The sequence below is a fragment of the Pholis gunnellus genome, assembly GCF_910591455.1.
Source record: "Pholis gunnellus genome assembly, chromosome: 13".
Lineage (NCBI taxonomy): Eukaryota > Metazoa > Chordata > Actinopteri > Perciformes > Pholidae > Pholis > Pholis gunnellus.
The window spans coordinates 8,845,569-8,989,747 of record NC_136540.1 but is presented as its reverse complement, the minus strand read 5'-3'; the positions used below and the strand labels follow the sequence as shown (position 1 = coordinate 8,989,747).

The 144,179-nt window shown below is 41.3% G+C and overlaps 6 protein-coding genes across 10 annotated transcripts; 3 read left to right on the top strand and 3 right to left on the bottom strand.

Annotated features, from left to right (window-relative positions):
- The first annotated feature begins 2,926 nt into the window (after positions 1–2,926).
- Positions 2,927–17,972, top strand: arfip2b (ADP-ribosylation factor interacting protein 2b). Of its 4 annotated transcripts, XM_079171152.1 has the most exons (10): positions 2,927–3,216; positions 4,838–4,948; positions 7,782–7,838; positions 9,198–9,306; positions 11,344–11,400; positions 12,943–13,058; positions 13,219–13,440; positions 13,594–13,751; positions 14,481–14,655; positions 14,804–17,972. In XM_079171152.1, exons 2-10 carry the CDS (start codon positions 4,850–4,852, stop codon positions 14,957–14,959), a joined length of 1,149 nt encoding a protein of 382 aa, XP_079027278.1. In that variant the 5' UTR covers positions 2,927–3,216; positions 4,838–4,849; the 3' UTR covers positions 14,960–17,972. The 4 variants fall into 4 exon arrangements, with proteins under 4 accessions (XP_079027278.1, XP_079027280.1, XP_079027279.1 ...); XM_079171154.1 differs by lacking the exon at positions 7,782–7,838; XM_079171153.1 differs by lacking the exon at positions 11,344–11,400.
- Positions 17,973–19,431: 1,459 nt separating this feature from the next.
- fhdc3 (FH2 domain containing 3) lies at positions 19,432–26,543 on the top strand (the record flags this gene model as incomplete). Its single annotated transcript, XM_079171058.1, has 11 exons — positions 19,432–19,875; positions 20,214–20,275; positions 21,336–21,438; positions 22,911–22,996; positions 23,675–23,775; positions 23,906–23,976; positions 24,117–24,230; positions 24,356–24,426; positions 24,608–24,725; positions 24,855–25,019; positions 25,244–26,543. The coding sequence occupies 11 exons, from the start codon at positions 19,432–19,434 to the stop codon at positions 26,330–26,332; spliced, it is 2,424 nt and encodes an 807-aa protein (XP_079027184.1). The 3' UTR covers positions 26,333–26,543.
- A 15,434-nt stretch (positions 26,544–41,977) lies between these two features.
- On the top strand, positions 41,978–57,470 carry trim3b (tripartite motif containing 3b). Of its 2 annotated transcripts, XM_079171692.1 has the most exons (17): positions 41,978–42,134; positions 45,443–45,618; positions 47,812–47,941; positions 48,597–48,704; positions 48,885–49,036; positions 49,292–49,472; positions 49,646–49,747; positions 49,918–50,016; positions 50,458–50,610; positions 50,933–51,311; positions 51,929–52,032; positions 52,158–52,325; positions 52,953–53,121; positions 53,647–53,688; positions 54,396–54,466; positions 54,577–54,717; positions 55,049–57,470. In XM_079171692.1, exons 2-17 carry the CDS (start codon positions 45,473–45,475, stop codon positions 55,199–55,201), a joined length of 2,298 nt encoding a protein of 765 aa, XP_079027818.1. In that variant the 5' UTR covers positions 41,978–42,134; positions 45,443–45,472; the 3' UTR covers positions 55,202–57,470. The 2 variants fall into 2 exon arrangements, with proteins under 2 accessions (XP_079027818.1, XP_079027819.1); XM_079171693.1 differs by lacking the exon at positions 53,647–53,688.
- A 1,830-nt stretch (positions 57,471–59,300) lies between these two features.
- Positions 59,301–66,880, bottom strand: trim47 (tripartite motif containing 47; the record flags this gene model as incomplete). Its single annotated transcript, XM_079170979.1, has 8 exons — positions 59,301–61,367; positions 62,001–62,122; positions 62,227–62,249; positions 62,444–62,668; positions 62,964–63,059; positions 63,146–63,191; positions 66,119–66,330; positions 66,704–66,880. The coding sequence occupies 8 exons, from the start codon at positions 66,878–66,880 to the stop codon at positions 60,838–60,840; spliced, it is 1,431 nt and encodes a 476-aa protein (XP_079027105.1). The 3' UTR covers positions 59,301–60,837.
- A 2,537-nt stretch (positions 66,881–69,417) lies between these two features.
- Positions 69,418–121,210, bottom strand: frem2a (FRAS1 related extracellular matrix 2a; the record flags this gene model as incomplete). The annotated part of the gene is made up of 24 exons (XM_079171727.1): positions 69,418–69,966; positions 70,498–70,644; positions 70,774–70,961; positions 71,887–72,013; positions 72,178–72,312; positions 72,425–72,549; positions 72,685–72,810; positions 72,924–73,116; positions 75,489–75,820; positions 76,206–76,337; positions 76,766–77,069; positions 77,829–77,987; positions 78,434–78,564; positions 79,313–79,495; positions 79,703–79,867; positions 80,226–80,423; positions 81,020–81,229; positions 81,345–81,494; positions 88,729–88,980; positions 90,219–90,344; positions 94,251–94,481; positions 103,033–103,179; positions 113,377–113,466; positions 116,236–121,210. 24 exons carry the CDS (start codon positions 121,208–121,210, stop codon positions 69,418–69,420), a joined length of 9,375 nt encoding a protein of 3,124 aa, XP_079027853.1.
- Positions 121,211–132,511: 11,301 nt separating this feature from the next.
- On the bottom strand, positions 132,512–140,062 carry ufm1 (ubiquitin-fold modifier 1). The gene is made up of 6 exons (XM_079172385.1): positions 140,011–140,062; positions 139,851–139,907; positions 138,205–138,262; positions 136,501–136,540; positions 134,848–134,880; positions 132,512–133,188 (listed from the first exon to the last, which is right to left on the bottom strand). Coding segments are annotated over exons 1-6 (264 nt in total). The 5' UTR covers positions 140,013–140,062; the 3' UTR covers positions 132,512–133,114.
- Positions 140,063–144,179: the final 4,117 nt, after the last annotated feature.

Sequence of the window (144,179 nt, the reverse complement as noted above, 5' to 3'; positions counted from 1 at the left end):
CACACTTTCCTACGATTTTGCAGCAAGTGAGAATTTATTTGATGTGTTTATTATACACACAGTAGGACGGAGCACAGGAAGTAGGAAGTATAGCCATGAATTATGGGCCTTAATTTGAAGTTCAGGTGGTGGAGTTTTGACTGAACTGAAACTCACCTCATAGCTTACCCAACTGTTGGAGAGATTTGTTTTAAGTTAACAAATAAACATGCTTTTCTTCTACAACACACCGGCCTGCAATTGAGCATGAACCTATTTCATCATAAGATAAACTATTTAATTGCACTTTAAAGCCCCAAAAAGAGGGTTAGGTGTCATTTGTTTAGCTATGTCTTGTATGAATTGTATTCATTTTGCCATACTTGCTAGCCTCTCTCATCTCGTGTAAAACTCATAGAACTAAAGTAATTGTTGCATGTCGAGGAGAAGAGTTAATAAATCCACTCAATCCAGTAAATCAAGACTCACTACACTGTAAAAGTAAATCGACGGCTATAATCTGAGTGGACAGCACTGCACGCGTCTGCAGTATAGCAGCAGCAGCAGCTGTGGCTAATTATGTTTCATGTGATTATTGTCTGCAAGCTCTAAAACATTTTTGTTGTTTTTAAGTTGTTTAGGGTAGAGAAGAAGACAAAGTTGCCCAAAACCGCTACACCGTGTACACTGGAACAGGTAGTGATCCAGGCTGGCAACCAAAGAAAACACACCAACAGCTGGAAAATTCGCACTGTTTTCAAGCACACTTCCATTAGTAAAACATTCCCATATGGAATTTCACGCCCCTTCCAAAAAATACCATGAGAGTTTCTTTTGGCTCCACACTTCTTTCAGTGTCCAATATTCATTAATAAAATGTTCGCTCTCTCCCTGGCTTTCACTTTCCACCTCCTCTCTTAAACTCTGATTGACTGCAGAGGCTGTTTGAATCCCCTCAGCCCTTCAGTGTTTGTAGGATCTCTTCCAGCACTGTTAACATCGTTCACTACGGCTCATTCATCGCTCACAGAATTGAGTAAGAAGCGTATATGCTCCGAGTGCCCGTGTTAGCACAGTCATTGTGTTGCATTGTTCTCTGGCATGAGATCAATATTGTGACAATGTGTACAGTGAGTTGTATATGCGGCCTGTTGCCACCCTGTTATTTAAACATGACAAATTAGCTTTTATTTTTTGTTTTTAATATATGAGATATATGAGGAATCTTCGCAAATAAAACAACGAAAATAATAAATTCAAATGTGGATTAAAATTTTGCATTTACAAATAACATTAACGTTTCATGATATGTGTCTTTGGTGACAGTGATAAAGATCACACAGGAACTTTCTGAAAATACACTGAGAGAAAAGTCACACGACAGTATTGGCAGTAGTTCTCCTCAGCAAATCACATACTCACACTTACCCACAGAGGGCAGTATGGTAGTTATGTTTAGCTTTCACCACAGCCTGAGGTTGGAAATATCAAGCAGTAAGGACGTGTACAACATGAGAGATGATGAGTCAGCACAGCCACTCTTAAAATTCACTGGAGACATGTACAGTACAAGGAGAAAGAACAATGTAATACTATGGAGTGAAATCAATTTCAAAATGGTCACAAATGAATGTGTTACACGGTCTACAAATTAAAAAAAGGTTTACAAATGGGTACAACTATTTTTGCGTAATTTTGGGTTCCAATCTACACACAAATAGCAAGCAATTTTAAAACATATTTGACAGTTATAGTCTCTTAGTGCAGTTGAGTTTAAATCTCAGATTAATAAGCCATAACTGTGTAAAATTTGAGGCCTTTAAATGGAGGGTTGTGGTCAATTTAAGTAATACTATTTTTTTTTAAACATTAAATCAAATATGAATACAATTCTGTGTGTTCTGTATGAGGTGCATCCTCCAACAACCCTTCACTGAATATGTATCGGTCTGACTTATAATAAAATTAATATCACACTAACATTATACAACCGTTAAGATTAATTCGGATCCTTTATTCATTTTAAAAGACAAGTTGAAAATGTGATGTCAGGCTTTAGTATCTTCAGAGAGTAGAGAAACATCATGATATGAGTTATCCCAACCTTAAACCTTTTACTTTTGAATTTTGAAGCTTGAACTGACTTCAACCAGTCAAACTAGGGGGTGTTTGTTCCCACACAATGGGCAGCCTATTCTTTTTTTCACACAACTAATTGTTATTTATCTGTGAGGATGAAGCAGCATAGCCCTTTGATATAACAACATACATTCATACCCTACATAACAATTATAAAATATGTATCTCAGACAAGCTTTAATGTGCAGGGCCTACAGGTCACTGTGTATCCCAATTGTATGATCAAAGAACGTCCTTAGTTAATGTAGACATCAGCCATCAGCCATCAGTTTGCTGAAACGTGCATACATCACCTACAGGATGCTCTCAAAGATGGGTCATAGGCGCGTGAAGGAAAAAAGAAGACCACTCACTCCGTTCCAATTTCTAGATACAATTCTGAAGTGTGAAGGGTAAATGTGCTCAAAATCAGCTGTCAATGAATGTTGTCAATAGCATCAAACTATCAAATAAGCACTTTACTCTTCATTTAAAACTACTTAAATGGGCATGCACACATATCATTTATCGTATTCAAAATGTGTGGAAATCCAATGTTACAGGCAATTCTAGTTTAATAATGTCAATATGAACTTTGTTATAATCAGGCAACTGAACTGTATTATAAAAATATGTAATATATATACATGTATGAATGTATACAAAGACGCGTGGCTTGAAGGTTACCTCTATGCACGAGGGAGCACCATGTCAGTGTTTTGCCTTTGTAACGAGTGATCCATCTTCTCCTAAATAGACGTGCTTTGGATCGGAGCGCGTCCGTCTGCAAACTGAATTGTACGGTGTCGTCAGTTCCGTAAAGCGTTCCTTCTGGTTTCATTAAAGAAAATAAGATAGGGGATATTATTTACGAAGACAAACGCAGTAAGAACAAGGCTTTACCTGGCTATGTCATCAACATATTCTTAAACTAGAGCACTACGTTGTTTCCAACGGGCATTTTTTTGTCGTCCCCCCCGGACTGACCAAAGACACAATAGTCTCCTCTAAGCCGCGCGCATAAACCGGGATGCACTGCCGCCGTTAGCCCGTTTTATTAGCTCGCTCGCTAGCTTTCCCCCCAACTGCTCTGTTTTTAACGACGGGACCAAGCACACCGTAAGTCAAACCGCTTGAAAACGCCGATATTAACGTTGCATTGTGACTATATCTCATTGCTACATCTGTTAATCAACCAGCTTTTGCACAGTGAATCCTCTGGGTTGTGTTTTTGACCAGCTTCCTCCTAACAGCTGCTCATGTGACATAGAATCAGGCCTTTTTTTTCTTACTAGAAAGCATATTCTGCTTCAGTATGACATTCATAACCGGTTATGTCTTTACTGCCCGGATAAAGCCCCTCTGTGTTGGGCAGATTGAGCCCACCGGGGGAGGCCTGTAGCTAGAGTTACCTGCTGGAGAGAGAACAACTGTACACCTGTGCTGATGCACCTGTCGGGGCTCCCAGGATTTAGCAATTTAATAATAACCTATTGTCCATGATATCTTATATTAATAATGATAAAGAGCATTGTCTCTGTTATAGCGCGTGTTCTTCAAGTGATTTTCGAAGCCTAATTATAGTCTGTTAATGATTAATACACAAGTTAATGCCTGAGCTCCCTCTGTTGCTGTTTCATATTGAGTCAGCCTGGTTTAGGTGGTTCGACTAAGAGACAGAAGATAGTGGATTGAGGGACTTGGCACTGTCGCAAGATCAGGGCCTTCATGTGGATTTTATGCAAAGCAGTACTTGGTTGCTCAGTTTATGATGACCTTTGTTTCCCTGCTTGTTCTGCAAGTGAAAATCCCAGCATATGCCACTACTTTATCTTGAAAAGAAGAATTTATATGGAGAAGATGGACTATTTTTTTTCCATCCCAAAGATGTGCCACGGGTGCAGTGAGATGCTTTTTGTGTTGAGTATTGTTGGGCAAGAGAAGCAGTACTTCGAATGTCTTAAGTCAACAGAGATGTTGTCATTCCTCAGGATATGGACTGGGCACGGCCCACAAAAGCCCACTTACAATAGGCGAGGTCAGAGCAAAGGTAAACAAGCGCTACCTCCCTTCAAACAACGTCTGGGACGTCGGTGCCAGCAAGAGATTTAACCGCCATTAACCTACCAAGTAGTCAGAATTAAGATAGAGTCAGCCACATGGTAGCAAATGTCAAAAGGACACCAAGCTTCTTTTTTTTTTTTTTAACTAATCAAAAATAGGAGCTATATTACTGCTTGTCCAGCCCTATCATGCTTATGTGAGTGCACGTGTTTGACCTATTAGGATGACTAGACAATGTCGATCCAACCCTCTTGCGATCTCCCCACTAGTCTGTGTTGTTAGGGAGTGGGTTCTGCTAACATCTGGACCCTGTTAACAGGCTGCAGAGTAGAGTGGCCACTTCAACGGCTCACTGTAGCGGCGGTGCCCCAGCGTGGGCCTTTCATAGGTGTGCTGTATTCATGCCGAGAGGTAGCCTTGCTCTTTGAAAACCACCTCCTCGCTTATTTGCGGCAATTATATTCCCATCTGCCTGATGATTTGTCTGTGTTGACTACGCTCTTTGCTCCGTCCTCTACAAATCAGAATTAAGGCCTCGCTGTTTTTCCATCCCTCCCTTTTTTTTTCCCCCCACTTCATTTACATATGGCACTTTGTTGTTTCAACACGTTATCTTTCTCTCTCTCTCTCGCTCTCTCTCTCTCTCTCTCTGTCTCTCTCCCTCTCTCTCTCACAGACATAGTGCATTATGACAGACAGCATTATGAGTAAAGCTGCCACAATGGAGATTCCTATCAACAGTAACGGTGACACAGGGACCCTCCCAGAAGATGACAGCCTTGAACAGGTGGGTCACAGTTATATATATATATATATATATCTATATATCGGTCTACTGTGTGTAACCTTTTGACACCAGCCTGTGTAGCTGTTGTTAACCTATTTTAAAGCTACTATTACACACACTGTTAAGCATTTACTCGCTTGCAACCCCAAGCTGGCAAAAGATAATGTGCATACTCAAAGGCAAACCAGTGAGACAGAGTTGTTCATTTTCTTATTCGTGTACTTGTAAGTATCTTATTGGTCTGCTCAGGATGTATTAAATACAGTACTGTCTCTGCAGGCTATGTCATTCACACGAGAGCACGTGAAGAAAATGAACCCTACATTTAAGCCTGATGTCATTACGTGGTGGTGCGGTTGGTTTAACCCAGTGCGACGGATTAATGCGAGCCTTGCGATGTTTGAAGTTGGGTTTTGGGTATAATTCTCAGCTATCACGAGATCAGCTAAGTGAGCTGGCTCTTTTTTTTTTTTATACCATTCACACTACCACAGCACTACCCTGTGATAATATGCAGAGTACAATTTAACACTAATCCTATTAGCAAATAGAGTCTCCAACACTGGCTGTATGGATGTGGCCAGTCACTTATTATTCTCTCATATTGCCTTAATGTATCTGTATTAACCTGAGAGCAGAATGATCATTCAGGAGATTTGCTCCGGTCCTTTTGTTGAGATTTAAATGCTGTACTCTCTGCCTGGGTTTAACTATTACTGTCATACACAACCACAACAAGTCCTTGTATTACGTGGCTTGCTTGGACACACGTGTGGAAAGAACTGGGAAGTGAGGCGTTGTAGTTTCCGCTCTCCTTGGGACCCAGTTGTTCACGTGGCCTCGCGTTCAGGGTTGAACTGAAAAGCTAAACTCTCAGATGTATCGGTGCTCATTTCCAGATCAAATAAGCACTCGTTTGCCTCATTCAATATCAAAAGAGACTGCTCTAGCTCAAGTGTATATTACCAACGTTATGTTTCCATCACTTCCAGTCAGTTAGAATGAAACGGATGGGTTGTAGATTACGTGAGGTGGAACCGGTTGTTCCCTTTCCTGTGTCCTAAGGCACACCTTGTTCAACAAACAGACTGGAGATCCTGGAGGATTCAGGTTATTTGCTCACCAAACCATGTGTGGCTCCACTCGAGTACTAAAAGAAAAACCCCCTATACCTTCTCACCAACATCAGCACGGTGTTCGCACGTATTCAACCGCTTGGTGTTGTTTACTTGTGTTCATGTATGAGAAGCGTTCGGCTGCGCTTGTTTCGGTGCTGCATATTAAACCAGTTGTCATAGCAACTTTGCAATTAATCTGAAACGGGCTGTGCTTTGTCCTTGGGGTGAAAGCCCTCCGAAATCAGATTGACATCTGCTGTGCAGCACTCACTTTAGAGCTGCAGCAGTTCTTGTGTCGCTCTCGGCACATCGAGACGAAGATCGGCAGGTTAAGGACTAGCAGAAGTCTGGACTCCGGTGTCGTAGCGTTGAACAGGGATGGTGACTGCTAGCTTGACTGCTAGCTTGACTGGCAGCAGCACCAGATGTATCACAGTGGCTCACTAGTGTCTACTCAGACAGTCAACGGTACTTTAAGATGTCCTTTATGCGGTTGCACTTGTTTACTTCTCTGTTTTCGGTGCAATATTCGCACATAACCAGGCAAGACACTTCCATAAGTCTACCAAACCTCACTGTTAAGATATGACTCCCAATATTATTGTTTGATGACTCGAAGGCTCTGTAGTTTGTCTTTCATCTCAAGGAACAGGCTCTGTTTAATGAAAGTGTCCAGAGAGGATCAGTGTCTGCGGCAGCCTTTCGGCCATATTGAACAGATGCCAGAAACTCGAGGCAGATCTCTAGAATAAGAGACGCACAGACTAAATGAAGGAGAAGATGTAGTTAGACAGGCTTTGTCCATCATGTTCATTTTAAGTGGCGACAGAAATTCTACGTATGCTATAATGAAGACCATTTGGCCAAAAGGTTCCACGCAACCCATAGAATTGTCTTTTCTGGCCACTCAAATTCGGTGTTTGTGTGTGTGTGTACTCGGTTCCGTCTTGATTGTTTCCCCCTCAGTGTTAACGTCACCTTTTAATGTCTGTAAATGTCTTGTTAAAATACATCTTTATTCGTGCAGTGCAGAGCTCAACAATACAGACTGCCCGATTTGCCCGGGGCAAGTAAAATAGCCTGTCGTGCTAGTAAATCTGGAAACTCACTTGCCCGATCAGGCAGGTGGTTAAAAAACAACAGTCAAACACATTGTGGAGCTGAGGATGTAAGTGGCTACGAAGTGAGCCATCTCGCTTCCTTCTCACCTCTCCACATGCGCCGTGCCAACTTTAGTCTTTGCTGTTATTTAAGAGCGCTAACGCCTAAAACTATTTGTAGAGGGGCAAGTCAAAACTGACTTCAAGCGAGTCGATTGCTGACGTTGAAACCTGCATTGTTGTACAACAATCTGTATTTTCTTTTTCCCAGTGACGGTGATGAAATAATATCACGGCAACGCTGTGGTAAGCTACAATGTACCAAGCGAAACACGTTCACCCCGTTGACTAGAGGATCCGCTTGGAGCTTCAACATAAACATAGCTAAACGATGAATCGTGAGCTGCTGTGATATCAGTCATCACTGCTCTCCATCTTACATCCCGGCTGTTTGTGGACATTATGATGATTTCTTTTTATCATTCTATCTTGCCTCATGATTTCAGTCATGGATTTTTTCTTTTTGTCTCCTTTCTTTTTCCTATTTGTTTCTTTTTGTTGTCGTTGTTGTTGTTGTTGTCGTTGTTTGTCGATTCCCCCTCCATCTCTGTGCAGGCTGCACAACTGCAGTGGAGCTTAGATGAGAAGGTAGGGAGCTCCAGAGGCACCAGGGTGAGCAGGCCATTCGTCCATTTGTGTGTGTTGGTGTGTGGTGCTGCTCAGTGGTTTGACTTTATGCGGCGTTAAACTGCCTCACATCACTACGTCGGCCTATTTCACATAGTGTCAGACATTTCGTTTTTTTTAATGGCAAACCACTGCGCAGCTTGAATTGTGCTGCCTGTTAACTCGGCTCCTACTAACTCCAGATAAAGTCTCTCAGACCTGATGTGTTTTGAGAGACATGTCCCTCAAATTGAGTAGTATTAACAAACTAGCTGACGTCTAACACTTAGGTCTCAATATTACAATCTGTTTCCATGTGATTGTTCATAATCAGCTGGTGTGTGTTGAGCTAATACAACCTAGACTCTGTGTGCACTTTGATGATGTGTGAGTGTGATTCCTTCATTTTAGCGGGTGTTGGGGTTGACGACACAATAATGGCGTCGTACTAATACTCATGTCGTACTACTGCTGTAATAGTACTCTGAAGCAGAGCTTGGATACCTTCATAACGGACGCATTTTGCATCGTGCTGAAGATTCCTCGTTTAACCTCCAACAGCACAAATCACAGCAGTAGTACTTTTACTTCCTTCTGGATCAGACATGTTTGTGTTTGCTTACAAAAAGGAAATAGCCGCCTCCCTAGAGCTTTGAGTTTCCTTATCACAGACTTGTTCCAGTTTACGTTTGTCGAATGGACTGTTTTGGTCTTTGCCCATAGTTCTGTGCACCGTCTGTAGTGAATTAAATAAGTGGCTTGCTTACGACACAGGCAAGAGTTAAACTCTCACACATGGTTTTCCGAAGTGAAAAATCATTACAGTACAGATTTTTTTTTTATTTTCCATAAATTCCTCACACATTTATTTCTTTACTGGCTCATAAGATGGATCGTAACACAGTTCCCCTCCCGATCCAGAGCTTTACTGAAACCTGTGATTATTTTTGGGAGGAGGAAACAGTTTGCAGGAGCGTTTCCTGCCGCATAGATGGTTGAAGTCACAGTCGTAGCGGTGGTATTGTAGTCCTCTCGCTCGCTCCTATCAGGGCAGGAGATTCAGGTTAGGTTGATTATTGACTGGGTACTTTAGGTGTGTTTGCCGTCTTTCACATACTTCATAGTTTTTCCTGTTGGCGTCCAGATAAGGGGTTCAATTTAGACACTGCCTTAAGATTGTGTGTACTGACTAACCTCTCTAACATAGTAGTGTTTGTCCCCCTCTAGTGAATAAGCCTCTAACCTACACTGTCTGAATTTAACACTCAAGTCATAATCTGCTGTCTATGTATCCCCACCCAAACCCCTCAATCCTTCCCTTGTTCTTGTTCTATTTTATTTTATTTCCCCACTTAAACTTTGCAGGACCTGCAGCAGGTGATGGTATCGGGTCCCAATCTCAACGAGACAAGCATTGTATCGGGCGGTTATGGAGGAACAGCGGAGGGAATCATCCCCACCAGCTCAATCAAAGGTAGAGTCCTACTTCTCTCTTCTTCTCTCACTGATCTCTGATATCTCTTCAGTCTCCTCTCAGCTATGTCGCTGTTCCACTTTCACTTGACGCTGTGCTGCGCCTCTGACTCTGATGTTATTCAGCGAGTCTAATAATTGGTTTATGGGGCCTCTCATCATTCTTCCCTTGAGGTCGTCCTGCAATTCATTTGTGGTCAATTTGCACTGATTCCTCCCCAGCTCGCCGTGGCTTCCACTGCATCTGAAAATGTGCCTTTGTGGTCCGTGTTACTCAGTTATTTATGGTTCTTCTATGCACACATATGGGAGCGAGCAGGAGGGCCGAGTCAATGATGAGCTATATTGATCTCAAAAACCTAAAAGTGTTTAGTCTGATAGGAATGTATTTACTGGATATCATCCCAAACCTTTTTGTTTTTTATTATACCGATACTACAGTAATCACCAGATCGCCAAGTTTATTGGCAAAAATGGAATATACTATTGTAATCACCTTAAAATATATATTGTTTTGTTTTTGTTACCTTTAGAATTAGCCGTTTGTATCTACGTATGGAGAGGGTCCTTTTTCATGGAGTCTGCTATATTGCACGGCCATGTTTCTACAGTAGCCCAGAGCGGACAACCCAAACCCTGGTTTAAGATACAGCCATTTGTGTGTCAACCTCCGTACATTACCTACAGGCTTGGCACACACAGATGTTCTAGTACCCACCACTAGATGTCACCAAATCCCACACACTGCAGCTTTAATGGTAAAAGCAGGCTTGATAAAAAAGCAGAAACAAACCCTTTTTTGGGGGATCTTTAGGGGGAGATAGCAGGTCATCAGGACATTATGCCACAGACAGTTGGTATACATCTGGAAGTAGGGAACCTGAAGGTTAATGCAAGATGCAGCTCAGCACTTTGTGACAGTTGTTGTAGTCATAAATCTGATTTAAGAATGTATTAAAATAAATTGTGAAAGCTTAGAACATTATAATGGAAGTATAGGATGGCCATCCCTATGCTCTATTATGCCTCATGAGTGGTTGCAGCAATGGTGCAACGTTTAACAACTTTGTTACCACAAAGATGATAAAGATGATGATGTTATTGCCACATGAACAGAAACTTGAATTTGCATACATTATTTAGTATTGTATTATGTATTATTTACTTAATTGTTGTGACGGCAACAATAACTTAATTCTACAACATGATCCTGCAGATTTTACAACCAGCTGTTTGCATTTATGTCTGTCTGTCATGACAGTTAGCGGTACTGATGCTTTCTGCATTTGTGGATTTTGTGTGAAACAGCACGGTAAAACAGTCTGAGAGGTACAGATACACATTTACATCTTATTGATTTTCCAAGTTGTATCGCTTAAACTTTACACCTGTGGGCCTGTTGAGGGACCCCAGAGTGCAGAAATATTCAAATACACCATTTTTAGAATACTGCATGCAAAAAAAAACTGCTTAGTTTTGTCCCCAAAAATGCATGCGATAAGCATAAAGTGCACGTGTGTAAAGGGGTAACTCATCGGTAACCATAAAACCAATTTTCCTTCTGACATTTTGAAGTTTAGCCCCCTTTCTGACAAGCTCACATGACATGGTACCAACAGATTCCTTGGTTCATGTAGTGACGCCGCCCCATGCATTGTTTTTACAGTCTACATGTCACAACTCATGACCATTGTAATGTTTCAGATATACTGTAACTCTACTATAATAGTAAAGGACAAGTTTATTATCAAATATGTCTAAATGTCAAGCAACGGTTTGAAGTCATATGTCAAGAAATCCACAGGTATCCTACATCAGGTCACAGTTCTCCCATTAATCACACTTTCATACTAAATGATGAATCCATTATGCTGTGGCTTTGAGTTGTGTGATATTGCAGTTACACAAAGGATTCTGTGCATTGACGTCAGCAGTGTAGCTGAATAAACTATCAAAGGGAATTAACACTTTGAGTAGTTTTTTAAATACTAATATTTCTGCTTCTTTGTCTCACTCTCTCTCTCTCTCTCTCTCTCAGGCCCTGCTGTGCGCTACAATGCAGAGTTTAACAAAAGGATCCCAGTTACAGGATTAGGTGGCTCCTTAGACCGGATTAATATTTATAATCTAGAGTTTATTTCCAAAATGTGATAGAATCATTTTTTTGCGACGGAGGACGTTTCTAGGATCCAGAGCCTCCAGTCTGTAATCAGTACTTTTTAGTTACACTGCAACACATAATGTCATTTTGATTTTACTGTATGTCTCTCACATGATGGCTATCTCATTTTGGAAAGACACTTTTTATACTGAGTCTGTCTTTTTTACATAACTGGGAACCACCTTCTCTGTCCTTTTTGATCTTCAGCATTTCTCTCTCTTTCAGTGGCGAGAGGAGCAGAACACTTCTTTCCGCCTGCTCCTCTCTTTTAAATTGTGGCTTTTTTCTATCACAGCATTTCTTTTACATGATATTCTCTCTGGTTGGTTTTTCTTGCACTTTTAATATCATCCAGTAATATCTCACTAAGCTCTGGACTTCACGTCTATCACAGTGCATATTTATGCTAAGACATTGAATATTTATGGTGAAGTAAGATGTTTTTGGGAGGACTTTAGTCAACGTTTTAAGTTTTGGAGGCCCTCATTTCTCTCGTCTTGTCTAATCTTTTCTATTTATCATGATGAAATGAAATCCAGTTTATTTATCACAGTGTTTAGTTCTGCTGCAATTCAAACTGCCCCCGTCTTCATCATCACTCATTTGTCTTTATTGTCATGCACTAAATGTTGTCTTTTCATCTTTGTACTTGTCTATCTTTGTCATCCACCTCCTTTTCTCCATTCCCTCCCACACATTCCTCATCCTCCTCTTCTCCCTTTTGTGATTTGCACTTTCTGCATTTCCCTGCTCCTCCCCACAATCGTCCTCCTACGTTATCGTTCCATTTTTGGCACGCTTGTTCAATAATTACATCATGTTTAAACCCTAAATATCCAACTATCATTTCAAATCCTGATCCCGTTAAAACATTCCCATAATATACACAAAAATCCAATGTAAATCCCACTCCCACACCCTAATTCACACTGACCCTGAACCATACCTTCATCCATACCTGCCCACCCCTCGGTCACAGACCTGCGCGCGAAGGCCAGGCAAAGTAGCGGTCCCCCAAGCAGTTCTATCTTCTGCCACATAGCGAGCCAATCAAATGAGCACCAAGGTACCGGGGAGGGGAGGATGTGAAGTTGAATGCTATGGGCTCTACATTGATTAATCAGATTGCAGTGACCCAGAATATCTTCTTTTTATTATTTTCCTGAGCCCAATACTTCCTGTTATTTATTTACTCATTAACTCCAGCTCACTCCAGTGCATGTTTTACAGTGGTGTGAGGGATAATGGTGATGGACACGGGTTGGAAATAGCCGACAGATTTCAGAAACCATCCTCAGTTTTGTCTTTATTGAACGCAGCACAGTTTTAATGTACTTTAAGTTGTTTTTTTTCGATTCTCTATATGATCTATTCTTTGCTTTGCTTAATCTTGTCTACCTGCGTCTGTGTTTGTTTACTTGCGGGTTTTTTTTTTTCTTTTTACAATGTTCCTGTGTTTTCCACATTGTCTCTCAGGTTCCAACATGCACCACAGCAGCAGCAGCTCGTCAATGGCGGCAGACGACGCGACCCGCGGCGTGGCCGTGGAAAAGCTCGAAACGATGAAGAAGTGGGGTCTCAACACTTACAAGGTATCTGAGGTTCTGTAATGTTGAGCTTCATGATAAAATGCTTTCATTTTTGTCTGTGCCTGAGAGTCAGGAACCCCCCCCCCTCTCATGTCCTTATGCGGTATGCATTGCATTGTGTTCCTGATGTCTCTGTGCGTCTTCCTTTTTATTTTATTTTCAGTGTACGAAGCAAATGATCTCAGAGCGTTTCGGTCGGGGTTCCCGGACTGTGGACCTGGAGCTCGAGGCCCAGATCGAGGTGCTGAGAGACACTAAAAGGAAATATGAGAATGTGCTGCGATTGGCCAGAGCGCTGACCACCCACTTCTACAACATGGTGCAGACCCAGCATGCACTGGGGGACACCTTTGCCGACCTCAGTCAGAAATCTCCAGAGCTGCGGGTGAGGCCTAAAAATCTCTTTGTGTAGCTTTGATGCTTTAACTCTTGAGACATCGATCTGCTGGAAAGTTGAATAACAGGTTTGTGTGTAGACAACATTGGAAGACGTTAATACTTTCATGTTTCTATTGTGTGCGTTCATTTTCTTTTACAGGATGAGTTTGGCTACAATGCAGAGACTCAGAAGTTGCTGTGTAAGAATGGGGAGACTCTACTTGGTGCCGTTAACTTCTTTGTGTCAAGCATCAACACACTGGTCAACAAGACCATGGAGGACACCCTCATGACAATCAAGATGTATGAAAGTGCAAGGTAAGAACATGCAGCACATCGATTAATCTTTTCATCTGAGATTAGCAAACGGATACAGACAACACTTAGGAAGGAACGGACGGATTGGGTTTAGATTTTAATCCTTACACCGAATGAATAGATAACTATATTCATTAAATGATATGCAAGGAATTTGTTCCATCTCTCTAAACTACGATGAGAATGTGATGCACACAATGAATTCTTTGTGAGTAGCTATTCTCTTGACATTTGAAATTACCATTCGGTCTGGATCTTTTAAATATTCCCTCTATATCCTCCTTTTTCTTAAAGCGCTTGAACTTGTTTTCAGTTTTCAACTTATTTTTCTTTAACAATAAATATTTATGACTAAATATGGCGACAACCAAGAGTTAGTGTTTGGAAATTAATATTATTTTCATACATTTTTAATAGAGTTTAACAAGCTGTTTTTATTAAACCGTTCAAAAGCTAAATCCTCGTCAAACGATAGCCGGTGGATTCAGAGATTGCATTTCGGCCAATGCGTTCCGCCTCGTTTGCTCTCCACAAGGACTGTTTAGCTTCAAATCGCAAATTTCTTCAAACATTGCTAAATCCTGATTGGTGCACAGAAACACAACACGCAAACACAAATACAGTAATCTATCATGTGTTCTGGAATATGTTGGATCCAATTTTACAATAAAGAGCAACGTTTAGGGCCATTTAAAACTCTGTCTTTTCTATCTTTTTTTCTATGAACAGGCTGGAGTTTGATGCCTACCGGTCAGACCTGGAGGAACTGAGTCTGGGACCGAAGGACGCTGTTGCCATGGCTCGCATAGATGCTGCTCAGGAACAGTACCAAGTCCAGAAGGACAAGTATGAACACCTCCGCTCAGACGTCATCATTAAACTCAAGTTCCTGGAGGAGAATAAGGTTAGTGGGCAGGATAGGCCTGCATCATCATCATCATCATCATCATCATCAGCGTTCAAAGTGAAATGTAGGCTTTACTCGGTGTGTCGTCTTTGTGTGATGATGTGCACAAATCCATTTCTGAAGCTCCCTTGTTTCTCTCCGTCAGGTGAAGGTGATGCATAAGCAGCTCCTCCTCTTCCACAACGCCATCTCGGCGTACTTTGCTGGCAACCAGCAGCAGCTGGAGCAGACGCTGAAGCAGTTCAACATAAAGTTGAGGCCTCCGGGGGCCGACAAGCCCTCCTGGTTGGAGGAGCAGTGAGAAGGTTTTTACTGGATCTCCTGCAGCCTCCGTCTCAACCACCTCCACCTGTTACCTGTCGAACCCCCCCCCCCCCCCCCCCCCAACACACCTTACAGAGGACCACTACAGAGGGAAACGCATACATGTAATTGGGTGGATTGAGATATGAGATGAGCGTGTGGCTGGATGATTGGACAGATGGATTGCAGGGTATTATTGATGAGTGGGCAAAATGCAACAGGGAACCAAGTGGCCAGTTTCATGAACAGTCAGAGGGCTTTCAGTGCCTCTTCCCAACTTCCTTCCTATTCTGTGTGCTTTGTTCCCAGAGGATCTGTTCATCTCCCCCCCCCCCTCTCTCTCTCTCCCTTTTGAACTCCTCTTCTATTTCAGCACCATTCTGCTGTGTGAACTTGTGTTAGTCATGTTCATGGTCATTATTGTTCCCAGAGTTAAACTTCAACCCCGCACCATCTTGGTTACAGAGACCGACGACAAAAGGAAAAATGACAAATCCATTGAAACACACTGGGATGTAACCAAACGCTACATCAGAACTCTTCCAGACCGTATCGCTCTCCTTGTGTGCCTCTTTATTTATGAGCGTATACGCACTAAATGAACATGTGGGCTGCAGGAAGAAAGATAAATACAAACGACAAACTCCACATGAATGGGATTTGTGTGGTACACTGGAAAGGAACGCTTGGACATTTCAAATCAATGTACATTTCAAATTAAGTACTGTTCAACTTTTGAAATAAATAGTGTATGATTGTTTGTAGCTTATAAAACAAAAACACTGCTGTGTTGAGTTTAGTTTTTGCTGTTTGACTGACATCTTTTTGATTTGTAATTATTTCAGTACTAGTCATGCTTCAGAGTGAAGGACAGTATACTGTTTGGACAATGTCTGCTGGTGCTTTAGAGGGAAAGTACTGTAAGACTCCGTCTGTAATTATTTCAATTGTAACCTGAGTTTTTTTGTTTTTGGACTTCAACTCATATATGCAACGATTGTTTATTAAGGAACACTGCCACAGCTTCCCAAAAAGTTCTACTGGTTGGGATCTTTACTAATTGTATTTTATTTACCCAAAGATAATTGAGAGAGATGTTTACTGTCCCCTTGATGCGTTTTCATTGGTTGGTTCAGTCTCGCTGGTGGAGGCAAGATGAGCATGTCACACAGTTAACAGCAAACCTGATATTTAATTGTTTAACAGACTGTATTTAACAGGAATTCATGACCGATTTTCCACATTGATACATTGAAATGTTGAAATGTGTTTTTTTGACATCTAGGGTCATATCTTTCGGTCTCCCTGAAGCAGAATATATTTGTCTATGGTTACCTTTCTTCACACTGAAGATTACTGTAGCTGTCTAATATTACTAATCCTAATATTTCAACACACAATCTTGTAAATTAGTAAATTGGGGAGTGGGATAACACTACTTGTTCATCATTTCGTTCATGTCCTTTAATTGAAACATTGTCTTAGTATAATAAACAATCATCTGTTGTTGACAATTACGAGACGGTATTACCACAAAATATCGGCATGGTACAACAAATGTAATGTGTAATGTAATTTGTATGCATCATTGTATTTATTATGTTCATTATATCCGTTAATCTGTTGGAAAATCGACACATTTGTACCCTGAAGACTTCTGTGCAAATGACTCAATTCATGAGTATGACGTTAATAGCGTTTTGCAGATGACACACTAATGTGAGAATACTCTGTAATTGATATTTCTACACTAACCGTTCCAGGGTCAAACCTCTGAAGTGAGCTGAAGATGATCCAGTATAATGAATGTTTTACCGTGCTGCATTGAACGGTTAGTCCTCCACCTTCTTGTCTCCTCTGTATTTGCATGGCAGGCAGCGATCCAAAGTGCAGGTGCATATACGTGTGTGAACGCACTGATGCTCCACTCTTGGCCTTCTGCTCGCATGGACTGGCATGACGCCATGCTTACGGTTGTTGATTCACATCTTGATACTGGCTGAAGCAAAAATCCAAAATGTGGGTTTCCTTTTAATGGTCTTGAAGACAATTGATTTTTGATGAAAAGCAGATATAAGTTGATGGTGTGATTTGGTTGGCTTGTGTTTCACTGAGCTCGTACCTGTCAGTGTGTCAAATGGGTGCGTTTTATTCTGGCTGAAAGAGTCGCTCGGTTAGAGTTTGGCCTCACTTGCGGCTAAAATTGCAGTTTCACTGATCAGCTCCTGGTCTGTTTGATCGTCACACAGCAATATTAAAAACAAATGTGACTCCTCTTTTCCAAACCTGCCCCTTTGAAAATCCCGAACCCCAACACCAAAATGAATGGCAATAGGATGTGTTTTGTTCCGTAATTGTGAAACCTCCAGCAAATTCAAAAAAAAAAAAAAAAAAAAAGGTGTGACAAGCATTTATATAGTCACTCTTACTAACAGTCTTTAAATTGTTGCTGAGAAAGAACCAAGATTTATAAAATGAGATATTTTATTTGTGTACAATCAATATTTTCTAGTCTGAGCTGGTGTATTGTACTGTATGAATGATTGCACATAATGATATTTAAGATGATAAATGAAGTTGTGTCATGGATTGATGTGATACTCTGCCTTCATTCCTCACTCAGACCTGAAAAGTCCCACCCCACCCCGAGGGAACTAATTAAAAGTACACATTTTCAAACGCTCTGGCTGTTTGCTTTCATCCCATTTAAATTGCACTGTGGCCCAGTGTGCTTTCCTTCTGTTGCATGCAAACGGAGAAGCAACCATCTGGATTTAGTCAAAACTACAATCTTGTGATTACAACTGTACAAAGGTATTTCAGGAGTAATCTTCTAATCAAGCATCATTTATCAAATGTCTCATGTAAGTAAGCTCTCCTGTTTTATTATTAAGACAACTCCAGTTTTATTATCTGACACCAGCAGTTCACATATAGTTCATATTTTTTTTTCTTCTTTTTTGCATATTCTCAATTTTAGCAGCACTGTCTTTGTTTTCTTCACAGTATTATATTTTACATCTATGAACAATAACTTGTCCATCTGCCCTTTTAAGATATGTGTTTGCTAATAAAACGATATGGTATCATTCATGTGCTCATACCTGCCTTTGTTTAGCTTTTGAATTAGAATTTGGCAGCCAAGTAAAGATATGCAGAGCATGTTATTCATAGGCTGCATTTGTAAATTATTATTATTATATATATGAAATACTTTTTTTGTTAGCGGTTTGACCTTTGTTGTTCACCAAGTGGAAGTGGGTTCCCCATCATTTTACTTACCTCGCCCTACAAGGGCGTTCTCGTACCTGGAAACTAACTTGAATGTGATTGGTGGAGGCGCGCCCCTGCACCTGTGACTGCTGTTCGCGAGACAGACTGCACTTCGCGTGAGCACGAGGCAAGATCAGTGACTGAGGATTTATATGACGGCTGCGTTTTAATAGCACGGTAAGTAAAACAAAACATTTATTAAAAGTGTATTAAAGCGCCACTGTGCGTTTTATTGTGTATGATGGATGATTTGTGAACGTTTTCTGTCAGGATGTGCGCCCTTCACTGTATGTAAATAACTTGACAGCGACACTCGCTTAAGAAATTGTCAAATTAATGATGCCTTGTTTGTTGAGAACGCGCAGACGTGTTTTAGCAACAATGTCAGAGTCGCGTGTGTCCACGTTTATATCCGGCTTCGAAATATCCCAGCAAATAGGATATTTTTTAGTACAATTTCCTTAATTCTAGTTGGCTCGTCTCTTAATTGCAACAGCTTCCGTCGGAGATGAGCAGCGGATATGGGCAGAAAAACAGCGACTCTCTCTGAAGTAGCAGATCTTTATGTGAATATATATGGGTGGTGGATGGCTGGCACGCTTGCCGAATACACCACTTGGCTCTAATAAGTGATATAAACTCAGGGAATTTACCTTTGCTGTGAAGAAAGAAGCATTTAAAAAGTCAGATTTTCTCAATGAAGTTTCATCTTGTATTAACATAAGAACTATAATCAGGAGAAAACATATTTATAGAGCAATTATATGGTGTGTTGTATATTTCAGGGAAGAGAAGTAGAAGGTAAAACAATGTCAGTTCCTCCTATAAGTGAGAAAGTAATGGCACTATTGACAAACTATGTCTGCCTTTGGATAGCCTATAACCATTTCACAGGTAATAAATAAACACATCTGAAGGCTTCTCTTTGATTCAATATTTCATATTTTTTTATCAAGAACTAAGAATTTTGCTAAAATGATATAGGCTTTGGGCAACCTTTCAGCAAAGTATCAGTTTCAGATCTAGAGCAGGAAAATAATCTGTATGATATGTTGTTGATACATAGTTTTATGTTCCAAACTAATCCTCTGTTTCGTCTAAAACACTGCACTCTTCTGCATTTATATTCCTGTATCTCCACAGATCTGAGTGACTAACAGCAGGATACTTCCTCCTTCCACCATCTCGGACTTACAGATGGAGGGAGTGCTGATTTTAAAATCTGCCTCTCCTCCCAACTGTTCCTCCCAAGACTCTCCTCCTCTTTTACCGGATGCTCAGGAAGATTCAGATCTGCAGTCATCTTCTCCTGCGCCTCCCCCCATGTGTGTTACCGCTGCTGCACCACCACCACCACCTCCTCCTCCTCCTCCTCCTCCCCCTCCACCCCTTCCTCCCCCTCCTTTTAGCTCTCGTAACGGCCACCGGCGTTCCATGAAAAAGCTGAACTGGGACACCCTCCCCAGCCAGCGTGTCCTGGGCAAATTGAATGTCTGGACGTCTAAACGGCCTCAGAGGGATCTGGTGCTGGACATCCCGAGCATGGAGGAGTTGTTCAGTCATGTCGACAAACGGGCCTCGCTGCCCAACTTGAAGATCATGACCTTTGATGGCATGGACCTCTTTCAAAAGGAGCCTCAGGTGAAGAGCTAGGTTTGCACTCAGGCCATATTTGAAATGATGTTTGACATTTGATTTACAGTAATTGATGCAGACCTTCCTACGTTTTTTTTATGGGCACGGAAATTCACGCAGAATGCACAAAGTAGGGAAGTGATGAACACACAAATAGGAACTGCTTTTTCAAAGTTCCACACTAATCATGGCATCAATGAGGAAGTGCTAAAGTAAAGAAATGTTGTTTTGCTTCCTCAAATATGTGAAATATAATGTTGAGTATAGATGTGTCTTCTCATCTGAATATGGTTGAACAGAGGATAATAAATACATATTTCTTTTGTTTTTCCTTTTATCTTTAGGTCACTATCCTTGACTCTAAAAAGAGTATGAATATTGGGATCTTCCTGAGACATTTCAAGAGGTAAGGATTGCCAAATTTCAATCTTGAAGAGAGTGATGTCTCTTTTAAGACTGATGATTTAGCGAATTAACCCACAAAATGCAAACACAACTCGAACCAAAGGGACTTCAAGTGGAAGAACTGCAGTAAGCAGTGGTCGGAGCAGGTTGCTCTCATGTCAGACGTACTCAGGAAAGTGTCTCTTAACACGCTAGTCACTTCTACTGCGCTAATCATTACCCAACCAGCAGGCTCTTTATCTCAGCGGACCATATTCAAATATAGGGAAATGCCTTTTTAAACATCACTTGAGAGTGTTCAGTGTCAACATGGAGAACAATTATGCCTCACTTCTTGTATTAATACTTAAATGATAGGAAAACACAGTCCTGACCCAGTGGGTGAGGCTGAGCAGAAGGGAGAGGGGGGGGGGGGATACACCCAGCAGCCATGTTGGATAACCAGTGTTATGTAGCTGCATGTTTAATTATTTCCGTGTAGTTGAGTCCCTACTTATCGACTAACATGGCCAGCTGCGCTCATTGGGGCAATCAGGGCGGTGATAGGCAACAGACTTGTTGTAGTAAAGTTAGATTTTTGTCCTAACACATAAACAGTTTATGTAGTCTCTTCTGTACTGGATCCAGCTTCTGTGTGTGAACCTCGTCATCGTGATGTCGCTCTCAGTACAAGGTTCACTAAGTTGTCACTTTGAATACCAAATGCACACCAGATGTGTGTCAACAGCTAAGTACTGGAATGAGCTTTAGCTTTTAAGGTAGTCAAATTCCCTCTGCTTCCGTGTGGTGGTGACGAAAAGGCATCTGATGATGCTGTTAGAGGGCATTTGCAGGACATTAAAAAAATATCAGTTATTAACTTGTTTGAATGTAAAGAGGGCTCGTGGTGTGCAACAGCAATGTCACGCTGCAGCAACTAGAGAAATGTGATGGATAACCCGACTCAAGCTGGTTTTTAATTTTCTGTAAATTGTTTGATTAGCGTGACTAATCGTGTTGGATAAGTCCCGTTGATTATGGCGGGCCTTTTTATTGTTGTTATCTTTTGTCTCCCTCTACAGGCCGGTGACAGAAATGGTGCAGGACATTTGTAAAGGCAACTGGCTGAGATTTGGGACCGGAAAGCTAAAAGAGCTTTGTAAACTACTGCCAGAAGAAAGTGAGGTAACAGCAGCTCCACTCGTCGCTTCTCATCGTTCCAATTCAATCCTATATGCATAAAATAAGACATGAACATTTGCGTGTTGCTACCTGCAGCTTTCTTGATAACCTCTCATACAAACACCTTCCTACCTCCTACTCAACACTGCGCTTCCTTGCGCCCTGAGCAATACACCTGCTATGAATTAGTTGCATCACGCACCCAAGTTGCGGCTGTTCGCATTAAAAAGTACACTCTGGTTCACGGGGGGAAAAAACTCCGGAGGCAGACTTTACCGTTAAAGCAAGGTGAGCGACCTGCGCCTGGGGCCCCAACTAAAAGGGCCCCAAACAGCTACAGGTTTATTATGATGTTTAGGTATGAAAAGCATTCAATAATGTTATTATTCCAACGCATTGTAATAACTTAGGGCCCCTAAAGCACTTGAAAAAAAATGCAACTCAACTGTATGTTATTAATTGTGTACTTATTCTTAAGAGGAAAACATTTTAGTGCTACATTTACATGACAGAACAATGTTACCGGTTACATTGCAGATTCAGATTTTACTCACAAAATATAATAATTGAAATATGATTCATTACTTTTACCATCCAGCATAGCATTAGAATTTAAAGGAGATGTGAAGTGAATTTAAGTCCATTATGTTATAATCATAACTTCTATCTTTCACTCTTCATTTGAAGTTAATGCAGGACTTTCACTGTGCGGTATTACTAGTTATATCATTAGAAGTTAATAGTAGAAAAAAGGTTTTGAGTACTTCTTCTACCAATACTAACATTCACAGTTAGAGAGAGGGTGAACATTTCTTTTTTTCCTGGGTCCCCTAAATCACTAACTCAATCAAAACCATACCCAAGACTTGGTTACTTGTGGTCAGAAACATGGGTGAAATACACTCAGTGGAAGTAATTTAGGTGTATTATAGCAGCTTGCTTTGACATAACCACTACGGTTATAAAGTAGAGCATAGATTTAATTAGCAGAGATATTTTGCTGGCACTAACGTTATTAGTGTTATAGGTTCATATCAACTCGTACACCAGGAAAATACAGTCTTGCTCGCAGGGAAGAACACACGCATGTCGGGTAACACATGCTCGTGTTGACTCCAGGGAAGAGAAGAAGAGTTCGGTGGTCGTTAAATGCAGTCAATGAGCTGCTGTCTGTCCGCTGCAGACGACATGCTGGACACTCTGGTCTCTCGGGAAATATGAAGGACAGACACAGACATGAATCGACAGATGATTCATTGCTTTATAGTGACCTAAAGTTCATAATTCACCTTCATTATGAAAAATCAGTTTGCAATCATTTTTATATGGATTTCCATGACTGCAAATGCTTCATATTAGTCAATCATGTTACCTGTTACCAGTTCGATCTTGTAAAATATATATATATATATATATCTCTATCTCTCTCTCTATATCATCTATGTTTGTTGAATCCAACTTGTGTGTATGTACAGGTGAAGCAGCTGCTGTCATTCAGTGGGAACCTCTCCGTGTTACCTGAGGCTGACCAGTTCATGGTGCAGCTGGTCAAAGTGCCGGGGTTAGTTTTCCTGTGCTCATATTTATGGCGATTTGTTCTTCAATTAGGAAATGTGGCCTCTTACAGATATCTCTTGGCTTAAAGGGATAATTCTGGTCTTTTAAGGTTGGGTTGTACTTATCCATAGTCAGCATATTCCTTATAAAAGATGGCTGTCTGCACACCAGCCAACATGCTTGGTGAAACATACATGAGTACCAGCAATGCATCACTGCTGTGGATGGGGCCACGGCAGAATGTATTTTAACCAGCTAAAAGAAAGGCCCACCAAAAAAAGAAATCAATATCCTTACACATGAATGCTGTATTTAGAATATTTTTAGCTGAGAGACAGCTGTTTCCGACGGTGAGGTGAAGCCGCTGTATCTGAGTCTGGTGACTTTGGCGAGTGCAGCGATTATGGCTTCAGTTCCCCGTCGGAAGGAAGTGTCACGGCAAATATATATATTTTTAGTGGGCCATTCTTTTAGGTGGCTAAAATATGTTTTGCTGCTAACCCCGTCCACAGCAGTACATTGCGTCTCCGAGGTGGGGTGTGCCGACGGTCGTCTCCATTGACTATGGATAAGCGCTCCATTCAGCCCCACTTAAAAACACCCAAACTATCCCCTAAATAACAGCTAATGAAACTAATGATGCAGTCATTTTGTTATTTTTATTAATGTGTCTTGCCTTCAGCTATGAGGAACGCCTGAAAACAATGGTGCTGAGGGAGGAATTCTTTCCTCTGATGGAGGACGTGAAGAACTCTTTTGCTGTCATGACCAAAGCAGCTAATGGTAACATTTCACACACGTCCACTAAAGCTGCTAATAATCTTAACCGGGATTGTGTTTTACACCACCAGTTCTTATTTGAGGTTTTTATTATGGCTCTTTGTCTCCATCTCTTTTTCTTCTCTCCCCTTAGAGCTGTTGGACTGTGATGACCTCCACTCGGTCATTCGACTGGTATTAAAAGCCGGGAATTACATGAACGCTGTTGGTATTTTTCTTTTAGAATTCTGTATATTTCTAATGATTTGATGCATTCTATCGGGTGCATTTAAGCTGCCCTTTGGGCTTTTTACTCAGCATTTATTATACTGATGAATACCCCATTCATATAATGTATTATTCAGGGTGGTTACAGTGCCAGTGCCCATGCAATTGGCTTCAGGATGACTTCTCTGCTCAAGCTGGCAGACACCAAGGCCAACAAGCCTGGCATGAACCTCATGCACTATGTTGCCAAGGTGAGGAGGAGCCCTGGGATGGACAGATGACAAAAAAGTATCTGTGAAATTATGAAAAAGTCTGTTATCATGCTTTGTCCTAAAACTCACTGTTGCTCTATATCGCCTTTGTCTTCCACCCACAGCAAGCAGTGGACATCGATGCCGAGTTGCTGACGTTTCACACGCAGCTTGAACACATTGGGAAGGGATCCAGGTAGCTATCATTAGTATACTGACATCTATTTGGTGATTTAACTGAGCATGGTTTGTTCACCAACAGTGGCTTCAGATGTTGTCTGATTCAATCTGATATTGCATCTGGTTTGGTAGTTTGCACATTATTGTATTACTTGGAATACGTTCTGTCAATGTATGAATGTCGCGTGCTAACACAGAATTTGCAAAGAGGAGGTCATCGCAGACTTCGAGAGGGAAGTCAAGAAAGTCAAGGAAGTGAAGTTGTACTGCAGCAGACAGCCTGGCCTCGTACAACAAATGGAGACATTTTTCCTGGTAAAGTTTCCGCTTGTTGTCGCATACCAAAATGTATAGGAAAAAGCCCACACTGAGCGTGTGAACACTTCAGTCAGTCTACAATCTAGATTCCTCTTCTTCATCTCTTTTTATGGTTTCTGTCCTCAGAGGGCTGAGGCCAAGCTGGCCGATTTGGAGACCTCTCTTCAGGAGCTGAAGGCTCTGAACAATGCTGTCGCTGAGTACTTCTGTGAAGACCCAGCAACCTTCAAACTGGAGGAGTGCTGCTCCATCTTTCATTCGTTTTGCAAGCGGTTTGACACAGCTGTACAGGTAAGAATCTCAAGAATTTACAATAACACTTCAATGTGCAATGGAATAAACCGCATCACAGGGGAAAATGATGCTGTTGCTTTGTATTTAAGGGCCACCTTTAAAGAAACGTATGATGATTTAATGTTGAGTACTTTTAATGCTTGCAAGCGCTGTCCTCCTGTCCCCTTATGTCATTAGTTTGCACTGTGTTTCTATTTTACTTGAATGTATTCTCCCTGTAGGAGAACCGAGAGCGAGAGGCAGCGGAGCAGAGGCGCAAGCAGAAGGAGAGTGTGCAAATTGCAGCCAAACGCCGCTCCACAGTGTCTTGCCCGGGACTTGAGCGTGATCGGGACTCCGTGTGCTTGGATTCGGCCTTACACAGCTTTCTCTCTAACGTTCCAGAGGGATTAGTCAGATGCAGGAAGAACATACTGCCCACAATCGAAGGATCCCCGTCTGAGTCCAGCTCGCCGAGTGCTCGATCTGTAGCAAAAACTGAGGCTGCGCCACGCACTAGACAAGAGAGACCTGAGAAAAAACAACCCAAATTGCAGAAGGACGACAGGATCATGGCAGAACTAAAAAGCAAAGAAGAAGCTCAAAAGATGCGCGAGATAACTCGGAAGGTGCTTCGCTACCAAAACAGCGCAAGCAGCCTCGATGGGGACAGAGTTTCGGGCACTCCTCGTCAGTCGGAGAGAGCAAGAGACACACCAGCTACCCCAAGTACCCCTCGGCCTAGAACCAGAGACTTCTTCTTTTCCGACAATGGGGGTTTGGGCTCCCCATGGACTATCGTGAGTCCTTTTACTTGCACTCAAAGAAACGACTCCCACCAAGACAGACAATCGCACCAATGCAGACTATCCTCAGCTTCAGGTGGAGATGACCTTGATGATGGAGTCTGGGAGAGTGGTGAAGGTAATTACCTCCCCAATTCCTCCAATCAGGAAAATGAGGATTCTACATCTGGGGGTTCTACATCTCTTCCTGAGTGCGCCATTCAGAGTACTGTGTCCAACGGTCCAATCCTCAGGTCCGTTTCCATGGATGAAGCCAGGCGATCTCCAGGATCTGGTTTCCGGCTGGGAGGCTTGTTCCAGAGAAGCATGTCTCAAAGGTCATCACACTCCTCTGGATCAAGGACAGAAAACGTGAGAGAAGAAGAAGAAGCAGCAGTAGTCAGGAGATCATTGCTTGGTAGGAAGGCGGGGAATCATGTAGAGGATCAAGGAAGCACCTCTGGGTTCATATCCTTCTTCAGACACATTGGAAGCAGAAGTAAGCCTGTTGATGTAGAAGAACGCTTCAAAGGATCTAATACATGAACACTTCGATTTTTATTTAGAGACGAAGGCCAAGCTTTGCCTTTTTTGTGTGTTTCACATAAAGTTAAATGTGTTTGTCTTTTTTTATTGTTATGGATTTACCCTTCAGTGGACCCAAGGCAATTGAGGACTTGCTTTGAACTGTGAAGGTTTTGATTTTGTGAGTCAAACCACATTCAAAAATCTTAATTTTTGTCATTTTGTGCACAATAAAGGGTTCATTCATTCTACCTTTTTTAATTTGACTTGTATATGGATTATGCACTGAACAGTATTTATTATTTACTGATTGTTAGGTTAAAATGTCTCCTCTTCCACCCTTTTCATTAAATCCTTGAAAGTCTTACTGGTGCTTAGTGAGGCCTGCTCAGTTTCCAGTGCTTGCCTTTCACTTCATCTATTATTTCTTCTCTCAGTCAGTCGGGCGGGCAGGCGGTTGTTCAGGTAGCAGAGGGAGCCTTATAACTTGTAGGATATGAACACTGAGACAACCCCAAACACGAAAGCAACCAGATTGGACATTTAGACCATTTCTATGTCTTAACTCCTCCCTGATGCTGTCGTCACAACTGACAAGAAAAAAATCTAAATAGGAAACATTGCAGCTGGTGAACCCACTCTGGTATCCAGATGATGTGTCGTGCCACCACTGTGCCACCCGGGTCTCTCTGCTCAGCTGAGATGTTGGACAAAAAGAGACATTCAGCTGTGTTACTCGGGTAACCGGTTTGTTTACAGCCATTTCATTTGAGCGCTCGGTGTAATAATACTCTCTTGAACAAACTGCTCAGTACAGGCTCCTTTCTGACTGATCTGTTGTCCTCCCACATCCATCCCACCCATTGGCAAGAACTCAGTGGGGACATTGTCAGTCGCCTAGCTTTTCAAATCAAGGGGCACAATGAATAGAATGACGCAGGGAATATATGGGCTTTTTTTTTTTTCTTTTTTAGGAGTTGGACAATAGGAGTTAAGTATTTTCTCTTTGCTATATAATCATGTAAGCTCCTTTTCCAAGGTTGGGGATCTAAACAAAAGCTCAAAGCATGGCCTTGTACACATGCAGAGATAACAGTCTGGTAGTTGGAGCCGAGTACTTCGTCAGCAGCGATTGGTGTAAAAGGAGAGGGCCAGAGAACAATCGGGCCTTTGTGATAAAATGCTGAGTGCCATAAGAACCATCTCATGTGAGTCAACTCCTGACGACTTGGAAGTGACCTTTGTGTGTGTGTGTGTGTGTTGCAGTGAAAAGATGAGAAACGGTCATGAAGAGAAAGGAGGTGAGGTGGGGGTGAAACTAGCACCAAGTCGGAGAGGGAGGGAGACCTGCAAGTTATATTGTGAAGAAGCATTTAAGATAAGAGCATGTGAGAAAGGAATGCCAACATCTTAAAGACAGAGAAACCCTAAAAGGGAAATGCACAAGAGCATAAACTAAGCTCAACAGGACTTGCCGATGAAAGGAAAAGCCTGTTTACTCACAGTCCTGGATGTTTTTTCACTGTGGGAACTGGCAGCTGGACCGAAAAAAGGTTGCAGAACACGTTTCGTTTCAAGAATGCTTAATAACGGATCAGCTATGAGGTATGTTGCCAGGTAAAAGCATTGCTCTAGGTGAAATATTTTTGTTTTTATTCTGTGTAAGCCTAAAGCGTTAATCTCTGAAGCAAAGTGTCTCGCTCTTTGGAAACGTGACGGAACATCACACGGTGTGCAAACTTAATCCACCATAGCAGCCACGGGCGTTAGACTGTTTACAAGTGTAATCAGATTTGAGGTTGAAAAGGAAAACCAGGACGAATCCATGCGTGAGGCCCTGAGATGTTTCCAGAATTGCATTTTAAAGAATCACATTTTTTTGGGGTTGTAGGTGACAGTCCTCACTCTATTTAATGTTGAACTGTTTTGTGCTAAAAGGTGTTCATGTTCAGCCTTGAAAAAGAGGCGACTACATCTTTCATGGATTTCAAAACCTGATTTGAATTTATTTTTGAATAATTAGAGAACACTTTCTGCGTCTCTGAGTTTAATGTATTTGCACAGACCAATCCCAAAAACAAGCATTTATGACCCCGATGTGGCGTGAACACGCAGCGCGACAAATTCCTATAAGGGAATAAATGTTCATCTGGATGTCGTGGAATCTATTTCTATCCACTCCTTTGTTTCTGTGCAAAATGTTCCATCGTAAGCTACAGACACCAATCGCTGTGCATATTGGATACTTTGTAAAGTACAATTATACATTTTTACTTAGATCTTTTCGGACCCTAAGTATTATTTTTGTTGTCTTTTATGCATGGCTTCATTGAATGTGCGTCTTGATTTTCAGGTAAAAGAAGGGCAAAAGGTGAGATCACAGTTATTGAATATTATTTCCAATAACAAATCCTCTGCAGTGTACAAAAGCAGATTTCTCAATAATTACTGCTGTAGTAGCTACAACCCAAAGCAACCCCTGGTGGTTAAACAGCTGTTGGTCACACTACACTAGTGAATTTATTGATAAGATTTTCCAATAAAGATTCACCAAAATTAATCAAACGCATATGTTATCAAAATAACAGTTGTAGTATAACAAGGAGAGGCCCATTGATGTATGAAGTGATTTTGGTTACATTACATTGCATGGCATTGAAGTTATTGAATATTGTTGTAGTTTGTATTTTCCGCATTGCACTTTGTAGACGGTCCCTGCGCACTCGTCTCTCAGCCGGCCGCTCAATGAGACCAATGCCGTTTGTCCAGCTCGGAGGAGCCCGATAAACGGCCCGTTTTGATTAAATAAACGTTGTAACTTGTTGTCTACCTCACTACGGTTACAGAGAGGTATCGTTTATATTTTTACAACGTTTCGCTAACGATTTATTGAACCGGGAAGTCCGAATCTTTGAATATCTTTCCAACTTTACCTAAGTAGCGCACTTATATATTTGCATGGTGTCCCTAAAGTTCCATCCAGTAACATTTTAAATTGCTTTCGACAATGTTGTCTCCAGTCAGACACTAGATGGTGCAATTCAACAAAGGTATGTTTGTTTCTGATTCGGTACTTCCACATGCAGTTCATCCAGCACAGAGCCACGAAGGTCCTCCACAAAATAATAGTTGGAAGTGAAGTAACGGGTAAGTAGGCTACACGCAAAAGATGTACAATCTGTGTCTACTTTTGGCCCATATTTGATATTGTCTGTAGTTTGACACTGCTGATATACAAAGATAACATCATCAAGCTGAAACCGAGTGCCTTTCATAACTTACAATATTCTTTAGTTCTCCCAGAGGGGTTTGTTGTCATCAATAAAAGTAATCATGTTCATCAGTCACCTTAAATAGGGTTGCTCAGTGCTGATATTAATGTCCTTCCTGCCCCAGCTGAAGTCGCTCTGATTGGGATGCATGCTGTTTTACGTCCGCTCTGATGAGATGGGTTTAAATGTCAGGGAGTTGGAGCGGCGCACAGCAAATTGATTAGCTGGGTAAATGTCACATCGTAGCCAAGGTGGTGATGCTAATATGTATGTCTTTTCCATCCAATTGTTTAATATCTCTGCTTTTTTTGTATCACACCAAAGCCAAATTTCCTTTTTCTCAATCAAAATATTTAGTAGGTAATCTGGAAAGAGGGATTAAAGCATGGGGCTCAGTCTGCATGTGACTTCCTCGTTTGCAAGAAGCCACTAAATTGGGGCTCAGACTGTTTGTGGTTTGTCATCGGTGGTTGGTTTGCTTAAGTTAATTATTAAAGGTCATAGGAGCTTGACTAAGCAAGAAGACATGTGTGCCTGTCTGTGTGCATTTGTTTTGTAGTTGGACAACACAAGAAAGACCAGGTGTAGCCTTTTGGACCCTAAGCCTTTTTTAGGCCTTTTCTCGAAAATTGTAACCCATACAAAAGAGACTACAATTCTGTAACTACAAGGTCTATTTTAAAAATGTTGATGCTTGAATAACACTAACGATTGTGAGATTTGATGAGATGAGTAAATATTGTGTATATGTTACTGGTTTATAGTAGCTGAACACAGCAAACACAGCAAACAGGGAAAATTCCCAAGTTCGTCTGAAGAAAAAGCACTGTAATTCATTAAATGAGGCCCTGGCTAGCCTAAAAACATTCCCAATTCATAGCACAAAGGGTGCAAGTACCTCACAAAAAGATTTGGTGTAAATAAAGTGAAGCAAACCCCAATTATAGGTGTTTATCTAAACAAAAACATGCAAAATTCTCATTTTATATACTTTATAATTATATATTTCACTTTATTTGTCACTCATATTGTACAATCTATCCTAACAGAGCTGTTTGGCATCATTTTGGCATAGATAGTTTAAAAATCTTGTAAACCCCAAATGGGGCTCGCTCGGGTCCAAGGGGTTTTAACCAGGTTTAAGACAATTACAGTGAAAATGTGTGCTGCAGTTGATATTGAGTTTGCGACCGCAATCGGTGTGTAATCAGCATCTATACTAAGGCAGAAGATCGATCAGGCACATTTTAAACGAGCCACAATTCTTGTTCTTGCTGTATGGAAACATCCAGTTTATACAGCCTCCCCCACACACATCACTGCTGCAGCAGCCTAAACTCCATTACCGCCTGATTCTCAGGCTGCTCTCCCACAACTAATACCCATCTGACCACATTCACAAGGGTTTCGCTGGATTTTAGAATCCACCTAAGACATGATCCACCACTTCGCTGAAAGTCCGCTCTCGTACAGCTAATAAAGGATTTTTGAGCGGTGATTTGGGGAAAAGAAAGTCTACCGTAACTATCACTATATTTGAGTGGTAGAATAATGGTAAACCATTTTAACTTACTCTTAAAGTGTTGTTTTTGAGCATGAAGATATTTTTAATACTAACCCACCTTCCAGATCCACACTGTTTTCTATTCATTCAGTGTCACGATCGGCATATGCAAACATACTTTCTCAAGTACACTAAAACCTTTTTAATGCAAGACTATTGTTCTTCCCAGTTTTACATTTCTGGCCACCTTGAATGCAATGACATGCATCTAACTCTCAGCTCCTGCTGTTGTTAAATCACTGAGCTTAATGGTCACTATGATGGAGTCCTTTCAGCTGGAGTCTATCAGTCTGTCTGTCTTTTCATTGTTCACTGAGCATGTTTTATTTATAGTAACATCACTTTATTTAATTATATACAGTAGAGACCAGTTGAAAGTGCTGATGTAGGGCTTCCACACAATAGACAGTTATGTCTATAGATCATAGAACAATGTTTGAAAGACATTTTTAAAACGTTTTTTTATTTTCATAATATCCTGGCATCGACTAAAAGTAATGTCTTCCTGGAAGTTTGACAGTTAATCTGAGAACGGTATGCTGTGGAAAATGGTCAACAGGAGAACCCTTTACAGATATTGATTTCACCACACATCACCTTTACATCCCCTTTTCTGCTCCAGTCGTCACATTTTACTATTGTCCACACAATCCACTTTCAAATGCAGACCATGTACACATTACATCACAATGAAGAAGCATGTGATGATTGATCTTCACACCAATAGCGGAATGTGCCTTTCAACAAAGAAGTGGCTGTTTATCTAATTGATATATTACTACGCAGTTACTGTGCTATATACATACACATTTAAATATATTAGATGATATTTTTTGGGTAAATAATCCTCTAGCAGTATTTGGCCTGTTCCCTTCATTGATGTCTGTGTGCTGAGTCGAAAGCTTGTCTGTAACTTGAGGGTTTTCAAAACCTGCACAGAGACCAGGTTTTATGATTTGCTGGCCAGGGATGAGAGGCTAACTGGACTGTTTCAGGGACAGGGAGAGAGCGATAGAGGGGGAGAGAGTGGGAGACAGTGGGAGAGAGAGAGAGAGAGAGAGAGAGAGAGAGAGAGAGAGAGAGAGAGAGAGAGAGAGGGAGAGAGAGAAGCCATCTGCGTGTTCTGCTGCACTGGATGCAGTCTCCATAGCAACATGGTGCTCCCGCAGTAAAAGATGGTCTGGTCCCCACCCCCTTGCGCATGCACATAAACACACTTGCAAGGAGGACGGTGCTCATGCTGTCCACACACACACACACACACACACACACACTCTCACACACACAATTTTCCTGTCCATACACTTGACTGTTACATCCTCTCTTTACCACTGTGTTTTCTCCACTGTCCCACGCTCTGAATGATAGACACAAACTTTACAACATGGTCGGTTGTCCTTGAGAAGAACCTGAGCCCTCCATTAGCCGTTGCATCTCCCTTTTAAGCTGAGCTCCACCTTCATCTTCACAAGCACAGCCTTCAATTGTTTGCGTTCACAACAGGATTCAGTCATTTACCTCCCTTTCCTCTGATCCGCTCCCCTCCACCTGCACTCTGTGTGCGCGAGGGAAATAAGGAAGGGTGATAGACTTGGTTTGCCTTTCCTGTTTATAACACTGACTGACTCCCATTTACACTTATCAAGCATCACCAATCTTCTGTTTTGATATTTTGGACTTTAATCTCTTTACACATAATCAAAAAGAGAGAGAGAAAGAGAGAGCGAGAGAAAGAGAGTCAGGAGAGTTAAAGGAGAGTGAGGACAGCAATACAAAAAAATGATGCTCCATCTCTTTGTTGCTATCTCTCCTTCACTCTGCTCATCTCCTACACTATTGGTCAATCCAACCCCCTCCCATTTCTACTCCAGCCAGTCAGCTCATACAATCTCTCTGTATCTCTTGCCTCCCAAGAGTCTGTCTCTCTCTCTCTCTCTCTCTCTCTCTCTCTCTCTCTCTCTCTCTCTCTCTCTCTCTCTCTCTCTCTCTCTCTCTCTCTCCCTCAGTCGTTTTCCCTCCCGCTAGCACACACATACATGCGTTAAAGCCAGTTCTTGATCACACTCATACACACACATACGCCCTTGTTCCTGCCTCCCTCAGTAGACTCTCTGTGTGAAGTTCCTTTTTGGGCAATGTTGGGTTTTGTGGAAGGATATCGCTCCCTTTGGAGGAGAGGGTGCTGAAACTTCCTTGTACCTCTCCTTCATCCGTCACGAACCCGCTGTAAGTAATCTCTCTCTCTCTCTCTGCCACTCGCTCTTTTGTGCCATCCTGACTGTGTGCCAGCGCTCATTCCTTCACCCTCCACTATTTCCATCTCGCACCCTTCTCCCCTTGGCAGAGGGTGCGAGCCTTTTCCTCCTCTCACGTCTCCCGCTCTCCACTCCATGCCTGTCTCCTGTTTCCCCTCCCTCCCACTGGTGGACGCATACACCCAGTGTTGTCTGTATGCAAGCCAATGCCGCAGGCCATTTGCTGGCCTATGATGGGTTTGTGCTGTGCAGCATAACCTGAGAATATGTCTGCGTATGTGAGATACCCTCTGTGAGGCGGACCTGACTGGGATTACAAATGATTGGCGAGACAGGCTGCAGTTATTTGTGCTGGGAATGTGGTTCGGGGGATATTCTGATCTAAATGTAAACTGGGGGGGACACTCAAAGTAATTATTGTTGGCTCGATGCTGCATGTTTTCAAAAAGTTTTTACTGCTTGCTTTGAGCATGAAAAAACTGGGGCGAGAGCTTGTTTCATTGAATCAATGAAACAAATTGTTTCGTGCAACTTCGTATAATTCACTTCATATCATGGACAATGCTATTCCACACAATGCAATTCCTACAACCTGTCAGTCCCAGCCAAACCTTTCAGAACTCCGTGGATAGTATCAAGAATCGATTGGTTTCAGGAGGTTTAAACCTCATCTTTGGTCCCGTGCTGTCATCTAAAGATACAGTTGATGGAGTTGTGCGCCGAACCTTACTTTGTCGCCAAGCATTATGATTTGATGATGATTTGAATACCACTCCCGACAAGACTGGACACCAAGGTCATCAGGAGTTGACTCCAACATGACTACTTTTAAGAAAGGTTGAAATAGTGATCCAGGGGCACTTCTTGTCGCTGTGGGGGGAAAACGGAGAATGGAATGTCCAGCTGGTATGAGAGGAATGTCAGTAGAAGCTGCATGGGAGGGGTGAGAGTCACGAGCGAGGAGAGAGATGTAAACTTCACCACGCACTGAATGACTAACTGAATGGCCGCCAATACTGCAACTACTGGATTTTCTGCCCCATTTGTGTCATAACAGCCATAGGTGGTGATGTAGTCGCTGTGCTTGCATTATCAGCTCACTTGATGCACATGCTGAAGTCCAAAACAACCAGTGTAGCAATCGATACAAGTAGAGATGTGGAGACAGTTTTGTGTGCACACACACACACACACACACACACACAAGGGAGAGATAAGAGACAACTTTACGGTGGCATCTAGAACCGTGACAAATTATGTGACACCAGCAGTAATAAACTCTTGACAGTTGTCAGTTGTCACAACGGTGTGTGTGTGTGAGTGTGTGTGTGTGAGTGAGAAGGTGTGCTCCTCTCTTCGTCCTCCTTGCAGACTTAATCAGCTCTAAGGATGATTTTGTTGCCATGGGTAACAGCTACATAATTCCTCCTCCACTCTGCAAAGTCACGCCGATGTCTACATTTATGTAAATGTTTTATTTTCAATTTTTTTTCATTATACTGCTTTGATATGAGCCCATTAGAGAAGTCCAGTTCAAATGAATTAATTCAATGTTTTAACTTTGTGAAGTACGAGTAAAGTTCCTCTGAGAGATGTAACGGTTTCTGCTGGGGATTCTGGAAGAGTCTGGTCAGGGTTCATTGTTATTCATTGTTATAGCTGTGAAAGCTGGCATAGCTTTAATTACTTTTTATTTTTATTGATTTTAATAAACTAAACTTTTCCAACGGCATGTTTTCCTTTACATGTTTGTTAGTTTATCTGCAGATGTGAAACTCAGTAATAAGATCATTGTGGTTGGGTTAACATCTTATTTGTTCAATGTTCAGTTTCAAATGTATCAATTTCCATGTGCATTGTATTTAATGTCAAAGAAAACATGATGTTTAAGTTGAAACATTTAAACTTCATGGGCAGGCCGATCATAACAGATTCTGCAGGCTCAGCTGTTGTCTGACAGCAGCAGCACTCGTGAAGTCTTTATGAAATTAGTGGGTCTGAATATGTTTAGGTGTTGGCACATGTATGGTATTTATGTGTGGAATAGAAAATGTGAGTGCATGTTTCTGCTTTGGCTGTTGGCACGCAGGTGGTCCAAACTATATTTAACTTTATATTTATTTTTGCATTGTGAAGGGGAGAGCAATGTGGTGAAAGCTTAGTGACTGAGGCGAGAGATGCAGTCTTGGCGAGAGATGCAGTCATGTCATGTTGGATATATTTAGACCGATCCCTCAGGGAGGCTCAGTAATAGCACCGGCCATATTGTGCCATTTCTTCAGCATTTCATATAACATCGGGAATAAAAATACTCCTGTTTCACACAGTTTTTTTTATTCAGTTAAACATTTTTATGAGGGAGACATTGCTTTGGAGACTACAGTTACAAAAACAATACACACAAAATGTTCCAGGTATATGGCATGGTTTACCTATTTTTAACCATCTTTGCCGCTGTGCCCCTCGCAAGCAATTCTCATAGTAGTGTTCCATTCTATTCTAATTTGCAGGAAACAGGAAAGCATTTGTGGTCATTTGGAAACTGCATATTCCTTAATCAGGGAAACAGCTGCCTGTTCTCCATCTATGTTTGCAATTCTGACCTTTATAGTAATACAGAGATTTGTGTATCGCTTCATTCATTATAAGCTGTGAGCCAAAGGTCCAAAGAAAGAAGATATTCAGCATTATATAACACTAGCATTTCCCTCTCTGTGACAGTGGAGAGGTGAGGCTATTGTTCTACATAAACACAACTAAAGGATGGATTAGTTCCACTCACTGATCTGTTGTACTATTGATGTTCCTGTGTTCACTGTCTTGATGGTAATCCTTGATTCACTCATGTGTTGGATCATTACTTCTTGAAGGACACACACTCTCCCTGAGATGCACTGTACGCATGTCAAGCGGGCCTGTTTAGATGTCGGCCTTTGTGCTGAATGGAGTGGAAAAAAACCAAATAGCTTGGTGGTGGCAGTTAAACCGCTGTGAATACAAATAAAAACGAATCCCGTCACCACGCTGTAAGTGCAGTTAGGCAACAGAAGATTCTCTTAAAGTATATCTCTGTGTGGGGAAATCCTGATTTGTTGCCCCTTTGTTCACTATTTGTTCCATCTGTGGTAATGATGTGCAGCTAGAGTCGGTAGACCTGTGTGCGTCTGTGTCTGTTCACATGTGCTTGTGTGCTGGAGTGTGAGCCATGTGTTAATATGCTGATACAGGCGGTTCCTGTGACACATTCCTGCCCAGCTTGGCTCAGATCAGGCAAGCTGATAATTTTAGCAGCGCTTATGTCAGTCTGTCCCGCTGTGTGTGGACAGCCGAGAGTAGGTACCACTCTTCGACATTAGTCATCCGCTACATCACCACCCTTGCCAGAGGACGATACATGATGAGTGTGTGCGTTGCAACGTGCTATAGTCAGCAGACAGGCCTCTCTGTTTTTCTGCCCTGCCATCATAGCAGCGAGCTGGTGTTTCAAGCAGACTGACTACAAGACGAGCAGCGCTGAATTAGGCATCACAAATGTGCGGTCAGTATGTGATTTTCAATTTTTTTTTATTTTTGATAGAAGCAGCACTTCAATAACATTCAATCCAACGCATAACAGTACTGCAAAAACACTTCCTTTGTGGTCATTTTGAAGCCTTGTCCGACTGGATTGCATTATATTGGAAGGAGTTTCTGTTATTTTGTCCACCAGGAGTGTGGTTAGGCCCACATTCTTAGTTTTCCTGGTTTTTGTGCAGAGGTTGACAAACGTGCAAATCTTAAATCCTCTGACCTATCAGCATGACGAAAAAAGGATGGCATTTCTAAATGAATTTCCACGCTGTTAGGAAAGCCATAATATCAAAGCCATAATAAACATTTATTATTCAAAGACAGGGTTTTGACATGATATCCGTTTACAATGTGATCGGTGTTCTGGATATTTGGCTCTTACATAAACCACACTTTTTTTTCCCGATGATGACAAACCTCTAAACTTCCCACACACCTGGATAAATAAACACTCGCACAAAAACATGGAAGGTCTGTTAAACTACTTGTCACATCATTGTGGTCCGGATTCTTCTTTTGCAATGTGACATGGCCCTAGCTGTTTATGTTAATATATGTTTAGCTCAGGGCGTCTATTCCCTCAGTTATTTAAAGAAACAAATTATTTCAGGATCAGCTCCTCTACCCTCTGGCACGTGCTCCTATTTCACTGGAATATTTCTCTCTGCTTGGAGAGCGTTCTGTAAGATAAGAAAGACGGTGAAGAAATGCATTTAACATTAAGACATTTGAATATACACAAAATGTGGATTATAAGGTGTTTATTTCTTATGCTTTTACTGTTTATTTTACAGGCGTATAACTATATATTCTGTTGATTTTCACTGTAAAACACATGCAAGAACGGTCTACGGTCTAGAAAGGTCTCCGCCAGGTGTGCCTGCAACGACCACTGCTGTATTATGTGATTGAATTAAATTATGAATTAAACTCACAATTGTCAAACACCCCCATCTAGACACCAAGACAAGAACAAAAAACAAGCGGGGATTTATGCATGTGATCGGCCTGAAGTCTCCATATAATACACTTCATACACACAAAAAGCAGCGCTGCATGTAACAATAATATTATTATAATAATAATGCAGTTTGCTGCATGAGAGTGGTAGATTAGCCGTGAACAGACAAGTCAGACGGATCAAGTTAGTTTCTTTGATATTCATAATTCAGCACAAATGCCTTTTTCCCCTAAATGTGGTCCAGTATCAAGAGGTTTGTGATCGCAGGGCCCCAACATGCACTCACACAACAGGGACTCTCATCCTGGACGGTATACATGGTCCTCGCTCAAGGGTCGCGCTCCATTTGCCCTCTGCTTGGGAAGATGTGACATTTTGTGAGTGTTTGTGCATGACGGGGGAATCGGGTGCGTATCTCTCAGATGTTAGTGGCGTGTCTTCAGATGGCTGTAGGACGGTGACCTAGAAGGTATTTTTTTTGGTAATGTTTTTCAGTTATTCTGTTGATTGTTTGGAGCATGTGACGCAATACAAATGTTCATGTGGAAATGCTCATCTCATCTGCGAGATGTGAAGGAATCTACAGTTTTATCAGTTTCTCAAGGCTCAGCGGAGACAAGCTGCTGTTTCTGATGTCTGCCTTGATGTTGTTGTGAATCTCTTGATGAAGTTCTGTTTTGCGACAGACTGAATATGAGGGGAGATAAAATGGTTTCATGACTGCAGTGGTCACAGATTGGGGTTTATTTCAGACGTGTAAGGACTTGAAACATAAGTATTTGACTCATTTATTCCTGACTTTATTTCTAGACAGTTCTAGCTTTTAGCATCTTTACACAACTACAAGCAGTGTCTGACGTTAAAAAGGATGCAACCAAGAGGAGGCTAACATTTTCCCATCTGCTGGTCTGTGCTGTATTGATATAAATTAAAGGATATTTGTGTGAAGTGGAGCACTTAACACACAATTTACACTCACGCACCTGCTGTCCCTGAGGCCAGCTGTGGTGTAAAGACAGCTGGGTAGCTGAAAGGAAGCGTCAGTATTTTGTTTTCAACTTATCAATCAATCTGATTTGCATACACGGTAGACCTGTGCCTTTGATATCAGCGACCAATAACAAGACAGATTCTTACAGGAGTGTTTGCATATTGTCTCAAATGTCTAGATACTGTGTATGTATGATGCATTTAACCATTTGCATATTTATCAACTTTTGATCTTGTTTTTCAAGACAAGGCTGGCAACCAATCAAAAAAACACAAAACCCCCCCAAGGATATGATGGCAATGCTTTGAGATGTTAATGCCATAGTTAGCATACATGAATGACATTGTGCACAAATATGTAAAATGTGCATGACATGTATTGGACAGTAATGAAACAAGGCCCATGCAAATGATCAGTATGTGAATCCGTCTGGAGTGTTTCTGAGTCATTACTCTGCTGGTCATCTGAGGATCGCTTGGCTTTTTCGCAGTGTGTGTGTGTGCAGTGCAGAGCACGTGCCTGCAAGTGGTGTGAGGGGGATAAGAACTGATAGCTCTATATATAGATGTATATGTATGTGGAGGCTTAAGACTGAACTGTGCAGCAGAATAGAGGCTTGCCAAGCATACAGTACTAGCGAGGTTTACACAGGCTGGTCCATGCGCACCATCTATTGTCCCTGGGTGTGTATTCTATCTTTGTGAGGAGCAAATTAAGCTTTAAACCCTCAGAGTGAGTTGTGTGTGTGTGTGTTTTTGTATGTTATTGGTGTAACTTGAGCAGCCATAAAGGAAAGAGGGAGGTGGGTTGAAGATCGTAACAGCTGACTGTGTGTGTGTGTGTGTGTGTGTGTATGTGTATTTGTGTGTGAAGGATGGTGTCAGGCCCGGAGCTATCAGACTCCAACACCATCATGGTTGCCCTGAGATTTATCAGGATTGTTCTCTGTTACACAAGAGCCCTCTCGTTGTTCGTTATAGTGTGTGAATGTACTCTATACACTGTAATTGTGTGTCCCTTCTACCTTCATTTTCATCTAGTTCTTGAGTCCTCCACATCTTCTGAGTTAACTTTCTCTAAACATACCAATCCTCTGGAACGCAGCAGGCAGAGGCAGGAGGATACAACAGTACACTGTGTTGGGAGAGCATGTAAAACAAAACATAACTTTGCATCATGTGTGCAGCACCCTGATGTGGGCACGCTGTTGGCTGCAAGCAAGCACAGCGGCACGCTTAGCCCCATTTACTCACTCTCACAGAACCTGTCTTGTCACGTTATCTGTTGTGTAACAGAAAAAACACATCGTACAAAATGTAAGAAAACAATGACATACAACATTGAAGAAAGGTGGTGCTCTGAAAATATAATTCTTTGTTGGCAGCCTGAAGTGCGTGTGGATTTCCTTGTGGGTAAGCATCACTATCGTTACTTTTGTTGTTCCTCTTTCTGACCCCCGGGCAGAACGGTTTCTTTTGGTTGATGATATTGCATAAGGCAAAGAGTGCAGTGGGTTTGTTTCTATCTTTTTAGCTCAAACTAAAATGTGTCTCAAAACATTCTGGGCTTTCTGCTGAAACAACCTTTTTTAGTTTGGAGCCAAATTTTGAAAAAAAACGATTCGATTTTATTTTTTGATTACCTGTAGTCTTACAGTATTATATAATGTGTAGTACTAGCTTCAGGATACTCAGTGTGGGTGACACTGGTGGTTCACCTTCCTCTCGTTTAATAACTGCAGGAGTCGTACATTCTGATAAAACTGTTGTTTCAGCAGAAAGCACTGCGTTAAACCACTAATGCAGTGGAGCGCTCACTGCAGGGATGACAACAGTGCTGCATCTGTTATATCAGTCCTGTCAGATACTCTCTTTCTAATGACTTATTCTGGAGTGTGAAAACAAGACATCCAATGAGATGCTTCTATCGAGCTGCAATATGTGTGTGGGTCTTGTTTTGGTTTGGAAAGAATCATCAGATCTTGTAGCTACTATTAAGTTAAGCAAGCGTATATATATATATATGTGAACCTGCGCCACTGATCATTCTCTGAGTGGTATTTTCATCCTCTTATCCTCTGCTTCCTGTTAGACCCACAACAGCAGTCGGGCCTCTGAGTTTAGGACATGGGCTTTTCAGAAAGGTGGGCGTGGAGGAAGCAGAGCCGGAAGCGAGGGAGGAGAGATCCGCACAGATTAACTGTAGAATGATGTTGTTGTCAGAGAATCGTCACCTCTTGCACCGGATTAAACTCTGACCACCTCACAAGGACGGGGTGTTTAAGGGATTGGGTGCAAAACTTTCCTGTGACAAGATATTCTACTTCAAAGTGATAATCCCCTTTTCTGTATTCAGGGTATTTTCTTAATCCCTGCATATGTGTAATTTGATATTATAATGCTAGGGGGAGAGGCATGTGTTCCAAATTCTCATTTTAAGTGTATTTTTAAAGGTGACGTCACGAATTATGTAACTATGTTTTGTTTGGCTGCCCTGCGCGTGCGTGTGCATGTGTGTACTTGGCTGGCTGAGCAATGACGTATTTCTTCATAACTTTAACTGGAGGCCAAATGAACCAAATGTTTAGAAGATCGTCACCCGTCAGCTGCCGTTCCAGCTTGTTATTAGGAGCAAGCTGCATTCAAGAACTGACCCTGTTTCTATGTGCAATCATCATAGTTTTGAGTGTGCACATGTCACAAATGAAATAAGTATGCAGCAGATTAAGACTTTATATGCAATTTGATCCTGGGTTCAAGTTTGTTGTCTATTCAATCGCGACAGTTGGTCTTTTCCTATTCTTGTCCGTTTCAATCTTTGCCTCTCGCTCCCTCTGGCCAGCACGAATTGTTGGCCTATGATGCAATCCCTTATCCCTGCTAGTTTAAGTTTCCCAGCCAATCAGAGCGCGGCAGTCGGAGGGTATCCAGTCAGCTCATGCTTGAAAACAGTACTGACAGTAGGAGGGACTTTCAATTTACTGTCCCTCCCCCTGTTGTCATCCCGGTTCAGCCTTTTTTTTTCAGTGTGTTTGTCAGTGTGTGTTGTGGTGGAAAAGCAAAAAGGCGACAGAAGGAAAAGGGAAAAGGAAGACTGGTCAGCAGGGCCGAGGGGAGAGACGAGGGAGGAAGTGGGTGTGCGTGTGTGAGTCAGGGAAGCACAGAGCTGCCATGGATGGTTTCTAAATTGTTCTACTCCACACTACTGACAGTAGGTAGTCTTTTTTTTGTTGTCAACTCTGTGTGTGTGTTTGTCCTCATCTACATACATGTGTGCATACAACTTTACGTTATCAGCTCAGCTGGTACCCGAGAGGTGTGAGGTTGGATGTTTGTCCAAGCTGTCAGCACATATTCATAGCTGCACAGGTGCGCGACAGTGCTCAGGAGGGCGGATACTTTATTCATTCCTTTCCTTATTAAACTGTCTGTCTCTCCGACCCTTTTCCTGTCCTCTTGATGAACTGGGAAGAAGACGTTAAATGTCCCGTCTTCCCCCCCCCCCCCCTTCTTCATTTACACGTGTGTGTTAAAAGAGATACACATGAGCTGTGAGGATCCTATTGTACAGTAAAAGCAACAGCAGAGGTTTCTGTTCTCAATCAGACAAAGAAAACTGCTACTTTTGTATTGAGCTAAGCCAGCAGTGAATAGACTCATTGTGTGTTAACTCTGCGGGTGTTAGCTTGTTGTCACAAACAAACATGCTGCAAACATGCCCTTTAACACACACACACACACACACACACACAAACAATTAGTTACACCATGCAAAAGCTGTAATCCTGTGAATTTGGGAATTTAGTCAGGCGTAGGTCACCGACAACATTACTGCTGTTATTACTGCCCATATAATGGCCAGGAGAATTATAACACATTTCACTTTGATGGTATTAGTTGACAGCTCTCTGCAGGATGCGTCTTCTCATGCATCATTTTCTAAGCTTCCAGCAGTCCTGCCTGGGCTTGGCTTTATCCCACCCTGCTGCCTGTAACTGCAGAGCCTTGAATCAGTACGTCTTCACTCGGTTAAGCCTTTTAGTTAACTTTAGAGCATCAAATTGAAGCATTGTGGCCTACTTAGGAGTTTAAATGAGCGTGAATGACGTCGGGACCGTGTCAAAACACAGTCTATTGAATGCATATAACTATAAACTTGCTCGTCATTAGCGATCATTCAAATGCACACATGCATTTTATGTTTTCGTAAACTTCATATTAAAGCTGGAACATACAACAGCTTTGTAAAACACCAATGCCTTTCATGCATCAGCTGAACTATAAATTAAAAGGAAACTACGTGTTTACATTCTCTGTGGATTACTTCAGACAGATGGTCTTAGCTTTTGTGCTACATTTTTTTTTTTCCTCTTATTTGGGATTTACAGCTTTGGACTTTTGCTTTTTGCTTTGATCCGCCCAATAAAACTGTGCTTTAAAATATAACTAATAGTAAACAAAGAGGAAACAACACACTATGCAACAGTGCCCCGGTATTATTTTAGTTTCACCGTCATTTGTTCCTCGCCTACCCACTAATACATGTGTCTAAATTTAGACAGACGTCATTACAGATATTAGTATCAGTGTGTTCTAGCACAGACGTGTGAGAACTATACGGTACGTCCTGTGGGTGAGCCCTCTTTAATTCTACTTTCTATCGAGAGACAACCGGATACTCTTGAAGTGCCAGTTTGAAGCACAGGGTTTATAGAGAACAATGCATATTTAGATTTAGACAAAACATGAGCTGCTTAACAGTAATCATTTCTCCATCGGACACCCTGCCTGTCCCTCACCGGAGTGTGAATGACACATGTCGTTCTCATGGTCGGCCGCTTAAGAAGTGACCTTTACCCTCCCAGTCTACAGATTGTATGCCATTGGATTCTTTGCGTGAATGTGTGTGTGTGTGTGTGTGTGTGTGTGTGCAGTGGGCAACGACAGACAATAGGGCATGAGCTAGATGGCACATAGGGGGATTGAGTGCTGTATTAGATCCAGCAGTGACAGATGTGCGGGGGGGGGGGGGGGGGGGGGGGGGGGGATGATGATGATTATCAGTGTGATTGTAAGAGTTTTTGTGTGTTTGTCTCCTTGTCATTGGGTGTGTAATATTTAAACCTACTATATATTTTAGGCCATGGATGTTTGTTTGAGACACACGCTGAGACACTTGTCATTGTTACCAATGGCGTGTGTACTGTTTGTATTTCAGACTGGATATTTACCTGATCTTCTCACTTCATTTACACACTATAGGTACATATCAATGAGAAAATGCTGCAGTAGCAACTTTAACATACCAAAGTAGTTATTATGCCATATGTGTCCAGGCTTGCACTGATGAATGTGAAAGTGGGCCAAGTTGGAGCACTAGTTTGTGTTGCTAGGCAGAATATCCAAACCTTGCAGCTGTATTTCTATAATGGATGAGACTATGTAAGGCACGAGGCTCCTCTGTTCTGGTCACCTCACAGAGTTTTTGCTACTATTTCAAATTGTCACTGACATATGCGTGGCCTTTTATTCTTGATTCTATTATTCTGTTCTTTAAAATGTACGTATGTTTTCTAGTTCAAATCTGTGCTTGTAACATTTTAATATCATACAAAACGATTTCATATACATTGACTGAATTCTGTGTTTAACATGATCTCTTTTTCAAATACAAGCATAATGGTGCCCAGCCACCAGCATTTAAATGCAGGATTATAACTTGCTGTCACTCAGCATACACTCAACAACTAAATATAACTGCTACGTCAGTAAATTGTAAGCCGGCCAATATGTGTGAAGCACACTGAAGTTAGTTCTTCACCGATATATCAAACTCTTTAATTATATATGTACTGTAAATCTATGTGTATACATTGTCTTTTCATTTTGTATGTCATACAATAGCATAATGGTTTGATCTAGAGGGAATATGTATGAACCCAAAACACGTTTAGCAGTAGTGAGACCTCACTTGTGACTTGTAAATACAGACAGACTGACGAACACAAATAGAAGGAAACGTAGACATTACTCAACACGTTCTGTTTCAAGTCACATGTGTTTGTGTGTGTTCGTGTAAATGTCACAACAGGTTGGGAGTGTGTATTTTTATTCCAGTGGCCAGGAAAGCTTGTCTTAATGCATTGTTGTGGATTTGTAATAAAAGGATTCTCTTTAACCACAGACTGCATTTATTGTTTAGTTAAAAAAAAACGTCCTTTATTTTGCTGCTTTGGGGTTCTTTGCGATGTTAATCAAAAGCCAGGCACATGGCCATACTGGTTCATCTACATCTGCTGCTGTCTGTAGACTCAGGACTGCTTCTACTTTAAATAACACCATAACAATGGACACGTTATACTATAATCAAGTCATTAAGCAGCTTGGATAACTTTGGTCCCTCGTGCCTGCTGTGGTATGTTTACTAAGCGTTAGCAGCCCTGAAAGTGACACTCGCTTTAAAAGCTTTTTGGACAAATATAGGCAAATATTCACGTTTTTATTTTTGTCTCTCTGCAGGTTAACGTCTGTCATTGTCCGTGGCTTTAAATGTCCTCTGCCATGGCAAAGCGTGAGGCTGGGAGCACCAGCCCTGTGGTGAGTCAGATAGACAAGCAGTTTCTGGTCTGCAGCATTTGTCTGGATCACTACTCCAACCCGAAGGTCCTCCCCTGCCTGCACACCTTCTGTGAAAGGTAACTAACGTTTGTGCTGTCTGGTTGAATGACACTGTCTGCACCATGTAACTTCTGCGGAGCCATGCAAAGAAGGTGGTAGAACAGTGAAACTTTTCCCTTTCAGTGCTTACCCTCCCATCCATATTTACATGTCTGCTACTAGAGGAACCGCATCTATTGCAAATCCCTGGCCACAATGAAGACAGCTCAGAGCACTTTTCCTCACCGGCTCCACTGAGATAAGTGCATTCCGCAGCATCAGGGACCGTCAACGTTTTAGAAAAGGCTCATTGTCGGAGGACACAATTATAATTCCTCAACAGGGCCTCGGAAAGATGACACCTCCTCAGGCAATACTTACTGGGGCCTTTTAGCCGTGCCGAGCCGAGCAGAGGAGGCATTTGGAAAGCTTGTTTTGGGTCAGGGTGGGAAGATGGAAATGAAGAGGGGGGGCATGTTGTTAGGTACAGACGATAACTGGGATCATGTTGACTTCTAAACTCATGATAAATATGTATTGAATACTTTTGAATAGCCACACAGAGTCCAGGATAAATCCTTTTTCCAGGCAGCGTGGTGGGCATTTGCCCACCGGAGGGCACATTTAATCCCCGGTTTAACTGGATGACATGTGATCTGGAGCCCTGCTGAGGTGAACAGATTTTTGTCTGGAGCTACACATGATGTTGCCAGGCAGATGTTTTAATACAGGATGGGTTGATGTAGTTTTAGGGGTTTTAGGGCTGAGCTGGCAAATCCATGCTGGGCCTAGTCTGTTTGGTGTGGCATTGTATCTCTTTTAATTCTGCTCCCCTTTGACTCTTTCTGTGATTATCCTGGTTGTGTGCTCATTATTCAGAGATCAGGATCTTGCGTTTGCCATGGGTTGTGCAACTGTTTCAAATGGTGCCAAAATAGATGACATCGTCCTACAATGGGGGCATTTGGCCTCTTGTACTCATACAATGATTGTAGGATTCTACTTAATAAGGATGAGTGTGGCACTAGTCTTAAAAAAGTTAGTATGGTAATTGGTTTATTAATCAGCAACAGTTTAGTGTATCGATTACTTGTTTATTAAGTTCTATATGCTGCTTTTCTCTTTTATAGTGTTATAAACGTTTAGTTTTTTTTATTTTTACTGGACAAAACTAGTAGAAATATAGAATTTTCATATATAACAAATATCCAAGTAACCTTAGCTGTCACCTGTCACAGGCCTTTTCACCACATCACTGATGTGGTCCCAAGCTGGTTGAATTTCTGACAAAGCCACAGTACTGTATCCAGGCTTCACAGCCTTACAGTGATGTTGACAGAGCAGTGATAGACGGTTTAAAGCTCTCTGTTATTCTCAAGAGCTAACGACTGCAGTTTACTAAGGCTGGGTTGATACGAGTCATTCTGGTGTCATAAATGAAACAGTAAATAGTGTTAGCATGCAGCCCAAGCAGCTTCCAGACGTCCTTGTGTACATCAACAGAGACTTATCTTCGACACTGACCTCGAGGTTTCTTGCGGCATCGACTGCCAATTTAGTGATAACCGGAGCTACAGAAAAACAACCGTACATCACATGCTGGATGGCAGCCGGGCTGTAGGCCAGGAGTGCGGTCTGGTAATCTGCATTTTGCAGCTGAACTATGCTGACTGTGGGTTTGTTCTTGGCTTGAAGGTTGCCTAACGTTAAATAGATTGTCTCCTCAGGGCAATTGTACCTGCCCGACATTCCATTCTGTAGAGCCGGTGGGATAGACGAGTGACTTTTTACAGGTTGAGGCCAGAATCCAAAACACATTGCACACTCACACAAACATGCAGAAGCATAAACGAACACAGAAACGTCTACTCTCCCTAAAGCCTCCTTTCTCTTTGTGTTTCTGTTCGGCAGATTGATTTGCCAGAGATTCACTTACTCTAATAGGAAGTGTGCGTGTCTTCTCCTGGGGCTGTGTTCTGTGGATTGACTCGGATTCACACTTTTCCGTTATTTGTTGTGACAGCAGCACTATTTAGGCAATGTCTCTCAATTACTGTCATAAGATGACTGCTCTCTCTCTCTAGTGACTTCCTCTCTTTCTTTGTCTGCTGTATCTGTAAATTGAATAATATGATTTATACTTATATACAGAATGACGCAAAGTAATCGTTGGGGTAGATCTTATATTGTAATACTCGGCTTGTCTTTATTTGTTGACTCCCTCTCTCCAGCTGTCTCCAGAACTACATTCCCCCAGAGTCCCTGACGCTCTCGTGTCCAGTGTGTCGGCAGACGTCCATTCTGCCCGAGAAAGGAGTTTGTGCTCTACAGAACAACTTCTTCATCACTAATCTCATGGAGGTTTGACTCTTTATCTCTTTTTTTTTAAGTCAAGTCAGACACACGTTTTGAAGTCTGTTCCATGGAACAAAAAGACAAAACACAGATGACTTAATAACAACGATTATTTAAGATAAATACAGATGGCACTTAGGGAAATGGGACAGCGTGTCTGTGTGTTTCATGCACTGCTGTTTTTGTGAGACAGTTAAACAGAGGGAGAACATTTTTGCAGACTGAGGTCATTTCATCTCTCTTTCTTAAGGTGCTCTTTTTCAGCATTTGCTTTGTATCTAAGGTCAGTGGGCATGTAGGGGGTTATGATACCATTGGGTTATAGGGAATGGATTTATTGAATACAGGGTGCTCAAATGGATAGCAATACAATAATGTGTGTTTATGTCTTGAAGAGAATGAAGTCTGCAACAGACTACAAGGAAATTCAGACAAAGAGAAAAGCATCTAGGGGCGTACCGTGTACTGTTATGTCCACAATTTGATTTGGCACCTCTGCCACCTCTCAATAACTGTCCCCTGCCAAATAAAGAAAAAATGCCAAAAATATATATATTCTAAAGAAAAGAAACAAACCCACCACAGTACATAAGAAAACACGTCATTATTTTACAAGTCTATTGGAACATTGGAATATGATGAAGTTTAAAATGTCCACCAGGTCCTTCAACGAGACCCAGAGTGCTCACCGCCGGAGGCCTGCAGTGTGGAGTCAGTCAGCGCTGCAGCTGCAGTGAAGCCCCTCTGCTGCCCGAACCACGAGGGAAAGGTGGGAAGCACTTTTGTGACGCCTCAGTCCAAGTCATCACCTCGCCAAAAACTGCCCTACCGTTTTAATTTATTAGCAATAATGAATGTAAAAGAAACGGAATCTTCCGATTTCCCACCTAACTGCAATGCCCAGCAAGAGTGAATGAGCTTTTCATACTCAGTTTGTCTCCCTCTGCAGGTGATGGAGTTCTACTGCGAGTCGTGTGAGACGGCCATGTGTCTGGACTGCACAGAGGGAGAGCACCGGGAACATGTGACTGTTCCGCTGCGGGACGTCGTGGAACAGCACAAGGCTGCTCTGAAGACACAGCTGGATGCCATACTTAGCAGGTTAGGACTTGATACCTTGATAAAGCTTTCAGAATATTTCCTTCACATCGGGTGTTTGGAAGCTTAAGCATTTGGCCCAGATCTGGCATCTGCCATCAAAGATCTCCTATGCTATGCTGTGCCCACCATGTCAAAACACGGCCCCGGGTATAGTGACAGAGGCCCAATTTAGCTTTTTGTACAGCTTTATAGCTCTTCAGCGGGTGTTTTTTCTACAATTGATGGAAGAAAACTTCACATTGTGTCAACTTCCAGGCTTCCTCAGTTAACAGCATCCATCGAGCTGGTGACCGAGATCTCCCGCCAGCTGAACGAAAGGAAGAATGAGGCGGTAGCAGAGATTACCAGCACGTTTGAAGAGCTGGAACGGGCGCTGCATCAGCGCAAGACGTCCCTCATCACAGACCTGGAGCTCATCTGCAGCACCAAGCAAAAGGTTATGTTTCACAAACTCATATATCTGATCCATGCACTCACACAGATGTGCACGTGCATCTTTTTTTGCACAAGCACAAGCATTTTACAAGTAGTTGATCGCGACCTGCCACACGTCTCACATTCCTGTCAACATACTTCAGCCTGCTGACTTTTCCGCTTACCCGACCACAGGTCCTGCAGGCCCAGCTTTCATCTCTCCTCCAGGGGAAGGAACACATCCAGAGCAGTTGCAGCTTTACTGAGCGGGCTCTCATCCATGGGAGTGCTACTGAGGTGGGCTGGCAGATTGTAATATTTAAAAGCTAGGATATCAAACAGGTTACAAGTTACAACACGTATGAGAATCAGCTTTTAATCGTGTTGCAGTGTGTATCCGGATGTGCTTGAGTTTTGTATAAAAGAAACGACTTGGAATGCAATATGTGTGTCTCGTGCAAGTATAGGTGCTGCTCGTTCAGAAGCAGATGAGTGAGCGGGTAACAGCGCTGGCCAGACACGACTTCCCAGAGAGACCACATCAGAATGCACACCTGGATTGTCAGGTATTACCTGTTGCTTATTCTTATTCAGCCTATTTCCCTGCTCTTGACATCTGATATCCTGGACATGGTCACAAAAAGAGGCTTACTTCTTGAGTTGTGTTTTGATGAAAATTGCAAATCCTTTTAAATACATACATTTGGGGATTTGTATTTTATTCGAAAAACAAGAAATATTTGTGTGTGCATCAGAAAAATATTTGTGAATCCTATATTTGTGGATTTTGTTTATATAATGACAACAATTTTTGTGTGAATTGAATAATCTTTATAAATATTATAAATTACAAAATACATTTGGGAATCCTCCTCAGTGCATTCATTAATATTGAGGCCGATTTAACTCCATACACATGGAGCCAAGCATAAAAAATGTAACCTTTTAGAGCAATAAGGGATTCTGCAGTGGTAGATATTGTTTATCTTGTGTGTTGTCTACTCTAGGTGGAGACTGAAGGTCTGCGACGCTCCATTCAGAACCTGGGAGTTCTCCTCACCACAGCCGCTGTGGCTCACACCTCGGTTGCCACAGGAGAGGGCCTCCGCCATGCAGCAACCGGGCAGCACCACACAATTACTGTGACGACAAAAGACAAAGTACGGTCTTAAATATTTCGCATCAGTTCCATTTCCACGTGTAGAGTGAACCTTGGATAAAGCTAACAGATATACATCTTGTTTTTACTTCAATCTGGTGTGTCTTTATTTGCTTTAGTCACATATTTCAGTTTAGTTTTTCATTCAAATTCCCATTTCAAGCTATTTTTCTCTTGCAAGAAGTCTTTAGTCAGGGATTATTATGAGTGTTAGTCTGTAGAAAGTGCTGCCTTAGAGGCTGCAACCATGTGCATATTGCTTGAACAACAAGATTCAGAATTTCTTCTTGTTCTGAAATTGAAACAATGACCTCTCTCTGCAGGATGGCGAGTTGGTGCGGACAGGAAACGCTGTTTTAAAAGCAGAGATAACGTCCGTCGACGGCAGCCGCATCGCAGAGGCGGATGTAGCGGACAATAAGAACGGGACGTATGAGGTGGGCTACACGTTACGCTCTGAGGGAGAGTACTCTTTCGCTCTGTTGCTGTACGGCCAGCCGATACGTGGCAGCCCGTTCCGCCTGCGGGCGATCAAGCCCTCAGATGTGCCACAATCTCCAGACGACGTGAAGAGAAGGGTGAAGTCTCCCAGCGGGACAGGGGGCCACATACGGCAGAAAGCAGTGCGTCGTCCTTCCAGCATGTACAGCACCACCAAGAAAAAGGAGAACCCCATTGAGGATGAGCTCATCTACAGAGTGGGTAAGACCGATGACCCATCCAAGAGAGAAAGTCCATACGCTGTACGTGTCAAATCATGTACCATACAGACATTACTGTCATCACTGCTCACCAGTTTCTAAGCCATACAACACGTTTTTATATTGACCCTCGAGGCAGTTTCTGTTGTCACTTCATGCCAATAGACTACAGGATGAAAATCAACTTGCTGTGACTTGCTGTGAACGAGCTACAGTATGTTGTCCGAAGATGAAACGTAGAAATATATTTTTTTGTGAAATGACCACAGTATTTGGGAGAATGTGTTGGTCGCTCACATAAAATGTTAAACTCTCAGGTTTTGGATGTACGTGTCCCTGTCAAGCAAAGACAATGTTACTTGAAATATTCTCACAGTGAAGGATTAAGTTTCTCAAGCAGGTTTCAAGTCTTTGCAAGTTCATTTTTTTAACTGTACTGACATGAACCGAAACCTGCATTTGCCTGGAAGGCAGAAGATCAATCCAAACACTTAAGGTGTGTTTTGAAAAATAATCAGAAGGATGAGATAGTTTTAGTCTGGTAATGTTACAAACTGAGACGAAGGTGAACATATGAAATGGCACATTGACTGAGTGGGTTATTATTGACTTTTTCAGGTTCCCGGGGCAGAGATAAAGGAGAGTTCACAAATCTCCAAGGAATATCAGCCTCTTGTAATGGCAGAGTGGTGGTGGCTGACAGCAACAACCAATGCATACAGGTGAGACAGACACAGAGAGGGAAATGCAACCATGATGCCTTTGTGGTCACATAGAGTAGGAAAATACTGTTATAGTACTGTGATTATGACACTCACAAGGGGCTATTTGGTGGAATCAATTACAGGTATTCTCCAATGATGGACATTTTAAGATGCGCTTTGGGGTCAGAGGTCGGTCTCCAGGGCAGCTGCAGAGACCGACGGGCGTCACTGTGGACATGAACGGTGACATTGTGGTGGCCGACTATGACAATCGATGGGTCAGCATCTTCTCCTCTGACGGCAAATTTAAGGTGAGATCTCATTCATTATTATTAGCTGAACAGACCCAGTATGCTTGTATTGTGTGTGTGTGTGTGTGTGTCATCATGGCAAAATCTGGTAGCAAGGGGGCAGTCAGTCGGGGCTTTGAAGTGTTGAAGGGGCCATCGGGTCCCAAATGTTACGCCCATGGCCCGATTTTGCATCATGGCTGGTGTGATCCTATTTCAAGAGGGTCTCTAGTTATAACATGTTTATTACATATGACACTATGACTTTTTATGTGACATTTTTTGGAGATATTATACTATATTTGTATGACCAATTGTATTATGACATTCTATACAGTGACTTTTTTATGACATTTTTAGGAGATACTATACTGTGGCTTTTTGTGACATTGGTTTCACATACTCTGTGTCTTTTTATGACATACTATGCTATGACTTTTTTATTTTATTCTATAACAATTAATATCCCTACTGCAAAGAACTATGATCTGTCATGGTATTATTAATTAAAATACTATATACATACTTTCTTAGGTGAAACATAACACAATATTATCACAATGGACATATGCTTGTTAAAAATATAATTTCAAAGTCTTTCACGTCTTTCTTTCCCTCCTAAAACCGGTTGTCTTCCGTCCTTTTCAGAATAAGATCGGTGTCGGGCGGCTCATGGGTCCCAAGGGTGTCGCCGTGGACAAGAATGGACACATCATTACTGTGGACAACAAGGCCTGCTGTGTCTTCATCTTTCAATCCAATGGGAAGTTGGTGACTAAGTTTGGAGGCAGGGGGACGTCTGACAGACAGTTTGCAGGTGAGAAGTATGAAAAGAAAGACTTATTTTTTAAGCTCCCAAACAATACCCTCTCTTTTATCGATGCCGTCTGTCAGAGAGGCAGCCGAGTCTACTGGCTTTTAAAATAAATCCGTCATGATATTAACAACACAAAGTATCCCATAGATACTATCTTCATTATTTTGGATTTTGAAAGAGGTAAATACTTAAATACAGTAAAAAAAAAATGTACAATCAATAATAATTTTTGATGTAATGTTGACATCTTTACTGCCAGTATGAGAAAAACAATAATGTACTGTTGTGCTCACATTTTATGTTTGTATATAGACCAATGCATTCCATCACATTGTACTTTCTGTTTAAAAATGTAAGCCTCTATATACATGAATGCACAAAACCTCAGCGGTGCAGTGGCCCTCTCCTCCCCCCACAATCTGCGCCTATGCGGACCACCCTACTCTATTTTCTACTTTGCTTATCCTTTATCTCTGACTACCTATTTTCCTTTCTTTCTGTTCTTCCTCCTGTTTTTCAATCCAGAAAAACTTGGTCCAAACTTTAATAAATCGGGCTCAGTTTTCAGTAAGTACTAAGTGTGGCCTTGCTGCAACCTTAATCCCACAGTGCAGTGCCCTCTGTCTAACCCAACCCCCTGATCATGTGCCTGCCCTCCTGAGAACTCAGATTGTTGACAAATCAAAAGCTGTGCCTGTTCAATAATAATCAGAAATATGTACAATATTGCATTGTAATAATCCCTTACTTTAACAATAAGGAACATGTTGTCATGTGGATTGTGGTTTTTGTATCAATGGCTAATTAAGATCAGTGTGAATGATTTTCACTGCCCTGATTCCAGTGACATGAATGTAACCGATGCTCCCTGTTTGCTCCAAGACAATCAGTGTTGGAAGCTACAGAGCTGATTAGTGGGTAACTCAGCCGAGATAAGCCTTTTTTTTCAATAAACCGTCATTGTTTATGGTGAATCTCGGAGCCGTAAGCCTTTCGATATTATGTAATGTAGAGTGTTAGTGGGAAAACAATTGTAACTCATGTTAAAGCATCTAAAGCATGAAAGGAATGACATCACTACTCTCCAGGCAAATCAGAACCGCTAACCATCTGATTTAAACAGGTTTCATAATTGCAGCTTTAAGCACAACAAGCTGACTGTTGTGTTGAAACAGCCTATTAACAGCAAAGGGAACGGTGCAAACTACAGGAATCAGTTCTTGTTCCAGGTACTGCAAAAATCCACATCAACCCTCCTCTCTCTCCTTATCCAGGTCCGCACTTTGTCGCAGTGAACAACAAAAATGAAATTATTGTGACCGATTTTCACAATCACTCTGTAAAGGTAAGACATGCTATATAAACATGTATACTCTCTATATAGTTCATGGCGAATCTATCAAAGTGCACATGGATAAAGACAAAACCTGTGTTTTTACTGACTCCCTGTCCCAGGTGTACAGTGCAGATGGAGAGTTTTTGTTAAAATTTGGCTCTCATGGTGAAGGCAACGGCCAGTTCAATGCTCCCACTGGTGTGGCCGTGGACGCCAACGGAAACATCATCGTAGCTGACTGGGGCAACAGCAGAATACAGGTGAGACGGGCTGTATTTAGTCTGCTATCAACTTCACGACTCTACGCCTTAGACGTTATTTTCTTCAATATAACTTTATATTTCAGCAAATGAAAACACTTAAGTTACAAAGAAAGAGTGACATTAGGTCACAAAACTCTATGGAAGTAGGATGCATTTTATAATAAAAACACATCTCCTTTCATGGAGCGCAGCAGCACATTGAACTGCGCATTCACAGCAGCTTGAAACCTGCAGTGTTGAATATTTTTGATTATTTAGTTAATGATAACACTATAGTTTATTGACACATGAACACTGAAACTCTAACCTTTGTGTTTTTCTCTTTCAGGTGTTTGACAGCACGGGCTCCTTCTTATCTTACATTAACACCTCAGCAGACCCGCTGTACGGACCCCAAGGCCTCGCCCTCACCTCAGATGGACACGTGGCTGTGGCCGACTCCGGAAACCACTGCTTTAAAGTCTACAGATATCTGCAGTAGGCTGAGGGAAGATGTCGCAGACACGACCTTTTGCTTAGACAAGTTACAATCACTTCCTGCTCATGGACATAGAGCTGCAACGTGACTGCACAATTCACAACGGCCCCCAGGTTCCACAAATGCATTTCCTTTTTATTGTGTCTGTACATACTTTAGAAGATCCAATATTCAGATCTTAGGAGAAAGAAATTGAAGAAGAACGTTTACATTGAAACAACCAAAACACCAAAAAGTCAAGTGTAATTCAAATGTATTTTAAAGACAAAGTAAACTAGCTATCCCAAATGTTATTGCAAGAAGTGAAATTAATTACCTCTTTGAGGAAGAAAAATCTCAGCAGGCTATCCTGGTGAAATAAAGGTTTAAAAATAAATTAAACTTAAAGCAATTAATTAAAAAAATCATCCAAATATTGGATGTTTCCCTATTTGATCCCTCTGTCTACCGTAAACTAAGGCGTTTCAACCAAACCCCTTGAAGAAGAACTGAACTGGAAATGAACTTCTGGAACAAGGTGTTGCGTGTGTGTGACCGCACCGGTAGATAGCCTGCCAGTCTGAAGTTGGCGATGAACTGCAATTTCTTTGGGCAATGCAGATGGGCAACGCAACCCAGCAACCAGCAAACAAACTGAGACACGGAGGCAATAGCGCACTGCCGGTTTCCTGATTATGCTTTGTGATTGAAATAACAACGCTCGGGCCTTTCCTTGAAGACCGTTGCATGTCGGTGTGCTCTAAAAAAAAATGTCCCTGTCGTCACTGCCTTCAATTTGTCATTAGTAAATACAACACATGCAGACAGGAATGTGTTGTTTTAAAAGGAATTGTTTCTTATTCTCCTTTTGCACTTTATCACTCTGACAAGATCCTTGCTCATGGATCTAGATTTTTGTTTTCTTTGAGGTCGTAAGATGATTTTACCGAAATCCAAGTTTTTGTTTTGTTTTGTTACCCAAAGACAAGCAGCGAGAAGCACAACAGTTAATAGACACATGGTTTGTGAACACAGCATCTAGTTCTTCTTCTACTGACAAAACGAACCTCTTACATCTGACCCCACTAGTTCTTGTACTTTAGCGTATTCATATTTACAACCTAATGTAGTTGTACATACGGTATGCATATTTTGGTGTACAGATGGATTTGGTGTCCATGTAATTTCAATATATAGCCTATTTACTGCAGCACTTAATGAATCAACACTGGGTCATATATTAATACAGTAGACGGTCATGCCAAGTAGTAGCCAACTGAATGACTCGCAAACAAAGTTGTATACACATTATTTGATGTATTTTTTTTTTTTTTTTCAAAGGACTTAATTTATTTTTTCTCTTTTCTTTTCTACATAATTTGCTCTAAAAAGTATTTTTCTAATTGGTGCATTTCAACTGTCTTTGTATTTAGGCCTCGTAACTTGTAGCACTGAAAGCCGCGCTCTCTCTTGCCTCTTCCCAGAGCTCACATCCAGTCAAACAGTAACTTTTCCCGCTGCCCAAAACGCATCGTTGTAAGTTGTTGTTGAACGTTGCACAAATTACAAATATTAAAACAGTTCTATAGTTTGCAAGAGTAATATATGCCTATATGTGTATAGTTATCATTTACTGTGACATAATCAGATAGTTTACTGTATATTACAATCACATTCTTATCTTGGGTTTATCCAGTATTTGTATTCATTTGCTTGGTTGTTCGGCGTTTTGAAGGTTTTCTGTGAGGAACACAACACCAGCTAAAATCAGACATTTTTTCAACTTTATTTTATGAATTAACTGTCTGTTCACGTTTAAAAAATCTGACATGCATTTGAAAATTAAATCAGCCCCCTGTGTTCCTATGTTTTTATTTTTATATCTATCTCACCTGTCTCTGACCTACTCACATCTGTGTGAAATAAAGGAAGCACATATATATGAAACGGTACATCAACCATCTCGTGTAGCCTACTGTATACTACAAGAGGCCAGTTTTACAATAAGTAATCACTATATTTACGTAATCATGGCAAAGGTAAGACTGTAAATATTAAAGAATTACACTACGAACTGTTGTGTAAATGCTCCGTTTTGTTGAATAAGACTTCATTTATTGTATACATTGCCTGCGTGCCAATGACAGCTGGAGCCGTACACACTATGACATTCGATGACGTTAATGGCATGTTGTACGACAACCTTTTTTGACAAACAATATAATCAAATGTTTTATGGCAACTACATTTTTTATGAAATGTTATGGCAATATATACTGTAACTTTTTAGGACATTTTCATGGGATACTATATTATGACATTTTTTACAAACTGCATTAGGAAATCTTTTATGACTACACTATGACATTTTTAACAGTGAATTATGATATAACTACATCAGGGGTGTCAAACCAGCTCACCGTAGGGAACAATTCAACCCACTGGATGACTTCACAGAGTGTGAAAATTGTCATTAATTCCAATTATTCAATAAAATGCACCGCTAATCCTATTAATGTTTAGTAAATGGATTAGTCATTAATTTACTTTTGTGACATATACGATGTCTTTGTAGAACATTTTTTCGACATTCTATGTTTTCACTTTATTAGATTTTTTCCGACATACTATACTATGACTTTATGACTTTTTTGAAATGCTAGACATTGACCTCCTTTCATGAACTTCTTTTTACTGTACATGCTATGACTTTCATTTTACAAACTGTGGTATATGAACTGGTTTAGCTCACCAGGTAGAGCTTGTGCCATTTACAATAAGGTTATGTTGCAACGTTAGGATTCAAAAACAGCTTGAGCTTTCTTTACGTCATTCAGGAGCTTTTTCGACATACTGTACTTTTTGTGACATGAAATACAATGAATTGTTTTGGACATACTATACTATGACGTTTTATATTTTTTTTACTTTTCATGAGTTCTTCGACATATTATACTATGACTTTTTGACATGCTACACTGACTTTTAATATACAACTAAAAGAAATTCAGTCAAAAACGATTTCCTCCTATAACAAGTTACCATTACTGCAAAATCAGCTATTGCCATCTTGGATGGAAAACTGCCAAAATCAGCATCTTAAGAGACTTCTCTGTAACCCAGATGAGTCATAAAAGACGACAGCCAGAATCTGGTGCATAAGGTCACACAGCCACTACAAGTTGCGCTCATTATAATGCTGGTTTATGTGTCCTCTATTGATGCATACACCAATTAGTCCCAACAGTGTGTACAGCCAGTCACCCAGTGGTGCAACTTATAAGACATAGTTTTGATCAGTCAAATGAATATCCACTTGTTAATGCATTTGTATCACATTGTAATTATATGTCCCTTTATTAAAGCCACATTACTGCACTACCGAGTCATTACCAGAGCAGGAGACAACTCAGTTTTCTCACCTCCTCCTTAAATGTTCCGGCAGTATGAAATTTAAATCAGCAACACCAAACAGTCTCAGACGGGTAAATGAGAACGCGGGACCAGAATAGCAAACAAGGCGCAACAGTCCTTTTGAGAAGCCTCGTACTCTAGGCAGCAGTCTGTTCCCTTGTTTCATGACAAGAGTTTCGGACGTAAACAAACAAAAAGCCCTCAACAGGAACTTTCCGTTGGTTATTCAGATTTTAAAAACCAGAACATCTAACAGCCTGCGCAGCCACTAAACTCAGGAGAAAGAAATGAAATAAGGTCAATATTCTAAAGTGGCAAAAAACAGAAGAAGGTTGTCTTAAAGATAGCACTGAGGTTCTTGACGGGGATGACTTTCTATAATTCGAAGTGTTTTAAATCTCACATTACTGACTAACAGCATTAAAAAAAAGAAAAAAAGAAAAGAATGTAGGGTGTTTTGACAGCGCCATTGTGAGCAAATAACTGTCCAGCAATCCACTTTTAAGTAACCCTAACTAATATATTTGTTGTTTTGCTTTTATCCCCCATGTTTAATGAAAAGAGAGGTAATAACACTGAGCAACGTGGGCACAGAAAGACAACAAAGGCTTTAAAAACAGGGATAACATATTTTTCCTCTTCTCATCTCATTAAGTCTGAGAAACACTAAGCACAGTGATAGAAAGTGACAAACAGACTCCATGGATGATTTTCTTTATGGCACACTCAAAGACACAGCTCAGCTGAATACATGAATGAATTGTAGTTTAGGAATACCATCAAAAACAAAACATTAGCAAATAATCAAAATTAAGAGCACAGAGTTCTGCAAACGCAAAAAAGGAGCAACTTGAGATTGGCTGGAGACAAAGCCGTTCGCAATTATGATCACTAATCGTGCCGTTACATGTTTAGACTACGCTCCTTTATAAGGTCACCATGTGAGATGGCAAACATCACATGTAGGTCCATAACCGCACTGTGGAAAACTGCACAAGCAAAAATGAGTTAACCCCAAAAATAAAACAACGTTCTGCACAGACTCATGAATTTTCACATTCAACATCAATAATGAAGAAGAGAAATCACACGGGACCAAATTGGATAATAGACCTTAAAACATCAAGACCAATATGCAGCACTGGGACCAACTCTAGCAATTAATAGTCTAAAGCAGGATTACTTAAAGAAATATAGTGAAGAAAATGCAGCAGGTCATTTTAAAAAAGGAAATAAAAAGCGTGCACATGTAATAAAACAATCAGCGTTACACAGGTTTACGTTTTGGTCAAGTCCACCCGTCTCATGGCTGTTGATAGAATGCCTTTTAAAGTAACAGTTACAATTTCACCCATTAACATATTTGAAGACATGTCTGTAAATCTTAATTTAAATATTTGAAAATTGTTTGCTTCGTCCTGCTCATATTTAAGCAGAGTGATTGTTTAAAATACTTCTAAAAAGCAAAATGGCAGGACTTCCTGCCTTCAGTATTACTGCTAAAACAAAGTAGCAAAGTGGTTCTCGAAGCAATATTAAGAGGAATTCTCAAGTCCAGCAATGTTAAATGTACAGAATAATAAAAGAAAAGGAATAAAAGGAGATTTAAAAAGGCTAATGATAAAATGATCTGTACGGACGTTGAAATCAACGAACCCGAGCTTTTCCTTCCTGAAGTCTAATCATTGTCTGGCCGCTGAAACCTCGGTACAAGCTGTCAAATGACTGAATACGGTTCTTCAGTCCAACATTAGCGAGGGAATCTTTACCGTCAACAACTATCAATGTGATAACGTTGTTAGATTTCTTTCAAGTTCTACCCAACAAGGATATAGCACTGACCCTACCTGGCAAAAACAAACGAGCCAATACGAGTTAATGTACAATATAGTATATGGCATAGTGATGGCTAACAGGATAAGAGCTGCTCTAATCAACCAGAGCATCTGCATCCCAGCAGACAGTTTAGGTTTAGGCCTACAGTGCATGTCTGGGTTGAAATAACGAACGTTTCACATTTCCAACCTCAAAATTTGAAAATTGAAGCTTCCCAAACTGTGACGAGACACCTGGTAACGCATATTCATTTTACATCACCATTGAGACCAACAAGTAACAGCTCAAATGCCTAAAGTACACTCAACATCACAGTGTTACTCCAGCCTCGTCTGTAAGACAAAACCTTCCTAACAGCAAATCTGAAAACACCGGCATACACGAGTTTACCCGTAGATTTAAAGACCCCATCAGTAGTAATGGCATATCTGCATCCTGCTGCCTGGATCATACTTCCCGGGGCTGAAGAAAGGATAGACCGGCTCGTCAAAGCAGGTGTCAAACATGTACAACCGCTTCATTGTGACGGCGTCATAGAAACTAAGGCGCCCGTTGTCGTAGTCCAGGTACACGCCGACCCGAGGGGAGTTCCAGTAGTCGGCTACGGGGATGCGCCTATCCTCTCCGTTGGCATACAGCCGGTCCTGCAGACACAGGCTCCAGTATCCCGAGGAGGGGGAGAGGCTGACGAAGCCCTTTCTGTTGCTGCTCTCGGTGGTGACTCCGAGGTACCAGACACCTTTGTCTTTCACATCCACCTCCCAGTAGTGCTGGCCGCTGGCGTACTGGGCCGTGGCGAGGACGCCACAGAAGCGGGTGAAGCGGGCCGGCAGGTCTGGCTCCTGGTGACGAACACCGCCCTCCTCCACTTTGGTGTCGAAGTCTGAGATGATCAGGTTTGGGTGCGCCGTGTCTGGATCTAAAGTGAGGTTCTGAGGCACTGCGCAGAAAGATTGGGAGAAGTTAGTTCACCTCGCTCTTAAGATTGGGCTGAAGTTGGCATTAGATGTGGCAAAAAAATAAAATAAATAAATATATTATAAAAAAAAAAGAACCAGCAGATTTGTAAACCCGAAAAGAAACACATTTGGCATTTATTATTACGGTGAAAGTAGTCTGACTAACCAACATCAGGTTCTCTTTTGCAAAAAGCTGTTTGGGGTTAAAAACATGCATAGAACATGGGCAGAAATATTAACTGCACATACAAAACGTCAATTGTATGTTTATTTTTTCTAATAGCAACTGGTGATCTTTCTTTGCTCACTAAAGAACAGTGACAACACAACATGCCATCAGTGGTTGTCTCATTGTCTGTACCTATGTGCTTTTGTATCTCTACTAATGTGCTTATGTGTCAGGGACAGCAGAAGGAAACGTGCCAGTATCGCTAAATCTGGCACATGTACACGATGGCTCATGTTAATTGATGTGTACTGTCCCTTCTTAACTAAAATAAACAGAAACATAAATAGTTGCCATTGCCATGCACCACCACTGCGCACAAAATAAATGAAACAACGATAAATACATTGTGCACTGAACACCGTCACACGTGTTGCCGTTAACTCACTGGTATGCAACACGTGCATCATCTTCTTCCACATAATGAGCTGGAAGGGGCCTGAGAAGTCTGTGAATTCGGTCTGACAATTAACCGTGTCGAGAGATGGAAAAGGCTTGGAGTGGATGACTCTGCAGAAGAAAAATGGGAGAAAGAAAATTATGCAAAAGGTAGATTCAATGTTAAATATATAGGTAGATATAGGTAGACATCAAATAAACAGTAAGCTACTTACTCATTGAACGTCTCAGCAAGACTCTGTTGGAACAAAAAAGGCATGATTAGTTTTTAACACTTCATATCAGTCTTGCTGTACAGTCGGTGGGGGTTTCAACATGTAATATAAACAATATGTTTAACATGTTTTTGAACCTTTGGTTCCTTATTACACACAGACAATTGTCCATTTCTAACAGAAATCCTTCTCTACTGTGAAACTCTATCAGACTAACCTCAAAGCTAGTTTTCCCACCGACGTGGCTGTGGATATCAGCTATGGCTTTATCCACGGCCGCCATCTCCGTCTCGACAGTCTTCAAGTTGTCGTCTATGACGGCCATGGTGGCAACTTCCTCAGCATCCAGGCTCTCCAGCAGGGAGTCCCTCTCGTCGAGCAAGAATTGGACCAAGGCGCCAACATCTGCCTCGATCTTCTCCTTGAGTCTCTTCTTCTTCAACTGGAAGACAGATGTTTACAGAGGATTAGGGTGAAGGATGATAAATTCCAATGTTATTTATGTTCAGTCAGTGTTAAGAGCAACATTTCAGTGCAGTGTGTATCCAATGTTTATACATCAAGTACTTCAGGACTACTAATAAGGCCTCCAAGATGATTTGCAATATTGCTTTTAACTGAACTTTCAGAATAGGATAAAACTGGGAAGTTAGAGAAAGTTGTAACGCTGAAAGACGACTTAAACCAAACATGCATACATATGCAATGTACACAGCAAAAAAAGGTTGAGTCCATACCCTCGCTTCATTTCTGGTACGCTCATCAGCCATCATAACTTTTACACATTGAGACTTCTGCCAGTTGAGCTCCATTAGCCTCAGTTTCAACTCCATCTGTAACAAACGGATACATCAAGACACATGTACACAGGAAAGAAACAATGAATCATATCACAAACTAATATTACATGAACACTTACCTTCATGTCATTCACAACCTCTGGCACAGGTGCTACCTCATGGTGTCTGAAACCAAAGTAAACCAAATGACCAGACAGTTAGTGGTTTACAGTGCGGTACATTTGTCACACCATCCGCAAAACACCCGGCCTGTGGAGTTTTCTTTTAAACAAACAGAAGTTATGTTTTCATTCAGTGCTTCTTATTAAACAGCATTGTGTGGATCCTTGAGGTCTAACAAACGAGCGCATCCTTCCTCGTAAAGCATTAGAAAAGTAGATTTCTAAATATTTCCGTTTGTTAGCGGTCTTCTCCAAAAGAAAGCTGTGAATTCCACAGTTGCACGTGCACCCTCATGCATACAAACAAAACCCACTTGTTAAAAAACAAACATACATACGAGCCATATTCCCAAGAGGCATCTCAACAAACTGTGGGCATGCTTTAGGAACTCTTATCTTAAATAATGGCTGTTTTCTATTGAGGGAAAATTGTTAATAAGTTCTTATGTGTATTACTTCTTCTAATCTCACTCCGATCGATGAACATGTGTTTTCTATCTAGATTGAACTTTGGCCTGAGGGCAACTGAGAAGGGGTTTCCCGTCTCTTCTGGGAACCGAAGTGGGGGGCAGCTTCTCATATGTGGGGTAACTTATAGGAAACCGATGGGTCACTCTATCTTAAGGTAAACATCCCTGACACCAGGAGACTGACTGGAGTTTGATTGACAGGCAGCTTCCTGCTGCAGTGAAACACGTCCCTCAGACGTGCTTAAATGGGAAGTTCCTTTGCGGAGAATTCAGAGACTGTCCGTTCTTCGGGGTGAACAGACGCTTTCAAATTGCTTCAGCTGATAGCAAACCTATGACTTTGTGCTTAATCTTGCGTTGATATTATGTGTTTTAATGTGGTTTATTCTGGTAAATTGTAGTGCACATTTGAGCTGTTGAGCTCGTTAGATCTATTTGATTTTGTTTTGTTTGTTTGCTTTTTCTATATCTTTATCTTGTAATAAATACTTAAAAGACAGAAAGCTTAAAGATACTTTTTGATTTCTCATCAAGGAAATACTTTAATTTCCACCACATTTTTTAAATCTCATACTAAAGTACTGCATACTACACACCAAGTACTGTATACTGCCTATTAGTATGCCAGTACCAGCAGACTGTTCACACTGAAGTATACTCAAGTAAAACGTCTTCTCTGCATCATATGACTAACAATCACGACGATACCGGTAAATCAACATTAACAATTTAATGTTTTCTGGTATTATTTTAAGGCAAATTTAAAACCATTCATCATTTTCGTGTTAAGCATTTTCTACAGTACATTATACAAGCGAGCTCTCAACGTTGCGTTAATGTCACTCGCTATCATCTGTAATTATTTTACATCACACTCTGGCATGCAAACCCCTCACGGGTGACAAACAAAATGCTGATGCTCGTTGTGGTGTGACTGACTCACACGCAAATCTGCTCGTTGTGCTAACCTCAACACACGTTGCTAACAGCGTACAGTTAGCGGCGCTGAAAAGTAAAAGAGGATTGAGAATGGTATAAAACACCAGTGTTGCAAATTAAAATGAATTGAAATAAACTTCAGTCATGTCAACAAAAGTCCACTCCACGTTAAAACGTTCACGTCTTGAATGTATGCTCCACTTTTTAATACAAATATCAGTAAACGACAAGATTAAGCTGTACACCTACTCAAAGCTAGCTTAAGAAAGGGAAGATTCTAAAATCTTGAAGTCAAAATGAAAAAACTGAGAGCACATTTAGTACTCTATAATTGAATGAGAGTACTTGGATATGGAGATTACTTTAAATGCACATCCATGCTTCTTTTTTGTTCTTGGTGGATTCCATCGTGGTGCTCGTCTGACCCCCATCGTATATACCGATGCAGACATTTTCTTCTTTTGAAGACAAAAGTGACTGTATGCGTGTTACCAACTTGGCTTCTTCCCAGAAGTCTCTGTGCTTTCTCGCCTCGCAGGTTTCCATGGACCGTGGCTGTGACACCCACTGCTACTATTATTATTAGTCACATTTCTTTCACTGCTACCATTACTGATCTTATCATCATATCATTCTACTACATCTATTATATTATTTACACTATTATTAGGGCTACTACTGCCATCACTATTCTTATACATCTATTTCTGTCACATGGATTGATTATGTTGTGTATTCTGTACACATGGCATCTATTGCATTTCTGCAATACATGTGGGAGTCCTCCTCACTCTCTCAAAATCAATTATGTGCATCTACAGCTGCATGTTCGGATCTAGTGGGATATGAGAATTTACATTTGCAAAGAATATAAAACAATGGAATTAGTGCTTTGGTGGTCGAATCTGGTATCTCTTCATCAGAACAATTGAGGCCTTCGTGAGGACAAAACGACTTGGATTGAGTCATCTCATTATGGTTCGAATGTGGGCATTATCATGATTAAGACACAATGGCGGGGATATGGGAGAATCCTGATTACTAAAAGATATAAACTGGGTCTTGCTTAGGATTCCAATTGGTCAAAGTATTCAGGTTTCTTGTACTTATTTAAGTGGGAACTTTGTTGAAACGACCAGAAACCCGGCAATGGTTAGGTCCCAGTTTTCATCAGATCAATACTTCAACCTTTTATAGAAACAATTTGAGGTTTCAGAAATCCAGTAGAAGTCTGGTTACCGGCAAACGGTGGGAATATCAGCAGTCTGTATAATGCATGCAATTGCAGCTACAATGTGGCATGACACGGGGTTTGAGGTTCTTCTGCGTGAGCATTGAGTTTCATTTGTATTTGTACAGATTAATTTAACTGGCGAGGTCTAAACTATTAACCTGACCTGTGCAGTGATGAGGAGTTACCGTGATGAATTGTACAAAAGAGGAACACCTTTGTCAAAGCAAACAGATAGACAACCAAATAGTATGTGTCGATAATTCCCATAATGATGCAAACACGACCAACCTGTGTGCTCTGGATTCCCTGCAGACCACACAGATGGGCCTTTTATCAGTCTGGCAGTACAATTTCAGCTCCTCTCCATGTTGGTCACACTTTTCATCTACTTTAACGGGCTTGGAGGGTTTAGGACAAGACCCCAGACACTCCAGGTCATCGAGTTTGTCCACCAGGTTCTGCACGAGGTAGTTTTTAGTGAAGCTCCTCTTGTTGAACACCTGAGAGAACAAAGACAACAACTGAGAAAGGCGCAGATATCTGCTTGTAACGAGTCTGTAGTACTTCGTCCACGAGGTGTATTTTTTGTTGTGCATTAAATACAATTATTTGCAGTAATTGGGTCATTACTGTTAGACAACTTCCCTGCTGATAATTCAGCGTTACCGTTAGCTAACGTTAGCCAGCATAGCAACGGTAGCTACAAAACTGCTGTTCTGCGAGTATAATTATAAAAAAACAAACTACAACTGGCTCTTTAAAATGTCCTTTTATGTGCATTAAAGTAAGTTATGGTTTGTCACACGTGTACCATATATATTTTGTGTGGAAAAAAGCACGGTAGGAAAAAAACAAACGCGTGTAATAACTTACCGTCCGGCATTGAGGGCACTGATAGCCGTAGTCTCCGCCATTTTCATCCCAGTGCATGCAGATGCAAAACCGACAGAAATTATGCCCGCATTTCAGTATAACGGGGTCTTTGAAAAAGTCCAAACAAATTGCACACGTGAGCTCTCTCCTCAGGTCGTCTCCAGCAGCGGTAGCCATGTTTACAAGCCAACAGCAGCACAACACTGCCAGTGCAGGAAGTAAAGGAGGAGGAAGGAGAGAGACGCGCACATTTGTGGTGCGTCATTTCCGATTTAACCAATCAGCTTCTTCCCTCTCTCCCTCCCGCGCGCTCTCTCTTTCTCGCTGCCTCAGTATCGTACTGCTCATATTCTAATCAGGCAGTAGCAAATATTTAGGGCAGTAAAATAATAATGAAATCTCACTTTTAATGATTGACTTTTACAGATTCTACTGGCTTGGTGTAGGATATACAGCCTAATGCATTTCATTACATCAGTTACATGAGACATGAGATTAGAACGCTTTATGTCTCGACTCCCAAGTCTACTGTTCTGTATAAATACTGAGTAAATCAACAACACAAGTAAGCAACACTATTTATTCTTAAATACATATACATAAAAACCCATTCTTAAAAAGACACAAACTGAATATCAAGTTTGATTGTTTGTGCTAAAATTGTCATATACATGGGGATGACTGGCTGTGGAATATACATTACATTGCATAGCTTGGATTGGCATGTGAAGGATGTGACTCAAAAAGTGCATTTGATGTCAGATATGGTGTTATTTCCAAATTCATCAGGGGAAAAAAAAAATCGCAGCACTGTCCTTGCAGACTATTATGTGCATAAACCATCACATCCCTCGCTGATTCACACCTCAGCTGATTTCCAGCTCATGTTCGTCACATTAGTTAGCCCTGATAAATATTGGAAATAATTATACAATGATGACAACACCATAATAAGACAAATATTTAGGAACATTGACCCCAGCATGTTGTATATCCATAGCAGAGTAAGACACAGGTTTAACAACACATGTAAACAAGAAAGTTCACCAGTGATATCAACAAAATAACGACAGCAGATTATATCAAATGCCTCAAACGTAATATTTTTCCTCGAGACATACAGATTTGTAAGCAGCTATTTTGCATCCTTTCTTCAAAAACATGACTCAGAACACTGAAATCCCACACAGTACGAGTGACAAATAAAGCTTACAAGAACATAATATGAGAAGAATAGGGGTCAAAACATTGGATATGAAGAAAGTATTTGCATGTTCACAGCACCACACTTATTAACAGTGTAACACAGAAGTGGGAAGTGGCTCGGTAGAGATTTTCTTCAGTCAACAGTAGTAAATTGTGTTACAAGACACGGTCCATTGTTGTAAAAGAAAAAACTCCTGAGATGAGTGTCTCTATTCACACATACCTTAACCAGTGCTATCTAAAAAAAAAAGAAGAAACATTACGCCCAAAATAGTTTGAATAAATATGACAATATCACAGAAATACACAGTGGAGCAACAGGATGGATAGCAGTAAACATTGTGGTAACAAAGCAGCGATGAACTGTAAACACATGACGCAGTAAATAACTGAGTTTTCAAGAATACAAATAGTGGGAATAACCCAACTCAGCAGCAACAGAAATGCCCACTACATCAAACATCATATGGTAAAAAAGAAGAATAAAAAACAACAAGATTATGTGGTTAATAAACATAAATTCTAACTGCAGTGGTATGAATCTCCTGTACTCTGATAAGACTTCTGCAGGTTTAGTTCACAGATATGAAACAGGTGGTGGCATCTTGCGTTTTTGTTTTTCATTACAAATATTGTAGTTCAGAACGAGGCCTAAAGGCACAGTTCCTCCCAGAATGCATCATTTTCACAGTTTCGTCTTACTTAGGCTATGTTCTATATTTACCTTTTAATCCCCAATATTTTCATACATTTTATTATCATCTGGCAATTGATGAACTTTAGGACAGTAAGTGAAATTATAGTGGCCATATTGGACTTTTGCATCATTAACAGAAGTGTTAAGATACTGAACAATTGGAATATGCTGCACAATGTGTGCAGAAATCTGTTGTATCCCTTGTGAGTAGATGAGATTATCTTGATACCATTAATATCTTGGTAGACAGACAGAAGTACCAGAGTTTTTTGACTGACACAGGGGCTGGTCGATAACATCTGAGTGTTCTTTTTGAGGTGAACTATTCCTTTCAGTTTGAACATTGACATGATCTGGTCCCCTTTACCCGAAGTAAACCTGCAGCACTAAATCTCTGACTGGGCCTGCGTGACACTAGCTTTATGAGAAAAAGTGCTCTCAGTGACTGGTTTTCTCCAGAAGGGATATAACAGCTTCAGGGACTTTAACACCCCAAAGCTAGTAAGTGAGAAATTAAATACCATGCTACTAACAGTACAAGTTGGAATGTTAAGTGAAGACACCCTATAGGACTGTACTCTGTGCTGTTTTCTGTTGCAGTGATCAAGGTTCGTAAAGGTTCCAATACTGTATAAATCCTCCACTAACTGGCAAACACACACACACACTCACCCAATAATGCATATGATCAATCTCCGATTTTTGGTTTTATGAAAGCAATTCATTACCAGTTAAAAAAAAAAAAGAAATCCAAAATTGTATAAAACCCTCACATACTCTTCATCCCTTTGTCCATCTGTGCATCCACTGCTCAGACCTCTGAGCTGTTGTGGCAGTCTTGCATCCTCACCACCAACATGGGCTCTGTACTGATAGACCCTTTCACCACCTCCTCCACCCCCTCCCTCCATCCCTCCTTCCCATCCTTCTGTCTGGATCTCAGCACCAGTACAATGGTGACAATAACGAGGGCGGTCAGCAGCAGCCCCACCAGTGCCCCCACCATAGTCACCAGACCCTCTTCTTCCTCCTCTGCGTTCAGCTCACTGGGTTCCAGCCCGTCGGTAAACAGCTCATTCGACCCCCCTGCCTGTCTCTTGGTGCGGTCCAAAGCGATGTGCATGATATTGGTACCACGGTTGTTGTCTGCTCCGATATCTTCAGCAATATCTGGGACTTCATCGCCGGCCGACCTCCTGGAGCGATGACCTTTGCCCCTCGATGGGGTCAAGGCGATATCATTGCTTGTGGAAACCAAGGAGTGGTACTCCAGGCTGCGCTTTCCAATTCCTCTGTTAGCATTCTCTTTGGAGCGGACCGTGTAAATAGTGTGAATGTACCACTCACGGCCTGCAGCAACCTGAGGAAAACACCAACAAATGCACATCTTAGAACTTTGTTCAATTTACAAAATGAGAAAACAGAGTTGATTAACACTCCAAAATGACCACATCTCTCAAAAATAAATGTCTACATCAATGTTTGATAAGATGGGACCTGCTGATGCTAAATTGACTCATTAGACTTTGGATTTCTGGCAAAAGTGCACCCAACCAGCTTTGAATTGATTTACTGTAATGATGATTCAAAATACAATAACTCTGCACTGCAGTAGTAACAATCACCAAGGATTACATCACAACAAAGCCTAATGTCTCACAGCCATTGTCGACACAATACAGCAATCAAACCCGAAGCAAAACATAAAGTGTACTGTACATACAAAATCAAAGCCAACATGTTCCAAGCTTTCTTATAGCGCAAAATCCGTCTCACAATAACACACGTACAGTAAAGCTTTTAGGAAGTTTTATACATTTAACTTACTGTAGCTACTGCTTCACAATAAAAATCTGTCACTTGCTATGAGGAGCAGTAAGATGATGAATACCTGGAACATGGCCGTAGAGTCCAACCTAAAGCCATCAGACCCGGGCTGTTTGACGAGGGACAGGGCTGATGGATCGTCCACTGCCAGCGCAGCATTAAAACTGACATCACCAAACACACGTGCCTGAGTCTCTGGCTGAGCCTTGTCCTGTTGAGGTGCGTTAGATTAAGGGGGAAAAAGGAAGTAAGGAAATGTGTTTTTGTTTGACTGTAAAATATTATTTTGCACCTCTCTGCATACTGAAATTGCATTATTTAAAACCTTAAATAAACTCACAATGATCTTGAATCTATAGAGCAGGGATGGAGAGTCAGCCAGGCAGCCAAATTCAAACTTTGTCGGGTTGTACTTTGGTACGTATCCATCAGCACCAGTGCAGAGGAACACCTTCTCTATGCTGCAGAAGAAAGAGTCCCCCAGGTTCTGCACAGGGTCCACCATCACACGGCCATAGATCGTATCACCTGAAATAAAAGAAGAAATGAATCCTAAAGTCTACACCATGTTATTATTATGAATCATCAATCCAAGAAACACAGACTATTCAATGGAAGTAAACGGAAATTAATTTAATTAAAGGGCTGTTTTATGTTTTAGCAAATTAACTTAAAATTCATGTACTTTACTGTCAACTATGTCCACAGCCTACCACTGCTTTTAAATGTATTTTCTATCTTCAAAGTAAATTCCTTCTATTCTTTCCATGATGTCAATGTTTGCATATCGGTTGTCTTCCAGGATTGATTTGGGAATGAAATGCTTTTAGGCTAAAAATATTAGACGTCAGTTCCACTCAACAAAATAACTATTTACAAAATAAAAAAGCTGATGTAATGTTCACTGTGATGGAATAGCCACAGTAGGTCGAGCAAGGTTTATTGTTGGCAAGTCAATTTTCATATTGTGCTGACATGAACTCAAACCAATGTCAGCTTGAAAGGTAGAAAATCAATCTAAAAACCTGGCACACTGCAAAAAATGACAGACGTAAAGTAAAACAAATGATACGTGTAGACAATGGGATACAAACATCTATAGCCTTTTGAACTCTTCCTTGTACTGAAAAGTCTTTAGACGTTGTGGGAGAAAAATGTATTTTAGGACTTAGGGTATAAAGTAATGAACAATGCTATTGTGAAGTTAGTTGACTCCGGACAGCTCGGTTTATTTGTATACTTTCTGGTCCAAAATCCAATCTCTCTTGTGTTCTGTGGGTGTTCGTTACTGAGTTCCTAATAGTGAGATCCTGTGGTGTCTCACCACGAGTCAGATAGATAACAGTTACTGATCCAGCCGTTAGATATTAAGTTTTAATATAAGTAATAACGTCAAAGAAGCTGATCATCAACGGAGAAAAAAACCACAACAACGTAGTAAGAGTGCACTTACCCTCAGAAAAGGCTATGTCAGTCTCCTGACCAAAGCCCATGGAGCCATCAGAGAGCCACAAGCTCCTCTTGGACAGCAAGAACATCTGAGTGTTCAGACTGAATTCCACTGCAACCGGGTCACTCACCTAAAGCGGGACGTATAACAAAGTGTAGCACAACGAAGCAGGGGAACGAGCCAGGGACAGAGAGAGAGAGAGAGAAAGAAAATAAGAAAGACAATATTATAATAATAATAAAAAAATAAACGTGCCCCTTTTGGATCTTAAGGTTCAAACAAAATCTGCCTTACTTGCTGGAATCTGATGTCTAGATCGAAGGTGACTGGTTCTCTGGGACTGCAGACAGGTGGAAGAGTGTACTCCATATTCTGGGCTGTTGTGCAGGGGATCAGCTTCACTGTGTAGGTCCCAGAGTAGTCTCTCACCTGTACAGAGCAAAGAGGGCCGATACTGTGTCAGTCTGTATCTGTCCGTCCAGCTGCTTGAGCGCACAGATTTACACAGTGGACGTTTCAATTTCAATGTTGTCATACTTACAGCAAAGTCAGAGGTGAAGGTCCACTGCTGGACTGGCTGGTTGTAGGTGGGCTCACTCCTCACTAAGGTGAGGTTAAAGGTGAGGCCGGGGTGGTCCACACTCATCACCATCGAGGACATGAATGCTGCTAGGGAGGGAGAAGTTCATTACAATCAAAATCAATTGCGATGCCTTAAACTAATCACGTGAGCAATGTATTTGTTCTGTCAATGACACTCATGAGGATTAGTAAAAGGTTCAAATAATCTGTCAGTCTCACCAGCTCTGTTTATTCTGCCTCCAGAATGAGACCCCACGAACAGACCCCTGAAACGAGCCTTGGTGCGGAAGTTTACCACCAAACGTCCCTGTTCATTGATGCGCATGCTTGTTGGATACAATGAACCTGGCAAAATACAACAAAGACACAGGATTTTACAAAAACGGATTTAAAAATTTGGATGATATTGGGGTCCAGCAGCAAAAAAACGTCACGTCCTCACGGTCTTGGGAGCTTACCCTGTAACTCGGCCTTCGGGGGACTGCCGATGCCATCCTTCCAGAGAATGGCCGTGTCGTACACGAAAGTGAGGCGCAGCTCAGACTGCAGGTCAAAGTGCTGCCAGCCGCCGGTTCCCACGGGTGAGTGGAACACGTACGACACGTAAAGAGGCACACGCAGAGTCACATAGGACTGGACCAGATTCAGCACCTGGAAGGACGTTTCAATAAGTGATGAGTGAAGAGCCTGGGCTTTCAAAAACAGTTAAACTTAAAATGTAAAATACATTCAAAATGTATTATTGACGAGGCAATTAATAGATTGCTGTGCATTTACTTGATGTTATGGCTGAAGTTATAAGCGAGACATCCTTGAATGTGTGACTAGAACTGTAGTATCCTTTTAGATTAAGGGGGGATTGTAGGTTGATAAGTTATATTAAGTGCTGAGCAGATGTAAAAGATGAACACATTGTTCTTCTCCACGAGATGCTTGAACTCTTTCACTCCTACTCAGTGTTGTACACAAGAAACCACTGTGGGCAGCAATGTGGGCTTGTATTGTTCTTTTCCATCTTGTTCTTTGTTGTTGTTTTAAAAGGTATTCAAAAACATGATCATATTTACTTAGATTTTGGAACCTGGAAAAAATATTTTCTACCCAACACCTTTTTCTGGATTGCATTCTATATAATTTGAAACACACGTTAACTTGTAGTCTTAGATGTATTTCCATGAGGCCGGCCACTAGGTGTCTCTGCTCACCAACATTACATCAACAATTTTGTGTTTTGTGTGAATTATGTGCTCACACAAGTTTGACAAAGTCAGAGTTTGTCTTAGAAACAGATTGAAAATGCACCACATTATGTTTGTTTGACTTGGAGTCAAAATGTGTCAATTTGTATCGTCAATTACTGCATTGAATGCTGGGCAGGAGATTAATTGACAATTTGGCAGAAGACGTTTTTGGTATGTCTCAGATCAACCTACTACTTCATCACTTGAGCACATATAGTGTAACATCTAATCTTATTTCTAAAATAACATTGAAACACAAAGCACCACTACATTAAGAGTCCGGTGTGACAACACTGCAAACAGAGAGAATCTCCACCAAAGACCTGAAATGCACTGCACACACAGCTGAAAACTACCCAATCCACCAAAGCGTCTCTCAGTAGAGTAAGTTGTGCAATTTCTGAATCAGGATCCAAATGAGAAATGATATGACTGCTAGCTCTGAGACAAACTACCTCAGCGCGAAGGTTTACGAAGCCATAATGTTATTACAACCCTTTCTAAAATAAATTGACACTGCATGGAACTGAATAAAGGTAGAATTTGTTTACAGTTAGTTCCCTCGAAATACCATGATCTTTACTCTTCTTGTGAGTTCAACCTTTCAATATGTTCTCCCCAGACAAAAAAAACAACACCTCAGCAAGCAGTTATGGAGACCAAAATACAAAGCTGTTATGAAAATCCAATAATTAAACATTGATCAAGATTATTACAGTCAAAATCGAATGTTGTTTTAAGATTAATTTGGTCTTTTGAGAGGTAGCTGAATTATTTAATACTTTCGGTGTGTAGTCAGCCTTGTAGAGGCTGCAAGATTCGGACTGCTTCTTTTTTTCTCTTTTGGCACTCCTTGACAAAAAACTAAAACATAACCTAAGGGGCAATGTGACAGTGATCTCTCTTAACGAAGTGGATTTGAGGTCTTGGAAGATGACGGGCGTCATGTGTAACTATGTGTGCAAGCGGTTCTTGCTGTGACGGGGGACAAATAAACACATTTCTTATCTCTTTTTCGTCTTCTCCTCACACACACACAAAACGGCACACACACTCAGCAGTCTGATCAGCAACAAGAAGCTCACAGATCAAAGGCTGGAGGAACACAAAAGAGCAGCAGGACATGAGCGAGGGAGCAAGGGTCCGTCTCCTAATCCACAATAACAACAACAACCCATGCCAATACTGCAGATCTGTACAGTATCCAACACAAAGAAGAATTGCAATAATGCAACAACAGCAAACGGCTACAGGACGTTTGTTAGCATCTATCTAATCGACAGCCGACTTCTGTGGTGAGTTCAACTGTCACGCCACAAAGCTAGTAAAATAAAAACTTGATTCCAAATAAAGTGACTTCCCTTTCACGATCTCACAGATTTCCAGCTTTAAATCTTCCGTGTTGATACAGTAGCAGTGGTGAGCATTAGGGGAATGACTGATGACAGGTTTGACAATACTTTGTTTGAGTGTGTATGTTTCTTTGTGCATATGTTTGCATGCACACAATCACACGCTGGGGCACAGAGCTGGCAAACACACACACAAACATTCAGTGAATGGCACGTAAAATGCAGGCAAACAGACATGGTGCCGTTCTGTCTGTGACCCTTTCATTCAGAAGGCTGTAAATAGACTGAACATACAGAGAGAAACACACACAGGTGGACACACACACACAAAAAGGCTAACAGTCCAACAGATGTACATACAAACCCTAGATTGGAATTCATAAGTTGTAGACAAACGTACACAGAAACACACACACACACACACACACACCTGTCCATCAGTCCCTATGGTGCCTCCACAGTCTGTGAGCAGCTCAGACATGTGGTAGTAGCTGGTGAACTCCCAGAGACAGGCTTCCAGGTTGAGGTTCCTGTAGAAGCGCAATGTGCTGTTCCCCCGCAGAGAGTCGCTGAACTGGTAGGGTGCTGTGTCTCCCATGCTTTCAGGGCTTTGCGTCAAGGCGGTGATGAAGCTGTGACCGGTGGTGACCTCATTGTAGTCAAGCAAGTTGGAGCAGCGGTGGTTTCCGACTCGGGTTCCGTCCGGACTTAGACTCAGTTCAAAGTTCATGAGAGGGCGAGTGGAGATTACCGGAAGCATGCCTGCAAGACGAGGGGAGACAATGTGATCCTGACTGTGTCCAACTATCTTTGATACCAGCGCGGAGAGAAATTATTATTCCAAAAACTTAGTGGAAAGAAATAGTTGAACGAAAAAGTGATGAAAAGAAGAGCAGGGGAGCAACAGAAAAAAAAGGAAGAAGGGAACCTGGAGGAGACGAGGCAGAAGGAAACTGATTAAAAATCAAGAAGGAAATGTTAAGTAGCGGGTGTGCTGGAGGGTTTCTACAGGGGGGATTGATACAACCCGGCAAGATCTATATTCTGGCTGTCACGCTCCTGAGGATCCACGGACGTGAATATTACACACACTACATTACTCTTCACTTCATCTGTGGTACAAGTCCTGCCTCCAGCTCCTACCTACCATCTATATGAGGCATGGTGACAGTCACTTTGATGAGGTTAGGGTGTTTCGGGTCCTCTGCTCCAGTGTAGCGTAGCTTGGCAGAGAAAGGCTCGGCGCCAACGGTCCCCATCTTACGTGGTTGACACATACCTAAATATGACAGAGGAACAGAGAGGAAAGATTCTGAACACAAGGACTTTGGAGGAAAGAAGACACACATACAATGCGTGTGATTATCTTACAAAATATGACACATTGTTATAACTACAACAGTAACATTCTATTCATACATTAATGCAACAATGATAACAATCCCATAAAAAATGTATTTCACTCTACAACATTCACAGGGGGGCAATTTTTTCTGCACCGAGTACTTTTACCTTTTATACGTTTAGTACATTTTGCAGCTGTACTTGTACTGTTCATTCAAAAGCTCTATTAAGCATTCATGATGCTTGGAGAACAAAGCCCTTTTGGTTCTCATTGTAACATTGGGCTAAATCCCTGTTCAATTCCTTGTCCAGAAAACTGGCAACATAAGACATGGAGACGGATGTTCATAGTTCTGTCCTCACCTTCCTCCTGGCTGATAGTGATGATGGGGCTACTGAGCTCTAAACCCTCATCCCCGTTAGAATTAACGGCTCGAGCAGCACACTGGACCCTGGAGCCTGCCTGGAAGTAGACTGAGTCCAATGTGATCATCTTGGAGGATGTAAAGAAGGTGTCAAAGTCCACCTCCCTCATGGGACTGGTGACGCCATCGGGGCCAGCTGGGGCACTGATGAGCCAGCGGTAGTGGGTCAAGGTGTTGTTGATGTGCTCGCTGACACAGATAGAGCCCGTCTTGTCATAGTCTGGGTATTTTGTGTTGCAAGCCTGGAGGATGGATAAGGAATAAAGTAAGAGTGGGCGGGTGGGCAGGGGCAGCAGAGAGATGGGAAAGATACAGCAGATGCCAGAGGACAAATGGAGGAAGAGGTGCAGAATACAAAACGAGAATGCAACGGTTGCCAAGAAAATCCAGATGTTTCAGTGTGCCACGTTTTCATATTCAAGCTGTTAAAATGGCTTGTCTTATAATTAGAAAAATAAAGATATGGGACAAAAGGGTACGCCTTTAAGTCGGTATTCATGTAAACCTGTTGACACCATGCCTCCTGACGCAGCACTCAACATTTCAGTTTTGACAAGACTGTTTCATTTTGCCTCCCTGAGCAGTCACCTGAGAAGCAAATGACTTAACACATCACGAAAATCCATTTAGGTGTCTCACTGAGCCTATATTCAAGAGTGGAAGTGACTCTCCGGTGTCTGGAAGCATGGGGACTGTAGCCTTCTAAACTGCGTAATGTATCTTTTAACGATGGACTGGCCAACTCCGGAAGGGCCGCTTAACTTTGGCTGAAGAAAAGTATGGGTCCTCACAATGTGCCTTCCACTCCCAGAGGATGCGGCTCCTGATTAGGTCCCGCTACCTCATTCCAGAAAAAGCCTACGAATTGAACTGTATAGTCTGTCGAGTTACAGTTTCCCAGGCGCTGCTATGGTGCACCGTTATTGTCGAGCGAGGAACAAAATTCAAAAGATGTCGCCAAAGTCACTTGTGTCTCTGAATATAGTTTCAGTTTGACTCACTGTGACACAGATGACAGGGTAGCCGGCTGGTGGATGGAGGTTGTCTGGTGTCCTGGTGACATCGTCGTAATGGAGCAGTGACACCACATGAGGCAGAGAGGGGAAGGTGACATCCGCCATGCTGTTGGTCTCCTCGATGTAAACTATCATTTTAGTTACCTGTTCCAGAAAAGAGAGATTGAAGACCGGTGAGAACTACGGACACAGTGCTGTTTGTGAATGAGTTGCTATCAACGAAATGATTAAAGTCATCACAGAGCCGGATGTGTTTACAATCTCACGATCATGACTGATTCTTGGCTTCTCTTTATACTCTTCTCTCTCATTTCTCTCACTCTGCCTTATTTCTTTCGCAGATAATCTATTATTTATTGTGAAATGTTTTCGTCGCTCTTTTGGCTGCAACTACAATAAAGTTGTCTGGACCAGGATGCCCCTATAAAAGAGATCCCTGGTCTCAGTGGGACACATCTGGATGAATATGTGTCAAATCAGAAATAAATAAAGAGTTAAAGAAAAAACTAATTAATCTCTTTACTTTATAACTGTCAGTTTGGATTTTGTGTTATTTGTTGTGTGATGTTTAGGCAGGAACACATCCTGACCTGAGTTTCAGCCACCATGTTTTCATCAGGCTTAAGGTGGAGAGTAAAGGCTTCCCTCATCTCTCGGACGCCATCGAATAGCACCTCCACCTCCACCACGTGTTCCTTATCCCCCTCTTTGAACTCAATGTCTGGGCAAACACAAACACAAACCCCATGAAAAGCAGTTTCAAACACGTCATAACGTGTGTTATAACGACAGTCAGGTTACATCAAGGCCAAGTTTCTCTCTTTTTTGAGTTAAGTTTTCCACAAAAAAAAAACTAAATTCATGTTGTATTACTTCTTTGGAATATCACTTAACTAAAACGCATTGCAGGTACTTATTTGCAGAGTGCCAAAAGTGGTCCATCTTCTGGCGAGGTAAGTAATAGAGCTTTGCATTAGAAATGTGCTACACTGAGAAAACATTGTGTAAAATGAGAAATTCACCGCTGTGTGATTCAAAAGTGCTGGTAAATTTGAACGGTGGGTGGGCAGGTATAATTTGAACAGACTGAATGTATGCATATAAATATTTCAAGCCTTGATTAAGCCAAGAAAGGTTCATTGCGCTTAAAGCTGAGTGGATCGAGAGGGATTACACCCTGCTGACAAAGCATGAAGTATACTGCAATTACAATTCAATTAAAAATGACATGACCCTCCACTGGACTATTGCAGAAATTACCTTTACCCACTTGGGATGAAAACAGAAAATCAATGACCCTCACCCAAATAAATGCTTATGCCCACTTTTATCAATTCAACACTCCTATAGGGAGCTTTACTAAAAAACTTTGAGTTTTTTAATTTAGCTTTCTTTTTAAAATTATATATAAAAATACCACAATGTAGCTTTAACCCTGCGAGACAGAAGATGATGTGTGTGAGGTTTACCTTGAGACACAGGAAAGTAGTCCTCTCCTGAGATAGCTGACCCGTCTTTGGTGTGAACACGGACCAGTGACACTTTTGATGTGTCACCCACTCGAACCACGGGGATCCTCACAGTTGCCACGGCGCCGGCTTCCTTCGGTTCACTAACGCTGAACTTGGTTTCCAAAAAACGAATGACGGGTTCTGAGGTGCACAGAAAGGGGAGAACATCATCATACAATTGTTGGATTATGGACATAAACCTGTTATCATCACTCCCTTTATTATTACTGCTGATGACAATTAAAATGTAAAACCATTATGTGTTTGTGTGTTGGATTCCCTATTTTTTATTTTACTATATGTTTCATTCCTGACTTTTCTCCATCTCCCCCTCTTCATGACACTTACTGTCAGCTGTGTCCTTGATTTTCACCAGGGTCTCATTCAGAGCTCCCACCGATGCTCCAAACTGCAAGTCGCTCTTCGGGTTCCCTAAGACCAACCGCATCTCTTCTCCTTCCTCGTACAGCGTGTCATCAACCAGTGATAGAATACATGGCTTCGCCGTCTCGCCTAGAGTGCACAGCGAGAAGGTGAGGATGGGAAATGTAAAAAAAAAGTTTGAGGTGGAAGAAAGAATCTTTCTCTTCATTTTACAGCCTGTAGAATTGTATTTATATAACTTTAACCCACAAATTCTCCCTTATGAGTTTAGAAAACAGTTTGCACACATTTTGTAAAATAAATACTGGAAAAGTGCAGTCGGTAATATGTGGAGCATAGTTCAACTTGCAAGCCCGTCGCTGCAAAAAAAGTGTGACTTGGTTAGAGCTGTTTATTTTAATAAAAAAGGTGTCGACTCACAACATCAGATTAAATATGAAAACTGAGAAAAAACATGTCTGATATACTTTTGTGATGAATGAAATACCTGGTAAGAAAGTGATGATAGATGTTTCTGTGTTGGGTCGCTCATCGAAGTCAGAGGCGACCTGTGCAGAACCCTGACGGGTGTAACAGCGAACGGTGGATATGTGTCTGATGTCCCCGCTGCGGTACACTGTTGCTGTGATCTGACCGTCACTCTCCTCGCCAGTGTACAGCGGCTCGCGGAACTGTACCTTTGGCACTGTCAGTCAAAAAGACAAACATGACACATCAAAGTCCAACATCACGTATGAAAAAGTAATAATGTATTCCATGGTGTCTGGGCTGAAGTTAACTAACTGGACTGATCTTAAAAAGCTAATGAAATAACACAGCTGTCACAACAAGCTGACTGAAAACAGGTCATGAAAGTTGTAAAACTATGAATACAGAGTAAAAGAAAATTGTTCAGTGATGCTTAGCAAAGCAGCTAAATTGAAGTGTAAAAAAGTAGTCCTGGAAAAAAAAAAACCATGTCCCTAAGACACTGGTAGTCTACTTTGTAAGGCTTTCATGTGTTTCAATGCTTTCAATGCTTGAGCTAAATGCATTTAGTAGGATTTATCCTTAGAGGGCCATAAATGTCTGTGCAAGCTGTCAGGATTACCGTCAGACGGGCTGACAGACCAACGTTGCCATTCCTAGACTCACACACCACTAGTATAGAACTAATAATGTAGAGAATACTTCTAATGATAATAATACATTTTATTTGTATAGCGCTTTAAAATGTACCCAGTAAATACTGAAGGTGAGAAGAGACACAGTAAAAGATTCTAGGTCAATCAAGTCACTCACAGTCAGACACAGAGTCATTGATGAAGACTGCAGCCTTCCCAGGTTCTCCCAGAATGCCGTTCACTGGCATACGGAGGACAAGCTCAAAGCTCTCAGTGCCCTCCAGCTCTGGTTGTCCCAGGTCATCCAGAATGGTGACTCTGAACGTCTGCATGCTGACGCCCGGGGCGAAGTCCAGGTTACGACTGATGCCCACATAGTCAATACCGGCTAGAGGAAGGATAGAGAGCGGGATGAATAGAATGCAGTCAGATGATCCTATTTGTTAATTCAATAATTTCCAATAAATCACAAGCAACAGTTGACTCTACAACTGGGAGCTCACCTTCTGCAGAGACCGGCTCGGCCTTGCGAGAGCGGACGGTGACGGTGCCGCTCTTGGACAGATCGGTCCCTGTCCTCCACACTTTAACCTCCACGTGTCCATCGCTCTCATCCACATGATACTTTACCTCTCCAAAGTAAAACACTGGAGCTGGAGAGCAAACAAAGCAAAAGAGACATAATCAAATTAGCAGTATTTGTTTATTCTTTCGTAATCTTGTTCATTCTTAAATAAATTTCCAGACTGAGCTTTAACAGATCAGTGCACATTCGGGCACCGGTGGTTTGGACGTTTTAGGGTTTCGTTAGTTGCCTCATGTTGTTTTGAAACATAATTCATACTTTATATCAAACTAATGATTGACACTTTAGTACCAAAATAAATTCTGTTTAATGGCCTTCAACCTCAACCTTTGTAGCAGGGTTCATTTGCATTTTCTTTATTGTTTTTCTTTATGGTTTAGTGTTTAGTGTAACTTGTCTCCTCTCCTTATGCATGCACCTGTGGTAACTGTCAGCAACCATCCGCAGTCTGACATGATTCGTTTGTAAAGCCAGCCGCTGGACGCGGAGGTCAAACAGCGACAGCCCATTAGTCTGAAGTTAAACTGCAGGGAAGCGTGGCCTTTCAACCTTCCCCGGCCTCTCGTCCCACCTCATTGTTACCATTGTTCTGACGGAAACCACTGAGTACTTTCAACAACAAACGATGCCGTTAGTACTGAAAAACAAGGCCTCTCTATGTGTGTGTGTGTGGTTTGTCACTTTCTCTGAATGTGGTATAGTAAGATGGTGAGACAGAGAGAAAGCGGCCCCCTAGACTGCTCAAAGGCTTGTTTGAACTGGCATTGTTTCCTGAGGCAGCAAAGTGGAGGCAGTCCAATGTGTATTTGACAGCTTCATCCCCCCCCCCCCGTCCCCCGTCCCCCCCCCCCCCCCCCCGTCCCCCCCGTCAAGTCCAAAAAGACAGAATGAAAGTTCTTCCTTCCCCGTTTTAAGTTGCCACTCTCACTCGGCTCCCTTCTTATATTCTGGCATATAATCCAAAAATAGCACGCGTATTATCATCTTTTTGTGTCATGATCAAATACTTCAGCAGTCCAGAGATATTTCTTTTTCCTGAATATTACTTTACGGATATATGAACCTTTATATTGTATTTATATACTTTAAGTGGGCCAGATAACAAAAGATAAGCATATACTTAACTAAGGGAATGAGAAACGTTACTGCAGTTACGTTTTGACTCTCAATTTAACACAATAAGTGACAGCCCAGGGCAAGAATACTCAGGGAATATCACCACATCGAGTGCAGCCTGTGCCCCCTCGCTACATCCAAAGACATTGAGGTTCCTCAAGGCATCTTACTTTCTCTCTTACCTTTTCCCCCGACACACTCGGTTTCACCCAACAGATGTAGTGCTGGTTTGTAATGCAAATAGAATTTGTGTACTTGCACAATGGCAGAATACAAGAGGAATATTACAGATTGTGTAGGTGGGAAAAACACATGGATAAAAACATCTAAGCAAATACTCTGGTAAAGAGCGCGGGGGCTGGTAAGTGTGTTTTTTTGGATAATCATTGTTGCGTAAATGCATGCGTCAACAATAGTTGCGGATGTAGCATACTGTAAACACTACGTAAGCAATCTGGCACACATTCCTTTTATGCCCAGAGAGGAAAACTTCTGCACCAGCGCTAATATACGTGTCTGCATTCACACATGTCTTGACTGCGGTCGGCGACGACAAATTCTTGACACCACAAGAGGGAGCGAGCGATGACTGATGAGTGAGAACTGCATCCTCTCTCCCCTCTGGGGCCACGCTTGTGGTTTATCACTCTGAAGAGTGTGTGAGGGCTGGGGAAGGTGTAAAGCCAAAATCGTGATAATTACTATGTGTGGGTGTTTGTAGCCATTTGTGTTGAACTGTGCCTTTAAATACAGTTTACAGAGCATTCTCAGCTGTCCTCTAAAGAAGGGCCCCTGCTTTTGGAAGTAGGGGACTCAGCTCTTACAACATTGTCTGTAAATATTAACATGGAACATAAGATACTTTTCTTATCTTTCAAACTCCCATTGGTGTTTGGGATTCGAATGCATACGTATAATAATTTATGTTCAGCTACATGCATCATGTTTATTTTTTTCCAACTTTTCTCATATTTGTGATTTTAATTGCGAAATACCGGACAATTTTATCGCTTCACCCCCCGAACTCGAGGCTTCATATAGGCAGTCCACAAACCAATGGGTGACGTCACGGTGACTACGTCCACTTCTTATACACAGTTCAGGCCTTTAATAAATATTAAACATCACTAATGAGCTTGACTGACTTACATTATGCAACCTGTCACAAGGAGTTTGCAAGTAGACACTGCTTAACTTTTAGGAGTCACAGGCCAAAAAAGTGAGGAGCAACAAGGTAATGTGGTGATGCTGACAATGTTTTCATGCATGGGTATAATGTACACGTTTTGCTCCCTTTATTTGGTTTAACTATTTTCTGCGGCTCTCTTCATAGACTTCCCAAAAGCATTTGATACAATTGACTCCACAAACTGCAGTCACTATGTCTGGATGAAGCCACGCTTATGTGGTTCCTTACAGAGAGAACTCAGACTGTTGTTGCTGAAGGTATATCAAGCCAGCTTACTATTAGAAATGAGTTGCCACAGTTGTCTATCCGTGGTCCATTGCTGTATGCATTATACATGAATAACATATTGCTTCCAAATCTTTAATGCCCATTTCTTTTGCTGAAGATACAATTCTACATGGCCCGGACTCCATTCCAGCCCAGGCCCTGATTTATCCTAAGTCTGACTACTTAATCACAGACTAGTTTTAAATGCAGAAAAGACCAAATACATGGTATCCAACTCCCCGACTTTCCTGCCATTAAGACTCAAAATGGCACGCATATTACTCTTGCTAAGTCATAAAAATACAAAAAATGCTGCTTGACAAGTAGACTCATTCAAGATTCAGCTGTTGGACTCTATGTTTCATTGTGCATTACGCTTAACTACACATTTCGGACACATCATTGTTCTCTGTATCACACAGTTGGATAGACCTCCTTACAGCCAAGAAGAAATAACAACCTCATGCTATTCTTCTATACAGTTCTACAGTTGAAGCTTAAAAACTACCTCTCGTCTCCTCTGTCATTTAAATCTTGTAACTACAGTACACGATCCGGTTACTACTGAACCGTAGATATTCCTCACGCACTAGTGTTGGCAGAACTGGTTGAAGGTACTTAAATGGAATGAACTGCAAACTGTCCTCAAATTAAAGTCTTACATTCCCCTTGGACATTTTTAAGCTTTATTATATGATGTTTTTTATGATTCTTGCAAGTGTTTTTAATTCCTGTTTATTGTGTAGTGTTGTTCCTACAGTGTTGCTGATTGTGCTCTTTTGACTGTTTCTTCTTCACAAGATTAACTACATTTTTAAAATAAGTTTCTTGTTTCTCTTGTTTTTTTGTTGACTACTTTCTGTACTTTTTAAAATTAAATTTGAAGGAAAAATTAAGGAAGAAAAATGACTTTCATACTTGCTTGCTGCTTGTATGCTAATTCAAGATATGTGGTGGAAGATGGCATTTATGTATAATTAGCAGAATTAAAACAGATAGCTCCACACAGAATAGCTCCTGTTAGAAGGATTTTCATTGCCGTGACACGTTTCGAGCACAAAGCTCTTCCTACAAGTACAAAGAGTCGCTATCTTAAATACCCATAATGTGCATATACAAGCATACTTTGTACTTCAAACGTTACACATCAAGAGACATCCTTTTACAGCGACTTGTTGTATGGATCTATCTGTTTTAATTCTGCTAGATATGTATTTGATCCAGCACCCATCCTGTCATTTGTATCGTTATATTATATATGTACACACACACACACACACACACACACACAATTCATATCAACAGCAAGGGCATAATGTACAAACGAGCACGAAGCTAGCAATTGTGATGCTTGGTAACTGTGGCCAACAGTAAGGCCGCCCTAATATTGAAATGAAGGACTGGGTTTCCAAGAAATACTCAGAGTTAATCTACAATTCTACAAACTCAGCTGTGGCCATATGCACTCGACTGAGAAAGTCTGAGTGTCCTCTCTCCTTGGCAGGGCACAAGGAGATGACAACACTCACTTTGAGTCAGAGTGTGCAGCCATGTGGCGCAAGCAACACTCAGGGCGACAGGTACTGTACAGTTTAATCTGATAAAGCACTAAATCTAGCAGACACCCCTGGGTCTTGTTCTTTTCAGTGTGCGAGCGGAGAGAGAGAGAGAGAGAGAGAGAGAGAGAGAGAGAGAGAGAGAGAGAGAGTGTGGTGGTAGTGGAGAAATAGATGGAAGGAGAACGGTGGACTGAACTTGACTTTGACCTGGGGGAAGGAAAAAATGGGTCTAGAGAGCGCACTAGCAGTCACACTTGGAGTTTTACAAGAGCTTTTCTCACCACTTGCCTTTGATGCAGAATTTGAGGTCTAACATTAACTTACTGTACCCACAGACACACACACACACACACACACACACATATACACACACAAACACACATGCAGAGCAGACGCAGGCAGCCATGTACACAATTAAACACAGAGCGTCGTCACTATTTTTCTTTTTTCCTTGGCGAGTTGAGGGTGCAGTTTGACAGCCTGGGTGCAGGTATTAGAGCACTGTCAGATGGTGTATTATCCTCTGGGAGGATAAAAATGACACATCATCTCTCACTGGATTTGGGCTTTCACAAACACATTTTCTATTCCTTTGAACTCAGCGCCACGACTGAAGTCTTCTGACAATACACTAACAATAAGACAGTGTGTCATGTTTCTTGTTAACTAGCCCCAAGATGCCTCCATGCGCACACACACACACACACACATACACACACACACACATTCAATTTGGCTATTGTATCCCTAAACGAGCTCTCAGTTGCAAGTCATCATTGTTTTATTAATCTCAGTCTGTCAATGGCATGACAAGTCGTCTCTGACAGTATTATTTCTGATACAAACAATTTGAGACTAAATAAAAGGAAGACTGAGAGACAAAATTGTGAAATAAGTCTTGATTTTTTAAAGATTTACAGTAACACCCCCTAACCACTGGATAGAATGGCATAATTAATGTGACATAAGATGGGAAATAAAACCCACTTGAAACCATTTCAGTAAATTTCCATCACTCTGTGAAACTGCATAAGAATGTAATTTCACATAATACAGAGAAGGGCTTTATCCATTTATTTGGCGCTCTCCAGGTGCTGGATAGCTCACTGGATTGCTCTCCTGTGGTGCACAGTCCTGACGAATACAGACCCAGCGCCAGCATGAATATTCATAGCCTCAAACAGGCTAAATAACAACTACATAAGGCTACTGCTTGAAGAATAAATGTATTAGTGCACCCATAAATAAAAATCAGGAGGGAGGTGGTGCGTTAAAACAGCGTTGAAGGCTTACAGTTCTCAAGAGACATATCCTCCTGTAATAGGAAGCTCAGCCCTAAATTTGTTCTTCATAGACTAAATATATTTTGATATGCCTTTAATAGAAGTAAAAGTATTTCTGCTAGCTTGTTAAGGGCAATGCAGGCCACTTACCAACACAGCCACCAGTGGCATGTGTGTGCAGTACTGGATTAGATAAACCGCGCATACTCGTGAAAGCCTGTTTCGGTCGATGCAGGTAAATGCATAGTAGATAATGGACTAGTTTTGAAAAAGGAACAAATGGTAAAAAAAAAAAGTGCAGTTCTACACTTTGTGCAAAGCTACATGCAACAGCTGACCTAATTGCTGGCACCCATCTTTTGGCCTCATGTTCTATGAAATAATTGTATTAAAGGATCTCAATTCAAAATTGAGAGCATTAATATAGCAGCAAAGAACTATTTGCAATATAAAGATATAGTGGAGTAATGGCCTGAGGAGAGAATCAAGTCACCCCAGTAATCCCAGCTTCTCTGTGAACTGTTGCAGTTGTTTGCACTGTTAGCACCATTAGCACTGTTAGCTCCAAGACGCTGGCTTAGCTGTGGCCATGTTGAGAGTCGTGTGGAGTCAATCCCTAAATCATAGATTTTCTCTGAATTTGTAATTTAGCACCTTTAATATTTATCTTATGTCCTTTGTAGTTATTTTGAATGGCAGCTAAATGTAGGAAATCATTTCCCACTACAGAATATGATAAGTTATTAATTCAATTTCTACTTAACAAGTTGAGAAGGGACTCAACCAGGAAGATGAAAAAATGTATTTAGGACACAGGAGCAGTGAGAATAAATCATTTACACTCGGTTAGACTAGATGACGGTCAATTGGATCTTATTCCTTTGTTGATATGTTTTCCTAATAACTCCACTTTAGATATTGGCTTACTAAGATTTTGGTATCAGGAAATCAGAATTTTTTAAATAATTTGCATCTCTCTAGTTTGATTCCTGACTGTAAGGACAGGACAGACATCCCTGAACCTATTTACAGGGCTTTGATCATGCAAATTCAAACCTATTTGTATAGATTGCTGGAATTTGACTCATATGTATAACACCAGTACTCTCTTGTCTAGAAAAAAAAAAAAAAGAGTACAACTTGTATTGTTAAAATCTATAGCATGGCATTTAGCAAAAGAACTTGAGCAGAGACATTCAATCTTTCTAAGTCTATAAAGTAAATCAATGCATAATAGTGAGATGGTGATGAGAATACCTGTCGATTGGAATAAGTATTTCCCAGCAGGCTTGTCCCTCCCCGGATAAAGCCTCTACGTATTTCTCTGCCTGTCAAAAGATGGAATCTACTTTGTCCATACAATGTTGTAACAGGATGAAATCAGACCACTGACATGTCTTCATAACATGGTCAGACTGCACTCCTGCGTGAGTCTCGAGTTTAATTAAAAATAGTCTGAATGACAGCGAGACAGGAGTTTGACTCCATATGACTGCGTGAAGAGTCTACGCCAGAGTGTTTCAGTAAGTCTGTAAACAAGCGAGTGAGTGAACTTCTGTGATGGCACTTCACCAGAACGTCTAGGTCTATGGATACCCGAACACTGTGATTATATGCGCCTGTATGTGTTAAATGAATGCCCATCTGTGTCCCATCTATATACTGCATGTATGCATAACCGTAAAGCCCTACACATACGCACACCAAGCAGACATACATTTAATCATTTAACACCTTTTGCAAAGTTCACCACAACCTCTCATCCATGTGATTTGGGTACATCACATTCAAAGGGAAACGTGTTTAACCAGAGACCTTTCTTATTATTACTTGCACAGAAAGATCACTGGAAATAGAAACATGGGAGAGAGCACCGGCATGCCTTACCGTCATCCATGTCTTCCAGGATATTGACTTTGGCGGTGGGGTAGTGCATTCCCAGACGGCCCCCGAGAGGCAGCGACAGTGTGACGTTGAAGCTCTCTTCTCCCTCGTACAGAGAGTCGTCGATAATCACAACGCGACAGTGCTTCTCCCTCTCGCCCTTGTCGAAGCGAAGGACGCTGAAATGCTCCTCCGGACGGGAGATGTAGTCCGAGTAAGACAGAACGGTAGTGGGAATCGTCCCTGAGGCAGAACCTTCAGAGGGACCAGCAAAAGGAGAGAAAGAAAGAAATTGAGAAATAATTCACATTTCAAAATGACATAACTTAAACATATAGTTTGTATAAAAAGGCTTTAGAAAACTTGAGCCCTTGGTACTTAAAGCAGGTTTTCAGACAGTATTTGAGTGCTCAGCTTCAGGTACATTCTTTTTTCTATAACTGATCCACTACATTTTAACTAGTTATTATCATATACAAAGTCATATTACACTGAATGTTATGTATAAAGTAGTGTGATGAAGTTTAGGAAATTGAGAGGGGTTAACAAACAACCATGAATAATGTAATAAGATAGATTTTTCCCTTTTTCGTTTCATTCAACATTCAGGCTGTGGCAATTACAGCTTGTGAAAGTTTGACCTTTAATTGCAGAAAGCATGTCAGTCAGTTTAATGTCAGAATACAATGGGAACAAACCAATCCCACAGGTCTTCTCCAAATGAAACCTGTGGTGTAGCATTTTGACATTTGACAACAAGTGCCTTCATTAGGCTAATTACTGTATGCGTTATCCTTCATTTCTCTAAATCGAATGACAAGGGATTTAACAGCATGAGGAGAACATACAGGCTAAAGTATGTACATTTCCACACACTGTCAGACCTCACCGGCTGCAACTAAGTAACTGAAAGTAATTTGAATTCTCACAAAGAGAGTGGCCCTGTTTCCGAGGTTGTATGGAAGCCGGTTAATAGTTTGAATAAACTACTGTAACATTTTGAAAAAGCACCGGCTAACAGCTCATTTACATACAGTACAGATGGGCTTATGCTGCAACCTTCCATTTGTGAGAATGCAAATGCAGAGTGCCAATGAAAAGTGTTAAACATATTTCATTGGCACCGCCAAATGGGGAAAGAGCGGCAGGTGCACCTGACACTCATTGCTAACTACTATCATTCTGAAATTGACTGACATGTTTTTTTTTTTACTGTGAGCAGGAAACCAAAACAGAAATTACATTTAAGATATTACTGTTGCTGTTATGATTGTGTATGATAATCTGTGTAGCATAAAACACGTTCAATAATGTTTCATCTGTACCTCAAACACTATAATTATGTAAACACTAAACATGTGGTCGAAAAATATCTATCGAGCCTTAAATACAACATTCACCATCTAACATGAGTCTGAACAGAAAGCCGGCAGGCAGGCGAGGTAGACCGAGGGTAAAAGGGTTAGATGAGGTGAAAAAAGGCTAGTCTATACCCTGCTGCGTGTAGCAGACCACCATGAGCTCCTGGCTGATGTCTCCACTGCGGTGTACCGGGATGAAAAGCTCTCCAACGTCTTCCTCCACGGTGCTGATCTGTTCAGGGAAGAACACAGTCGACTCTGTTCGGAGGAGAAAAGAGAACGAGTAGAGGGAGTCAGAGGGAGAAAAAAAAAGGCCAACGACATGTATAACAATCTGCCAAAATTCACAGTACATTAGGCCATCATGGACTGATACAGGCTTTTGTTCTGGCTCTGCATTAGTGAGCTGCAGCTGACATTTTATTATTCAGATCTATTGAAGTGGTAGTCCTGCAGTGTGCTTATTCATATTCAAAAATAACCCTCCAACACAGTTTTTGGTTTGACGCAACCAGAGGGACTCTTCAAAGAGACCCCTCTGGAAGTGTTTCTTACTGCCTGGTGTGTCACAGACAATTACACATGCAAGCCTCTCAGTTCATCCCACAGAGGGGAATCAGCTGGGAGCTTTGACACATCGACTCCTCTATACACAGAGGGGTCAGCATCTGTTTTTATTCTTTTTCTCTCGTGCTCCACTCCTCTCTCCATTCGCTGAGAAGAGTTTGTGATTGAGAGAGAGACTTAGAGCCAGTGAAAGCATCATCTATCAAAGCAGAGAACTTACTGGCATTATAGAAACAATAAATGCTGGAGCTTTTTTTTTTCCACAGACGCACAGGGACCAATACAAAAAAACACGAGCAGAGTGGACGGAGCTTCAGCTCGTCCCAGATCTTCTTGTGACTCCCTCTACCCCCTTTCTCTGCGAGAGTGTGAATGAATGAGTGAGTGAATGATGGTAGCTTCAAGACACGTTGCTCGTTTGCTTGTATAACACAAACTTGCATCAAAATGGCAAGGGCTGGAGTGTGACAAATCAGCGAAAGAAGAAATGTAGATGTTTATTTCAACACCCAGCGTAAAAAGAGATCAACACCTGAGATGACTCTTTGGGATGAAGCCATCAACATAAGACAATCTTACGCACCGCAGGAAGCCAAAAAATGTCTCTTCTCTTATGGTAACTCTCCTTAAATCGTTCTCTCTCTCCTCTCAATCTTCTCCCCTCTCCTCTATTTCTCCTTTCTATCGTTGCCCACAATCTGTCACTCCCCGGGGGGTACAAGGACGCATAGCAGGGGATTAGGGTCCACTGTTTACCTATTACACACACACACACACACACCGCGTTACCCTGATTTTCTTCTCTCATCACACGCTGCACACCTCTTCTCCTCACAGTTCTTTCACAGTTCACCTCACACTTGGCTCTTCTAGTGCCTCTAAATACACCAAAGTATTAGAAAAGCTAAATTTCAGCCAAGTGGGTCAAGTTCACCTCCTGGTGGAAAACAAACAGCCATTCAAAAACATTCATGCGGTGAAATTAAAAAAAAATGCTTTTACAGAGGATGTACAGCTGCACCTGATCTTGCTATTTTCTTGCCAAAATCCTTTGTTTTTTATTTCTACACCTAGAACTTCTCCATTATTGATAATTTCATGAATATTCAATGGATGCAGGCATATTTTCTTTGTTACTACGGTCTGATTTATTGTTTTGCACATTTTACTCTTCACCAGTTTTTAAAACTGTGTAGGCCCATAAGCTCAACGCCTAAAATATAACCGTAAATGTATCAGAAAACAGCCTTTTCAGACCTACAGTTGATAGCACTATGTAACTAAACACTGCGCAACACCATGACACTGTTCAAAGTAGCAGCAAACTCACAATGCAGTCCCTCGTTTGTTGTGTCCTATATTAGTCAAGAGATTGTACATCCTAACGGAGACAAAGCTCTCATAATTACACAAGGATGTGCTTGGCTACAGATGGCCTTGCCATCTCAGATAAAAAAAAAAAATTACAAAGCAGAAAACAATTTTTCATCATTTAGGGGAATGACCTTGGTGTGAAATGCAGTGGAGTACCAGCTCTACTGATATATGGCAGCCCTGCTATATAGAGGAAGCAAGAAAGATATATAGCAAGATGCTGGTATTGCTTGCAGCAAACAGTCAAACAGCAGGCTGCCACCTTCATCTTCAGTCAGCACTGTACATGGATTATATATGAAGAAAGTCCCAAAGTTTTGCAGGAGGAAGGCTATCACACCCTGTAATTAAAAAGATTTTTTGTCTGCTGCAGCACTGGAAGAGGGTGCACCACAGGCAACCGCACTAGAGGACAATTATTAATCAAAGTGGCAACAGGCGAATATAGAAGGGTGGCGAAGGGTACTACGCATTCTTACAACTAAAACAAAAAGAAACTGGCAAAAACAAAAAGCTCTTGCCTTCGTGCAACAGAGACTGTCCGTGCTGTAAGAACAAACTCAGCTTGTTAAGGTCTCCTTAATTTTGGAGCACTTTTGGTTAAAGCTTAGCGATCTTCTCGCCTGCTCTAAAGCTATTAGCCTAGCTGACATATCCTCTTGGGGGGGGGGGGGGGGGGGGGGGGGGACCCGACAAAGCCAGTTTTCATCATTAGAGAAAGAAGCTGGAGTACAGCTAATGCCACAGGCATAGCTGGAGCTTCACTGGCCCATTAGAGTACAGAGTGGCACATCTCTGTCACATTAGACAATCCCCGGAGATGACAGAGAACAAACCAGGCCCTGCCCTCCACACACAACGTAATTAACCCACAGGGGAGGATGGATTGAGGAGGAAGAATGTGAGAGGAGAGAGAGAGAGAGATAACGACATAGTGAAAGTGAGGGAACGAGAAGACAAATGAGAGAGAGAGAGAATGATGACAGCAGCTGTTGTGCGACACTGTAATGGAAGCTTCAGTGTTTCCGTCTTTGTTGCACATCTATAATTACTTAAAAGTTGCAGAGCAGAGGCGCACATAGAACTGACTGTAATGCGGCAGAAGAGTAAATCTGACTTTGATGGAGCAGAGTAGCCAGAGTGTGTTTGTCACACTATCCAAATCCCATTAGCATTTCAGTTTGCAGGCTGAGATACAAATTGCAGTGAAAATTGCAGATTACAACCAATTTAAGTGAAAAAGTTGAAGTTTTGTGTGTGTGTGTGTGTGTGTGTGTGTGTGTGTGTGAGAGAGAGAGACACTTTTTCTACTTAACCATTAGGGTTTGACCAAAGTTGACCATCGCAAAACAGCAATTTCAAATTTGGCTGGCAACCATTGGTTTGGCCTGATGGCAATGGAGAAATGAATAAGCTCTAATCATACTGCTTATTTGTATCATTGTGTTGTAGGAATAAGCATTCTACTGTGAAAAAACACAGCACAATCATTTTCCCTACAACAAATCCCCACTGGATGTCATGTGTCTCCTTATTCCCTGTGGAGAGATTTGACATGACTCCATATCTACAGCAGACAGTGCTTATGTTGACAATTCTTCATTCTGTGTGTGCCAAGTTGTGACTGATGCTTCACACAACAAACGTGATATACGGAGTACTGGGTTGTGTATTTTTCATTGCTTTGTAACAAGAATACTTGTGTGGCGTGCATAATAACTGTCCGAAACTTCACTGCGTCTGTTGCATTGGCCCGTTCAGACGCATAAGGCAAACACCTCCTATGAATACTCCATACCGTCATCGAGGAAGTTTTATTCAAATTTTTAATTATGTAATGGATACCCCAATGGATACCCCATGGAATGGGGACACTAAACTGAATAAAGACATATATATTAAGGAAAATACAGATTAAATCAATATTGTTTTTATATGCAATATAATTCTTTATAATCTTTTTGAGTTTCATATATGAACCCCATAAAAAAACTGGCCAAAAAAATGTTGCCAACACCTAATATTCTGCATCTGTATTCAGTAGCTAGAACGTGTAACTGCCAGAATAGAAAAACCTCAGAGAGCGTTCAGCTATTACAGTCTATTGTGATTGAAATGTCGAGAAAAATAGCTCCAACACATTTTCCCTGCCTAAGAATATACAATGGTCTAAACCTCAAACTATATATATGAGTGTGCTGAGTGCAGGATATAAGGACTGACCGTCACTAGGATCCAGGATTTCAACTGTTGCTGTGGCAGGGAACTCCATCACCCCCATCACCGGCTCCGATAGCAGAATCTGGAAGGTCTCCGCTTGCTCGTACTTCCCATCAGTCAGTATCCGAACCCGCCACGTGGCTCTGGTCTGTCCCGGGTTGAACTGGACCTGCCTCTGGGACTTGCCCTTGAAATCCTCATCCTTCTTGGCGCCACCATCCTGGGTGCCAATGCCTGAAGGACAGAGAAAGTGATTGACGTTAAAAGGAAAAAGGAAAGGGGAGGAGGTCAGATGAGTAAAAAAACAAGACAGACAGGAAGAAGTAAAGATAAAACAAAGACATCGACCATTAAAGGGTGACAGGAGGGAGAGAGAAACAGATGAAAAACAGATTAAATATTCACACTCTTTAATGTTGTTCAGAGAGGGGTGTGAGAAAAGAGCGTGCTATTTTTCTTCACTGATCACTTACAGAGCCTCAGGAATGTGTGAAATTAATTTGTGAGTGAAGCGTTTAAATAAGCATCTTCCACCTTGCTGAGATGGATTAGCTACCGTGATCTTTTCCCGAGGGTTAGGTATTCATGCAAGAGTGTGCGTGTGTGTGTGTCTCCTTTTCTCTTCAAATGTCTCTTATTTCATTTATAATAGGGTTTTAATGTGAATCCACTTCACAACGATCCATCTCACGTTCATGCTCATCAATACACCGTCTTCAAAGTAGCACAGATTACTTATACTACTGGGTTTCACATCAAATGCACATCAAGGAAATCAAGGTGCCATAAGACATACAATTATGTATTACATTTGGAAATATTCCTTTGTCTACATTCAAAGAGTCTCATGAGAACAAGGTGAGCGGGGCAATGGCATGCTGATGCATGTGACTGTAAATATAAAAGGATTTGTTTTCCTTTTTCAGACACAAAGAAAAAAGACGGTGACAAACACAGATGAGACTGGATACATGAGATCATGCACACAGCGAGATCTGTGCTGTGAGCATTGTATGCAAAATCTAAGCTGAGAATAATCATACACACAGGAGTGCACACTTTAACACAGTCACACTAAATTCATGTTTCTGTAACTGTGAGGACTTTCAGTGATTATATGCATTCACAAACCCCCAACTCAATTATGGAAAAATGGGACTGAAAGCCGAAAGATTGCTATGAATGGTTTGTGGTGTTAAGCCTTGCTTTTCTGGGTTCATTCTTTTTTTTTTTGCCAAGAGTAACTGACTGAATATACTGCAGAGTAAACGGAGTGTATGGGCGTGTTTTTTTTTTTACCGCTGTACATTTTTATACCATCCACCAAAACACCAATAGTCCAGCAAATACTTTCACTCTCACTGTTTTGGACCAATTTCATTGTGCAGTGAAACCGGGTTTTTCCCTGATGGTCACCAGAGACAACCATAATGAAATGAAGCGCTAGCTCACATCTTACCGGATCTGTACACAGCAGCTCTTGACATATCATTTTGGGCGAGGCATTGTTATCGCTCAAATTGCTTTGTTTCTCTTCTTTTTCACAACAGGAAAAAATAAAGATGCTGCTATCGCTCACCGCTGTTGCACTGATGCACCACCAATCTACTCCTCTGGGGGCTATTGAACGTCTTTCTGGGATATCCAAGACACGACTTGTAAATCCAATCAGGTCAACTCATGATTCACTGGTTCACTTCCTGGGTGATCCTCTTGTATTAAATAAATAAACACAGCTGCATTTTGAATCAAAACTTATTCTATTTAACATTATGGACCATCAAAGAGTAGAGTCAAAATGCCACTGATACTGTACATGACTAAGCTTAAACCCAAGTCCTGTTTCTCACCTGACCTTGAAGTTTTGCTTCACATGCAAGTTTTGATTCAAAGAATTCATCCTCTGGTGAATAATAGATCGATAACATGACCATCGACCGCATATTTCATGGCGATCTGTGGATAAATTGTTGAGATATCTGGCAGTGGACCAGAGTCTTGATAAGAGAGATGTACTAACCAAGAAACATTGCACTTGTTCCATGCTGGATTACAAAACTTTGAAAGGGACACAATCACACCAGAGTCCAAAGCGACATACAGATTCTATCACACCGTAGGCACAGCTACGGGAGCAATTGTTGCTGGGGTTAAGTGTCTTGCTCAAAGACACATCGACATGCATCGACAGGGGAGCGGAGACGTGGATCGAACTACCGATCCTCTAATTGAAGGGCGGCCCTGCTCTCCACTTAGCCACAGTCGCTCGGAGTAGAGGCAATTTAAAGTGGTTTTCTAAACTGTAGCATTCCAGAGATAAAACTTTCCATGGCGTCTCTGCATTTCTACGCTAAGTCCAATCAAATAAATTAAATATTGTAACGTTCCAACCTATAAACCATTAATACCAACGTTTAGATTTTCAGTGACGGTTGATTCGGTGACAACGGCATTCATTTGTTTAATACAGAACCCAGAATTACAACATGACGTGTGTATGGACCACTTGTGGTGGCCAACTCGTCTTGTGCAGCAACAAGTGTAACTCCGCCACTAACAACGAAGACTATAAATAGAAAGGCAATTACAGATGACTCAACAAAGTGTCCACATAACATCTTTCTATCTTCAAGATCAGTTGCTCCACATCAAATAGCACACACACACACACACACACACACACACACACACACAAAACCTGCCTGTAAAAGAGAGGCAGTGTTGATCTCAAAGGGGTGGCGCCTCAGTGAGCCACCCTTACTGGCCTCCCCGTAGGGGAGAGATAAGCGTTGCCTGTGGTCGCACTGGGGTTCCTTCTCAGCAGGTGGAAATATACCCACCAGAGCTTTTGATCTCTTTGGTGCTGTTCCTCAGAGTTACAGTCACCGTGTGTTGCTTCTCAATAGCACACACACACACACACACACACACACACACACACACACAAGGAGTTGCTCACAAACACGAACAATTTCTGTTTATATCTGCAAACTTTCCTTTCTTTTGCTCCGCATTGAGTTTGTTTCACTATTGGAAGCAAATACTGCAAAAAGCTGAGTTTGGCTGAATGTGAATTAAAAAAAAAGTCATTATGAAAAATACGATGGCAGGTACCTTCATGCTCATTATAAGATTACGTCCTGTTAACAATCCTACCTTTATGTCTCAGAGGAAGGACAGACCAGAATAGGACAGACCACAAAGGATAAAAAAAAAAATGTCTCAAGGAGTGAGCTTTGACTTATGCGAAAAATGTAAAAAGAAGAATGAGAATTCAATTCCATCATGTTCCCACGAGGGGTTTCTCGTATTACTTATAAAGGAAAGAAGATAGGACGAAAAGAGGAAAGGAAAGGAAAGGAAAGAGGTTCAGAGGATGAGGACTTTGAGGGTGGAGGGTTTTATGATGGGAACAGAGCAAGAAAAAAAAGACAAAGATGGAGAAGAACCAGCAGAGACACTGCAATAGGTAACAACCACAGAAGCTGTGGGAAAATAGAAAACAGAGCAAGAACAGAAAGTGAATGCACGCTGCGCTACAGAAGGTAGATATAAGACGAATCACAAAGGAAGAGTAGGTGGAAGAAGAGTATAAGACAGCCTATGGCATAGACCCAGGGCTATAACGCAGTGAGGGGGGGGGGAGAAAATACATGGTTTGATGAGGAAAAGCAGGTTAGAAGCAAAAGGACCAAACACTCTTTATGGTGACATGAGGTGAGGAGAGATTAGGGATGAAAAGAACAGAAGGTAAGACAGGTTAAGTGGGTGGACAAGTCAGTAGGACGGTGTCACGGGAGACAGGGAAATGTGACATAACTCAATTCACGACAAGACACAGCAGGTAGGGAAGAGAGCAAACACCCATGAAGAACTAAGCGGAAAGTTGATATTTTAGTTTTTTTTCTTCTTTTTTTTATAAGAAGTGACAAAGTGAGCCATAAGATTAAAAGCAGTCGTAGAAGAATCCAATCTGATCCCGATGCTCTTGTTCAGCCCCGATCTGTCTGAGCTCTGCTTTGCGGGGGCATCTTTGATCCTTGATCTTATCTTTGCTTTCCTCCTTCCCTGATCCTCTCCACCTGTACGTCCCGTAGTGATGGAGCATGTGCAGCAGCTCTCCCCCACCGTTGCTTGGCTTGCACCACAGCAGGTTTCATCAGGTAACCCATGCAACTGCATCAATCTTCTGACACCATCGCTGGCTGTACAACTCCCCGCTTTCAATCCCTGACACACGGCATGGCTAATCTAACGTAATATATACACAACTACATCATGCAGTGTCTACTTGTGCTAGCAATTCAGATTTTTCCTTTTCTGTTCTTTCTATATTTACATGGCTGCTTTATGTCACCAATTATCTCTTCATTAACAGCTCTGGTTTTGTGGTGATCTCTTCTACTACCCACCCATAACTGCAAATAGCACACTTCACACACACACTTGTTCATCAATCGAGTAAGTATTAGTCAACTGATGTTCCGAATTGTTTTGGTTCAACTACAGCCCATTGAATGTGGAATGAAACCACGGCCCTGAAGTTAAAGTGGGTGTTCATAACTATTTTGGCTGAACAGACTTGTAGCCCTCTTTAGAGCTGAAACAGTTAAGAAGATTAATCAGTTTGTCAAAAAACAGAAAATCAACTGGCAACGTTGATAACAACGTTAACTAATAGTTAAAGTCATCTATTAAGCAAAAATGCCAAACATTTGCTGATTTTCTCTGTTTCATATATTTGTAATTTTAATATATTTGGATTCTAGACTGCTGGTTGGACATGATGATGTCAACCTGGGCTCTGGGAAACGATCCCTAAAAGTATTAATAATGAAACCAAGGAGGTTTTTATGGTAAAACTGTGTTTTTAACTGGCAATCACCTGATCGCAATAAAAGTGATTTTTCACCGCTGAAGACCAGACTGGAGACAGAAAATCCCCAAAACTATAGCAAGAGGTGAAAATTGCAGCAGCTTAGGCCTGGCAGGGGTTCACCAAGCAGGACACCAAGTCCCTGTTGATATCTGCGTGTCGTAGACTTCAGACAGTCATTGACTGCCAAGGATTTGCGACAAAATACTAAATGTGATTGTTCTACTATCTTCCCACAAATTGGAGTTAAACAGGGTTGTAGTTTCTATGCTGTTCATCTAATGTGGGTGACAAAGTTAACAATTTAGCCTCATAGTTATAATTTAATTTGAATCCAATGGACTGGAAAATATATGTCTCTGTCGTTATACTTTCTGACCGCACTGTATCGTCAGCATCATTTTTTTTTTGTTACAAGTTTTTTGGCATTTTACAGTGATGACATATGAATGTGTGTGTCTCATGACAATGAATATCAATATTTTTTTTAAGTTGCCTTTGCAGCTTTGTTTCTGTTAAAAGTTAACGTCCATTGTCAAAATGTGTTTGTGTTGTTTAGCCCATTACATTCCAATCCAAACTACAAAGGCAATGACACAAATGAGACATATTACAACGTCAGTACCATCAGCACAGCAGTTTGTGTCCGTTTTGATAGTTAACTGACAATCAACGATGTAAAGGCAAAATGGGGCAACTTATGAAGAGGCCAGTCAAGCGCATCCTTCACGGACACTGCAAAATTATGCACTTAGTCGAGGAGAAAACTCAGAAATCATTAAGACTTCGGCCAAACAAGCAAGCAGAGCCTCAACAACACTAACTCTTAATGAGATATTTGCTTAGCAACGACACAAACTACAGCCTAACACTGACTTCAATTGACACCAAACATCAATCCAAGGTATTATTACTGTGACGGCATTGTATTGTATTGCGTTGAATGGTGTTCCTGCTATTTTGTCCAACTCGAGTATGTCGCCACTCTTGTTATCGGTTCATTCGCTCCATTCTTCTGTTCACCAGCCCAGCAAATTGAAATCTATGAAAGTTATTAGGCTTCGATCAGTTTCTGTTTCTCATTTTGTGTTGCCCTAAACGAGACCGTATTTCATCATCAGTGCCTGAACAGATCCACACAAAAGCACATAGAGGTGCATGCATGCAAGAAAACATACACATTGTATTTAAAGACACGAGTGTCAGGGTGACTTTGGTTTGGTGCTGTGGGGTAAGATCCACTTTTAAATATTCCCTCTCTTTCATCTTCCTTCAAGTTACGCAAAAAAAAAGCCTCAGCTCAACATGTTGTTGCTACGTCGGCCTAGAAGGAAATCACATTGACGCATTTCAGCACCACGTCTACATACCATCGTCGGTCATTCAAAAAGAGGTCTTGAAAGCGAATATGTGTGCATGTGTTGTGTGTGTGGTCAGAGATAACCAGGTGCTCACACACACCAACTGTGCAAAGAGATGAGAGTCGGAGTGAAAGCTTTCATGTGTGCCCAAGTGAAACACTCAAAACCTTCCCAAGAGGGAATCACATATACACACATGCACACGCACACACCAGCACATACACAGGTAGATAAGTATTCAAACTTACATAAACTGCTACACTGTGGTGCTAACACCTGACCCGACGATTAAAGGGGATCAGAGTGATGATGAGAGGTGGGAGAGAGTTAAAGCTGCTTACAGCTGCTGCTTCTCCCAGACTGAACGAGCTGCAGCATGACAAAGTCTGTGACAAGAGGAGCGTTCAGGGACAAAATCATCCTCATCCGTTTAACCTTCGAATCCAGACAAACACGCAGAAACAACAGCCCAGCATGTTTCTGTGCTCATGTCTTAGATTAAATCACCTCCATCTGCTGGTCAAAAAGCTTATTAAAAACCGCTGGCATTGATCTTTGTGCAGCTGACTTGATTTGAGATTTTAGCAGCACAGAGAGACAGAAGTGCGTTCTCTGCCCACTCGTGTGTTTTGAACAGGGACGATGAGTGCTGCAGCCGGCATGATGCTCACTTTGTTTTTAAGTTTGCTGATGATTCACTTATTGTCAATCTTCTGACAATCCTGTGAAATGTCTCATTTTACAGCCTAATACAGCTAAAAGGCTAAGAGATAAGAGTTCATATGAAACCAGAAGCAGAAAAACAACCCCCCACAGATTTCTGATGATGATCTGAAATTTAAGAGCAAAAGAGGTCTAATTTAGATATTTTTTTCTGATGAGCATTTTTCACAAAGTCAACCGTTCACTAATGCCTCATTTCTAATGCATGGTTCGATTTGACTCAACTTGACTCAAATCCCTTTGGATATCATTTCCTTTTCCACTGCAGATTGTACCCCCTCAATGTCGGCAGGATTTTAAGCTGAATGGCGTAGCGACGCTGCGTGAAACTGCAGTGCATCATCTTCAAACGACCGAGGTGGGAGCAAAAAAAGTAGGCCTATCGGGTACCAGGTAGCCCTTTAGCCACAACTTTTGCTCATGGAAAACCAAAAAAGAACAAGTCGAGTTGAGTAGAGATGTACCGTACCATGCAGACGAAAGATCTTCAAGCCATCTCCATCTCTTCCCCGACTTCATCAATGACTTGATCTAACTTCAGTATCCTCACCAGTATTTATGCTGGTTTCGTGGATTTCATTGTATCCACCTGCTCCATGCAATGCATTTGTATTACTTGTTGACACAGTGTCATGTTGATTGATTTCTCACGCCCTCACAAACCACTTCAAAAATACTCTTCTTTACATTGTTGTCTTGTATGAGTTGGTAAAAAAAAAAACTTACAGAGCATCACATTGACCTTACATCTATCCCATCTGGCCTCCTCAAACTCATAACACAACATTATTATTGCAAACCTTAAAATGGCTCAAGGCCAAACAAAATTACTTTGGTTTAGAGGATAAATCTGGATACAGTTTGTGTCGAAAGGAAATGTTGCGGTTGCTTTAAGGCTTCAACTGTCAGGGATTATGTTTGGTCTGTATGTGTGTATTGGAGAGCAGAACTCAGGGTGAACGATGAGGTGAATTTTGACATATGACCGCAAATGCCAAAATGTTGTACTAGTATCCATCATCATACCATCATACAAGCAAAAAAGGTAGAAAAATAAGGTTCAGGTTGTGTGTTATTTCCCGAATTTACGAGCATTTTGACATTATTTTCTGCGTACTTTTTTCTTTTATGGTTGTTACACACAGAGAGCGGAACGTAGAACAGACAAACACTTATATGAAGATTAGCCTGAAAAGGAAATTGTGATAGATTGTCAACCTGACAGATAGAAACAGGACTAAGAGGCTTTAGTCACGCTAACAGCTCCGTGAGGCTGTATTCAGGCACAACAGTGCTTTGAGCGAAATACTAACATCAGCATGCTAACAATTGCAAATTAGCAAAAAAGATAATGTACAGCTGAGGCTGATGGGAATGTCATTGGTTTAGTCATTAGTATCTGGTCCAAAAACCAAAAACCAGACTATTTAAAACGTTGACGTGATGATGGAGCTGGATGAAAACTCAGGGCATCAACAAAGTCATAACAATTGTGTTTAACAGACTTAATGGCAATCCATCCAATTGTTGTTGAGACATCTCACTCAAAATGTAAAATGTCAACCTTGTGGTTTTGCAGGAGATAAAGTCACGGGGATCACTAAAGTATTTAGGATTTATCATCTGGGGACCATGAATATATGTACCAAATGTCCATCCAGCAGTTCTTGATATTTATATGTATTTTTCAGTTTGGACCAAAGTGGTGAACGAATTGACAGACTGACCCAGAGCCAACCCGCTGGCCTGGCTAATAACACAAATCATGTCCTCTTGGATCAGAGAATAAGAGAGCGAGAGAGACAAAAAGACAAACTAGACTAACCAATGAAAGACGTCTCTCCCAGGTAGCCTCTCCGCCTGAGCACCACCTCCAGGAACTTGTCCTCCTCGTCCACCACGTAGTACTCTTTCTCCAGGGAGATCCAGGCCCAGTCCAGACGGAACTGCTGTCCCTTGAGCTTGTTCCCACCTGAACAAAATACATAAACACATAAATACATTTCGTTACTCCTGATTATAAATGTTTTTTCATTCTATTTTTTTGTTTGTTGATATTTCATTTAAAAAAAAAAAAAAAGTCTTTCATACCTACCTTAATTGACTGAATGTGTTTCTTCTTCAATAATGCAAGTGTGAACATACTGTCTCTATGGAATACTGTATGTGCTGGGGTGTGTCTGTGCTCATTTAACTACCAAATGCTTCAATATTCTGTGGGGGCAATTACTGTAAAACTGTAATGAAGAAGAAATGTTTTAATTATTTTCTATGTGCCCTCAAAATGTTCCCAACACATCTGCTGCATAAAAAAAAGAACCATAAAAAATTATACTTTTCTATATCTAACAGTCAAACTTTTCATGTGCTCTCCAATTACATTCAAATTTGCCTTTGTTAAACAGCATTTTGTTCTCGTTTGTGAACAGCCAATCAGTGTTGCAAATGACCATGTTAGTGCTAGGCTAATAGAGCTACTCAATAGCTGCCTCTTCAACAAGCAGACAGGAAGGATGCTGCTTTGTGTGGCTAATTTACCCACCTGCAGGTGTAAATGATTGAGCCCTGCAATAATGAAAGGAAATAATGAGATCGCATTGTAGAACTTGAATAAAAGATGTGGAGGAGGGATCTTTGTCTCTTTTTTCTACTTTTGTATAGGGATAAACAATGACTAAGGATGCATGGCATTCCTGTGAGTGCTAAACTAAATTCCTGAGTGTGTGTGTGTGTTTTAATGGCAAAAGGAAACGCAGAGGTGGAGGACTGTTTGCGCAAACGTAATGTGTAGGTTCTCAGAAAAGACATCTCATTTAGTTCTATTGAGGACAATTTAAAAGCTGTTTGTTCTTTCCAGTCATTTATGCTTCTGAAATGCTGGAGCAGTACGGCAGTTACAAGCGCACACGGCAGAGCACTTCACCTCCATCATTGTAGAGGTTACAAACGGCAGCAATGCAGCATAGTCGTTCAAACCTTATTGTGCAATAAAAGTGGCGATCCTCTGTTACTAATCCTGCACTGACAATCTGATAACATATAAAATAGTATTTCCCTATTCCGATTCAATACAATATCATCATAAAAGGTGGCGATGAAACCCCCCTTCCACAAGTACACAGGTTCAGCTCTCTGTTAGAATAAAGCTCTAACATGCCGACATGGTGCTAAAACACAGCAGAGGTGAAAGGTTTAACACTTTCTGGCTTGGCAGACATAGCTACAACATGCTGAGGTGAGGAGACTAATATAATCAGAGCTCATGTATCCTCCAAAGCCTGTCGGCCAAGTTCAGGCTTCACTTAGTGGTTGCAATTACAAAATCGCACACACACACACACGCACACAACATTTCAATCCCAACTTCACTGCAACCTTGACTTTCATCCCAGCTCCCTGATAGCGAATGCAGCATAAGCTGCCTGAGATCTTAGTGTGCCTGTGTTTGTGTGTGCATGTTTGTGTGTGCGTGTGTGTGTGTGTGTGTGTGTGTGTACCAGTCCTTCTGTGTGACTTCCCACTGAAGGAGCTGTGCAAAGACAATAAGGACCTGAGTCAGATGGCTTCAGACTGTCTAATTCCTCCTCCAGCCTTTGGGAAGGATAAAAGACCTCTCACATGTGCTGACCATACAGAAAATGCAGCTTTGAAATCATCTTCAATAGAGCTAAATTCACTTTACAGCCTCTTTCAAAGGCTTTCCTGAAAAAAAAAAAGAAACTCAACACAACACTAGGTTTTTTAGAACCAATTAGGGATCATAGTTTCTGCAGAGACAATTTCGCGGATCAGGACACTCTGAGAAATCTGCAGAGAAAAACTTTGATGCTACAGTTCTGATGCTGGTCTGTAATGCAGGAACTACTTCATAGCATAATAACTGACAGCTATATCTATATTTTATAACCATAAAAGGTTTGATTCAAATGGCATGTAACCATATATGTTCTGTACTGCAAGTGAACATGTGCTGCACGTCATCTAAATTCTCTCACTTTCAGCAAAAAAAAACTACACTCCATAAATCCACCGTACGCTACCTGCCCAACACCAAACAGTGCTGGGCAGCTAGCGTACCAATAAGTTGTTAAAAGGAGGGAGCTAAACATCCAAATCTTTTTCCCAGGAGTTAGTGGAGACCAAACCAGAGCTATGAGGGAAGTGAGTATTAGTTTATTCCTCAGGGGGCCAGAAACACAACTCTAAATGAATGATAATGTTGCCGGTTGCCTGCTGGATGAAGATAGGCAATTGTTTGCTAAGACGTTAGCTTTGACAGAGACACTATGGTGTACGACCAAAATAAAATATATTTTGTGCCATATATTAAATATTTATTTATATATTTCCTGTTAAATATAATGTCTTTTCATACAAGTGTATCAGTGCAAGCTCTTCTCCCACAGTAACCCACGCCTTCCTTTTCTCGTCAACCGTCTCTTTCTAAAGATATGTAGCTCCCAAAAGAAGACCTTCCAAGAAGGTGCAATTATTTGTTCAGAATCAGAACAAAACAACTGCTATTGGTGCTCACATATTGTACAGGATCTGCTCTGAATATGCTGCCCCACACAAGCCAAGATGTTCACACTTTGGACTTAGTGAGAGGATCAAGTCTTAAAAGTCTGAAACTTTGAGGCTATGTAAAGTCAAGAAATTAAACGTTAGTATTAAAGTCAAACTGAAGTTGTGAAGTTAGTTTTGCAAAGCAGAATCTGTCAAATTCTTGATCTGATTCTGACTTTTTAGAGACCACAGGACCACATGGCATGCATGTTCTGTTTGAGTCAGCGTGAGAGTTTAGTAAGACGTAAAGAAATATCTCTGAACATCGGCAAAATTGAGCGCCACAACAACAAATGTTTCTTAGATTAAAATGAAAACAAACCAACTATAAAAAAAGTATGGTGTGGTAGATAGGTGTGGAGGGAAGGTCCCTATCCTGCATGAGGTCACCTCTCTTTGTGCTGGACTAATGCAGGAGCATGTACTGTCACAGCCAGGTCATTTAGATTAGAAACAGCACCACCAGATACTTTTTTTATATATATATACACTTACTTAGTGAATCTTTTTATTCCAAACATTTGAGATAAAGCTCTTAGCTTCAGTCTTAACAAATCAGGGCTGTCTTGACTTTTCTTGAGTTTCAACTGTGTGTGTGTGTGTGTGTGTATCAGTGTCTGAGACTTCACATCCAAAATCAAAGGAAGTGTTTCGCAGTGAGGCGATGCCGTCTGCTGCTCAGTACATTTATTCTGCTGCTGGCGGTGTGGCCCTTCCCTCACTGTACCGTCTCCATCTGCCTTCTGTACTCCTTTGTATCCGAGTCCCCATCTCCCAGTACAACTGGCAACCAACAAACCCGATGATCTCTCGAACCGTGAAAAACTTTCGAGAAACAAGAGGACTAGGAAGTAATCGCAAAATCTCCCATTCATTCAGTTGGCAGCGATTTCCTTTTTACAAAGCATGTAGCATGTGAAGCGCTGCAACACCCTCTCTGCTAAAATAGACTACCAGCAATACTTTTGTAGTAATAGGATCCCACGCACCATCCATCTGACAGGAATACCTCTCTAGATAAATTGCGATGCTTGACAAAATACAAAAAATCTTACTCCACTTCAGCGTGTTTCAATACCTTTTAGTTTATCCTGACAGATGTGTGCCAGTCGCTGTACAAACGTTGGGAGGCTTGGCGTGTGTGCAACTAGTGGAAAAGAGGATCACACAGAGACTGTGATGGGTTCAGGCTCTCAGCTGTGTCTTTCTTCTACAAGGTGTGTGTGTGTGTGTGTGGCGCCATGCATGTATCCGACTGAAATCAGGTAATTTTACAGGTCTTTTAGCAGCACCCTAATCCATTGTCTGTGTATTGTAAGTGTGTATCACACAACCTCTACATGTCGCCCAAGGCAATCAGCGTGATAGTGGAAATCTCCTGAGGTGTGGTGAGATAGATCAGTAGGCTGACCAGGAATTCATGGCCCTGGGCAAACGGGAGTATTTAAAATGCTGCTCAACTCGAGGGCAAGTTGAAGCCAACGCTTGCGAGCTTTCTCTGTCGTTAATTTACGAGGATCAAGTTCATTTTGACTTTCGGACCGCCGATTAACTAATTATTTCCACTAGTCACCGCGTTTGATCAATCACTTCACAGGACGTCAAACCAAACCAAATGGAAGGACGAATCACACACAGCATATGTGATTGTGCCTCTGCGTGTGCCTTTGAGCGACACAGGAAGTGAAGGTCACATCTGTTACCCCTCTCACCCGTCTTAAAGAGATACAAGTTGCAGAAAAAAAGGCTAATGTTTCCTCCTTACACTCAACAGCCATAAGGCATGACTGTGCTGCAAAAACACCTGAAGCGACCTGGCACATGAAACCGTATGAAACTGACATTTGGGGCAGAGGATCCTCACTCCTTTGAAGTTCTTGTGGTACACTTAATAACCGTGAGGTTTTTCACTGATGTCTACAAAGACAGCCGTATACGACCCTGGGCATAGCTTAAAGGGAGAAGGCTCGGGGACCAAGAAATAGTGGAGCCTTGAGGTGTATGCGTGCGTCTGCAGTTGTGCACAAGTGTGTAGTCATACGCCTGTTTCTATGTGTAAACGCTCGCATGTCTCGGTGCGTGCGGAGTGCCGGATGGATGTCAGATGCAGGATTTTTTTGTGCGCTCATCACAGAACTCCAGCAAGCCTATCACTCCAGCAAGTCTCCCCATACCACCAATATAATATTTAACAGAGGGATGAGTTTAATGTATCTCGGGATGGTTACTGATTTTTGAGAGCAAACGTGTGTCTAAGCACAGAGGTGATAACTGAAATCTCTGGTTTCTGCACTCGTTTTCCTCCTTAAAACAACATTTCATTTTGCCAGAAAATGTTCGTTTCTGCTTCAACTGTTTACTTTTGGATGCAAGGTTTTTATTTATGTTTCAAAATACAAATAATAAAGCGGAGCTCACAACAGCTCCCCAGTGCTGTGTATTTTTAGATTACAATGCGTGCAGAAAAATGGTAATAAAGTATCACTTTACATTTTTATGGCCATATGATTTAAATACAAATTAAAGATTAAGATCCATTCAAAATGATATGCCAGTAAAACAAAGACGGTAAGGATAATTTATGAAGGCCATTAAACAGAGCTGGAGATCGTATGTGAGCTTTCCAACAGTTTCATTTTGTATAGAGCAAGACAGGGTGAAAATTAGATGATAAAAGTAACAGATAAACTGAAGATGAGAAAATCCAATGCCGATAATGTCGAAAGCATTTCATATAAAAATGTAAATCAGAACATTTCAGTGGCAAAATAAATGATCTGGCTTTTTGTTTACTCTTGAGATTAGGGTGTTTGGTCATGCTTGCGTGTTTACACATCGAGCGTCAGCTGTCAAGCACAGGGAGAAGCAGAATCCCAAATGATTAACATGATGAAAAATCCCTTCAACAAGTCTCACACTCTCTTCTCAGCGGTCTAATTAGATGCAGATCATCGCAAGAGACATTCACAACTGCGGAATTTTGCCGTAATCCTACAACAGAGAGATCCATCAGCACCAACGCTGACAGACAAACACGGCAGGCGGGCACAGACAGCAGGAAAAGACAGCGAGGGTGCGACAGTAAAACCCAATGCTGATGCCTGATGTGTGAGGTGTAAGGTGTGAGACAGAGTCGACGCTCGGCACAATAAACCGCAGCATATTTTGAGATTAAACTCTGCGAGACGGGGGGGGGGGGGGGCAAAATATTAAGACTGTACCTCCAGCGGAAAAGAGGACATTGATAGGCGGTGAGAGAGACAAAAATAACACTAAAGGAGAAAATATATAATAAACAGGGGTGTGCAGAGTAAAACACTGAATAAAACACATCCAACAAGATCTAACACTGACAGTGTGAGAAGGGAGAGATGAAGAAGATAAAGATAGGAGTTTGGTCCTCGGAGAAAGTGAGTGACAGTAAATTCCTGAATGCAGACAGATAAAGAAAAATCCTCTCCTAAAGCCAGGCGACGTGTTAGTGTCTGTATGTGTGTGTGCCGCATGCTGATGTATACCTTCTGCCCAGATCTGTAAAACTTTGCTGAACAGGTTGACAACAAAAAAGGGATTAACCTCAATTTGTGGCCAGGGTGACAGTCAGTTTAAGCCTGTAATTGATTGTTTTATTTTTTTAGGTTCCTTCACTTTACCTTACAAAGCAGGTGAGATGTATTAATGAAGAGGATTGGAGAAAAAGTTACAGCACAATGAGTTTCAACTTTGGAAAAGAACAATGACAGCTTTTTTTGAATTCCAAAAATTCCATGAAGTCCTGCAATCTGAACCGGATTATCTCATTTACATTCAGTGTGTTCATGGACGACTTTAAACTTCTTCTTCGCCAAGACGCAATCAGAATCTGTCATTCTACTATTGAGTTAAAGAGTTTAAAAGTCATTATGGAGGCAATTTAAAATTGACTGCTGTCTGCTTATAAATAATTTGCCGCGCTTATCATTCAACGGAGAGGAGGGAAACACAAGGACTTTTGGAGAGATGGAAAAAAAAGGTCACAGTGGCACCACAGATCCACACCCAATCGCACATCATGCACAAACAAAACTGGCGATAAAGAACTGGTGCCCTTGCAGTGCAGTCTGCGTGATAATTAGTCTTCTAACCCCAACAAGGGGAATGTCAAACACACCGTTTTTTTGTCATATTCGAGATATATTTGGGAAGATCAAAGCTGTGCAATGTGTATTGTGTTCAGTGAAACATGGATACAATGGGGATAAAGAGGCTGCAGGTGATGTTTTAAGGGGACATATTTTAAGTCTGGATAAAGCAGTGGTATGTCAGGGTTGCTATTGTGCAAGAGGGGCGAGGATGAGATGAAAGGATTCTATCGAAACAATCAACCTAGTTTGCAGTGGGAGGAGAAACATACTGAAAAAAGACTGGATGAGCAGAGAGACTGGGACTAAATATGCTGGTCTTATTCAGCCTTCTCAGAAAAGATCTTTCTGTATTGAAGTGTAACTAAATGAAAAATGATACATTTCTATGTATTTTAAGTAGCCGGGTGCCGTCAGATAAAACATGCAATTCACCCACTTACCCTCAGTGGTATCTAGCCGTGCAATGCTTCTGTTTGACGTATCTCAAAACTTGGAAAATAAAACCCAAACTATCTGCACTACTCAAGTTAAGAGCGAAAATGTACAATGAACTGGCCTGTTACGTAGAACTGAATGATTAGATAATTAATCGATCAGTCAATGGACTGAACATAATAGGAAAGTATTGTTATAATGAATTCATCGTTTATGCAGTAGTAGAACATTCTCCAGTTCCAGCTTCTCACATTTAAGGATTTGATTTCTTTGGTTTGTTTTGTTTGTGTAACATAACTTATGTGGTTTTTAAACAAAACATGTTGACATTTTATAGTTAGAGAAAAAAATTGGCAGACCAATCAGTAATGAAATTCATCATTAGTCTCAGACCCACTTTTGTTATTGTGTGTTTTTTTATGATTTAAGTCATTTTTGTTTCGTGTTGCTCCATTACAACTGTCAACGGAACATCCAATGGCCAAAGGGAAGCCTGGGAAACGAGCCATGTTGAAGCCCATTTCACTTAACTATAGTGATCCCAGCGGGTATTACCCTGTGACAGAAGGTTCTTCCTGACACTCTTCCCCTGTAGATGAGCCTGTAATAGGGCCACGTAATTACCAGTGGCTGCCTCGGAGCTCTGCCCAGCTCAGACGCCCAGGGCTCTCATTACCCACAATGCTGCCTGGGCTCTTAAATATCAAACAACTCTTTGTGCTGGAGGCCCCACTGGCCCTTAGCCTACGGCTACCCTTCTGCGCTCTGCTGTGCATGCATGTGTGGGATTATTTGCGTGAGCGTCTACCAATGCACATCTGGATTGGTGTACCTGCTTACGTGAATGTAATGTTTCACATTATGCTCACTTCCTGCTAAAGTACAGGCTTGTAGACACGGAGGAGTTGATTCGGGGGATTTATGGGGAGGAAGAAAACTGAGAAGGATACTTTGCGCTTTGTTGTACCTGCTGCTGTGCTGCCTTTTAGCGGTATGTTAACAGGGTTTTATCTGGAATCAGTACCTCTTGCAAGGGAAGGATGCCCAAGAGGATCCTGTAAACGTATGGATTGATCATATAAACTCATGTCCGTCAATTACAGAGTTCCCTTTTAAATGCCACAGGCCTTTTTTATTAAAGCCAAGCACATATATAAAGAAAGAAAACAAGCTTACATAAGCATGGACAATCAACCAGCAATGTTTCTTTTTTAATGTGCATAAAGGAACCGTTACTCGTCTACACATTAGCACTTTCTCCTAAGTGCATAAGCACCACAATATGAAAAAGGAGTGCAGGGCCAAATTACAAAACCGTTAGTTTGTGTTTTTAGCCCCAAATTGTGCAATACATGGTATTCTTCTTGTGTAATGTGGATGTAATTTGTGGATGTTGGTGGTTAAGGCATACATTAGTTTGAGAAGTATTGTGATTTCACCTTCAAAGTCCATTCAATTCAAATACCTCAATGATATGAGGTTCACAGGGCTCTACATGAGTTGTTCTGTGGGTTGTTAAACCTTTACATCTGATCATAAAGGAAGTCAATTAACAGACCGAACAAACTTGTTCAACTTGTTCCAAGTGCATTCTGTACATAAACACGTGCTACTGTAATACAAGTCTTCTTTTTACTGTACATTTAAGGGAGCACTGCTCAAAGAAATGGGTGGTGTATGTTTGAATTAGTCTTTTTTTTACACATAGAAGTTGGCACACATTTGCACACGTATAATAAGGTTGTGGTGGAGTTGAACAAATGTAGGGTGAGCACCACTGAATTAATTAAAAAATAAGAAAGGAAAAGAGCAGAAGCCGACCCATAACCCTCTGTGATCTGACTGCTTTAACAACTAATTATAATGTGGACTTGGAGTTGTGGTGCCATAAAGGTTTTATGAAATAATGAATTGCGGGTACTCTATTTTTTTAATATGAAATTGAGACACTTTTAATGCCATTCCATGTGCTGATACTACATTCCTTTACCTTTCTGTGAACACATTACTTCTATTGGTTATAGCAGCCCCAGGACTAAAAACATAAGGAAGCAATAAAAAAATGTACTAAGACAACCAACCTTTTGTGTTTGTTTAGGATTGCAACTTCCATGCTCTTCCACTTTTGCATGTGTTTGCAGCATTTCTTCATTTGGAGTGCATTATCCTTAACGTTTATGCTTTTACTCACATATATATCTTTTGATCTCAGACAAATGCAACCACCTCCTAAGCTCTACTTCACTCGCAGAAAATTTCCTAAATGAGCATCCCAGTTGCTGATTGCTTAATGAGCTGCTGCCTCAGTAAATTGAACCTGATTTCATGCCTATGACAAGCGAACATATAGAAGGAAATGTACAGAATTTAAAGAGACCATTTCATGTTCATAAATCAGGAAGTTAATGATGGTCATAATGCATCTCAAATTAGTCGTAACAGGATTCAAACTGAAAGTGATGTCAGTGATGCCAATCTCGGCACCTCAAAAATGACTTTCCTATCTTTGATGAACCTGTGAGCCTCATCAGGCCATCAGCAAGTTAACACGATGTAGCACCACTTGTAGCGTACAGTTACAGACAAAGGGCCTCTGTCGGCCCACGCACATTTGTCAGAGATTGATATTCTGACCCACAGCTGCAAGGCTGCTTTGAATAGCAGATCAGTTTATAGGCAAATCCAGAATTAAATGAAGTCAGAGCAAATATAAGTCGCTTTAAAAAGATTTACAAAATTAAACTCCCTATGAGCTGGAATATCATGCAAGTGTGATTCTCTGAACCCGGACAACTAAACTCGGAGAGAAAAGGAGAGATACAGACTCACCCAAGAAGACGAGTCTTAAGGTTAGAGAGACCATACCCAATACGTGACAGGTTTGATCTTCACCTGAGCCAATTTGTATCCATCAACATTTTGCTGAAATGTCATTTAGTAAAACATTCAGGACCTTTCTGCTCATACAATGAAAAGCCTCTGTGCAGAGAGAAAAGTGGCTAACGTTAAAATGCAAATATAAAGATAAAAAGGTGAAATCTTACCGTTATCCTCGACGGAGAAATGGAAGAGATCAGAAGTAGCATTTTCTTCCTTCCGTAACACATAGCAGATGTTCAGGTCATCAATATTGGCTGGAACGGGAAAGTAACGTGGCGTTAGGAGTGACACAACGGGTGTAAAAAAGCAGGGCTGCAAGAAGCACCAAAAAAAAACGTGTATGCAAATATGGTAAAATCCTGTCAACTGTAAAACCAACAAAAGAAAAACCAACAAAAAAGCTAAACGACAAGCAAACAACCACAAATGTTTTGATGTAATTAATAACACAAATGAAGGCCAGTGTCGTGTTAATGATGCATGGCGAAAAGTTTAATAACCTTTCTCCAATAATCACAAGGTGACGGCTAAATTATGAATTGTATATCGAAGAGATTTGCCATTGTCAAGATTAAAAACATATATTCATGAAACAATTAGCATTTTAAGATAAAAAATGTGAAGTTTCACGCTGGCTACACAGAAATAGCCTCAAACACACTTTGAAGTTGTATTACGGCTTTCTGGCTTGTTCAAACACTCTCTGTCGAATAATTGTTCAAAGATGGAAGCTGTCCTGCTTCAACACCATATCAGCTACAGTAACAGCAGGTCTCTAGTATCACACTGATTCTGTTCCTTATCAGCACTCAGCATGAAGAATTTTCTACCAGAGTACGCGTTCTGAAAGTCATGCATCCGTAATCCAGGACGATAAGGCCGCAACCTTAAATCCGAGACAGCTCGAGCTAAACCAACAAGAAACGTTTAAATCCCGAATCCCGAACAGCCCCGAAAACCAGGTGACAATGGATCATTTAATGACAGACGGGGGTAAGAATGTTAAAAGCAGGATTGCGGTGGATTATTAGAGTACACTGCCACAGCTGTTTTCCTAGCTTCTTGAATTACAGGGTTTCTGTCTGCCTTTTTGTTTTTTTTCTCCACCATTCTCCAGAAACGTCTATTACAGTGCAGAAAAATCATCAAGACTGTGAAAGGGCTTGGCCTCTGCGAACCATGTCCTTCAATAATAGATGTCAGCGGAAGGAGGTTCATAAAAGTATAAACCCCTGACTTCTGGCTGGTGTGCCTCTAAAGCCTCTTCGGTGGCTTCCTGTCATCGCTGCCTCTGCTAACATGACGACACGGACAAAACAACATACAACCATCTTACATTTGTACATTATGTGTCCATGAGAGTATCGTTCTACACCCAGACTAGTGTTCGTTTTTTCACATTAGCGAGTATCGATCTGATCGCACGGGAGAGGCGGCAGGAGAAATGGTTCTCTGGAGTATATTGTGACACAGCCCTGAACCCGAGGACCTTGCAAATGTAAAGCCAACACTGTGAACGGGGGGGCACATTGTTCATCAAATATTTAAAAAGAATGCCTCATGGGATGTGCCCTGGAAATAGGAAGAGTAAATAAAGAGCGAGGGATTGTCTCTTTCACCTGACTGATTCCTCTGACGAGCCCGTTTGCTCTCTCTCAGTCACTCTCTCACGCCCCTTGCCTCATTCTTTATTTCTCTCATGCCACTTACACCTCCCCCTTTCCTCCTGCCTCCGTTGCACTCTTCCATTTTACTTGCTCTTTCTGCCCCCTCTTTTGCCCCTTTGCCTCTCTTTCTCACTGCACTCTTGTCTCATCTGTGCCCTCTCTTTTTTCAAAGACCACAGGCACACAGTGGCTGTCTGAAGTGTCCGTCTCCTGTCGACTGAGAAGCACTTGTTCACTCTGTTTTTTTCAGCCCCCCGTCAGTGCTTATGCTAAGCTGTGGCACAAGCAGGTGAATTTTCTTACTTGTTTGTATGATTGCCTCAGCGTGACATTAAATACTGCATTGATTGCATCGCTTTAAACCTCAATCAACAGCATTGTTGCCTTGATTCTGTGTGTGTTATCAATAAACAGACATGCAGGAATGGACAAATTCAATTCAGGCGGCATATCTCGCTCTGTATGGAAATGTATTACGTTGAGAGTTTTTAGGTTTCTATATAAATATTTAAGATGCACAAATTGCTATAAATCATTTCAAATTCGTACTGACTGACCAGGTCAAACCATGGGAACTCAAATGCCGTCCTTTTACTAAAAGATCTGCTCTGACCTTTTCACTTGATCCTCTACTTCTGTCTTGCTTCATTTAACAAACCACTGTAGAGAACATCAGATGTGAACGTCTCCCCGGAGATGCAGAAAAAATAAATTATTCATCTCGAACCGTCTACAAGACATTTGTGCCAAACATCAGCCTCCAACTTTGGTCTGCTAATTATGATTTGATGAGGAAGTCACATCTAAATCAGGCCCACAAATTAACTATTGAAATTCCCGAGCCTGCACTTGTCACACATATGAATAATTATTACTCCATAAATTAAAATCTTGTGAAACATTCATCAAAACTTACAGGTTTGCAGGGATTTTTAACTTAAACATTTTACTCTGAATAAAGTATTAAGGAATATAATTATAGGAAAAAAAAAAAAAGTTTAAAAACGCTTCCATTTGCCAAATAAGCACAGTAATGATATTCAGCCATGTTTAAAGATGTTTGAGTGGGGAAAGGCATTTTTTCATGTTAGATTGACATTCCTGTAGTTTAGCTTACTAATAATGTAATGTAATAATGTAATAATTATTTTAACAGTATATTAGAGAGTGGGATGACCATTAAGGTAATTTTGTTTACCAGAACTGATAATTACATTATTAAATCCCCTTTTTTTCTGTCCAACATCACTCAACCACTGAACAGTACTTAACAAAACATTGTCATTTAATTATGTTATCCACATGCAATATTCGTGCAAAGGTCATGCATTAAAATACTGGTGGGTGTTTGTTTACCTTGACTAAATGTGTTGACGGAGTTGTTCCCCTGTGCCAGGTTGACGATGTAACCATGTTTGGGCTGCGTGGTGATGTGGAAGACCAGGGAGGCCGGGGTGCCGTCTCTGTCCTCTGCTCTCAGTGCTTTGGAGCTGACGGGGAACCCGAGGTGACCTGTGGCCAGGATCTTTAAAGCAGGGGCGCCTTTATTCACCACGATCTGGGGGACGCCGTTGTCAATAGCCACGATGGTGATCTTCATGGTTTGAGGGCGCCGAGTCTCGAACACAGTATCGGGGAATACGTAAAAGTCAGTGTGTGTGCCATCGGTGACTGTAAAGGAGAAGGAGTCCTCTGATGATTCAGTTCCGTCGTGTTTGTAGCTGATGAGGTTTTCATTGAGGTCTTGTTTGGTGAAGCTGGTGACGGGCGTGGACTTGTTGTAAAGGAGTTTTCCGTGAACAGGCAGCTGGCTGACTGAGAACTTCAGCATCTTCTCAGCTGTGTCCTGGTCCTCTGCAGTGAGCTCAAATGGCGTAATCAGCTTAATCTGCCCTTCTGTGACAACCAAACTATTTACAGTAACAACAGGTTTCTTATTATCAACATCCACAATGGAGACTCTGAAGGTTCTGAAAATAGGATTGTAGCCGTCAGTGACTTCAAACTCAAAACTGTCCATTTTTACCTCATCGTCTGACGTGTGGATGTAGTAAATCTTGCTGCCAGCCAGCTGGAGCTGAGTAAAAGCCACAATGGGCATCCCAGGAGTATCTGTACACTCCAAGTGGCCTCTGACAGGGGCCCTTGTGACAGTGAATATTAAATTCTCATCAGGGCTGTTGAGGTCAGTAGTGCTGAGGAGATCTGTGGTCAAAGTCACTCTGCCACCTTCTCTCAGAGACACACCTTTACTGACCACATCGGGGAACACCATGTCAATACTGCCCACAGTGATGTAGAAGTAACGATCAATTAGTGGGTTCATTCCATCGGTGACATCAAATTTAACCAAGTCCCGGATGCCCTCCTGACCGTTGTGTGTGTAAAGAATAAGCCCTGCGTCGATGTCAGCTTGTGTGAAATTCATGCCTAGCGTGATGTTCTCCAGAGACCCGGATGGTGTTTTCCTCTGCAGGAGACCCTGACCAGGCCCAAACCGGGTGACATATGTGAGCGTACTGTCATCTGAATCTAAATCTGTTGCTTTGAGCACTCTGTTGTCGATCTCTTTGGTCTCCCCAATTTCCACCTCCAGGCCGTCGTTGATGAGCATTCTGGGGGTCTCGTCATCAACAGCAATGATCATAACCATGGCTGTTTTCTGCACAGAGAACTTTCCATCAGTCAGAGTGACATCAAAGCTGTCCTCTGTTGTCTCTGAGTCATCATGCTCATAAATAATACTTGACGCCTCCCTAATCTGCTCTAAAGTGAAATTAGTCACCAAAACCGAGCCCGTGGACAGCTGGTTTAAAATGGCACCATGTTTGGGAGGTTTGGAAATTATGAACATCAGCTCCTCTGGTGGAACATCGGCGTCGGCCCCGTTAAGAATTGGAGTGTCGATGACGATGTTCATTCCCTCCATCAAGACTATCTCCCTCAGATAAATCTCAGGCTTTTCATCATTTGATGGGATGATGACAATTGGGAAGAAATGGTTCTCTGAGAAATTGATCCCATCAGAGCACCTAAATGTGAACCTGTCTTCCACTGGCTCTACCCCTTTGTGAATGCTCTGCACATAGTGGATATTCCCCTCCCTGATGTCTCTGATGGTAAAAGCACTGATAGCTGTTCCTGACCTGGACTTTTCTGAGCCTGGGGCAGGGGATATATTTTCCACATAGCCGGCAGTGGGCTGGACAATGATGGTGCAAAGGATATCATCCGTTGGAGTGTCATTATCATCAGCGTTTAAGTGCTGAGGGCCAATGGCGTATTTCTCCCCTTCAATGACACTGAATTGAATCCCAACTCCGACCTCAGGGGCCTGGCTGTCAACAGGAAGGATAGTGACTCGAACATGGACCCCATTGACCTTATTTCCACCCACTGTCCAATCATCGGACATGTCTGTGAGAGTCAAATTGAAGCCATCCTGCTCAGAGGCGAGACCTATCTCCCCACCGGTGTGTGCATACACAACCACACCATTAATAATATCAGCCTGTGTGAAACGTGTGGCAGGGACTCCTTTAACCAATATTTCACCCATTACTGGAGGATCTTCCACAATAAAGGTGAGCAGGAGGTCATCTGTGTCATCATCGTGGCCTTGAATGACATTAGTTGTGATTTCTGAGGCTCCGTTTTCCAGCACATCCATATGAGAGCCGATTGTTCCCGGAGGCAGATTGACGGTTGGCGTTTCATCATCGACAGGCTTTACATTAACTTTGACCGTCACGGTTACAACATGAATCCCATCACTGACATCCAGCAGAAATTCATCGCTCATCGTCTCCTCCCCACCATGACTGTATGATGTCTTCCCCTCTGAAATATCCTCCAGTCTGAAAACCCCTTTTTTCTCTAGATCAGTGAATGCAACCTGGACCTGGCCATATTTAGCGGGCTGGCTTAGAGTAAAGGTAATCTGTTTGCTCTCTGTGTCGAGATCTGTGGCGTCTAGCTCCGCAATACTGATGATGTGCATTCCACGTTCAAACACAGTAAAGCCTGTGTTTGTGATCTGGGGGGGTTTGTTGTTGACAGGCTGGAGGTAAATAGTGAAAGCTCCTTCTACGCTGTTCCCAGCCGTGTCTTCAACAGTGTAACGAAACTGCACAACGTGGGCTGTAATTCCAAGCTCAACATCTGGGGGGCCGTAGGAGATCTTATGGTGGTTAATTTGAGCTTGTGTGAACTCAGTGACTTCCGTGTCGGGGCTGTCCGTCAGAATCAAAGAACCGAACACAACTGGGTTATTTTCATCGGTATCCATTGGGGGCTGGATAACTGTGAATTTGAGGTCACGGTCCTCAGAGTCCAAATCGGTGTAGCGCAGAACTTCTTTGCTAAAGTGAGTGAGCTTGAACTCCTCAACTGTCAACTGCAGGGTGGTGCCAGGGAACAGCTCAGGGGGTATGTCATCTATGGGTAAAACACGAATAATAAATGCACTCTCTCCTGACTCATTAGGGGGGTCGTTGTCATCCTGAACTGTGAACACAAACTGATCCATGATGGTATCTGTGCTGTGAGGGCCCGTGTGCTTGTAAAACAGCTTTCCATCAGTGATATCTTTCTGAAGCCACTCCGTCACCTCCTTCTCATACACTTCATCCTCAGCATTGAATTTCCAAGAGGAGGGGTCCTCTGGGGCGTCTGACTGCCTTAAGAGCACTGTGCCAATGGTAGAAAAGGGAGCAACAATGGTGAATTTAACAGTTGAGTCCTCAGAGTCAATGTCGGCAGCGCTAAGCATGAGGGGAGATATAGGCATCATCTGGTTTTTGAATAGCACCAGGCCGGTGTTGGCATTTATAATCGGTGGCTCGTCATCAGTGGGAACGATTGTGATGGGAAACAAGAATTCTACCTCGTTTTTGCCATCCGACATTTTGAAGACAATGTTGTCGCTGTACGTGTCGCTCCCATCGTGCTGGTACACGACGACCCCTGTTGTGAGGTCAGCAGGTGTGAAGCGTTTCCTGTGAGAGCCCAGCACCATGAGGTCCCCGTGGCGCAGCCCATCCACCACTGTGATGGTGACTGTGTCCAGGTTGTCTTCATCGCTGATCTCCAAGTTGTGGGCGCTGAAGAGAGGCCGAGACTGCCCCTCGTACAGCAGCTGACCCGTGTTACGCGTCACAACGGGGGCCAAAGAGTTCATCGGCTTCACGACTATCATAAAAGCAAAGGGGTCGGAGACGGCCCCGTCTGTGTCTACCACCTCGAACTCAAGCTGGAAAATCCTCTCAGTGTCTGAGTCCAGGGAGGGGGGCTTGTAAGCAATTTTCAGATCACGCAAGTCTCTCTGGTAGAATGACGTGATAGGCAGGTTTCTGTCATCAGTGCTTACTATGTAGCCCTCCTCATAAGATAAGGGAGAGGTGATGTTGAAAATAAGCTCATCTGGGTCTGACTCAGCATCTTCAGCAGCGAGCATATCAGGCGTGAGGGCGGTCATGACGAACTGGCTGATCTCCATCATCATCATGGACACAAAGCTGGGTTTGGGGGGAGTGTTTTCTTCCCCCCCTTTGATGCGAATCATAAGATGGAAATACTCCTGTTTCACTAGGTTGCCTTCCTTATCATGCAGCTCCACAACCATGGGAACGTAGTCCCTATTGGGAGACTTGTGGTCAAACGTGTGCTCATAGCGGATGTCAGCTTGCATGAATTCATCACAGTCCATCATTTTGGAAAGTTTCCCCCCGTCAATGAGTCTTCCATATCTGGGCAGTGTGCTGCCACTAGTCAGGGATGTGACCTCACATTTATGAGAGTCTCTGTCATAAGTAAACTCTAAAATCTTCTTACCAATGGGGTTACTGGTCGCTTTGAGAGTATCAACAGTGAGAGGCATGTTTTTGGTGAGTATATCTAGTTGAGTAAAAACTACTTCAACCTCCATCATAAACGGGATAATAACGGTTTCAGTTTGCGCATCATACCTGAGCTGCAGCCTCACTCTGTCCTTAGCCGGACTTCTGGACCCGTAGTGCACGTACGTCACATCGTTGGGACCGAAATCACACGGAAACTTTTTGGGAGAGAGATGCCCCGGTCTCTGTGAGAGCGGATCATTGTCCAGGACGGTGAGGCTGCACCGGTCTCCCGGCTGCGTCTGAATCACCAGATCGTTGATGGGATCGATGAAGACCGATCTCCCGAAAGGCACACGTATTCCGCTGTTGGCCACCAAGATCGCGTCTTCTGACAGTTCAGATCTCAGCGCGTAAAATAGTCCAGAGCTGTCGGGCTGCGCGAAAACAATACCTGTTAGTGAAAAACACAGGAGAAGTCCATGGAGCGACATAGCGACGGATGTGATCCAACCCACCCGGAAAAAAAAAACAGTCACTCTGCCGAGGTGCTGAAAAACGCTCCGGTCTTTTTTTTTTTTACTCAAAGAGGTAGAAATCCCCAAAGTGTTGGGAGTCAGCTGGATGCTTACACGGTGGTGACTCCCGTGCGTCTAACCGTCCGGACCCTCGACATGCTCCGCGAGAATAGCGCGCAGGAGTTTTAACTTCAGACACTTGAGAGCCTGTGTACAAGTGCTACCGCCCATCTCTGCACGTATTGGAGGGTTTTTAGGGCTTGTTGCCTCAGCCCTGTCGCCAATGGGCAGTGCAGCTGACATTCACAGGGGGGGGGGGGGGGGGACTAGAAGATGAGCTGAATTTCACAGGTTCATCACAGATTTAGTGAGTTTCTCCTGCCAGAGTCTCTAAAAAGATATATACGTACGATGGAACGTAAAGCTCACATTGCCCCAAAGAAAAGTAGCCTATTTAGGTATGGCTGCACGAGTGCTCTGATCATGATCATGTCACCTGTGAACATTCAGACTGTGGGCATGCAGATATTCTCAATGCTTTCCATGCTATGTCAGAAAGATAAAGTTCAACAACTCCTCTAACTTTATTGTGTGACTGCTTTGACGATAGGGGGATATTTGACTCACTAAATAATCAAATAAATAGTTTTAATATTGCAAAAACTGATCATGTAATTTATTTATTGCACAATAAAACAGATAATGTATGCATTAGCAGGTTCGTCTGCTCCAATGTTCATTATTAATTGTTATGATTATTATTATTTTTTACATCTTTAGAAAGTAAAGCTCAGGGGAATCCCAAACTGCTTATCTGTAAAGTCCCTTGATCCAGTGTGAACATGGATCATTGTAGCATGTCAGCTGTCTCTCTTTCCTGTCTCTACTGTCAGAACCTACGGGTGATTGTTGTATTCCTTGAACTCTTGACAATCTTCAGTGCAACAAAAACCTAATTTTGTTGCTAAAAACTTTACTGAAAAATGTAAAATTAGGTTTTAAAAAGGTTTAGGTGTAAAACGGACTATCGACTATATAAATTCATTGTTACAATATCCATGACATATGACATTTTGGGCTTTATTCCTTAAATAAAGGGACACTTTTATTAGTATGGTCGTTGTTGGCTTATTACTCCTCTCTAACGTTCCTCCTCATTTACTCCAAACACACTTTCTGTAGAACACTTTTGTGTAAATCACTTAAAAGAAGTGAAAGACTGGCTCGTTAAGTTCTTATTCATGCATGCAATTATCCATTTTTGTTTTGCTGGTTGTTAAATTGTGGGAAATAAGCAGTTGATTGCGGGCCTGTGAAACCACCCGTAAGCAAGACAAATACGCTGTACACCTCTCATTGCAGTAGGCTGGAGATAGAATGACCTCGTCCCTTTCATTGTAAACTGTGATACAACAAACTAAAATCCATAATACGGACATAAATAGCTGCTTCTGGACGTGACTAGAAAATCTATCCACCTAGACCTCAGTGGTCCTCGGGGTGAATTTGAACTGCAAGTTAGAACATCTGTCAAGGCTACTGTAAGTCATGAGAGAATAGACCTATTTATTTCCCTGTAAGTGGGCTTTTGGATGTGACATTTTTTTTTTTTGCTGAATACTCTTTCATTTGATGGTTACTATTTGTATAGAGACCGATATGCAGTGGCTTTGGCAACAGTTGCAGTTAAATAAAAAGCATGGCTGCAGTTTGTGCAAAGATTTTTATGATACTGAGAAACATGATGTAATTTTCAGGACGGTGCACGAGTTCAACAAAGAGGGGCCGAGCATCAGCATTGTGTATACACAACAATGTATACAATTCATACTGACTGCTAAAATCCTATTGAAGGATCTTTCTTTCGCCAGGAAACTGGTTACATGTTTCAAATATGAATATTTAAAAAGTTTCACGCTGTTCCCACAAACCTGACAGCCTTAAGACTCAAAAGTCCCCATAAGCCTGATCCTTAGAAGTACTGCTTGTGACTGCATGTTGTTCTTGACTCAACACCACCTACGTTTAAAATTCCAGGTGATTAGAGGGTTTCTAGTGCCTTGTTATTTCACAGTATGAAGCACCCCCCAGCTTCTCCAGCTGTCATACTTTTTATATGTACCTGAACATTCTCCTTGTGACTTAACATGAGAGAAACCATTCAGATACACGGATGTTAAATATCCACTGTGAGAAGTGACATTTATACAGATTATACAGGATACGGAAGTCGGATGAGAGACAGAGGGAGTGATGCGGAACAAAGGAGGGATGTAAAGATCCTTATTAAGTCAACAAATTAGAGACTAGTGAACATTTTCACCTGGAACTTGAAGCTACAATGGTTGTTTCCCACAAAATAATTTTCCATAGGAAAACATTTAAAGGAATCCATATGATGGTAATGAGCACCTTTTGTTTTACCATTATTTTGAAACCATGGGTCTCTGCTCATCTGACTAATTAGTACTAAAACCCCTGCAGCCCATCTCTATCACACACCAAACATTTGGAAAGTCCAACTTCAGATTTATGACATATTCATACGTTACTGGACGTGGGGTTCCTTCAGCACAGCAGCTGCCTTGCTGCGATAAGGCCACACGTGGAGATTCTAGGGTTTGAGCATACATTGAACGGGAAAGATTCAATACTGTCAGGTAATGAGGCAGCATGAGGTTTAGCCACCAATCTGACTTTTGCATTTGCAACATCTTGGCGTGCATATACCTCAAATGACAAAAAGCATTCTCTTCTTATCATTAAAGCTATTTGAATAGACCACATTCGTCATTAAAAAGCCAACCAATGTGGCACTCAATGTTATTCAGCAACATGAGCACACCAGAGCAGATTAATCTAAATCAATTTTACACATTCGTATAAGCCATATGGTGAAATAAGATAATTGTTGTTTGACCTGTGAATGTACGAAGCTGTGAATAGTTTTGTCTGGTTACCAAGTCATCAAAAATGAACCCCCTAAAATGTGACTGTTTGTCGACACACACGGCCCACACACCTCTGTCCCAACAGAATCAAGGAGCTTTCATCTGTCATGCTGTGTCGAAGCTGAGTGCGACAGTCTACAGGATGTAATTTTTTCGTGGGAATTTATTTGCCTCTGCTGTATCCCCTACTTTACAATATGCTTTTGCAGATGTCCAGCAGGGTCCATGCACACATCAGTATTGTCCAAGGAGAAGCTACATGATTTGCATCTCCGTTGCAATGGGTTGGTTTTATTGCTTTAGATGAATATCACACTCTTAAAAAGACCCATAACTCCAATTAATATTGTAGCCTCTGTGAATGTATTCCCACTGTAAATGCCTTTAAGGTATAGAACAGAATTTATTATGCATACGCACAGTGGTGGAAGTACATTTATGTGTTATTTGTGCTTGAGTTTTGTCATTTTAGGCCACTTTATAATTCTACTTCACTACCTTTCAGATGGAAATACACAGTTTTACTTGTACTACTTGGATATCAATATTTTACATACAAGACATTTGATCAGTCTAAAATATAATTTATTAGTTTAAACTACTTACCAGTATAAAGTAGTTTTAATATGTTTCTACTTGACAAGCTACAACATTTAAATACAGCTTATATATTAATGCATCATGAATAATAATCCAGTGAAGTAATATGACTCTCTGAAATCTACATGAGTATAACTTCACTTGAAAGTAAAGTACATTTGACTGATAAGCCTGTACCTTTATTTGTGATGTATTTGTACATCAGTAGTTTTACTCAAGTGAAGGATCTGAATGCCTCTTCCAGCACTTCCTCCTGCATATACACCACACAGCTGTTACTCTCATGCCTTCAACACTCAACATCAATGAAAGGAGCCAGCCACCTGTCACTCTCCGCTCTGTCCACACCATCTTCATCACCGCACACAACCTGTTGCTTCTTGAGGAAGCCCACACATAAAAGCTCGACATGCAAAACAGTTTTTACTTCACAGAAGCAACCTGCAATTACTTTTTGTCTGGGTCAGCTGAAAGTGTAATGGGTAACCCCCACCCCCTTCACCATTGAACACTCACGAGGGCACACAAATTGTACAGATTCACATCTGGTCCGTCTTTCTTCCCTTATTTCAGTCGTGAAAAAGTAGGCATTCAGAGGACACACTGTGGACTCTTTCCCCCAAACAGGCATCTCAGCGCCGCCGCTGCTCTGTAATCATCAACACAATGACCGTGTGAATTTACACAAAGTGCCATTCTAGTAAACGTTTACTGTGTGGTGAAACTGCCAGTTTGGTCCTGCGTCTCACACACTCATTTACATTACAGATGACAGTGCACCTGAAGGCTGTTGCCTTTCAGTTAGAGGAACAAGCTTTTCATTATGAAATTAGAGGGTAATTGGTTAAATATCTGTTGTTTCTGAATCTATTTCTTTATTAATTTCCCTGAAAATTGTGAGGATGGACAGACTTTCAATGGACCCCTTTGCCCCTTGCTGGCTTTTAAAAAGCCCTCTATTTTTGCATTTATTTCATTCAGCTCTACCAGCTTCTGTACTTTTGGGAAACCCTGGTTGAACTTTAACCTAAATGCAAAAGAGACTCTATGTTGAGCTTTTGGCATTAATGACTTGTTTACAGCTCGTATGTAAAACTTTTGCCGGCTGTTTGGCTTTGTGACATGCCCCTGACAGAGCATATTCTCTCTATTTCATGTGATTTCACAGAGGTGATGAGGCTAATAAGGAACAAGCCCACCGCACTCCATCACACATCAGACAAAGCCGTCAGCCCTGCAGGCAATTTGGAGCGATTGTTGTCAGCTCTTGTGGCTTTTTGGATGAGAACATTTGTTACAGTAGTTTTACAGCCTGTTCATGTCACTGTGAACTGCAACTCAGACCAATGATGAAGAAGAGAACAGAAGTGAAGAGAAGACTTTTCAAACCAATGAAACATTTCTGAGCATATTTTCAAGAGCTCCACTTTAATTGTTTTTTTATTTTTACATCAACCTTTTGGAGCATATAACAGATAAGAATAGAAGCCCCTTAGAGAAGAACAAATGAAGTTGTTTATTTTACAGAGACCAAATTTTCCCGTGGAAAAAATAAGAAATTGACTCACTACACAGTTAGTTACACAGAATATGCAACTTAGGCTGTACAAACACTTGCAGAGTATCTTGCAGATTATTCAGTCTTAAAGGATAACAAAACAATTACAGTAGTGTGACAAAAATAAAAGAAGCACCGCCGTACTTCCGAGTTTGAAAAAGGCAGATACATCATTTAAATCCAGTCGGGATTTCCACCTAAATAATGAGGAAAAGAAATAGTGTTATTATTATTTAATAGGCTACTGCTCTCTGGTGGTGAAGAGCGGCAGCAGCATTCCAGGAATCAGCTCATGAATCAAGTGTGTAAGGTTATCAAGTGTTGACAACTTGACAAACACACAAGTTGTTTTGACAGCTAAATGAGAACCACCGGTTCAGCATCAGAACTAAACATTTTCTCCGCTAATGCTAGTGTGTTACACTGATTTATTGCCACTGATCACGACACGGCTGTTAAAGGTTTTGCATGGCTCTAGGCTGAGAGCGGGGTAAACAGAATCAGAGGGTTTCCACATTGTGCATGTGAGATTACAAGAAAGATACACTGAGGAAAGGCATCAGAGAATCCATACGGAAAAAATCCATGTTCACTCTGAAAGCTAAATTCAGTGAGGGTTTTCAGCCTGACATTTGACATTACGTGCATCTGTTCTGCTCTCTGTGTTTTGTCCACCTTGAAGATAAGAAAGAATCCAGCACAGAAACTGTGTGAAAGCTGCACTGTTAAAGACGGACTTTAAAGAGACGAGAGAGAGTGTTAGTGCCTAATCAAGTTTCATCCGTCACATCTGACCAAAACAGAAGGTTTAACAGTTCATACACCCTTTCCCTTTACTCCAACTCTGTTCTTTCCTCTGTTCAAATGAGCCGCTTCTTGTCGACTAACACCTGCTGTACACACACACACACACACACACACACACACACACACACACACACACACACACACACACACACACACACACACAGTTTAGCATCAGGGCACCAGCGAGATACTGGTGATGGAAGACTGCTCAGGGCAGTAACTTCAATTTTATCTTATCAGCAGACACATTAGAGTTCACTGTGACAAACAGACTCAGCTTTGTGAAAGTGGCACCAGCTGGGTTATAGATGTGCTGGGATGCATTTGCACTTGCAGTGTGTGAGGAAGTGAAAGATGAGCAAGGGCTTCTGAAAAAAATAGAAATGTCAGAAAGATATGACTAATCAATTAAATACGGTTATGTACTTCATACAATATTGCTTCAATTAAAACAACTCCAACCTGTCTAGATTTTACCGCTTACAAAACAAGATGTAGAAGACCTCAAGATGGCCAGAGCTGCCTAACCTACAGAAACAAAGCTATCTACCACGCACTTTAAAATGTTTGGCCATTTAGTATTGCACTTATTTAAAGTTGGTTGACTCGAAGGAGACTGATTTTAAAAATAATGGTGAAAATTGAAGCCGCAGAGCCCGAGATATTCAGACTTTTCAGTCTCTATATGGAGACTGACACTCAATTATGTCTGTCATTAGACCCTCTCTGCCTCCTAAAAACCCATTTCTTTCAAACCCCACAGACTAACATTGTGTTAGCTCAAGACCCCATAATGATAAATGCTTAGAGGATATAGCGGTTATTGCTATCGTTGTGCAAATACATTTTTAAACGTGAGTTTTGTTATCCAATCAAAATAAAGATACAAGGCGTCTTCTTCCAGTGAGACCTGTAATAACACATGTTGTAGAGCAAGGTCTTACAAACATGCTCCTCAGATGCAGAATCATCCGATCAAGATCAGTTTACTTCGTGTCCAATTGGTGACTCATCATCTCACAAGTTACTGAAAAATACTCTCCTTCTTGGCCCCCGCTGTTTGTCTGATGGCCAGACCGTGTTTCTGTGGTGGAACTGTTTACCTTCGCTTCAAGCACCGGGTATACTCTCCTTGGTAAGCCTGGATTCAAAAATGTTTCCACATCAACATTCAGGTACTTTCAGTAAAGGATCATGTTATATAGGCAAATGTAAGTGAATCAATTAACTTAGCAATAAGCAGCATTGACAATGTTGTAAATACGTTTTGCTAACATTAATTAACGTGCTCATGCATTCTTCACTTTAGAGATGAAGACTGCAATAGCTGAGTTTACATTCAAATAAAGTGTTAATTTATAGGTATAATAAACTTTACAAGTTTTAAAAGCATTTGAAAGTTGCTGAACTAAACAGTTTTTCTCCTTTCAGTTAAGTGGTCTCCTAAATCTGTCGAGGCAGTCCTAGAGCTAATCTTTTATAATCCCCTCGTTCTTTGTATCTCTTCTCTCTCTGCACCAACTTTCTGTACCAATGTGTTTAAAGGGCTTGTGGGAGTATTAATAAACCACTTAGAGAGTGTATTCTAAGGACACAACAGCCACTGGCTGAGTTTAGCTTGCTTGTGCAATATCCATGAAGCTTGGTCAAAACAGAGAGAGAGAAAAGTCTGAGCTAGTGTCATTTTCCAACAGCAGCTCATTTTGTCTCAGTGATAGCATGCTGTGTGCACCCGGAGTGCAGGGTATAGTGTAAAGTTTCACAACTACCTTCTATCTCTGTCTTGGTTTGTGGTTTTTAGCCATTATTGTGGCTTTATGTATGGTAATGCAGGTCTGGTTTCTCAACCACTATTGGATGATTTGGGCTTTCATGGTCCCCAGAGACGATGAATCTGACTTTTCTTGCACAACTATGAGGTTGACCTTTTTGCTTTTAGTGTAATGTCTAGACAACTATTGCCATGAAATTTGAAACACACTTTGGTGACCCTCTGACTTGTCATCTAACACCCCCCATCGGGTCAACATTTGTTGTTTATTACCAAATATCTGCATAACTTTTGTCTTTCCCAGCGCTCTGGCTGTACTTTGTGTTTAGTGCAAATTAGAAAATGTTAAGATGCTGACACGTTAAACTAATAATGGTGAAGAAGGTAAACATTACACCTGCTGAACAGCAGCATGTTAGAACTGTGAGCATGTTAGCATGCTAATGTTAGCATTTAGCTCATAGCACTGCTGACCCTGCCTGACAGAGCTACTAGCGTGGCAGTAGACTATAGTTTTGCATGTTGAGGCCTGATAGCAGTATACTACCATGAATATACCTCAGTGGATTACTAAGTGCCTTAAATTACAAAATACACAGAAAAGGGGAAACGCTGCACATCCATCTGCAGCATCTAAAGTGATGTAGCAAAAGAAGAAAGAAAAAGAAAACCAGGAGATGTTCTAAAATGCTGCTTTAAAGCCACATTATCTATCTCACTTTAGCTTGAAGGATATCAGAGGCTCAGATCTTTGATAAGGAAGATATATGGAGTGTTTACCCCTCATTACTGAATTAGAGAAAATTGCAGCATATCTAAACATGCTGGATGCCTAAATATCCATACTCAACCAAGAAGAATTAGTAGACGTTCTGCAGAGGAAGAGATAGAACATGAATCAGAGATGGGGTTTCCTTCCAGCTGCCATACTAATTTCAAGACAGAAGGGGGCAGAATTAGGTCATTCATATAATTAAATAATCTCGATGCAGAGCCTCAAATGGCTTTTTCCCTGAGGTTCGATTCCACCCGGCTGTGTGCATGTGGTGATTGAGGTTCCAGCTCATTTGGGACACTGCTTGCAGACACACCTGCATATACACATGTGCTGCATGCGTTTGAGTGACAGATGTGTGAGAAGGAATTGAAAATGAGCTAGATGGGCTGTCAGATGCGGGCTGTTTCCATTCCCTGGTTCCCTATTTCTTCGTTTGGCTCGCTGACCTGTGGCCGCTGGTTTTATCTACTCTGTCTCTGTGGAGGACCACCAGATCTCATTTTAGATGTTGGCTGCTTTTAATGGGAGGCCAAGGAGCATGCTCAACGTGTCGTTTATAAAGCAGTGGGAGTCAATGGGAAAACCCATTTTATAGCAAGTGGGTCTTGATTCCTCTATCTCTTCCTCTCACACACCCAGCTTTATGCACTGCCACGGCGATCAGTCAATACGACTCTCATCCCTGTGCCAGCATCCTGTTTCCTGTTTCTCTGCCATGTTTAAAACTGAGACTAAAGAAAACTATTCTGGAGACTTTAAAACATACTCTGACTCATCATGAGCCGAGTATGGACCAACTTTGATCGCAAGACAAATCAATCAATGTGACAAGTTTGCTCATTGTGATTTTTTTCAAATTGAATAAAACTCAAGCAAATTTTCCAACAGGTGATTTGCACTGCAAAATGTATCGCTTAACAACTGTAGTATGTCGTTCTAAAGTTCTTACCTGTTTATGCGTATATGTCTGAATAAGCATAGGTGCAGGAACAAGATGGGGACATATTTGCTGCAATTTAAGGAGAAACTGGTGTCTGATTATGGAGATAAATTCAAAAGGGTGGAGAGCAGTGGAGGACAGACCTGCCCACGCTCAGTTCAACGCAACCCAATTTGCCATCTCTTTTCCTCCGTATATCATCCTAATTGTTGAATCAGCCCACAGCTACACACACACATCCCCTCCTCCTTTTCGGTTTGCATTGCCTCATTTCAACTGAAGGACTGCCACAGTTTTTAGCAGATACTCTGAGCCTGACCATGATGTGGCATCCGCCTGCAGGATCTGTTTTATCATAATGTTCCCTGGGAGCCATGATGGAGTTGCAGACGCCTGGAATGGTTCTGCTGCTGATGCGGTGGCGGATCAAAAGAAAATCTTCTCTTGTGTGAGTCCCAGTCAGGACTTCTTCATCTGGGCAACACCGTGAGCCAGCTCTGCGAGCCGTGCACCCTGAACTTGGCTCAGGACAGACGGCTCAACCTGAAATGGGATTATGAAGCATCTTTCTACCTCGTTGCTTGTAAAGATGAAAGATTCAGCACCCATTATGTTTAAGTGTGAAATTTTAATTTCATGCCCAAAAGAGCGCAGAATCAGAGGATGGGATAAAATTAGCTTTTAATTAATCAATGTTATCTTTTATTCGTGTACTTAGCGAGCACATAACAAATGTCAAATATTTATGCTAGCCTGAAAGCAACCATTCTTGATGAAAAAAAAACAAAACAAAACAGGAACACATAGTGCTTATACATATTTGTAATATTTTGCAATCAACTGCAGCAATTACAATGTTTTAAGGCCAACACTGCAATACAGTGGATTACATCTGCTGCATCCAGGGCACTGTGTGGTCTTTTCCCATTTCAGGAGTAAATCTCTGGTGAAAGTACCCTGCAGGGACTTTGATTAAAATAAATGAGAAAATCCATTTGTGATGGCACTCCAGCACCCCCCCACCCCCCCCCCCTCCCCCATCTGAGTCAGCATCTTAATGGATGGTGAGACACAACGGTGTGCTTTCTCTTGTGCATTACAGCATGCACGCTCCATTATTCTCTCTAGCCTATTTTTTCTTTACCAAGTATGCGTTTTTGTTTTTCCGAGGTGGAGAAAGGGAACCAATTCAGAAACAAATGACTCAGACCTTCTCCGATAAAGCTGATCAATGCGAAGAGGATAATAAGCCACGTTCCCTCATTAATCAGTCAGAGAAACAATAAAGCACATTTCAGAACAAACGACTGGTCTACCCATTAGTCAAGATCTCGTTTAGGATGATAATCATTTTGAGACCTAATATGAAGGCAGTTTTTCTCTTCACTGATTTTTCAAATTGCCATCAGATCCTGCCATAAGAAAAGACACAGGACCAACATTTGCAATTAAACAGTGAATTTATTTCCAGATGAAAACCTATGTTTTTGGTGGTGTGGGATGAACAGCTATTGATAGCCATTGTGACACATTCTGGGGCCTCCACATTGAAATCAAAGCTTTCTGGATGCCTGCCTTGTTTTCTCACCACCTGCTCCTCAGCTCCTAGCAGTGCATATTAAATAGTTCTACTATTCCCTCCATTACTCAATGTCGTCTTTTTAGATGTGTTGTGCGATGAGGCCCAATACATGGCTTGAAATACAGAGACAAGGCATTTTGGAGAGTACAAACTGATGGTAAAGTGTAACCTGACAGAGGGCAGCAAAGATCCACATGTCTGCACCGATTGATGATGATGATGATGAGCATGTCCTTACATTAGCCAAACATGTTCCTTGAGTTATGGAAGGAGCTGCTCCACGATACAAGTACAGAACCATGATGCAAGTTTTATTCACCTTGTGTTAGCCTGACAAAAAATATCATATATCCAAATATATGAACAGCCAATTTACCAACAGCCACTTAATACAACGACAATGGTCCTTAAAAGCATGTTGTACATATATTTGAACCTCCCATATTACCATATTCACAATGCTGATGAAGACAAAAGTAAACATTGCAATATAGGCATGTGTTGTTGTTGTTGTTGTTGTTGTTGTTAGTTGTACTGATTTATTGTCATTTACAAAGATACAAAAGCGAGAACTGTTGAATCAGTTTGTTCATCTTAGCTAAATCATTTCCATGATCCATCTGTTTGTGTATATTAATGACTCAAGATGTCACACCAATCTTTTGATGCAACTACGCCTACCGGAAAAACAAAAACTGAGAATGAAGAAGCAAGGGAGCATGCAAGTTCGTGTGCATTTCATCATCAAGTTTAAATATACATATTCTTTTGTGAGTCACTGTCAGTTGTGGGCCAGAAGATAAATATGACACACGCTGAGGTGTTTCCTGGGTCTCAAGTGTTATATGATTCTGCCGGGTGAGTCATTATGTCGTCAACATGGAAAAGCAGCATCAGTCTCCTCGTCCTCCCACTCTGTCTCTGGGAATGATGCGAAGCTCTGAGCCATGTTTAAGAAACACGTTTCCTGCAACACAGGACAAAGCACCATGTAAAGATCACAGTTATTAATCTGTGTTCTTTAAAAAGGGGTTTTACTGTCGAGTAGTTGGGCAGTTACACAAACATTTGGATTAAATGTAACGGTGTCACGACATGCTCAGAGGTGTCTAAACTGAAGGATTAAAATTATTTCCTTGCGTCGTATTTTCGGCACATTTGTCCCTCAGCGGTGGCCGCTAATGAGACATCAGGTGGATTTAAGCGAGAACACACACGGCGAGCTCATTTGAATAATTTATAATACTGCACGATGAAAACGACGGACAGCAAATTAATTTGTTTATTCAACCATCAATCATCAGATCATATAACTCATTATGCCACAGGAAATGTATGTTATTGGCCTCATAAAGACGGGTTAAGAAAAAGAGGTTGTAAAATTACACAAGATCAGTTTCCACCGTGTGCTCAATCCGATGAACAAGAGGCAGAGTGGCTGCAGCGGGTGAAAAGGGCAACCTGACGGAGGTGTCTGAACTGAGGCTATTCTTGGCAGCACACAGCTTGAATGTTGTGAATGGCCACCACTCTTTCCTTTCTTTGCAGAAAAAAGCCAATGCTGCTTTCGGTGAAAGCGGGCATTAACTTCTCCTGCTCTATGCAGAAAACCCAGTCATCCATTACCCGGCAACACAGTCAGTATGAACCTCAGGGAAACACAGAGAGAGGCTGACACGGAGGAACAGTGATTCACCGGGGCCTGGCAATAATGTGGGAATCTTAAGTCATGTGAATTCTGACTAAACAGCTTCTAGTTCGCCTTCCGGGAAGAGGTCATTTTAAAATTGAATTTAACATTAAATACTGCCTCTTGACGCACTGCATCTATATTCATGAATCAGTAAACACAATGAAGCCGGCTCCAACACAGGCATGTCAGGGAAAATAAGGGCTATTTCAGTGACTCAAGCTTATTAGCGCCAGTATAAATGTGGCTGGATGTTGCATTATGGTGCAATCTTACATCACCCTTGGGTTTGGGACAGATTGGTTGACGTTACTCTACAAATAAATATTTTAAAAACTTCCTTGTGAGCACAGGATCGTGTGCCTGAACTCCCCGGCTCTACTAAAAAAACATCAACAAGGCGATAAGTGTTTTTGGCCTTTTTTTCCAAAATATTTCTTCTGTATTCATCATAGATTTCTCTCCTTTACAATCTGAATCATTGACCACTGCTGGACATCTCTGACCGGTCTTTTACATAAGAACAGTTCAATTACACCCTTCAAATCAGATTTAAACAATCCAGATTATATTAGCTGGGACTGCTTGATCGCAGGTAGATTTGTTACATTACTTTAGGTTTTTCATATTAAGCCTTACTTTTCTCTGCCTTCTCTGTGCAACCACCCACATAAGTCGCTGCCGCTGAGGGCTTTATCAAATTAATCTGTCAGACTATTAACACAATGCCTCCAGCATTACCAAAGTGCATTATGAAACATGTTTTATTCAAGTTCCGCTTTGAAGAAAGCACATTGACAAGTGACAACGAGCTTAAAAAAAAAAAAAAGCCCCAAGGTTGAGTATGTATCCATGCACCTTAATATGTTAGAATGAAATGAAAAGCCCCATGTAGAGCGGCTTTTGTCGAGGTATATAAATAAAGAAACAACTCACCTGCTGTCTGGGCAGGGTTGATTCCTATTCCATCTACAAGGCAACCACGAAAGAAAAAACAACACAATGTCAACCGAAAATATTGTCAAGCAAATAACATCAGCGCATAAATGAAATTTACAATATCCTCAGTTTATCCATAATGATATCAAAATAAATAAATCAGAGTGTGCCTCAGCAGCAGGGAATTCCATCTGGATGATAACAGAGCAGCCATTAATTCTGCACTGATAAAACATAAATTCATGTTTGACACGGCAGACACATCTCAGACATTTGAACACAAATCTCATTACATCTTATTTGGCAACGGTCATTATTCCCACAGCACCCTAAACACATCATGAGAAAGTACATCAGGCAGACTTCCTCGACACTGTCCGTACAGAGCAGAGGTAAACAAAAGCATAATCAGATTTGATGTGGCGCCGCATGGTTTTAATTGGGAGACAATGAATGAGCCAACAATTTGCCTTCTAACCGCCACAAAGACCATTTACTGTTATCCGTCGTGGTGAATACTAGAACTGTGGTCACAAGTGAGAATCCGGCTAATTCTTTCTTTCTTTTTTTTACTGGCTCGGGTTAATTTGGACACGCATCTGTTGGATAGTTGTAACAATAAAACCTTTTCCCTCCAAGTTCAAACTGCTTGAATTTCGTTGTAATTTTCAGCCTCGGTACATCACGTTGTAAGTGAAGCTAACTCGTCTCTCATGGGAAGATAAAATGTGTCAATCAGGTGTCAATGTGTGTTAGTTCGGGTCTCGGGGATGAGATACTGCAATTGCTGCTGGTAGATGAACACAGGTCATAGATCACTTAATGCCTCTTAAACAGAAGTAATAGCAGAGACAGAGCACTGCTCGTACTCTCGTGGATTGATGACCAAAATTGCTGCACGCTCTGGGAGTTTAAAGTGAATAAAACACCGCAATTTTCTCCTTTGAAACATCAGGACGGAGACTCAAAGTACATCGATACATTTGCCGTAAATTCCAGACGGTGCTCGTGTAATGTTACGGATGATACCTCCTATCCTCTCCGTGAGGCTGCATTTTATTTGGATTTGGCAGGTAACACGTGTTTCACACATTCTGGGAATGTTCAGAAAATTATTTTCAGTTTTAATACTGTACAAACATGCAAAAAGGAAGCTCATTATAACATTATTCCACGGCCTTGTTCAATACTCGACTCTGATTGGTCAATTAACGCATTCTCCGACCTTTTATTAGTATTTAATAACAAGTCGCTGCTAAGAATAACCGACTATGACGAAGTTCTGAATCAGTACGCAGCAAGAGGACGGTTCTATTTTTAGCACAAGTAATATAACCAATAAATCAATATTTAGTGTAACATTTTAGATTTTTAGTGAGTAGGCATGTCAGCGGGATAATGTACAGCGAGCGGGTCATGATAGCAAAATGAACTCCGACAGGAAGAGGACGACCGATTTGACGGTATTTCATTCACCAGCATCACACTGCCGTTAGAAGATTTATTTTGTTTCTCACAGCTTGTAGTTGAAGTTTTAAAACTCAGCTGAGTTTTCAAACATATCTGTAAGGAATGAGAAGAGAGTCCCTAATAACTGTCAAGCTGGTAAACATGTCCCTCTTGCTGAAGAGACTTTCCCCCTAAACTCACCATTTGTTATGATTGCACTGGTTGCTGATGGCACTTTGAACTGTAAAAGAGAAAATCTCCATTAGTGAAATTCACAACATTGACATTTAAGAGATTTCAGCAGCACTAAAGCATTTTGGTTGAATAAACAGAGACATGTTGCAACCCAATTCCGCTTGGCCCAAAGACACGGTGTGAATAAATCATCAAGAAGAAAAGGCTTTTTTTCAGCGCAGTCAGCGCACTGAGATACACCGACTTCGTCGGGTGACAACTTCAGAATTGGAGACGAATTTGGAACAAACAAACTTGGTGTAACAAGCAGAAAGAAAATGCTGTGTATAGTGCATTTGGTTTTCAGTCTTTTGCCAACTTTTATGCTTGACAGACACACAAATTCAGGCCTGCACATACAGTACACACGCACACACACACACACACACAGTTTAGCCTAGGGGGAAAGATAGCCACGCTTGAATTTCTGGAAGAAAATCACACAGCATGGTCACAATTCATGTCCTACTTCAGTATTGGACAGAGGACGGTGTGGGCGGCTGAGATTTGCAGTGAGGAGGATAGAGCAGTCTGTCACCGGGGAGATAAGGTTAGAGAAACTACCGGCCAGGTAGCACATGCAGTACACATGAAACATGAAACACACTCAGGAAGGCACTTTCATGGAGCATAAAATCGGAGGATAAAATATGGTTTGAATCCCCGACTGTTGGGTAATTATTAAATACGATCATTTACGTTTCCAGTGATGTCTTTGCTTTGTTGATGTCTCTGTCCAACACATGATCAATGAAGGCAAAGCTGAAAATACACCCTTGCTAATTACAGGTGTAATAGAAGCAAATAAACAGCTGTAGAAGCAGCACATGAGCAGCAGCTCCAGTGCTCCGTCAGTATGCCGTCAGCCAGACAGTGTGAAATTGAAGAAGATAGCCTAAAAAGAGGCTGTGGGTCTCGGTTATGTGTGTAAGGAGTGTGTGTGTGTGTGTGTGGGTGGGTGACCCATGGGAAATTACATGGCCTGTATAGACCGCTGTACTGACGTACACATAAGCTAATCTGTTCTACCAGACAGTCGGGCGGTTGAAACTTACTAAGACGTTTAGTTTAGTAAATGTTATGAATAATTGCTGATACTGGATTGGACTAATACGTCAACTTTGTTTGCCATTTAGAAATTAAAGCCTGTAAACAAAACAGGTAATCGTTTATCTGCTAATATTGGTTTCTCACATTATAATAGACATTATCTAACGTTCTTAATCCATATACTGGATGTGCATGTAAATAACATGAGTTTGTAGAATATATTAACAAATCCTCCTGTGTATTTATAAGAGGAGAACATACTTCTATATTTAGAGGTTGCCCACTAGTACTCATGATTGTTTCCTTCTTTCTTTTTTTAACCTCTTATGCAATTTTATTTTTCCTGCCTTTTCCTTCTAAGATTTCACCGTTTAAGTTGATGCCGAGTGTTGTTGTGATTGTATGTTAAGTGTTTTTTTTATCGGCAAATAAATATTAGCATATAATTAGCATATATACCACATCTCCATATAAATCTATTGGACACTAAGGCTAAATGAAAGTTGTGCAGTGCATTCCCACATGAAAGCAATATCATAGAGTACTGTTAGTTTGTATACTGGATCCAGTGCACGTATCACTCCCTGTTGATGACATATTAATAAAATAGCACAAGCTTACCTCCTCAGCTGCAAACTTCAACACTGCTGTGAATGGTGTGCTTTCGGGGACACTTAGTCTGTAAAAAAATAAACAACGCATTAAACAGGATTTTAAAAACACCATAAAACCCAGCCTTTACTTTACACCCCATTGTTTTACTTTTTAATTATTAAAACACGAGTACCACAGGATTAAACATCATCTCTTCAACGGTTGACCGGAGCTTCCATCGACAAGTGCTTGGACTGCTTTAGTGCTGTGGAGTGAGTCACTTAAACCATTTATTTTGACCTCCACGGACCTCAACATTTCCTAACAGGGCTCAATTTAGTGTAACATTAACTTCTGTCAGAGTCATTTGTGTCAGAGGATATAAAACCATTTAAGCCGTATAAATAGTCACAATACAAAACAGAAATCAGACATATTTTCTGAGATGTTGGGTAAAAAAGAAAACAAAAGACTTGCAAGCTTAGAGATGCAGTCGCCAACTAAGGAAGTACAGAAGGAGCTGAGGTTGTGGAATGAATGAATCGACATATTCAGTACAGCAGCAAGTAGCCGAGAGACGAGCAAACTGTAAGCAGACTTCAGCATTATGGTGGAGAGTTAAAGACCACCATGTTGCCTCATATTTAACAAATTCAAGAGATCCAAAATATGAAAATTACAACATAATGAAAAATAACGAGGACTTAAAAACCTATTGCTGACATTTAGCATCATATAATTTGTGTTTTTGTGCTTTAGAACAGAAAATGTGGAAAATAAATCATACCTTTCTAAAGTAGTATAGCAGCTATGACAGAGCTGTACACGGCATTTAATACTAATTCCTCCCGAATCTCTCTCTCTCTCACACACACACACACACACACACACACACACACACACACACACTAAATGGGAACAGAATTCAAGCTATCAAAATGTAATTGTAATGTTGTTGACAAGTGCAGAGTTTGACTTTAAAAAAGGCATTTATCAAATGAATCTACTGGATGGTAAAGATTTTCTGTGTGCCACTTAAATCTGATTTTAAGACACTTATGTACAGAGAGCATGAACACAATTCTGTGACGTCACAAACTGGAAGCATTACACAAGTGTGATGTGGAAACCTGAAGCCTCCAGTACACACATGCACTGAGAGTTGACTATACAGTGAGGTCAGAGACATTTTGTGTCCAGGGCTAAAATGTTTGAAATTTATAATATTTTCCGCATATTTATAGATTCAGGATTTGTCAATGACTCCTGTCTGTCATCTCACAGAATAATGAGCTCAGTGACACTGTGTTTTTATATTAATGAAGACCACTGCAAGACCAGATGTTTAACGCTGCTTGTCCATTTCATTCAGAATAGAACTAAAACATTCTATAATGTTAGCCATAATAACTTCACTATATATAACATGTGTAAAACGGAAGTTAACGGAGCTGTTGGAGTATATGTGTATTCAGTCTCAGCATGTGAATCACAGTTGTACACAACATATGTTGTCTCTATGACCGCGTTCTGTGTAACCAGCGTTAAACACACCAGCAAAGGTTTCCACGACAGCTTGAAATACCGATATCTGCTGCAGCGGTGAGATTAAATGTAAAATAAAAAGCTAAAGACTGAAAAGCAACCGACTGTACCCTTAAAGCTGTACTCACACTTTGTATGGAAGCCGGGGGTCCGACGTCAGAGTGATTTTAAACGTTACTTTAGACCTAATTCAGAGGATAAAGACACCGTTATTAGCACCGCCATGTTGGCTAACGAATATGAAATGTATTCAGAGAAAATTACACACAAAAAAGGGCAGAAACTCACATCTTTTGGGCGAGGCGACTCCGTTTTCAATCTGTTTACACACACCCGGAAGTCGGAAGGACCCTTACATACACGTCATCCATTTAGTTCTATTTTTTGACACGTATCTGAGTATTTGTAGTCTTTTCGAGAGTATCGCAGTATTTTTCAATACGGCGACATTTGTTCTAGATTCTGCACTAATTATAAAATACATGTATGATATTATTCGTCGTATTTACTGTCAGGCATTTATATCAAACTACTAACGTTTCACCGTAATTGACAACAGAAGACGCACTGACATTTTCTTGGGCGCATTAATGTTAATGGAGAGTGTATACATGGCACCTCTCTCAAGTAAACTTAATATAACATTTAAAAAAAAAAGGAAGGGAGGTATTAATTTTTCAAACGGTGTGCATTCCTACAAACTGCATGTGCTGTCCACGTACACCGACGTGTGCAAATGTGTTTGCTGATTTGAAACTTGCTGTAGACCATCAATCAATGTGTTGAATGGAGGAAGAGGTTTAGTGCGTTTCAACCGCCTCACAAGCAGACCGGGTAGGTGCTCTCATTATAAGGCAGTGTTGTATCGGGAGAGCCTTCAGAGATTTGGTTCAAAGTATTTTGGAGCAAACGGATTTAAGGCAGCTAAATTGACGAGACTAACATAACAACTTCAAGTGCGACAGCGTCAAACAGTATATAGAGGCATTCTCTTAAATAACCTTCCCTAATTAGTATCTAATTCAACACAGGCTGGACAAATAGGGAGGGGACAATAAGGTGCATGTAGGCAGGTTCACAATTATAGAATGATAAAAAAGAGAAAAGAAAATATATAAATATCTATTTATGTCATTGCATCAGTAACCATTCAAATGTTCCATAAAGGTAATTTGAATTGTATATTATTGCCCTCTCTCCCAGTTTATGCATAGGGAGTTATAAAGGAGTAGTATTGAGATATTAAGTAAGATATTTAGATATTGAATGGACAAATGTAGTTATATATTCATCTTAGCCCTACTTATATTTTGATACATGACTTAAATAATAATTTCTATATTTCCTTAATCTTTTTATTATATAATTGTGAACCCTGCCTAGATGCAGCTCATTGTCCCTAAGAGAATGCTGGTTTCTGTACTGTTTGACTCTGATGAAGATGCGCTTGGCGTTGTTGAGAGTGTTAACTTAAATCTGCGTGCATTCCAGTGTACTTCGGACCAAATCTCAGAACTCTTTCCTGGTTAAATGTAAATGTGTGTGTTTTATTTTGGATAAAATGCAGTTGTTGCATAGTAATGTAACTAAACATCCATATGAATCCCAAAAGTTTTCCGAAATAGTGTATTCAGCTGAAAAACTTCACATCATGTTTATGGTTTTAAGGACGGTGTGCGCAACAAGGCAAATATGCATCCAGAAGTATTTGAACCCGGTTGATGCTGAAGTAAATGCAGGGAGTTTGCCAAATTATGTTAATATGCCTGGATTGTCGGGCCACAGTGGCAGCATTTCAGCATCCAAGCGGTGTCATTTCTGGAGGCTCCACATTCATCAAAGTGTGAACATCCTGAGTATCACTCAGTAGCCACGTCAAGCTGTTCACTGCTCTCATCAATCCAAACAAAAAGCATGAACCAGACTTGTTCAGTTATATTTTGGCTTGGAAGGATTTCACATCTGAATAGTGATGGATGGGCATGTCAAGTTCCGAAGAAAGTCTAGGAATAGTGCAGACTGTACAGGTATCTCTTAAGTCGGATTGTGCTGGTCTGATCAGAATGCAAGTTTGCACTTTAGTCTGATCAATTAGGCGATCTGTGTGATCTCCACTTTTCTGCTCAGACCCATATTGAATGAGTATTTAAAAAACACATACTGTATGTGATATTTTCCATTTATTGTTGAACTATTTGTTTTAATAAGTGGATGAGGATGACCCATGACAAGAGACTGAATGTTCATCAGAAACAGAAAACCTTATCAAAATCAGTAGATGGCCAGAGAAGGTTAAAGAAAGCCACTGTGACTGAAGTACACATAGATCATGATGACAACGAAGGCGGCTCCGTTCACTGAAGAAGACTTTGAAATGCACTTGAAACCTACGAAAGCTAGTAAGTGGGGTCTTTTAGCTCGATTGTTATGATAAAATTCGGCGATCTACGAAAAATATGACAAATCGTGCATGCGTATTTAAATGTTCATAACGAGCCCATTTCAGAGATAATACCTGAGTGAGCTACACTCTTGGTGCTGTGCCATCAAGAGAGAGAGAGAGAGAGAGAGAGAGAGAGAGAGAGAGAGAGAGCAAGAGCAAGAGGGAGACAGAGAGGATGATGTAGTGTAGGCAGTGGAACGACAACTGGCAAAGAGAAGAGGAGCAGACTTATTATGATGACTCAGAGTTATAGTGCAGACACTGAGGCGCACACCTCTGGGATTACAGTGGTGGGTCTTCCCCAGTAAGAAGTACAAATGCAGAGGAAGACGGGGGGGGGGGGCTGAAAACAGAACAAAGGTAGACCGCTTTTACAGAGCGTGTGAAAAAAAGAATGTGAAATCTGAAGCATGTATGCTAATGAGAAAATATATCTCGTAGAATCTTGTTTGCGAGTGCATTATTTTTATAGATAACGTTTAGGTTTCGACACTGAATATATCAAAAGCAGATCCCTTGAGCATTTTCTTTTATTTCACGTTTTACAGTTGCCATTAAAATAGTGATTTAATTCAGCGTATTCAGGACACAGCAGAATATTTTAATAGTCAGATTGAAGTTTCTTGCCTGATCTTACTCTCCTTGTTCATAGAGAGAATTACATAATCAGGTTCCATACAGAAATTGATTTTCAGACTCTCTTAATCCATCATTGTGGTAAAAACATATTTTGCTTTGAAGCAGAAAGGCGAGACAAAGATATGACAGTTGTCCATCATCCTCTTGAAGGAGCCCTGCGAGTGAGTTCAAAATGGAAAATGTAATGATCAGTGCATTGAGCAGCCTCTCTTGAAATAGCATATTATCATAGCAAAAGCAGGGTAGAGAGAGAAACATGGCAATTACCTGCAGAAATATAACAGTAATCAATGCTAATACTGCTGCTTATGCATGCGAGCATGTGCACACACACACACAAACAGACAGATGTGCACTATGAAATAGAAAATGTCACTGATGGTGAACCGTCTGTATTATTTCTCTCTGGATCAACAGAAATATTGACATACGATTAGATACAATAATCCTTTATTAGTCCCACAGCGTCGAATAATAATGGAATACTCTCACCCTCAGGGAAAGGGTACAGACATCATGGTGACCCAGGAAGAAAAAAACAAAGCAGCATTGGTAAGTAGTGCACAGTGTGTAAATGGAATTTAAAGCCACTCTTTGAGGTGTCTGACTTACAAACACACATCATTCTCTATTTATATGTAGGACATTCTGTTGCTACAAATACTCTGCAACACCCCCTCAGTAATCCTTTTGAGTTTCAAGTTGTTGGACTTTTGTGTGCCTCTTTTGATTCAGCAGTTTTATGTTCCTGTGTTTTGTGTTTCTACTGGCCACACAAAATCAGCCAGCATGGATCATGTAGATAGCTTTTAAATCGGTTTAGTTGACCTGAGAGATATATCAATACTCAAGATACAATATAGATATGTGAAAAGCTTAGACTATGCTTTCATTTATTTCCTGACCTCACCTCTCCCCACACTGACGGCGACCCCGCTTGATAAGCCTCATATCAACCGCTTGTGTTGGTTTATAGCACCCATTTCATCCCTCGATTTTCCCTTCAGTTAAAATATAGACCAAGCAAAGTCTGCTGCTCCAGACAGAGAGGCAGTTCATAATTAATGCCTTAATAAGGAGCCCCTAACCTCGTAGGTTAAGACTGGATTTAAAGCCCAGGCTTAGTTTATCAAACAGTACCTGCAACACTGGAGCAAAGGGTCATCAGGAGGGCAAACCCATTTCATAATTCATTGACCTTTTGAAAGAGAAATCAGTGCCAGTCATACATTTCTAGAAATAGTATATATAAGATGATAATCAGGTATTAGCATTAACTAAATGCTAAAAAGCTGTCACTATCATGGCTTCTTTCCCCTGGCTTGCCTAATGGCTCGTAGCTTTTACAATCCGTACTGGATTACATACAATCACT

Excerpts from the sequence above, each read along its gene's own strand:
- arfip2b (XM_079171152.1), top strand. The coding sequence starts at position 4,850 with ATGACAGACAGCATTATGAGTAAAGCTGCCACAATGGAGATTCCTATC. Across the intron at positions 7,839-9,197 it reads GGAGCTCCAGAGGCACCAGG|GACCTGCAGCAGGTGATGGT; the intron begins GTGAGCAGGCCA and ends TAAACTTTGCAG. Across the intron at positions 14,656-14,803 it reads AGTTCCTGGAGGAGAATAAG|GTGAAGGTGATGCATAAGCA; the intron begins GTTAGTGGGCAG and ends TCTCTCCGTCAG.
- trim3b (XM_079171692.1), top strand. The coding sequence starts at position 45,473 with ATGTCCTCTGCCATGGCAAAGCGTGAGGCTGGGAGCACCAGCCCTGTG. Across the intron at positions 45,619-47,811 it reads CTGCACACCTTCTGTGAAAG|CTGTCTCCAGAACTACATTC; the intron begins GTAACTAACGTT and ends CCCTCTCTCCAG. Across the intron at positions 52,033-52,157 it reads GCAACAACCAATGCATACAG|GTATTCTCCAATGATGGACA; the intron begins GTGAGACAGACA and ends AATCAATTACAG.
- ufm1 (XM_079172385.1), bottom strand. Across the intron at positions 136,541-138,204 it reads TGAAGTTTGCAGCTGAGGAG|TTCAAAGTGCCATCAGCAAC; the intron begins GTAAGCTTGTGC and ends TCTCTTTTACAG. Across the intron at positions 133,189-134,847 it reads CAACCCTGCCCAGACAGCAG|GAAACGTGTTTCTTAAACAT; the intron begins GTGAGTTGTTTC and ends CCTGTGTTGCAG.